Source organism: Protomyctophum parallelum (assembly GCF_964188405.1).
Source record: "Protomyctophum parallelum genome assembly, chromosome: 15".
Taxonomy (NCBI): Eukaryota; Metazoa; Chordata; class Actinopteri; order Myctophiformes; family Myctophidae; genus Protomyctophum; species Protomyctophum parallelum.
Window position 1 is genome coordinate 27,596,061 of NC_139710.1, and position 144,179 is coordinate 27,740,239.

General features: G+C 43.5%; 7 protein-coding genes and 1 pseudogene across 9 annotated transcripts in view; 7 read left to right on the forward strand and 1 right to left on the reverse strand.

Annotated features, from left to right (window-relative positions):
- Positions 1-829: 829 nt before the first annotated feature.
- On the forward strand, positions 830-2,176 carry LOC310871774 (metal cation symporter ZIP14-like; the record flags this gene model as incomplete). Its single annotated transcript, XM_083783411.1, has 1 exon — positions 830-2,176. One exon carries the CDS (start codon positions 830-832, stop codon positions 2,174-2,176), a length of 1,347 nt encoding a protein of 448 aa, XP_083639537.1.
- A 2,993-nt stretch (positions 2,177-5,169) lies between these two features.
- On the forward strand, positions 5,170-19,611 carry ptar1 (protein prenyltransferase alpha subunit repeat containing 1). Of its 2 annotated transcripts, XR_014570420.1 has the most exons (8): positions 5,170-5,266; positions 7,653-7,822; positions 8,718-8,784; positions 9,986-10,090; positions 11,118-11,376; positions 11,765-12,114; positions 15,158-18,966; positions 19,051-19,611. XR_014570420.1 is itself a non-coding variant. In XM_083784800.1 (7 exons), exons 1-7 carry the CDS (start codon positions 5,181-5,183, stop codon positions 15,621-15,623), a joined length of 1,503 nt encoding a protein of 500 aa, XP_083640926.1. In that variant the 5' UTR covers positions 5,170-5,180; the 3' UTR covers positions 15,624-19,611. The 2 variants fall into 2 exon arrangements, 1 of the variants encoding a protein (XP_083640926.1); XM_083784800.1 differs by having other exon boundaries at positions 15,158-19,611.
- A 1,247-nt stretch (positions 19,612-20,858) lies between these two features.
- apba1a (amyloid beta (A4) precursor protein-binding, family A, member 1a) lies at positions 20,859-70,041 on the forward strand (the record flags this gene model as incomplete). Its single annotated transcript, XM_083783413.1, has 18 exons — positions 20,859-20,954; positions 42,329-42,625; positions 43,891-44,165; positions 45,009-45,176; positions 45,263-45,986; positions 49,176-49,432; positions 50,160-50,285; positions 55,116-55,214; positions 55,450-55,489; positions 56,473-56,618; positions 57,067-57,099; positions 58,312-58,398; positions 58,841-59,026; positions 60,454-60,633; positions 61,343-61,555; positions 64,528-64,647; positions 67,924-68,064; positions 69,970-70,041. Exons 2-18 carry the CDS (start codon positions 42,442-42,444, stop codon positions 70,039-70,041), a joined length of 3,051 nt encoding a protein of 1,016 aa, XP_083639539.1. The 5' UTR covers positions 20,859-20,954; positions 42,329-42,441.
- A 7,553-nt stretch (positions 70,042-77,594) lies between these two features.
- Positions 77,595-77,810, forward strand: LOC310872486 (general transcription factor IIH subunit 5-like; the record flags this gene model as incomplete). The annotated part of the gene is made up of 1 exon (XM_083784385.1): positions 77,595-77,810. The coding sequence occupies one exon, from the start codon at positions 77,595-77,597 to the stop codon at positions 77,808-77,810; it is 216 nt and encodes a 71-aa protein (XP_083640511.1).
- A 1,250-nt stretch (positions 77,811-79,060) lies between these two features.
- On the forward strand, positions 79,061-79,635 carry LOC310871777 (GTP-binding protein 8-like; annotated as a pseudogene). The gene has a single exon. The product of its transcript is annotated as a GTP-binding protein 8-like (transcript).
- An 8,645-nt stretch (positions 79,636-88,280) lies between these two features.
- Positions 88,281-89,279, reverse strand: LOC310871778 (zinc finger C2HC domain-containing protein 1A-like; the record flags this gene model as incomplete). The annotated part of the gene is made up of 1 exon (XM_083783414.1): positions 88,281-89,279. One exon carries the CDS (start codon positions 89,277-89,279, stop codon positions 88,281-88,283), a length of 999 nt encoding a protein of 332 aa, XP_083639540.1.
- Positions 89,280-97,162: 7,883 nt separating this feature from the next.
- mamdc2a (MAM domain containing 2a) lies at positions 97,163-135,878 on the forward strand. The gene is made up of 15 exons (XM_083784140.1): positions 97,163-97,517; positions 103,192-103,329; positions 112,937-113,187; positions 115,624-115,708; positions 120,294-120,431; positions 121,716-121,869; positions 122,954-123,056; positions 126,724-126,817; positions 129,892-130,038; positions 130,717-130,982; positions 132,656-132,752; positions 132,878-133,033; positions 133,846-134,105; positions 134,693-134,777; positions 134,925-135,878. The coding sequence occupies exons 1-15, from the start codon at positions 97,466-97,468 to the stop codon at positions 134,984-134,986; spliced, it is 2,088 nt and encodes a 695-aa protein (XP_083640266.1). The 5' UTR covers positions 97,163-97,465; the 3' UTR covers positions 134,987-135,878.
- Positions 135,879-142,404: 6,526 nt separating this feature from the next.
- Positions 142,405-144,179, forward strand: part of fxn (frataxin) — a gene marked incomplete at its 5' end in the record, with an annotated part of 9,806 nt that continues 8,031 nt past the window's right edge. The window contains 2 exons of the mRNA XM_083783415.1: positions 142,405-142,419; positions 142,587-142,654. Coding sequence (XP_083639541.1) covers positions 142,405-142,419; positions 142,587-142,654 — 83 coding nt within the window. The remainder of the gene's footprint in view (positions 142,420-142,586; positions 142,655-144,179) is intronic.

The following is a 144,179-nucleotide window of genomic DNA, read 5'->3' on the forward strand; positions in this document are numbered from 1 at the left end:
CATCTTTTCTAATGGGGGTCCGCAGGATAATTAGTGTCAATTTGGGTGTCCTTGACGTGAAACAGTTTGAGAACCCCTGGTCTACAGTACTGGTTGCTGCTCAGCTCTGCTGTGCTGCTGCTGCCTTTCAGCTCAGTTCTGTGGTTTGTTAATCGTTGCACTCCCGCCACCACCCCACCAGCTTCCACCTGTATGGGCTCCGTTTTTAAAATGTGAGGCATAGAAAGTGAACTTTCCCCAACACTGCCAGCCAAGTTTATGGACTTTAATGTTTGTTTAAGGTAAATTATTATATATATTTATATAGACTCCTGCCAGCGGAGTCTATGGACTTCTTTCCCAAAGTTGGACCCACCGTGCGTCATAGACTGGACCTCCACGTTCTCCGACAACCGGCACTGACATCACAGCACTGACGTCACCGTGCATTCGGCATATACTCACTGAACGGATCGTGGGTTTGTCGAGAATAAGGTCCTGCGACGCTGAGTGCCACAGAAAGTATCACACAGTCTGACACAGAGTGCTCTGCAGGAACCCTGTGTCAGGGCTGATGTCACGCCTACCTAGTTGTGACGTCATCCCCTCCTTATATAAGGCATTTTGCCAGCACCGTCTCTGTCGCATTATCATTTTCTATCGTGTCTTTTTGAGAATCTAAAGTAAGCCTTTCAGTTTAAGTTTTATTAACTAGTCCGTAAAGGTAAAGATATAGCCAAGACCCAACTCCGGATTATACCAGCTGGTCAGCTCCTGTGACCAAGGACCTTCTCCACCCTTACACCCTGTCAGACGAAGGCCCTCTCCGAATAGCGGAGGAGCCATCACGATGAAGTATCGGTTCAGCCGTGGCCGCGTGGGCGCCACGACCACCGCCCCGGCGCTCGCCGTTCTCCTGCTGCTGCTATCCTTCGGCGGGACGGTGCAGGCCCACCGGGGGCCAGGGGTCCATCCCCCTCCCGCCCAGGAGGATGCGCTCCGGGGCCTGCTGGCCGCCTACGGAGACGACGGCCCCGTCCCAGTGGCCGAGCTGCGCTCGCTGCTGACCACTCTCAGCCGGAGTCCACCGGCCGTGCGGCCCGAGGCCGACGGCTCCGAGTGCCTGCCTGAGGGCGTGCTCGAGCAGCCGTGTCTGGACGCCAGGGCCTGCGAGAAGAAGAAGGAGGTGGCGGCGGCGGTGGAGGAGGAGGAACAGGAGCCCGGCGCTCCTAGACGTCGCAGGCCCTCGGACGCCGAGGTGTGGGGCTATGCGCTGGCGTGCGTGACGGTCATCTCGCTGAGCTCGCTGCTCGGCGCCGCCGTGGTGCCGTTCATGGGCAGGGCCTTCTACAAGCGCCTGCTGCTGTACTTCATCGCGCTGGCCATCGGCACGCTGTACTCCAACGCCCTGTTCCAGCTCATCCCCGAGGCCTTCGGCATGAGCCCCACCGTGGACTCGTACGCGCCCGTGTCTGTCGTGCTCTTCGGAGGATTCTACGTGTTCTTCTTCACCGAGAAGATCCTCAAGAGGCTGCTGGGACACAGAGGCAAAGGCCGCGACGGCGGCCACCGCGAGGAGCAGAGCGGCTCGGCCGCGGCTAACGTCGTCGACGTGGAGGAGGGCACGGCAGAGGGTTCGAGCCGAGCCGCCCCCGCCGCCTTCTCCTGGCTGAAGGGTCCTCCGCTGTCGTCCGTCGGCACGCTGGCCTGGATGATCACGCTGAGCGACGGCCTGCACAACTTCGTGGACGGCCTGACCATCGGTGCCTCCTTCTCCACCTCCATCTCGCTGGGCGTGGGCACCTCCGTGGCCGTCCTGTTCGAGGAGCTCCCACACGAGCTGGGCGACTTTGCGGTCCTGCTCAACTCCGGCATGAGCGTCTTCCAGGCGCTGTTCTTCAACTTCCTGTCGGCCTGCTGCTGCTACCTGGGCCTGGGTTTCGGCATCCTGGCGAGCAACAGCTTCTCGCCGGTGTGGATCTTCGGCCTGGCGGGCGGCATGTTCCTCTACATCGCGCTGGCCGGCATGTTCCCGGAGATGAACGCGGTCGCGCGCGAGGACGAGGAGGCGGGCGGCTGGCGCTTCCTGCTGACGTTCGCCATCCAGAATGCCGGCCTGCTGACGGGCTTCGCCATCATGCTCCTCCTGACCACCTACGCGGGGGAGTTGGAGAGTGCTCTGGTGCACACGCCCTAAACACTGGTTAACTCTGTTTTAACCATGTTGGAGAGTGTATGGGAAGCCGTTTAAGCCATAAATGCATAGTCAACTCGCACATACAACTTCTCTTGCACATACATATATATTGGTACTTCACTTGCACATACATGCATATCTCACATACACATACATGCATACTTCACTTGCACATACATACATTTAGTTAGGCTACTTCACTTGCACATACATACATAGCCTACTTCATTTGCACATACGTTACTCATTCTTGAGATGAGGGACAAAAGTATGTCCCACACATAAAAATAAATTAATTCATAAAAATAAAAGCACTTGCAAAGTTATGTAATACAGTTGTGTATTCTTATGACATTAATTTCATTATATATTTTTTCATATTCCATCTGAATTAGTTAAAAGCAGGCTCTGTACCCAAACATGCCTGTATTTAGCCTGTCCCCAGCAACTGGTCATAATTTCAAACAGCCAAAAACGTGTCTAATACTGTCACAATCCCATAAATATACATACTAAATGAAAGTAGATTGTCAACAACATAGCAAACAATATACACAGTTAAATTTAATTCATATTTTCCAATAAATATCTCATATCAAATGTGTGTCCCACGTCTCCGTCAACTCCGTCAGGTTTTCTAAAAGTCTTAAATTAATCCGAAAATATTGTCGACAGATTTAGCCTGAAGACTCCTTTTCCAAGTCCTGTTTATATTTGTTGCAACAGTGGAGCACCTGGTCTGACAAGCATTCAATTGTTTGATATTTTAAACAAACAATGTTGATATCAATGTGGTCACAGCTTTTACATGTCAACTCCGTCAGGACATTATTATGATCTTTGTTAAGAATTCCAAAATAATGTTTAGTATTTTAGTTTAGGGTTAGGTTTAGCTAACAACTGAAGAAAAAACGAAATGGCTACATTGTACTACAGAGGGTTAAGATGAAAAATAATGCCATTTTGTCAACTCCGTCAGACGTCAACTCCGTCAGGTTTTGTGTATGACGGAGTTGACATGTATCTGACGGAGTTGACAAAAGTGTTCCTAAAACAATAAGATTATAGCTTTTGAATAATGTGAAGTAATAATATATATATATCCACCCACTTTTTGAGTGGTGCAACCACTCCAAGGAACAGCTCGGTTCACACGGGTGTGGACCATCATGTCTTGCTAAATGTCCTCTCGAATACTGGTTTTCGCCATAATGTGCTAGGCTGGTTTAAAAGCTACTTATTTGGCCGCACACAGTGTGTTAAATTTGGTGACACACTGTCTGACTCTATCACCCTAGAGAAAGGAGTCCCTCAAGGTTCCATTCTAGGACCTTTGCTTTTTCTGCTGTATGTGAACCATATTTGTAGTCAATCCAAGCATAGTAGGTACCATATGTATGCAGATGACACAATTCTGTATTCCTGTGCCCCCTCACTTGATGTGGCAGTGTCAAACTTGGCCTCTGACTTTGTCTCCTTGCAGCATGAACTGCTAAACAGCAAATTGCTATTAAACGGCCACAAAACCAAGGCCATGCTATTTTCTCCAAATAGCCTAGTCAATGTCCCCTCAAATATCACCACTCTGGATGGAGTATCCATCGAATGGGTTGAGTTGTATAAATATCTTGGGATTTGGTTGGACAACAAGTTAAACTTCAACACCACATTGACACCTTGGCAAAAAAGCTTAAGTTCACACTGAGCTTCTTCTACAGAATGAAGTCCTGCTTTTCTAATGCTTCTCGCAAAAAGCTGGTTACAGGCCTTTTCATGTCGCAGCTTGATTATGGAGATACTGTCTACCGCTTTGCTAGTTCCTCAACTCTGAGCAAACTTGACCCCCTGTTTCATGCTGCATTGAGGTTTATAACCAATTCCCCCTATAGGACTCATCACTGTACTCTGTACGCCCTTGTGGGTTGGTATTCCTTAACGTCTCGCAGGTTGCTACATTGGTATACTCTCATTTATAAAGCCATTCTTGGTAACCTCCCACGTTACATTGGTTCTAAATTTGAACTTGTCCAAAACTCTCTCAACCTCAGATCAAATGGTTGGTTACGCTATGTCGTGCCCCCAACAAAATCTGAGGCTGGGAAAAAAAGCATTGCTTATTTCGGACCCTGGTCTTGGAATGACCTACAGTCCAGACTCAAACTGGCTGCTGTGATTCCCCTAGTGAGCTTTAAATGGATTGCCATGGGCACACTTCCCATACACTGCTCCTGCTTTGACGTATAGCAACTGTCAGCTTGCTTTTTTAGTCAACTAGCAATTCCCGTTGCTTAGATTTTTTAGTCCTTACTGGTCGCGTTCCTGTTCTCCCTTTTAGCTTCTTTGGTAGTGGGTACTGTATTAATGAGCATTGTATGTCTGTCCTGTTTTTTGTTGTTATTTTTTGTTACTGGCAGAGTTGTGTCACTTATTTTGCCTATTGTTCTGGCCAGTTCACACTTGTAAACGAGACTTCAGTCTCAATGTGGTTTTTACTGGTTAAATAAAGGTTAAATAAAATAATAAAAAAATACTTGTAAAACTGTGATGTGACAATAAAAGATGATTCTGATTTAAATTAATTATATTAATATAAATATTTGTCCTGTCCAAATATTTGAAAGCTTAATGTAGGCTACTACTGCTGTAGACCATAGAGCTGTAACCTGTAAACTGAGCAAAATAAGTTTATTTTCAACACAAACACACACACACACACACACACACACACACACATGCGCACTTGGAGGATGCACGCACGCACGCACAAACGCACACACACACACGCACACACACACACACACACACACACACACACACACACACACACACACACACACACACACACACACACACACACACACACACACGTACACACAGCACGGCACGGCACGCTCGACGTCACGTATCAACAACGACCCGGATGAACATAGTAGAGCATGATGATGACGCACGGGGTCGTGGTGACGTCATCCTCGGGATTACTATTATTTTATTTTTTTTAAAGATGGCGGAGTCCGAGGAGGAGGTCGATGTGTTGGTGCGGAGGGTGGTCAAAGACATCACCAACGCCTTCAAGAAGAACCCCAACATGCAAGTATTACACTGTATAGTTACTGGCATCAGTGCATGTAATGTCGCTGTCCGCCGGCCGACGACGAGTTGTTTTGTCGGGCTATAGGAGGTGTCGCTTTTGTCGGCGAACGACACCGTCGTACTGCAGCAGCGTTGTTGTGACTGAGCCACGGTAATGGAATGGAGAGCATCAGCAAGGCTAATAAACCATCACACACTCAAACAAACAAACAAACAGTGCTGGAAGAACAATTAAGTGCTCTCATTTTGTACTTTAAAGAAATAGCTCTCAAACTTCTACATTTCAAGGTCTCCCCTAAACTCTTGACAGTGTACACCATGCAACCAAATGCACCCATGGAAGTTATCTGGAACCCTTTGGGGTTTGTACACTGTCAAAGACAGTCAGTTACAGACCTGTAAGGGTGAATTCCCAGCAAGCCAAATGACATTATGATGACGTCCTCCGGTGACGTTCAGGACTAGGCCAGATCACAGCCCATATGGGGATGATCTTTACGTCATTTCCAGGACGTCTTCACAAATTAATATAGCTTATTCTGGGCCAGATCTGACTAGTTATGATATGACTTAAGTGGATTCTGGCCTCGATCGGACTCTCTCTGATTCATCCAACGATGTCCGTCTCAGTGGGCAGAATGTATGTTGGTTGAAATAAGGTGATGTTCTTGGCTAGCCGCAATTTGCAACTCTAGATTTTTTTATAATGGGATGAATCTAGAGTTGCAATACCCTCCATTGACTCTCCACTCATCCAATTTGGTTTGCGATCTGCTTGTCTTAAACTATGTTAAACTCACCAACATTGCAGCTGTAGTCCAAGCTTGAATTATCCTCTTTCAATCTGCCGGGCTTGTTTTTCATAAAAATCCACCGTAGACATGTTATGAGCTACTTTCTGTCAAGACATCCTCTGCAGGTTATTCTTTTTCTAAGTGTTGCAGTTTGGAAGCACTCATTTTTGTTAACGGGTCGCGCTGCTGCCTCCTGCATTATGTGCAAATTCGAAACGGGTGTTACGCAGGCTCGTTCAGTGACATACGACTAGTGCTTCCAAACTCCAGCACTTAGAAAAAGAATCACCTGCACAGAATTTGTGGCTGCCACATAAAAAGTCCATAGACTTGGCTGCCATGTGATGTCATTTCTGAAAGCCAGAAAAACAAAGTACCACTACCAGCATAGCGCACGAACATAATGTAGAAATATTAATACTGGGGAGCCCGCTGGCCTAGTGGTCCAGGTGCATGCCACATATAGGCTCTGGCCTGACAGTGCGTCGTGTGTTCGAGTCCTGTTCATGACGACCTTTGCTTCATGGCTCTCCCCTTCTCTCTCTCCCTCTTTCCTGTCCGTCTTCACTGTAACTATCAATAAAGGCACAAAAGCCAAAAACGAATCTTTAAAAAAATAAAAATGTAATACTAAATAGTAATAAACTGAATTATTGCTTGAGTAAAAGTGCAACAATATTGACATGATTGAATATAGCCTACAGTGCCAAAGTCAACCTGTTCAAATGTTTACAATTGTGTCAAACTTTGGCGAAATAATTTAGAAAATAGCTGATCCGCAAGCTGCAGACATGATGCCATTGTTGAATAAAATGGGGCTTGTTTAGCTGGTTAATGCATGTTGTAATAATATTAATGTAAATCTACAAAGTCACTTGTAACTGACAAATGACCAAAGGGTGGCCAAGTGGGCCAACGCCTTCTAGAAGAATCCCAACATGCAAGTGAATAAACTTAAAGTGTTGCATGTTGCACTGCATCGCTATCTGATGAGGAGTTGTTGTTGTCAGCTCCGGTTCGTTGATTGTTGTCGAGCAACACTGTCATACAGTACTGCTGGGAAAGTAATACAAATAAAATCATTATTACTGATGGAGGATCAAATGGGACGATCAAATGGGAAGACTTGAGACCTGAGGCCGATTTAAGATAAATAAGTCTTCTAAATCCTAACAGTATTCTGAAAAACGTTCTATAGTGGTGCTCAAACTTTTTCATGTCGAGGACCCCCAAAATCGTGTTGTACTATTTAGTTCCATGCAGGTTTTACTGTTTTTGTTTTGACTGAAATTAAGTGTAAAAATACTGTTACAAGTAAAAGTCATTGTTCAAAAGTATTGGCATCAAAAACAATATTGAAGCACAATTACTCAATATGAAGAATGCCCATTTAAGAATGAAATATTATCATAGTATTGGACTTGGACTACAATTATTGATCATCTACAAATGAATTAGCCAATCTTTACATTTATTTATATTTATAAATAAATAGACGGTGCTTTCCGTCTAAACAAAGCACTCTTGATATTTGTCTTTGCTTTAAGCCTCTGACCCTGTGTGTTTCTTTCCCCCTCCGTGGTGTGCAGCGATGAGATCGGTCTCATCCCGTGCGTGGAGGCACGCTACAACCGCAGCCCCATCGTGCTGGAGGAGAACAAGCTGGGCGTGGAGAGCTGGTGTGTGAAGTTCCTGCTCCCGTATGTCCACAACAAGCTGCTGCAGCACCGCCAGCGCAAGCACTGGCTGGACCCTGAAGGTATGCGGCTCCAAAACACACTGATTCTCAACGATACTGGAAAGCTCGCCTCAAAACAGTCACCACGGGGCGCACAACTGGCGGAACTAATCGTCCTGGTATTCCTAAACTAGTAAACTATGCTTAAAACGGTTAAACCTAAACTTATTCCTAACCTTACCCTCAGTAAAACGGTGCCTAAACCTAACCCTGTTCCTAAACGTAACCCCAGTGAAACTATGCCTAACCCTAAACTTATTTCTTATTCAGGAAAACAAATACAAGACGGCTATGAGGTCTCGAAAGCTTGCCAGCCTTAGCAACGGTTGCTAAACTATTTGGATTGGCATTGGACAATCAATTTGAGGTTGGGTTTAGCGAATGGCTAATTCCATGTTTTTGATGTGGTCCACCCATGTGACACTTACTGTAGGCCCCGTTTCTAGTAGTGAAAACGGCGAAATAAAATGTCAAGATGTGCCTTCCGTTTTGGACGGAGCCAGTGTTTTTGGGGGTTGAAAACGCAATGATGTGAAACCCCGTTCCAGAGTGGCAATCTTTGAAAACGCTCTGCCTCTCGTCTCCATGTAAATGGTCAAACACGACAAAACGTGTGACATCATGGCTCACGCCATAATGTGCGCTTTTACATAGATGTAGTAACTGTAACTGCAGAATAAAAAGTGAGAACACAGCGGCACTTTGTCGCTTTCTGTTCTGATCATTGCCGCGTAAACGTGGCCCAAGTGCCATTTGTAGCAATCTTGTGTGGGCGCCATCCCCGTTGTGCTGTGAGTGTCTCAGCTCCAAACCTGGATTTGACTGCTGTGTTTGTGTGTGTCTTCCACCAGAGCTGGGGGTATATCATTTGAAAATGTTGTGTGTGTTTGTGTGTGTCTTTTGTGTGTACACACAGCTCTGGTGGACATCACCTGCACACTACTGCTGCTCAACCCAGACTTCACCACCGCATGGAATGTCAGGTATGACGGTCTGACCCAGCCCCATGTCCCTGACCATAAGATACATAAAGTAAATGTCTGTTTTGCACAGTGCAAACATGACAGATGATAACGTATACATTATACGTTTACTAAGATTCCCAAATGTGAAGGCTTATCCTATTTGTATAAGAAGTTAAGAGAATCTACTTGCCCGCCAATGGGTGTCTCTATGGTCTTTGTAGAGAATCTGGAATGTCGACTTAAAGAATTGGCAGCAGCTGGTCAATTGGAAAAGAGTCTGGGAAAATATTCCCCTCTCATCACGAAATGATTAACCATCACATGTTGAATTTTAAATTCACTCATAGATTCTATTTGACTCCCAAGGAAACGTTCTCAACTCTGGCTCTGTACAACTGCATCAATTACAAATAGGGAACATATCCATATGATTTGGGAGTGCCCAGATGTTGATCATTTTTAGTTCAGAAGTATTATCCGAGGTATTGTTAACTCGTATTCCCCTCTTGCCTAATATTTTTATGTTGAATGACGATTCAGCGATCGGGTTGACAATGCCAAAAAGCCGACTTGTGCTCTTAGGGCTGACGGCTGCAAAGAAGGTCCTAAGATGAAAACCTCCCCAAAAACTTAAAGTCCTAATGGATCCACATGATCTCTTTGGAACTCTCTATAGCGTGAACCAATGGGGCAAAAGAAAATACGCTTGACATCATTAAACCATGCCAACATAACAATACATCCATTTATTGTCTTGATTATTGTTATTTCTTCTCTCCTTTACCTTTCTTTTTTCCAACGGTATTGTACCTATATTTGATTTAGTTCTTTGCTGTATTGTCATTTTGTATTTATTTGTATTTGCTTACTTATCTGTCCCGTCTATGCTGTTCAACCTGTGGGTTGGGGGGTAGGGGAAACCTTTATTAACAAAATAAATTACAATAAAAACTTGATCACAAAAAACAATGACTGTACCAATTATCAAAATAATCTGCTACTGCCAAACAGGACATACAATGTTTATTATACAATTATTTTATACCTTCAAAGATTAAAAACAATTACATACATCGTATCACTTTTGAAGTCATACCGTCTTGTTTTGCTTTCTGGTCAAATACTGACGACTAATAATGACCTTTCTCAGTTCTCCGTAGTCCTGGCCAAGACAGGCCAGTGCTGGGAACCCCTAAACCTTGAGGACATTGTGTTGCAGGAAGGAACTAGTGCAGTGCGGTACGCTGAACCCAGAGAAGGACCTCTACCTGGGGAAACTGGCCCTGACCAAGTTCCCCAAGAGCCCTGAGACATGGATCCACCGGTAGGTCTCTGAGAACATCGCATGTTGCCCGCTGCCCCTTTGCAAATGAACGTGAACATTGAAGCGCTTTTATAGCGCTGGATTTAGTGGATTAAGAGCGTCTGCTAAATGCCTAAATTGTAAATTGTATGGAAATGGGGGATATCATCACTAGTCCTAGTCCAAAAACGACTCTAAACGAGTCAGCTGTTCTGCATACTGCTGCGTTTTTATTGTGCAACTCTTGCAGGCACTAGTAGACACCCAGCAAGTATATGCAGAACAACTAGTTTTAGGACCTGAGGGAGCGATAGTGATACTCACTGGCTGTTCTACGAAACATACGGGAATGAGATCACTGGTGCTCATGAACACGGCAACATACACATTTGATCTTCCGCGTCACGCTGTCAAACTACGGAAGTGTAACTTCTTAATGTGTCCACCCGAGGCATAAAATGTTAACTTAAAAACAACCAAGTTAATTTGGGCAAATAAATCAAAATAAATAAACACTAGACAAGAGAAACCCAAATGAAGAAACAAATTAATTACAAATAATTATGACAGCCAAGTGGGTTTCTGTCCAAATTCCTTTTCCTTTCACTGCTGTCATTTTCTATTCTGTGTTCTATGCTATTGTCTTTGTGATATGAACCTCGATGGCCTGATATGAGATAAATATGATGATGATTCTTATTACTCCTTGCATACACTGGGTGCTGCAGCAGATAAGGAACTAAAGATTATTATTATTAACCCATTTTGGGGCGGGAACCCCTTTTGGTGTTAGCATTATATTATGCTTTAGCTATTGAAAAATAGCAGATCTACAAGCTCATAGCGCGCCACCGAGTGGCACGCTACGAGCTTGTAGTTCTGCTATTTTTGAAGAATCGTGAAAAGTGACATGAAAGTGTTTGAGAGCGACTGACATAGGAAAAAGCTGCTTTTTCAAGAAAACAGTCAGGATTTAGAAGACATTCGCAGAATCGTTCCCAGGTCAAAATGGTAACTTATTATTGATCATGCGTGCTCGCTTGCACAGACGCTGGGTGCTGCAGCAGGTGATGCGCGAGTGCTGCGTCCTCCAGGGCGGTCGGAGGAAGGAGCGAGGCGACGAGCCGTCGCGGTGTGACGCTGCGGCAGCTGCAGAGCGCGGCCAGCAGCTCGCCAAGCGGCTGGCCCGCACCATGCGGCAGGAGATGAGGGTGTGCGCCGACGCCGCCGACCGCTACCCCTCCAACTACAACGCCTGGTCCCACCGCACATGGGTGCTCCAGCACATGGCCAAGGACAACGTGAAGGTAGGAGGAGGAGGGGGGGGGGGGGGGGGGGGGGGGGGCGTGGAGAACGATAGTCCACTAAGGTGGTGGTGGTTTTCGTAAAAGAAGGAAAGGACGCCTGTACTAGGGCTGCGACGGCATGGATTTATTTTATTGCGGTAATACGTCCAGTGTTTACCGGCGGTATCGTGGTATTGGGCGAGACCAGTTTTGGATTTAATAAAACAAATGTATAATAATAATAATAATCGTTATAATGAAACACACTTCTGTTTCAGACTGAAACGTAAAAAGTTCAATTTCACTACGTCTCTAGCCAAAGGAAATCACTTTCCCTACCTTTTTTGTTGTTGTACGTTAAATAAATGTAAAGTAAATGTACTTTGTTGCCGTCCACCACTGACGCTAGGTTCTCCAGGAGGAGCTGTCCTCCATGCGCATGTGGGTGTCCATGCACGTGTCGGACCACAGCGGCTTCCACTACCGCCAGTTTCTGCTCAAGACCCTGGCGCGGCAGGCGGCCGCCACCATGGCGCTCCATGGTGGCGGCGGTCCGCAGCGCCAAGCTCCTCTCCAAGCCAACGGCGAGGCGTCGGACGTAGCAGAAGCCTTCAGTGAGGAGGAGGAGGAGGAGGAGGAGGAGGAGGAGGAGGAACAAGCAGGTCTAACCTCTGTCCATCAGCTGTTCCACCAGGAGCTGGAGCTGTGCACGGACCTGATCCAGTCTTACCCCGGTCACGAGACGCTCTGGTGTCACAGGTGATTCCTCTCAGGCTTGGCTTTAAGAGTACTGGCATTCAATGCCTGTAGATCGGCTATTTCCACAGCGTTTGCCTCTTTCTCTCAGTTAATATTCCATATTTTCATAGTGTTTGCCTCTTTCTCTCAGTTAATATACCATAGTTTGGCCAGTTTAAATACGTATGTTGGTTTTGTTTACTGTTGAGTTGATGTTTTTACCACCAGCTACGTGCTGGTCTAAACAGTTTGAGAACCACTGGACTACATAATGTTTTTACCACCAGCTATGTGCTGGTTCTAAACGCAGGTAGCGACGTGCTCTGCTAGCGCCAGACCACACCTCATTTAAGACCAAATATAATATGATCATTTGGTATTTTAAAACGGGTGCGCGTGGCGTAAACAACAGGACAAATGCATTGGTCGGTCGGAAGATTGCAAGAACATTAACCCATTCTGAACGGGCACCCATTTTGGTGTCAGCATCACGTTATGCTTTAGCTATTTAAAAATAGCAGATCTACAAGCTCATATCGCGCCACCGAGTGGCGCGATACGAGCTTGTAGGTCTGCTATTTTTGAAAAATCGAAGAGCGACTGACATTTTTTAAATCTGATCTCAGGTCAGAATGGGTTCATCAGACCAGTGTGTGTCCGGCGGAAACCTCGTATGAATCTGATCTCAGGTCAGAATGGGTTAAGCACTTGGCTGCATGCGCCCCGGTGCATACTGTAGTTTGGGGCTTAACAGTCTCGTACTGTTAACGCATAATAACCAACCAGGGCCCAGTATGCAAATATGAGGCAGAAGGAAATCTAATAAAGTGATATTGGCCCATTCAGGCCTGACGTGAAATTTAAAAAAAAAAGTTTTTTTTCTGAAAGATTTGAGGCACATTTTCAAAAATAGCAGACCTACAAGCTCGTAGCGCGCCACTCGGTGGCGCGCTATGAGCTTGTAGATCTGCTATTTTTCAATAGCTAAATTATAACGTAATGTTTAAAACACCAAAAGGGGTTCCCGCCCAAAATGGGTTAGTATCGCTACGTGAGGCTAATTATATTTAGAGTCCAATGGTCTTTTGTTCAAATTTAAGTGTAGCTGAAAGTTGCGCAAATAATCTCAGCTCTATCATAGGCATCTGTCAGTGATGATTGATTGATTGAAGTATTTATTAACAGTTTGCAGAATTACAGTACATTTCAAGCACAACTCAATACAAAAAACTGTTTTTTATTTTTATTGAGGGTCCACCTTGTTCAATTCATCATAACATTTAGAGACATACAAATATACACTTCTATATAGCCAAAAAACATGGCGATGGATTGCGCTTCACGCTGTGATGATGGGTTGTGACTTGTGCTCTGTTCGGTGTGTGACACTGGCCCACAACTGCAGTATGCATACCGGTAAATCGTAGATTGGCAACGTTGGGGCTTTTCTTCTTTTTGGAGGGTTCTGAGAATGTTATTTGAAAACCGAGCTGTATGTAGTGTCTGTGAAATTCATACATGGGACGGACAGCGCAGCACAGTACGCTTGCTTCTTGAAGTGCAAAAAGAGCCATATGATGATGCGAGTCGTGTATGACATCGGTACAGTGACGTCCGTATAAATGTCTGGCATCTACAGTATATATATATATATTTTTTTTTCTTTTTTTTCTTTTTTTTAATGTTTTTGTTTTGCGGCTTTTGCCTTTTATTTTATATTTTTTATAGAGGGACAGACAGTAGGCTGACAGGAAATGGGGGAGAGAGATGGCGGGTGACATCTTAGACTATATATTAATAGAGACGGCACCGGATTTCTCCTCCCATCCATTAAGTTGCTCAAAAGCGCATGAGCGCTGTTCCTACTCCTTCCGGGTAGGAACAGAGTGCATTCTGGGATGGATTGGGCCCAAACATACAACACGTATCATTGCACACGTTCACGTATGAAACGGCGTTCACGTGTCGTCATGAACGTGCGCAATGATAGTCAACGGACCAGCGTGTTCATGTGTTTGGTGCCAGACTGGATTACCAGCCAAGGTGTCTGGACCGCTGAGCCACGGCCCAGGCCTACAGTACATATTTTTTGTTACTTACCAAGCTGCCTCGCCCTTCATTCAAAAACGTAAATATTATACAGTATAAAATGAAGTGACCTTCAGTGGACCATTATGATCCACTGAAGGTCATGGGCAACTTTTACATAACTGTTTTACACCAAGGTTTCAGTGAATACCAAATTGAGTCGCCGATCTTCGGATTCACATTGGAATGTTGTGCCTCCAATGTGGATTTCAGACTTCATGTGATATATCTATGATGTATGACAATTTGGGCAAGGCTTCAGCCCGATTAGCCAGAACCATTAATTTCCACAGGAGGTATTAAACGTGAAAGAAAGTCCTAAAAGATAGATCCGGACACTGAGCGATATCTAGGGCTGAGCCATGCTGCAAAACGGACAGACAACAAGACGACAAAATGAATGATGATATTGTAGATTTTCATTTTCATTAAAGTTTCAGTTCTGATGTTGGTCACCAGAGGGTGCTGGAAATATGTCTTTGTCTTGTCACTTGGCATTGTGATTTGAACTTTATTTATTTATTGTTATTATTTACCCACTTCAGCTGTGTTTTGGCGCAGTGGTGGCCGTTCACTCCCCCCCGCCACCCCCTCCCCCCACTAGTCGTAGTGGGCATAAATATTCTGTGACTACTTAATGGTAAGAAAAAAAAGGAAATCACTGGCACTGTGTTAATGATTATTTAGTCTGGCATTGACTGAGTGAGTAATTATTTTCATTCGTTTAAAATCAACCGATAGACTTAACTACTTTCATCCTGATGTTCCTATTCTCGGCAGGCAATGGGCAAGTTATAGGTGAACTTTTTCTGCCAATTCTGTAGATCCGTAGAGTAGTGTTGGCTACTTTTCCTCGACACCATTATACGACCAATTATAAATAAAATGGTGCATTCATTTATGCAGAGAGAGAAAAAATATCTATGAATGAGTCTCTGCCCGACAGTGACGATAATGCTTCTCCGACTGATTCCAGGCGTTCCGTCTTCTACCTGTGGCACCACTGGAGGACGGGCCAGCAGCACCCCGGCACCGTGAACGGAGCACACTGCGCCCGCACAGGGTCCGGTGAGACCCCCTCCACCGCTCACACAGACCAGCTGGGTAAGAGCAGCAGCAGCAGCTTCAGCGCGGCAGGCGGAGGCGGCTGCGGGACAGTGGCGGCGGACACCACCACCACCAATAGACTGCCACAGGCTAGCGAAGCTATGGACGTGGATGCCAGGGGCCCCAGGGGGGCCAGCCTGCCGGACCCCCGCGACACCAAGCGACTAAAGAGAGGGCCCGCCGCCATGGCAGCGGCGGCAGCGCCCCCCGGCCCCCCCGTCCTGTCGTTTGAGCACAGCTTTGTACGCGGAATCCTGGACGGGTGCCACGGCCCGGACCAGAGACGCTTTGCTATCGCCTACAAGAAGTGGCTGGATGCGGTCATCGGCCAGTAGCCCCCCCCCCCCGCGCTCTCTATCTCACTCCGACCTCTGTGGAGTTCACAAACCTAGGATCAGCTTCTGCTTCCCTTAATGCTAACCTCTACCGATTTAGGATCTGGAATGAAGTGTTAAACTTAAGCATAATTTATGCTCTGGCGCACAACGCTGTGTCGCGCCCCAAAATATCCGTCCTACACGCTCCCAGTGTGGCGCATCCGTGCCGCTTCGTGAGCTTGTAGGTCGGCTATTTTTGTATGAATTTGGCTTTAAGCCTGATTTGAGCTGGACTCGCGCATGCACTTTAGCCGACGCGTCTGAAACGCAAGCCGATGCTTATGCATCGGATGTGTGTGGTTCGCTCTCCTTTAAGGGGCATTCCACTCATAGGTATATTAATGACATAGTAAAATGTTGAAAATGAGTGGAATGCCCCTTTTAATGTTGGAGTGTAGAATACTACTGGCGAAGTTGCTGACAATAGGGGTCAACGCACGGTGGGTCTGACTGTGCTATTGGTTGCTTTTCTCCCATGATACGAACGACGCGTCTGAAGCTCATGTGTGAGTCCCATTATGCTTGGTCGTGCAGCGGTGTCTTGCGCGCAGAAAATAGCCTACGAGCTAACAGCTCGCCTTGAATACGGCCTGTTTTCTGCACGCGACACCGGCATGCAACTAGACATGAATTAAGCATGAGAAAAAAGGTCTTTTGGGGGCGGGGCAACTTGGTTTCTTCTCTTTTCTCTACGGTGACTGAAAAAAGGATGGGGGGATTCTCACTTGATAGGTCAAGGCAGTTGTGGTGCCACACCCAGGTTTGTTCCTGGAAAAAAACATCTCACTTGTTAGGAGAGCGTGATCTGAGCCAATCAAAACCCCTTCAGAATGGAAAGCTGCATATATCTCTGTGGGACTGGTTAGTAGTAGATTCTGCCTTATTTCAGCTGTCACAATACCTCAGGTCGCATATGGGAAAGGATTACTGTCCACATATAGCAATTTAACAAATTATTTTGTGTCTCTGGCATTCAGCTTCACCTGCATTCACCCAACTCCATTCAGCAAGAAAGTTAGATGATCATTAACATGTCAAATGTTTATTTGAAATCATTGTTTATTTTTGTTAGTTTGTTACCTTTTTGTTCATCCTCACACAATTCTGTCATGTTTTACCTAAAACTAGACTTCTCAACGTTTGAGGATATTATTGCAAGTGGGGCCCCAAAATATCTGGCATAACAAATAACTTTAATACTAAAACATCATATCATTGCTGTTGGGAGGAAACCACCCAACTCCATTTTTCAGTCTTTAGATTATTTTGCATTCTTCATTTCCTGAAAAATGATTATTTTTCATTTCCTGAAAAATGAACATTTTGGAGCTTGGTGGTTTCTTCAGCAGACATATATATATAAAAAAAAATATATATATATATATATATATATTGTCTTTGAACACGTGAAAAATGAGCGTTCATTTTGATACAGATAAATAGGAACTTTAAAGTAGCCTACGTCGGTTACATTGATCCGAGCCGTAACACAGTCGATCGATTGATTGATCAATAATGTAAACGTGCTCTGAAAATGCACGCGGCCCCATGGGCCCACCCATCTGCTCAGCTAACAGATAGGTGGGCCCTGATCCATGATCCACAGAAGGTTGAGAACTGCCGGTCTAGGAGAAAAAGGTTCAACTTCATGCTATGCTGCCAGCTTTAGAACCAAAACGGCAACGTCTGTCAACTCTCACATTAATTTGGCATCAAATCAAGAGTGTTACAATTCACTTTCACCTGCACTTAGAATGGCGAATATTCAAGCACAATGTGGGTTCTGCTTTTCTTTGAGTTATTATTAATTTTTTGGAGGATTAGTTAGCATTTCCATTCTGAAGGGGGCCAGCACTTATTTATGTTTAAATTCTCTCTTACACATCTTTCCCATCTCTGATTTTCTAGCAATTAGGGGTTTGTTCTGTTGTCCGTTTCACTGTATTCTTAATTTTTTTGTTTAGTTTCACCTTTGGGTATAGTCCGTTAACATGTCATTCATTGTTGTACCTGACAAGTTAGTGTGTAGCAAAGACATTAAAGTATCAAAGCTAAAGTAACAAAAAAGCTTGCAAATGTCACAAGACAGCAGTGTTTCCCAAACAATGGGTCAGAATACATTTTTGGGGTGCGGACCCATTTTTTATGGGTCGTGGATATACTATTTCAATAGATTAAAAAATACTTTTCAGGAATATATTTCAGGAGTATCTTTTTAAAGGAATTTCTGAAAACGTCAAAATGGACCATAAATAATCATTTAAGAAAAAAGCTCAAGAAATGAAGTGTTTAATTCACAATGTATTTTTGTAAAGTTCCTGAAGAGATTTATCTTATCTTCAGCAGAAAGAAGTCTGGGAAACACTGTTAGACTGCTTGTGATCACTAACTGAAAGGTAAAAAAAAAAGCAAAACCCCTAACCACATGAACTGTCTTTTATCAACGTGTGCGGTACTTTAACTTATAATGCTTGAATGATGGAGCACTATGGAAATAAGTTCCTGCTACAACCATTGGTGCTACATGCTACTGCAAACACCAGACATGGTGTGCAGTTAGCAACAGGTCAAAAACAATAACCATATTATTATTTTTTGCGGGGGACTATTTTAGGATAATGGTCAAAGTTATTACTTTGGTTGTAGGTTGGTCAACCCTAATATTCCAACTATTGTCCTCTGTTATGTTCTTCTGTCACCGACATATAGCTGGCAACGACGACAGGCTGCCTTCTCTGTCAACATTGCTTTGTTTAAAAAAAGAATATAGACTTTTGCAATTAAAAACTACTCTTTGAGTGGATGTTTCTTCATTGTTCAGGAGGAGTAACTCTTCCTACTTTGGAACATGGGGACCTGTGGTCATTGGTCAGCGGCTGCACAGTTGATCCTGTACAAACACAATGAATGCTGTTTGCTTCCCACCACATTATACTCCGCTAGGGCTGCAACACTATCCAAATAATCAATTTAAGAAGAAAAACATTTGCGATACTCATTTATTTAACCCATTCTGGACGGGAAACCCCTTTGGTTTTTTAACCCTTCTGAACGGGACCCCCTTTTGGGATTACTGTACAGTATTCAAAAATTACAAATGTGACGCTATGTAAATATTTGAAGTTTTTCAGAAAACAAAAAGGGTTTCATTTAATAATCGGTCCCTGTTTTGGCCATTTCATTATTGGTGAAGGTTTTTTTCGTTCTACTGTCAGAAAATGTCAAATTGTGAAAATAGCAGATCTACAAGCTTATATGTGGATATTTTCACAATTTTTGCACAACACTGTTGAGCCACAAAGTATGCAATAATTCAGCTTAAAGTGGCTAATCGTTTCGTTAACGTACTAAAAAAAACAACCTGCTTCTTTATTGATCGAACAAGTTACTGATAGAATAATCACTGAGAAAAGAATGGTTGTTTGCAGCCCTATGTACTCTCAGCTCAACACACAAGCACCAAGAGAATGTCTTGCATTTTCAGTCACATTTTACTATAGGGCTGGGCAATATCCATATTATCAACATTGTGATATGAGACTAGAATATCATCTTGGATTGTCAATACCGTGATGTGGCATAAGTGTGGTGTTTGTCTGGTTTTAATCACCTTGTTTTATAAATTGTTTGTCTACAAGTGTTGCAACACGACACGTGAACGTGTAGAATCTACATGATCACATGTCGTGTTACACTGTAGATATACACTGTAGATTGTGTATTCACATGGTATTGGGGGGAAATACGATAATGGGTATTTGGTCAAAATGGTTGTGAATGATGTTTGATTTTGTCCACATGGCCCAGCCCTAAGTTTTACTTAACCTAGACATAACTAGTACATACTCACCCCCACCCCCACGTGTCACCTAATGTCTTTATGGTATTAAGGTAAAGGAATAGCAATAAAGCCCAAACCATTGTGGTTTATCTCTTTTTCACCTGAGCCTGACATTTATTTATTTATTTTAAATTAAAAACTGATGTTAATGGGAGTAACTGTATGTGACATGCGATTCCTTCGAGACCATAACCATCAGCCAGTGAACTGTGTGGACAGATCATGATGACATTAGTCGTTTCTGGTGTGTGTGCACCTGACAAGTGTATAATGTAATGAAAGGAAATCTCAGTGATTTTGTGAAACCAGCCCTAGCTCAACTCACTGCTGTGTGTATTTAAAAGCTTGTGCCCTGTGGGCAGCTCGAGTGCGATCACAACTTTTCAGAATAGTGTATAGTGTAGCTTTCAAGTCATTGTTTTTTGTAGCTGCATAACAGCTCAATACATGTTCAGTGGCACAAAACATTAAATGGCACAACAGATGATATGAGTTGAGTTTTTTAGTGCAGCACTAAAGCCAAGCACCCCAAACGGTATCTATGTAGCTTTTTACACACACTGCTTTTTCTTTTCTCACTGTGTGTGGACTGAGGAGAGGGGAGGCATGAGATGTCAATCTTTATACTTTTATTGTTTGGCATATTTCATTAGAGAGTCATGACTTCTGCATCATCACCTGAACAGTGACATCAATAAGCAGCTGCCTGAGTTTATTAACCTATTAAAGCCAGAAAAGCATCCGTGTCATTTTAGATGGTTTTTTTTTGCATTGGCTATTCAGCAGGAACACCCCAATTTCACGTAGGCCTACTTTTTCTTTCTCTCTTCACACCCTCACTATGCTATGAGACGAATCCCCTGGCCCAGTCAGGACCTATAGTAGTTCCACATGATCATCCACTCCTGCAAGTATAGGCCTATGGTGTTTTAGAAATGTTGATGGATTGCCCTTTTGGTGACATTTGTGCACCTGCCCCTGCATCCATGCAGTGCACCGCCCAGAATTCTGCCAGGGTTAAATTAACCCTGAATTTGCAGATTGGGGGGGGGGTCTGTGTCTTTGAAATTCAAAGGGTTGACAATCAATGTCTTAAATGAAATAATACATGAGGAGGTGTGGGGGGGAACAAATCTATCTCAATAGAAAAAGCAGTAGACAAAGCCCCCCCCCCCCCATCTCATTTTTGAGATGCGGAGTCGGACCACCCCACCCTCCCACCCGGTGTGTAAATGAGAGTTGCGTGTAAAAGGGGAGGGGCGCGGATTCATTGCGAGTCGCGCAGACGCGCACAGACCGACAGCTGCCGAGCTCAACCGGGCGGCTGAGAGAGAGAGATAGAGAGGCTGAGGCAGAAAGGGGGAGAGTGAGAGGGAAGATGGTGGATTTGCAGGGAGTGGTGGTGGAACGAATCGCAGGCTTGCAAAACATCACTAGAATAAAAGCAGGTGAGTCCACTTAATGTTGTTCTGGACTGGTGCACGGTGACGGAACCAACAATATACGCCTGTTGTTGGACATTATTGATGACACAACACGGGGCTTTTTTATTGACGGTGCAAAAGGGGGGTAAGATTGGGGTGTTTTTCTTTCTTTCATTCATTTTAACTGTTTGTGAATCGGGGCCGGTGAAGATGCTGATCGCTACCAAACCAAACCAAACCATTCGTCCAGGCTGAAACTGAACCAAATCCGTTCAGCTTTAATAATCGCGACCGCATACTTTGTTGACGTGAAGGGGGAAGTCAATGTTCAGAGTGATGTGAAATATAGATCCAGAATCCAGTCCATGGTCTAGGACTATAGGCTACGATGAAGATATTTAACACTCTGGCGTTTAGGCTACACTTGGTGACTTGCGTACACATCATGCTACCGGCAGCGTTGCATTCAAGTGATTTGTGATGGTTGATCACACATTAAAGGCCTCCAATATATTTAATCTACATTCAGACCGTGTTGTATAGATGGGCTACGATCTATTCTATTCTAGACAGCCTCACATTCCTTCAGGACGGATAGAATGCCCGAAATGAGTGCAGGGACACAATTCGTATTAGGCTGTGTGTGTAGTGTTTATTTATAACTGTTATTACGATTGTAATGACGTATTGTTATGCATTATATGATTATAGACATGGTCCGTACAGTAGCCTACGGTACAACTGTATGTGCATGGAACAAGTTCACCTTCATTTGGGATGGGGTGTCTTTTTTCCCTTGTTCTTTTTTTGAGAGAGAAATATCTCAATTGCCGGATAGCGTGTCAAAAGCTTGGAATGGAGCTTTTGTATAGGCCTATAGCTCGGCTCTGTCGTTGTCGGCGAGCGACAGACAGAGAAAACAGCGCACCCAGCTCCGATGGAATTGCGTCAATCATTGATTTTTTTTTAGGCGTGTGTGTGTGTGCAGTGCGTGCAGCGTGTGTCGTCTGGCTCGTCTCCTCCGCATCCGGTTGATTGAGGATGTGATCTACAGCAGTGATTGATTCTCATCTTCTCGACCTCTCCCATTTCAACGCACGGACCCCCCCCCCCCCCCCCCCCCCCCACACACACACACACACACACACACACACACACACACACACACACACACACACACACACACACACACACACATGTTATTTCTGTATTTAGCATGGGATGCTAAATCTGCATCCAGCAGCAGAACCTATATATTATTGGCCTACATCACTGGTCCTCAACATAGGGTCCGGTGTCCACTATAGGGGTCCAAATAGATCTTTAGGGGGCTATGTTAACTCTTGACAGTATGAACTCCTTTGAAACAGGTTGATGACTACAAGTATTTGGGTATTGGGGTTCATATATCTTCTTCCCAAAAGGACTTTTAGGGTATGGCCTGGTCAGCCTGCAATGACATGCGTGACATCTGGTCATCCCAACTTAGTAAGAGGTTCAAACTATTTAAAACCCATTTTGGTGCTGGAACCCCTTTTGGCGTTAGCATTATGTTATGCTTTAGCTATTAAAAAATAGCAGATCTACAAGCTCATAGCGAGCCACTGAGTGACGCGCTACGAGCTTGTAGATCTGCCATTTTTGAAAAATCGAACGACTGACATAGCTTTTTCAGAAAACTGTCAGGATTTAGAAGAAAGTTTTAGAATCTGATCTCATGTCAAAATGGGTTAAGACAACCGTTGAACCGATTATACATGGCTCCGAGACATGGACACTTTCAAAGAAACTAGTCCCGTCTGCATCCAGATCATGATGGTCATCACAGCGGCCAGGTGTGTCGTGGTCTGCCCCTCTTCCTTCTGCCTGTGGGTTCCAGAGTGAAGGGTGTGTGTGTCCCCTCCCTCCAATCCATGGCCATGCAGCAAGGATTTCGTCCTCTACAGGGTTTCGCCATAGACATAGAAAGGTAGACGCCTCCTTCGACTGTGGAGCGTGTGTATCTCGAGAGGAGGCAAGCTTCTGTGGAAGCACATAGCGGAATTGTGCCAAGCTTCTGTGACTGTGCGCGTCACGGAAGGGACGTTCGTGTTTGTTTTCTCATGCCAATAAAGCTCTCTTTGGATTGAATTCCCGGAAATGACGTGCTGTGATTGGCCAGTAGTCACTTGAGTGGCATGGCCTCCTGCACTTCCGCTTGACTTCCTCCTTACAATGGCAACACATGGCTCCAACGAACTGCAGGCATCTATATTTTATTCATTTCTTTGAGCCCAGCTTTGTGTGTTTGTGTGTACCCCATGGTGATGATTTGATTGACGGAATTGAGGATAAAAAGTGAGGACGCCTATTGTGATTGGCTGGAATGGGATGATGTATTTCTTTTTTTAATCCTTTATTTACCCAGGGTAGTAGCTGAGCACAAGTGCTCATTTTCAGCAACGCCCTGCACATAGAGACACACACATTAAAACCTGGGAGCTGACCAGTACAACCTCAGTCTCATACTGTTGGCCACTAAGCAGCTCCACTGGAGCAGTTGGGGGTTCAGTGCCTTGCTCAGGGGCACTTCAGCGCTGCCCCGGTGCTCTTATGATGATAAGAGCGCCTCCCATAAGTCCATAACTATGACAGTGTACAAATGGAACCAAATGGGTCCGTATGGACCAATCAGGTTTACTCATGTCGATTTTGTTCCATTTGTACACTGTCAGAGTTAAGGGAGGTCCTTCTTGTAATGGAAATGTTTGGTTTATGAAAGTGTGTGTGTAAAATGGGTGAATGACACAATCTATGTAAAGCACTATGGATAAAAAAAAGCTCTAAATGCACCATTTACCATTTAGGATGCGTAGGCAAGTGGTTCCCAAACTTTTTCATGTCAAGGACCCATAAATTGACACTAATTAGCCCGCGGACCCCCATTCGAAACGATATGCCAGGGAACCCCATGAAGAGAAGATTTTTACGGCTCTAGCAGAGATTTTCAAATTTCAAGGACCCCCAGTCTGTCCTGATGAAGGTCTAATCGACCCAAACGCTGACCTAATGAAGAGCAACATTTTTGTGTGACCGTGTGCGGGACCTTTTCTTGTTTTTTCAAAGATACCCAGTTTGACATGCAATAGTCTACGGACCCCCATTTAATGGCATTTCTATCTCTGCGACCCCCTATTTATATTGTAAAATCAATGTTAATTTAACTCTGAGAGTGTACAAATGGAACAAATGGAAATGTGTACACTCTCCGAGTTACAGTCCAATAAGGTCCCACATTTGGTTCCTATAACTATTATTTAGCTGGGGACCCCTGGAACTCCCCCAAGGACCCCTGGGGGTCCCGGGACCCCACTTTGGGAACCACTGGCGTAGGCTACATGCGTGCATGCTTGTGGAAGAGAGGAGGGAAATGTGCAGGGTTTGAAAAATTCTTAGTATTAAAAATGTTTGATATTTTTTGGTCATAAAATGAAACATTTATTGTTAAAAACCTAAAGCTTTATATTCTTATAGCAATCATTGCTATAGAGTGTTCAGAATATAGAGCTATTTAACACTCTAAATAGCTCTATATTTTTATACACAAAGAAATATCACTTACAGTACCTGGCGTCCCTATTTTGGGAATCCCATTACCAGTGGACATTTTCAAACATTTACAAAAGGTTTTCGAGCATATCACCGGTGGACATTTTCAAACATTTACAAAAGATTTTCGAGCATAGCAGATCTACAAAGTCATGGCGTGTGGGGAGTGAACAGACCCAGAGGTCCTGGAGTCGGGATCCAAGTTGGAAGGCTAAATATTTGATAGTTAAGAGCCAAATTAATGGCCCATAACTCTTGAGAGTTATGGGGGTCATGTTGTTCTGACTGTGGCCTAATGGCGCGTTCACACGGGCAGATGAGCCGATGCAAAAATGCGTTGTGAGTTGATTTGGAGCAGCTATACATGCATCGTTGCGTCTTTGCAACGTCATGTCGGCATGCGTGCCTGGTTAAGACTCACACGTGGCTCTGATTTGCGTGGTTAGGGTTAGGTTAGGGTTTGGGGTAGGACGTCCACATTGTCAGGGCACCATTAAGGAAAAAGAGCAAATAAGATACAGTTTGACATAATTGTCCCACACCAAGGTAGGTGGCTGTTTGTTTAGTAATATACTGCCCTTCGCTCTGTGGCTATACGAAGCCATTTTCCACTTTGCAGCATCCAGTGGTGTTAAGCAGGGGTCTTCAACGTTTTGCAGGCCAAAGAGGGCCCCTTAGCTGAGAGCTGAAGCAGGGACCCCCCCCCCCCACTATATGCATACTGTATACAATTGTGTTGCAGATAAAACCATAGACGGCGTCATGGACTTGTTTGACAGCACTACCATCAGTGTGGGGACTTCCCTGTGGACCGACCTCCCACACAGCTTTGGTGGACCCCTGTTAGTCAGTCTGAAGACCCATGGTGCAAAGTAACCAAGTACATTTACTCATGTGTTGCACCATAAGTACAGTTTCAAAGTACTTTTCTTGAGTATTTGCATTTCTTGTTACTACTATTCCACTGCATATATATTTGCCAGATTTAGTTACTAGTTACTTTTCAGATTTAGATTACTCAAAAAATAATAGAAATTATTTACATTTTATTTATTATAATTTCTTTTGCAGATCTTGGGTCGTAATTTTGTAGGCAGAAAAATGTTTCGACGATGAATTCGTGCAGAAGAACCGAAAGGATTTTGATCATTATTGTCTCTTGTCGGGTGGAAACCTCATATGTCCAAAACGGCAGAATTCAAAATCGAAACTAGCAAAAGTAGCAGACATACAAGCTCAAAACGCGTCGCTTCGTGCAGCATTTAACGCTTGTGGATTTGCTACTTTTTGATGCTTTTGTTTTGAGTGACACAGTAGTACGATTAAGTATGGCGTTAATGTACAAAAAACAACAAATACAGAAAAACTAAAATAATTGCACTGCGTAATGATCGCGACAGGCCCTGCAGTGCTCGGCCTGTCCACAATAACTATGTATGATCAACAATCATCACAACACCGTACAGAAATCAAGGACTGCGAACAAACACAACAGTGACATTGTGCACTGCTGTGGGCTGTGTACTCTAGTAATCGATGCATGGGAGGATGGAGGGGGGCTCTGTGTCTCGCCTGTTCGATGTGATGGATTAGCTGGTATCCATGGTAATGAGTGCCATCGGGTCACCCAGCAAAGTGACTGTACACAGTACACGCACATGCAGGGCTGCTGGAAGAAGTACTCACACTGTTTACTCAACGAAAACTGCGGATTCGGTGCACTTAAAGGTGCACTTCACCCATTTTCAACCATCACTGTGTTTGTTGTCATAGACTGCAATGGAAATAGGCCTTAGACAGGGCTTTATTGTGTTGTGTGTATTGTGTTGTGTGTGCGTTTGTGTGTGTGTGTGTGTGTGTGTGTGTGTGTGTGTGTGTGTGTGTGCGTGCGTGCGTGCGTGCGTGCGTGCGTGCGTGCGTGCGTGCGTGCGTGCGTGCGTGCGCGCGCGGTAGCAATACCACAATATAAAGGGAGACCAGCTCAGTAGTCTTGTGGTTAGTGTCATGGCGCCGTGTCATTGTTACGATGGCGCATTATTCCGACGGTGTGTTGGTCCGACTCACCGCATTACTAAGCCTGTCCCTAACCGCATGCGAAGCCACGATGTCGAAATTATGGGCTTTCCCCCATAGAGTTATATAGAATCTAGAGACCGGACAACCCCACCCCCAGCTATTCATTTAAATTGGCAGGTGTGGGGTTGCCATGGCAATCAACTGGCTGAGGCAGAGGCTGGAAATTGCACAGGTGAGGGGACTTAGGCTCATTAGGTCCACTGGCAGAGCCTGACCAGAGCCTTTTGTGGTGTTTCTGGACAACGGTGTATGCCACCGACTCAAGGCCGGGCACTGCACTCCCGGTGGGGCAAACGGTTATCGAGTTACATGCATTACAACCGTACACACACAGACAGAGACGTCGCAATTTTATAGTTAGACTAGACCTGTACGTGCCCGTTGGCCACCGGCCTACTTGGGAACAATGCACGATATCCGTTGTCATAGCACCTGTTTTAACTAAGAGCCTTTTGTGGTGGTTCTGGAGAACCGACTCGATACCGGGCACTGCACTCCCTGTGGGAGTGTGGACTGCGTGTGTCGAATGTGAAGTCGGTGGGTTTGTCGAGTTACGTGCATTACAACCGTACACACGCAGACACGCAGAGACGTGGTGCATTTATAGTAGGATGAGATTAATAAAGTCCCCACTACACACACACACACACACACACACACACACACACACACACAGTGACAGCGCTCCATGTTTACGCACAGACAGACAGATATCCGCCATATTATTGTTTGCTTCATTTCCTTCATTTGATGCCAATTGCATTCACACCTGCAGTGAATTGAAGTCAGGTGTGTTTGGAAGCGAAGCGAAAACCCCCGTTTTTGGCGAAGTAGAATGCGTTTGTTTGATGCGCACCAGAATTTGAATGAACCATAACCCTAGCCGGGTGAGATATAGAACACAGAGAACATAGAACATGGGTGACCCCCAAAAAACATCGCAAAAACATCCCTTTCTACCAAAACGAAGGGGGTGTTTTTTATGCAGGTTATCACCACCACACTACTGATAGGTAGAGGGAAATGATCGGTAAAAATTAATGCTGTCAAAGTTAACGCGTTATTAATGCATTAACGCAACACCTTATTAACGGCACTAATTTTTTTATCGCATTAACGCAACAAAAAAGATCACAGCGATTGGCAGGCGGGATGTTGAGGAATACTGGTTCCTGCAATGCACTCCCTTCCCAGAGCCCTTGTTAGGATGTTTTAAGTGGAGTAACAGCCTTCCATTTACATTTCACAAAGGTTTTGCTCGTGTTGTATGTTCCAGTCCAAAAAGAAACCTGTGCAATTCATCCATATAGAGTCCAAAAGCAAAACCCCCGCTGTTAATGTTGCATCGCATTGTAAACAGCTGTGCCTCGTTATAGACACACACGTTTCTAACTTGCGGTCACAGTCTCGATACTTTTCAGTTGTGTGGTACTTTTTTATGGTTTTAATTGTAACAGAAAGTTCTATTCCAGACTGTCCATAGTCCCATCTCCCAGTCACAGAGCTGGGACTGACAGTACACACAGAGAGACGAGTGGTCTTGCTACCACACCAGCTAGCTAGAAGCCAGCCCAGAGGTGTTGCCAGTATAACTCTATGGCAGAAACAAGCCACCTAGGTCTATACAAAATAAGACAAAAAGAAGCAACACACTGGTTGTTTCTGGCCAGTGTTGCCAAATAAGCGATTAGTAAGTAATTTATTTTAATTTATAAGCGTTTTTGGGATTATCTTTGTAGATTGAAAAAAATATTGGGGGTCCTTTGCTCTTGGCATGAAAATGTTTGAGAACCACTGCTCTAAAACAATATTAGACAAAGTTTGAGCCACAAACACATTGCTCTCTCTCTTCTCCTTTTGTATAAATTAAATAGGCCTATTCATGATTCTGCTTATAGAGAAGTAGCCTATGTTATGTTAAAATGGAAACAGTTGTTTGTGTTGAATGTGCTAATTGCACAGAATTATTCAAAAGAGAGAAAATGGGCAAGCCATAAAATAATGCACATTGGACTTGTCTTTTCATACGTGGAAAAAAGGTAAATAAAAAAAGTAACATTCAATGTTGTCAAACCTGATCGGAGCATCTCTACAATACAGCGTTTTCTTTCAGTTCATCATTGAATTTAGAGCAAAAAAGGTTTTGCGATTAATTGCGATTAATTGCGCGATTAACTACACAAATCATGCGATTAATCGCGATTAAAGATTTGAATCGCCTGACAGCACTAGTAAAAATGTTTTGCTTTGAAGTACAGTACTAAACTAGAAATGCACTCTGTCGAGGTGCCAACTTGTGCCTTGCACAGGCTACTTGTGCTCAAGCAGAGCGCGTAAGTACTGCTACTAACTAATGTCTATTAAAACTGCTGTTCTAAATCCTTTAGACCCGTTATTGACCCGCGTACCTTAGTTACGTCACCATCAACAGCCAATAAGGGACCACCATTCTGACTGACATACATACATACGTATACATACATACATACATACATACATACATACATACATATATACATACATACATACATGCATACGTACATACGTACATACTGTACGTACATACGTTACCTTTTACCCACCCAACATTGAAACATATCTTAACCGTCTTCCTGCCATTGCCGAAGCCCTTCGGCAATCAAAGCCTCAATTTGATAATACACCTTGCTGCCATTGCCGTAGCCCTTCGGCAATTATACTTTTATAGTGCATATGATCGATCACGCCATAATGCTACTCACGTTAGCCGGTTAGCTAGCAGTGTTGTTAGCACTGCACTGGAACGTTCAGATTAGATCGCGGTCGCCATAAGAATCCATTCTATCCGTTTCTTTCAATCGCCTGTATCTCCTATTCCTTGTCCCAGATGGCATTTTTGGTCAAAACAGCGTTTCTTTGACGGCACAGAGCCGACGTTGTGGAGTGCTATATGTACCGGCATTGATTCGATTATGTAAACAAAGGTTGTCTTGGCAACGTAAAGCTGGCAGGGATAAGCTCACTTCCGGTTGAGGCAAAATGTGGCTTTTCAAAATAAGAGCTCAAATTAAAAAAATGCTGGCATGAATTAGGTCCTAATTTCTCAATAAATGGCAGCAGTAAAAGGGTTAACTAGAAAATTCGCAATTTAAAAAAATTGCAGAGTGTGGTTGCCGCACTAATATTGCCAGCCAATTACAATTTCAAGTCACACCTTAGATCATGTGTAAGTAATTTGGAGGGGATTTAACCCCCAAAATTCATGTTTGGGATGGATTGGACATTCCGTTCGTGATTTATGGCATTTTTGGTGATATAGGCCCCTTCTACTAACTTCGGAAGACGATTACGGCCGAACGATACGCACTACCAAAATTCTGCAGTTGGTGTTTTAATCGGATAGGTCCAGAGATCATGTGTGCCGGAAAATCTATCATGACGCAAATGGGCGTACGACCTACGGTTCAAGAGTTATAAGCCAAAAGGTAAAGTGGGCTGTTATAGCGCCACCATGAGGCCGACCTATAAAATTATAATTTTAATTAATTTTAGTGATAATTATGAATTTATCCTCCAAGTTTTGTAACTATAGTCCTCACAGTCTCAGAGGAAAAAAATACTTTAGTGAATTTTTGCATTTTCCCATTCATGTCAATGGGAAATTTTAATTCACTAATAAATTCATATCAATTAAACTATACAACATTTCTCTTAACAAAATACAAGCACACGATTCCCGATTTTTATTTAAAGTTTTCTTTTTTAAGGTTTTTTTTATTTAAAAGTTAATTTTATTTTAATTTTAATTTTTAATTGTTTTTTTTTTTCATTTTTTTTAATTTTTTCATTTTTTTCAATTCTTTCATTTGTTTCATATTTTATTTATATTTTTTGAGATATTGAGGTACACCATGTGCGATTGTGGTGTTGGTACGATCGAAAATGTGGTTATAAGAGCGAGTTAAGAATTGTCATCACGATAATTTCCTCGTAAGAATTATACAATGGAGGTCAATGAGCAGCTTGACTGTATTTGTGTCACTTAAAAGGCCGTAGTTCACATTCTGTATGTCTCTGTGCTTTGGTGGTCACATTGTGTGAAAGAGAACATGTGTGGCTACAAAATGACCAAAGAACATGCGTGTAAAATGAATATTTTGGCCGGGACGACAATTTGTTTGGTAAATTTTCAAGGAAAGATTTTCACTTTCCACACTAGTCAAAGAAGCCCCGCACTCTAAGTTGGCACTAATTAGGCGAAACGGCCTGCGATTGAACTGCGATTTCGGAAAAAAAACGTTTAATGTATTCGAATACGGTTTGAACCACGAAAAGGTCCAGAGTCGTGTGAGCTTTCTAAAGTTTAAATCACGTTTCTACGACAAAGTATGCCAGAGTAATGAGGCTGCAAAAGTGAGGTTGATTTAGAGATAAATCCCATACATTGTCAATGGGAGGAAAAAACTATAAATAAAGTTAAATATTTTAAAAAGTATAAACTTTTTCAAAACAACTTTTTCACCAATTAAAGTTCAAAGATAGATGAACATTATAAAGTTTAAATTAAGTTTCAAAGTGAAAGTATGACGGAGTAATAAGAGCTCAAAAAAGTTAACTGTGAAAAATGGGACCTTTCTTCCATTGACTCTCACTATAAAGAATGTAAAAAAAAGTTAAAAAGTTAAAAAGTATAAAAAGTATAAAACTTTGTAAAAATAAAAATACAAGCACACATCATTGCAAAGAGCTCTGAAGTTTGAAGTTTGAACTACATTTCTAGCATAAAGTATGTGGTAGTAATTAGGTGCCAAAAAAAAGGGCGGAAATTGGAATAATAAATATAAACTGGCAGTAACAATTGTGTGCTCTCTGAGGCGAGCCCACAATAAAGTGTTACAATTACAAGAGTCTGGTTGCCCTTTCGGGCAACCACACTAATTACGTCACCAGCCAATTTGGGGTATACATTCCATACATACATACCACTTTTGGTCCAGCCGGCCACAATTCTTGCACGCTGTGCTTGCGCAAGTAATGATACGTAGCTTGCGGAGTTAGTTCAGTCAGATATATTCAAGGGGCTCATTCAGTATTATGCAAGACCCACATGTCATTCGCTGATGTGGCAATCAGCTGACCAATTTGGCGGGTATTTAAGCTAACATATAAGACTGGATTCTTCCTGCGTTCCTTCCTCTGCATATCAGGGCTCCAGGCTAAGGGGGTCCCTACGTCCCGGGGACTATAACATATCTATTTGGGACATAAATTTATCTCAGCCGGGACGTTTTTCGGGAATAGAGGGGTTTTTTGCACTAAAAATGTATATATCGTGCGCACCTACTAGCAGCACTGCATGAATGTTGCAGCGGCACCGGCAATACTTCAGCCACAAATTATTACTGCAAACTATTACTGCAGAGAGAAACCCGCAAAACAGGCACAGCAGTCTGTACCCTCATCTGCAGCACAAGGAAAAAGATGTACCCCTCCCTTTTCCACATAAAGAAATTAGACCCATCTGAAGTGAGTGGTACTGTACTGTACTGTACTGTACTGTACTGTACTGTACTGTACTGCACTGCACTGCACTGCACTGCACTGCACTGCACTGCACTGTACAAGCCCTCCCCCCTGGCCTGTGTGTGTCTGTGTGTTAGGCTGTGAAACAGTGACACTTGGTGGTGAACAAACGCTATTTTCGTGCTCGGACACAGGGACAGACCCAGCCACACACATAGCTGTCTATAGGAGTGGTTGCACCACTCAAAAACTTAATATATGTAAGGAAACTGTCGCAAATTAATACTGTACATGAAACAGTGGCTCTCAACAGCCTGTGGACGGTGGATGGAACAATGTGCTAGAATCCTGCTATTGGTAAGATAATTAAGATCCATAAAAATATATCACACACTTAATGGATGGATAAATTTATTTTTATTCAGATTTTCATTACTTTGCAGTTTGCACATATTCAGAAATGCAACTGGCAACCCCTCCAAAAATGTTGGTTACCCCTCTGGCGCTGATCTAAAGATTCTAAGAAGGCATTTACTTCAAGGATTATTATGATACCTTGATACCTATTATGATTCTTTGCCACTTTCAAAATCAATGCTGGAAGTCTTTAAATAACTGGTATATGTTCTGCCCTCACATTAGTGTGAATGGTTAGAATGACATCAACATTCAAAAATAAAAATAAATCGGGACTGTATACATTCACTTTGGGACGGTTCAAATTGTATTTTGGGATGGTTCCGGGACGTTGGTGAAAAACTTTAGTCTGGAGCCCTGCTGCATAAATACGTTCCTGGTGTTGTCTGTTTGCTCCCACCGCCACCCAGCACCACCGGTGAGCTCTGCTATTCCTGTTCCCCATGGGGGGGTTGTTATTGTATCTCTATCTCCCTGCTTTTAATGGTTAATGATGGTTGTATAATTGTGCCGAGCAGGGATAAAAATGTAGCATAGCCGAACGATAACGAAGATAACATTATGCACATTTGTATTCTCATTCTTTACTAAATATTTCTTCAATCTATTCGTGAGTTATCTGACTGAAATGTACTTTGTTACTCTCCACCATTGGACGCATGTTGTACTTACAATATTTATGGGCCTGTGCGGCTGTGCCTCTCTCTGGGGTTCTGCTGGGGGAACAAGGACATGCGGTGCAGGCTTGCAGTCACATGATTTGTCACCCACGTTCCACCGATGGAGACAGCGCCAGAGCACATAGGTCATGCTGGCTTGGTTACCATGGTAACAGGATGAAAGATTGTAACTGTGGACAGCAAGAAATGAGTGTCTGCTCTATATAACACTGGGTGTGGTGGAGCGTACCAGTGTTCAATGTAGGGTTCCGGGACCCCCAGGGGGTCCTTGAGGGTAGATATGTACCCATACCTTTGTTTCCTTCCTGATACGGATTCCGATAACTTTTTGGGCAATTTTGGACAAAAAAATCTAATCCTAAAATAATTCTGAAAATCCTATGTTTCAGTGGTCAGTGGTGCTGAAGTATCTCTATTGGGCCACGGACCCCCATCTCAAAATATGTAGTTCCAGGGACCACCCAGAAGCAAATATTTTAGTTAAAAATGTTCGCTCTGAAATATATATTCAAAGATTTGCGCCACATTTTAACAATTTTTCAAAAATAGCAGACCTACAAGCTCGTAGCGTGCACTTGTAGATCTGCTATTTTTCAATAGCTAAATTATAACATAATGTTTAAAACACCAAAAGAGGTTCCCACCCAAAATGGGTTAAAAACAAATCACACCCATGTGAAGTGAGGGGCGCTCTTATCATCATACATCTTCTCATTCCGGTCTTCCATTTTCTGCCCTCACTTTTTATCCTCAATATGTACTTTGCTCAGCCAATCAAATCATTGCTATGGGGTGATCAGCCAATCAAATAATCGCTAAAATTCACACAAACGCACAAAGCTGGGCATAGGAGGGCCAAATGGACCCTTAGAGGTCTGTAACTCAGATTTCTCCCTTTTTGAGACATTTAGAACGTGGCTAAATGTGTCTGGCTTTTATAAATATTGAACTGGAACACAGGTTAATGTTTTCAATTTCCTGAAAAAGTAACGGCTTTGGACGTACAAGGTTGAACTCGACACAGTGACAATATCCAAACTGAGCGTCCTTGAAATGAAAAAGGCTGAGAATGGAGGTGTTATGATATGGGGGTGGGGGGTCTCATGGAGGTCAGCTCTACACTGGACGGACAGCGTCTTCTTTCCCACCGCGGTGTGAGAGTCGTGGTGTTTGTAGTCATTTCGACAAGCCACCGACAAGTTGGAATATTTTCCTGACTGTCATGGATGGACCTTGATTGGACCTTGATGGTACTTTAATCCTGGTCTCTAAACTGCCTCCCCCTGGCCAGCCGGGGCACCTGATGGAGGGGAAAGGAACTGGTTGGAATAACGTGTTCCTTCCACACGCTACGTCCAACCAGGGAAACTCCCCCCGTCTGAGGGAAAGAAGCGTCTTGGACGCTCATGCATCGTAGGAAGCACGAGGTCAGTCCGCTGCCCTCCCCAGGTTGGCGGAGAGAGCGTAGAGCCCAGGATTACACATTAGATAATTGACACTGGGTGAAAAAATGTCTTACAAAATTGTGGGATACAAATAATATAAAATATAGGTGCTATATTAGTGATATCTCCTTATAATAATATAATAAGCTCTAAATTAATATCATAATCATTGCTATATGTTGTGTTTGAGGCATCTCCCTATCTCTCTAGCTTTTTAGTCACCGGTAAATGAATCTTTCAGGTCGGGACACGCAATTTCATCCAATCACGAGTGAAGTCATGCAGGATGAACACATTGGAAGTACTGTACTGTCGTATACCTGAACATGTATACAGTACTGTTGAGTTGTAAGATCTGGAGAGACACAGAGGCCTCTGTTACTGAATGTGCACATACTAATCTATAGCAATTATTTGAATATAGAGCTTTAATCTTTCAAATGTGTTTTGTTTTAAGTTTTAACCAAAGAACATCACTTACAGCACCTTTTTAACATAAATATATTCTAGCAATTTTAGAGCGCTTGCTGCAGGGATGACGTTTATGTAGGCCACCCGGGAGGTTACTCTTGTCATGGGTTTATTTGCCATGGCCTTACGGTGGAATGTCTGCACTGGGTTTTTAGATAAATCATGAAAACAAGCTGTGTTGCAAATAGAGCTTATTTAACACGTTTAATTTAGTTCAACAAGAGAGAGTGTTCACAAATCAACACACTTTTGTATGAGTTCTACCACATGTGTCTCTGTACGAGGCGAGCTGTCTAGACATGGTTCTGTCTCAGTGCTGGGAAAAGTGGTGCATTTCTTTTTTTTTTCTTCACTTAAGTAAAAGTATCAATACTGCAATGTAGAAATCAAAATGTACTTGAGTAAAAGTACAGACAATATTTGCATCGAATATACTAAGGCCTCACTCACACCTTTACAACAGAGTACAGACTGATGTATGCTTGTTGTATGAGATGTATAGCTGATGCAAGCTCGCAATGCATTTCCAATGGGAGTCACATGGTTTGACACAACATTTGTGTTGTGTGAGGGGGAGGGGGGCAGTCGAAACACAGCCGAAAGCCATACAACAGCTTGTAGTCCAAAATGTTGTATCAAATCATGTGACTTACATTGGAAATGCATTGGGGCGGCCATGACACTTACATCTTGCTTACATCTAGCATGCATCATGTTGTATGCTAGATCGAAAGGTGTGAGTGAGGCCTAAGGGTGCGTACACACCTTTCCAACAGATTCCATCCAGCGCTGTACAGCATCTGTAAGTGTCATGGCCGCCTTCAATGCATTCCTGATGGGAGTCACATGGTTTGACACAACATTGTGTTGTGTGCGGGGGAGGGGGGCAGTCGAAACACAGGAAAATGCCATACAGCTGCTTGTAGTCCAAAATGTGGACTACAAACCATATGACTTCCATTAGGATTGCATTGGGGCGGCCATGACACTTACAGATTCCATACAGCGCTGTACAGCATGTGCTGGAAAGGTGTGTAGGCACCCTTAAAGTGCAAACAGTAACCACTCATTATGCAGAATGTCCGGTTTCACAAGGTATCATTATGTATACAATCATTCAAATGTATTCAAGTCTTTTGTAAATAGATCTAATATAGCCTAAGTTTAAATAGGGCTGAAGTGGTAAATGTGTTTTCTGTTTTGTAATAATCATTCTACGAAGTGCTCTAAAATTCCTAGAAGTAACTAGTAACAGATGTGTAGTGGCGTAAAATTATAACATTTGCCTCTGAGTTGTAGTGGAGTAAGAAGTAAAAGTATTGAAAATTGAAAATACTTCAAAATTGGGTCAACCTCTGGCCACCCCATGGCAGCTGATCGCAGCTGATCTTTTTGTTATATTACCTCTAGTTACCCAGTGGAGGTTGTTGAGCATGAGTGCTCTTATTCAGCAACGCCCTGCCACACACACACACACACACACACACACACACACACACACACACACACACACACACACACACACACACACACACACACACACACACACACACACACACACACACACTGTCAGAACATACTGTATTATATAACTCACAGCGATGTCATTTCATAAACCTATCAACAGTATATATGGCAAGCTTGGTGGTGGAAAAAGTACTCAAATGGTTTACTTAAGTAAAAGTATCAATACTGCAATGTAGATGTACTCCGTTACAAGTAGAAGTACCGTATTCAAAAGTACAAAAGTATCGGCATCAAAATGTATACACTTAAAGTACTAAAAGTTCAATGCGTGTAAAAAATCTTTTGGAAAATAGCGGATCTACAAGCTCACAATGCGTCGCTGCATTGTGAGCTTGTAGATCGGCTATTTCCAAATGGCCGAAATGTATATAGCCTAGGGTTGAAGTGTTTTCTAATCAAAATGAAAATCTCCAAAGTAACTAACTCAAGTTTGCGAATAATTGTATTGGAGTAAAAGTACAAAAAAAATGGCTATGAGTTGTAGTGGAGTAGAATTAAAGTAATCAAAGTATTTGAAATTGGAAACACTCATAAAGTACAAATAACTCAAAATTTTACTTAAGTAGCACACACACACACACACACACACACACACACACACGCATGAACACATGCACACAAACACACACACACACACACACACACACACACACACACACACACACACACACACACACACACACACACACACACACACACACACACTCACACTAAAACCTTTGTAGCAGACCATAGTACAACCACAGTCTCATACTGTTGGCCACTGAGCAGCTCCACTGGAGCAGTTTGGGGGTTCATTGCCTTGCTCGAGGGCACTTCAGCAGTGTCAGGGGAGGGGTCAGTGTGGTTATTCACTTCCCCACCCTGATTTCTGGCACAAATGCACCCCTCTTAACATTTAGGCCACCGGTAAATGTAGGCCACAGCTAATCGCATCACAGCCACTCTATACCGGTAGCTCTCAAACTTGTTCATGTTTCAAGTGGCCGCGTGCCGTGTTTTGAGCTTGTTGATCTGCCATTTTTTGCTATTTTTGAATTTGAATTCTGAAAAGTTAGTTAGTTTGTCTTGGAGTTTGTTTCTACCCGAACAAAATCAATATCTAAGCTAAAACAACAACAAAGCACTCCAAAAGCATAAATTGCAAACTACTTTTTGTTTTCAATGTGCAGTGTATAGAATTTCCAACGAAATTACAAAACATTTCCGAATTTTCACTTTTTACATAAAAATTAAACAAAAAAATATTTCAATGTGGGGTCCTTGACATGACAATGTCTGAGAACCTCCAGACTAAACAGTCCTCCAGCCTCTGCAGGAGGGGATTTGTTGACGTCTGTGGTAGATAACACGGAGGACAGAAGGCCCATGTTCACAGGGGAGACAAAGACAGACAGACATACTGTAATTCATTCTATAGCATTATACTGTATTACACTTTGTGTCACATGGCAAAAAATAGCCCAAGTTGTCAAATGTAGTGTTTCAAGTTCAATGATCCTCATGAAATAATAATACAATGCTCGTTATAGAAGGCTGAGAGCCTCCACCCGAAGACCACATTTAAGGCCTAATATCTTCTGCCATCCAAGGCGGAATTCCCCTTTTAGGCTAGTGGGGTTTTGGTTTGATTTTTAAAGCGACCAATCCCTCGTGGGAGACCCGAGTTCTAATGGCTGGCAACTTGTAGACTATATTTAACTTATAGTCTATTTTCAGCAAATGTTCGCCTGTCTTTGTCGAATGACAGAATGTTCAAATTTTATTGATTTTTTTAACTGATGGACAGAATTAATCACTTTCTAAACCTTTCAAAAATAGCAGATCTGCAAGCTCGACGCATTGCAACGCGACGCGCTGTGAGCTTGTAGAGCATGATCTATTTTTGCTACCTTCGCCAAACACCGACTTTTCATATAGTATAGAAAGTATGAACTCCTTTGTTCAAATGTTTTTCTTTATTGAAGAATACCAGGTGGAAGTTGGCTTCTTTATTCCTATTATTATTATTATTATTATTGGGCGGCTGTGGCTCAGGAGGTAGAGCAGACCAATGAGTTGGTCGGTGTGAGCTCGCCACCATTGGTGTGTGAATGTGGGAAGTGAGGACGCTGGCGTCGACTGTTCGCTGCTTCACCTCCCATTATGTATGAATGAATGAACCATTGTAAAGCGCTTTGAGCACTTGGAAAAGAGCTATAAAAATGCAATTCATTATAATTCATTATATTATGTGGTCCGAGTGATGTTTTCATCTGCTGACACTGAATTAATGTTTGAAAGAAGTGTTTGTTTCTCTGTCCGCCTGCAAGCGACCAAGACTCAGGTGGAGTGTGAGGAGTATTAGGACTGAGCTGTTAATTCCCTCCAGAATATATACAATAAAAAATTAAGCCACTCTCTTTGAACAGATTGCCTCCACAGTGCAACTCAATCAATTTACATTGCTTGAGAGCATTTTCTCTTGACCTCAATGCAATCTCTCCTGAGAGCTGATAATGTTCTTTCCTTGAAGCTTTTGGGAAGCTGTTGAGGTACTGATTCACTAGACCAGAAAGATGAGGTGTGGTAGTGACTAGTCGTGGTAGTCGGTCCAGAGCTGCTTCATCTCTACCAACCAAGTCCAACCATCCCACCATGTCCCTTTAGCTTCTTGATTTCCTGCTCAAGGGCTTGATCTGTGAAGAGATGAGTGAACGGTATCTCTGACTTTGCCACCACAAATTTACCTGACTTCAGTGCGTTCCATGTTTCTGGGTCATCCTGTTCAAGAGCGTTCATTTGGGCAAGATAGACTGGCATCAGTCGAGCATATTTAAGGAGATCACGAGCAAAGAAATACTTGATGAGTTCCTCTAAGGATGACAAGTAGCCCTCCCAGTCACCTGACCGATGGTGACAACAGAAAGACAAAGAGAAAAGAGAAAGAAAGCAGCAGCCTGGCTGATCTTGGCTGATCTTTATTTAGCAGCAATATTTGCTACACTTGGGTCTGAGGCACCTTACTTTGAAAATAGCTGATCTACAAGCTCAAACTACAACCTTGTAGATCAGCTATTGTTGGCTAAAGTTCTCCTTGGAAAAGGGATGCTATGGTTCAAGTAGTTTAATGTAAAAAAAAATAAAAAAGTTCCTATCCCACAATGATTTGGTGGGCCCCTGTATAGTAACTCTGAGGACCCCCTAGGGGTCATGGGCCCCCTGTGGAAGACCCCTGGTATTGGCTAATACTATTTTCTTATATCAGAGCCCAGCTACAAATACTTTTATGCTTCATTCATGATCTAATTTGACAATATTCTGGAGCAGGAGCAGAGCAAGGAATGTAATGAGAATTGGGATAGGCCCAGGGGTCAGTCCGGGAGGTCCCAGGTGAGGAAACACCCCTACCAAAAGTCAAAAAAGATTCTTTTGACCACTTTAAAAGTTTAAGAAATCAACTCAGAATGTTTTAAAACATACTAAACAATTCTAATATTATGAAAATTGGACATTAACTGGCTGGCATACTGTTCTGGGAGGTCCCAAATAGATGACCCCCCCAGAAACGGGGTGGGGGCCGGGAAAATTTGAACCCCATCATTTTCTCATAGTTTGGACCCTATAGAACCAAGATCTGCAAAAAAATCAATTTTAGCACAAAAATCCTACGGGAGCTGTTTTTTGGACGCCTCGTACCACACTATAACAACTTGGAAGTACCTGACGAACACTTCAGTGAAAAGCGTTTAAATAAATCTCCACTCGCACGGTAAATCGTCGCTGTCTGGTGGAAACCTGTGTCCAAAAGTGTTACTTTTCAGAAAAGGAATTAATTCCCTGAAGAAGGCTTAACGGCCCGAAACGTTGGTTTCCCTGTACTCTGCGAGTATTGGCACTTTGGCTGTCAGTGTGTGCGGCCACTTTCTTGTTCTTGCAACATCCGATTCAGTTTGCTCTCCCGTGGACCGGCACCACTACAAGGGCTTTTGTGTGCGTAAGCATCCTCGTGCATGCTTTTCAGAAAAGGGAGTAGGGACACATTTATTGTTTAACCTATAGTGTTCCAATGGAAACATGTTTATTCGATGCAATTGTGAACAATAGCCAAGTAAGTCACTGCAGCTCAACAGTCAGTGTGAGGGGTGGTCAGGACGTGAACTCTGCGTTGAAAGGCTTGATAAACATTGTCTGTGATGGAGTCAACTTAACTACATGCTCTGGTAGGCTGTCCACACCTAGACAGCAGTGTGGAGAAAAGTTCTGTCCAATGTGCGTGTATTGGAGCCCATGGGGGGTCGAGAGACGAGAGCATGTACTCTACTGTGTGGCTGTGCATATAGGCAGGTGTTTCGGCGTCTGGTGTAAGTTATAGGGAGTAATAGGGAGGGAGCATAACCTGGAGGTACTGTATGAATGGAGGCTCTGGGTTCCCAGCAGACCGATAAAACCAGAAATGAATGTGCCACAATCTCTCTGCATTCCCAAATACAGTGAAACAGTGTGCCCTTTGACTGCTCACATTTTATGTGTCTGGAATATTTTCATTGAACTGATCCTGGTCCTTAACCTGAAACGGTTTGATCGCCACTGATATAGAAACTAGGATTTATAAGATATTAACTGGTCTCAGTCCTAAAGGGGGTAAGGAAAACATTTGAGCACTACTTCCATCACTACATAATAAGTGTACTTTGTCTCCGTCCAGCGCTGGTCATGAAGACTCATAGGGTGGTGGGTTGTGTGTGTGTGTGTGTGGGGGGGGAGGTATTGGGGTATTGGGGATGGGAGAGGTCGTCCATTTTGAGGTGTGGTGTGTGTGTGTGTAAGAACACTGATGCTCGTCCTCCCTGTTGGAAAAAGGTCAGGCCCGTCCTCACCTCCACTCCCGTGGGGAGTCCTTTACACTCGCCATCGCCATGACAACCCTGCAGCCTCCTGCCGCCTCCTGCCGGGGTGTGTGTGTGCGCGCGCGTGTGTGTGCATGTGCACGTGTGTGTGCGTGTGTGTGTGTGCATGTGCACGTGTGTGTGCGTGTGTGCATGCGTGCGTGTGTGCATGCGTGCGTGTGTGCGCAGGGGAGAGTAGAAAGCAGCGTCTAACTGTGTGGAGCTCAGTGGTTCTCAAAGACCCCCCAGTTTGATGCAATAAGGCCAGTGGTTTTGGCCGTGGAAACCCACCCACAACCCCTCTTAAGATGTTCTGTGTCAGGGAAGAGAAGATTCATGCTGGGGGGAGAGGGAAATCAAAATTATTCAATTTCTGATGTGATATAATAATATAGAAGTCATTGATTGCAGTCAACTGTCTTCCGTGTTTTGGTACAATGATGCGCGACGCAACATTCACCTGGACTGAGTAGGGGGATTATTATTTGCATTAGATTAGATTAGATTCAATTTATTGTCACTGCACATAGTATACAAATACTTTTACAATAACTGTTGTTAATAGGGATATCCCGATACACTTTTTTTGTTCCTGATGTGTCCACAATGTGTTAGCCGATAACGATACCGAATACCGAGAATGATATTTATAATAATAATTAAAAAAAAAGATGCTTCTGAAGTATTCTATTGCTGTATTTTGACCCATTCTCTCTCTGTACTAGACTATAGACTCTAATCTCTTAAAAGTGACTAAAATCAGTCACTGTGACTGACGACGTTAATCCATGTCCCCTTCCCACTTCCTGTTGTCTTTGTCTCAGCAGTCCTCGCCTTGAATTCGGAGTGTGTCAGGAGATCGTCGCCGATGCGTCCCTGAGCTCCTCCCACGTCACCGTCGGAACCAGTCTATGGTCAGAAGCAATCCCGGGCAGCCATGAACCCGCAGGAGGTGGAGCTCGGCCAGGAGATTGGCGAGGAGGGGGCCAACGCTTGCCACGACGGCCACGGCGAGCCGGCGCCTCACAACCACGGCGGCAAGGAGAAGAGCTACCACGCCCGGCAGCCGGGGGGCGCTGCAGCGCGCTACAGGCGTTGTGAGGCACCTGGCGGAGGAGGCGGTAAGCAATTATCTGAGCTAATCGCAGTTATTTTTGCATGAACGTCATCGCTGTATGAATTAATAATGAGTAAAGAATTGTTCCGGTGGCTGCATTATGCGTTCATAATCTTCAAAAAGATTAAAATATGGCGGAGATTCTTGGACAATATTTTTCTCATATTTCATGGTTCAACTGAGGAAATGATTGAGTTTCGGGTCTTCTTGAATGAAGCCAGTGATTTAAAATTCACCTTGAGTGTTGACAAAGTTGAATTTCTGGATATTACTGTCATAAAGGAAGGGAATTCACTTACGTACGACAGATCTATATCGAAAGCCGACGGATAGAAATACCTTACTATGACGAGACAGCTATCACAAGCTTACCTATTAGCCAATTCATGAAAGAATGTTTTCAAGTGAGGGGATATCCTGATAATTGGATTGATGAGGCATCAAAACGATTTGATAGTGTCTCCCAGGAGGAATGCTAAACCCAAAGCTAAACCAGTTCAGGAAAAAATACCCCAGTGTTTCATAACCTATTCCCATTTGGGTAATGATTTAAAAAAATATCATTAAAAAACACTGGCATATTGTGACAACGGATCCCCTGTTAAAATATACGTTTAAAGCCCCACCACAAGTTGTATTCAAACTAGCTCCAAATATTAGGTCTCTAGTGGTGAGATCGGATTTGGCGTCTACAAAACCCAGAACCTTCCTGGATGAAATCCCTAATGGGAATTATGAATGTGGTAGTTTTGTTTGCAATGCCTAAAAGACAAATAGCAATGCATTGTTTTAAATTTATGTTCCAATGTTCAATGCAAAAAAAAATATATATATATATATATCACTAACCAAATATCACTTATTTTTTCTTATTTTTTGGATAATCCTCCCTGCTATAAAGTGGGCTGACCATATAAGGAGTTCCTCCTTGTCCCCAGTGAGCCCCTGGGGTAAAAAAAACCCTAGTTTCGGTTTGGGCTTTGGGTGGCAAAGCCTTCATCCAATCAGGATGAGAGGGGCCTTCCTCCAATCATGATCGAGTGGGGCGGGCCTTGGTGCACGTGCTGTTGGTCTGTTGTACTTCCCCCACTGTAAAGTGTGTGCATGTGCACATCTGCTAAATGCCTAAATTGTAAATTGTAAATCTTGTTACCGGGGCGGACCGTATTTTTTTCTTCAAATCACCCAAATCACTGAATGCTCCTTTAAATCATTAATTTGTATGACAATTATCCTAAACTAAAATGTCGCGATCGTGACCAACCCTAGGAGGCGCCAGCGGGGCCAGAGGGGGCCCCCAGCAGCGGAGGTCAGCAGAGGGGTCCGACCCGGAGGGGCCACACGGGGCCCAGTCTCCTCCTCCCCCTCCTGCATCTCAGCAGCAGCAGCAGCAGCAGCCTATCCCCCGGCCTGCAGTGGCGCGGTACCGCCGCCAGGGGGACAGCGAGGCCCGGCTCAGGGCCCAGCAACAGAGACACAGACAGAGACAGCAGAGAGAGGCGGAGAGAGCGGCACAGCAGTTGCTGCTGCAGCAGGAGAGCAAGGTGCTTAATGTATACACTGAAGCAATACTGCAAAACTGTTTTGGTTAAAGGACAATTCCGGACCAACGGTTTTCTTACCTTCATTTATTTAGTTATTACATCCAAGAATGAGTGGTACAGGTGAAAAGAGCTCATAGCGTGGCACTGCCGCGCTACGAGCTTGTAGATCTGCTATTTTCTCCATTACTATCCACAGTGTGTTTACATCCCAGCCGTCTGCCGTAGTGGGCAGACGGTTAAATCCATTGCACACAGTCAGAGCTGCGGTGGGCTGGGGATGGAGTTAAGATGTAATTATGATATAATGGTATATTCACAACAATTCCACATACTTCTTTAAAGAATATTTTTATTTGTGTGCACCAGACATGTACCAGACATGTATTTTTTTGTGTAGTTTAGCATTAATAAATAGAGTTTCTGATAACTTCCAAAGTGACTAGAAGTAAAATTTGAACAAAATAACGAATTGGAGAAAAAAGAAAAAAGCTTACAGAAATAAAAATAGAAAATTAGGCTTTACATAAAAAATATATATATATATATCAAGGTTCAAGGTTCAAGTTTATTTAGTGTCCCCGAAGGGCAAATTGGGTTGCAGCATAGACACTACATTAAACAATGAATGAAACAGTACAGACAACAAACAGTTCACATAGCGGATACCAGAGTAAAACGTGCACACAACCATTAAAGTGCAGGCGTTTAAAGTAAATATAAAATATACAGTATATCAACTAACTAAACTGTATTCTGTATTGGCAAAACAAATACAATGAACTGAAATTTAAAACAAGTGTGTATATATATATACCGGTAATGACTAATGCATAATGCATGCAGGAGAGACAACAGCATGCTGAGCGAGAGGACGAGGATGCTCGGGAGCGCGACGACTCGGCGCTGGCGCGCTCCGCCAGCACGGAGAGCGGCTTCCACGCGCACAGCGACCGTGCTGAGGGCGACGACGGCCTGGCCATGACGTCACTGGAGCCCGAGGGCCAGCCTGAGGTAGAGAGCAGCGCTCCTCAACCTGTGGGTCGGGAACATCCGGGGTGGGCTAAATGCTATAAATTGTAAGTTGTAATTGTCCGTAGGTGGAGGACGAGGCGAGCAGCTACGGCGTCCAGCTGCGGCCGGAGGCGGAGGGATACACGGAGAGCGCCGAGGCCGAGCAGCAGTACGCGGCGCCGCACCCTGCCTGCCCCCCCGCGCGGCCCCCGCCGCTCCCGCGCGCCGGGGAACCCCCGGCGCCCGATGCCCGGTGCGCGGACAGCCGCGCCGAAACGGACGGAAGCCCGAATGCCGGCTTCTCCAACTACGTCTACGCCCAGCCCATCTGCCGCTCCCGAGGAGGAGGAGGGGCCAATGCCTCCCCCGACGGGCGGAGCTCGGAGAGCTCGGAGGTCAGGCCACCCGAGGAGGAGGCGTACTCGGAGCCGTACGGCGAGTACTCGCACTCGGAACACGTTTACGAGGAGATCGGCAATGCTGCGCCGATCCTGGCGCCCGACGCCGTGACACCGCCCGGCGCGCCCGCCCGTCCGGCCGAGGGGGGCTCGGCCGAGGAGGAGCCGCCGCCACCGGGAGAAAGTGCCCAGTCGCTGCGGGAGAAGAGGGCGGGGTTCCGTCTGGTGGAGCCGCGGTCTGCCGATGACGGCGTCTACCACCAGCAGGAGGCGGTAGGGTCGCGCCTGCACCACTACGACGAGCGCTCGGACGGCGAGTCGGACACGCCCGAGAAGGAGGCGGAGTTCGCCCCGTACCCGCACGGCGACGGCTGCGACCCGGACGAGGACGCCGCCGCCACAGAGGCTAAAGGTAGGGCAACAGCAGAGCCATCTAATAGAAGAGTTACGATATAGAGGGGGCAGAAACCGAGCGCTCGAGCGTTGTTCATGCAGCCTTAACTGAGCCAAGCTGGAATTGGAAATACATTGTTTTCAAAAAGGGTGGCGCAAACAAGAGCTATTTTATGCATGTGTGCAACATGACAACTGTTTTAAAGTATTGTACAGTAACAACTAAAGTCTCTTTAATGTTTATGTTGTACTATTACTACAAAACAATCTAAAATAAAGGGATTTAAGATAATTAAAGCTGGGCTGTTGCCTGAGTCCAAAGCATTTCTGCCTACTACCGGCCCAGGACTTGGCCCAGTTGGTTGTCCCCATGCTCAATGCGTAGTCTATATGTAGGAGACCCGCCATTGGACTGGCCCCATGAAGTGAACACAGTTTGCGTAACTCTGTCTATATCGCTAAGGCTCTGGGCAACAGATAAGAGACATTTTATACTAGTCCACTGGTGGACTACTACTAGTACAAACAGGGGTGTGCTGGAGGGTGGGCCTAGCGGTAGAGCGCTTGCACATCCATGGACGTGCACAAACCAGAAGGTTTGCCTCTGGTTCATTATCCTGAGCCGACCACTATCCTTCTACCCTAACTGAAAAGGGGGGGACCCGTTTACCTGTTTGACTTCTATTACCTAAACCAGGGGTTCTCAACCCGTGGGTCGCGACCCCTCTGGGTGTCGCCAAATTATTTTGGGGGGTCCCCAAATTATTTTCATTTTTTTTTTTTTGCAACTGAATGGCTGGAAAAGGGAAATGACGAGTTTACATATAGTCAGGGCTGCACATAAGTGGTGCGCCAGTGCGCATGCGTCGTCAAAATAAAAAATGCGCTGTCAATCAAGCGCCGGGAAGCGCTTCTGCGTACCAACAGCTGGGGCCGCCCAGAATGATTATTATGGCCAGAATACCCACTAAATTCTGTGGCGAGAGCATTTCCCACCGACTGCCACTCAAAGTGGCTACTGGCCAATCACAGCACGTCTTGCGAGAGTGCACTGGCCATTGTGGCCAATCACAGCGCGTCCTTACTCAAACGAGGGAGGATTCCAAATCCATGCATGCTGCTTCCTGCTTGCTACTGGGAGGAGGACACGAGTTTACTACGGACTCGGAGAAAAGGTTATCTGACACATTATTCTTACAGTATTACAGCCAAACTCTCGTCAAAATGTCCAAGAAGCAAGCGCCATTAAGTAACTATTTTGGTGTTCCAGCACCACCATCTCCAAAGAGACGCCGAACGGAACCACCTGAACCGCACAGAAAACGTGTGTTTGCGGAAAAGTGGTTGGATGATGTCGGCTGGCTCCAAACTAATGCTGAGCGCAGCGAGATGTGGTGCAAAATATGTCGTGAGCATCCCAATCTGGCCGATAAAAACTGCACCTTTTATACAGGGACAAAGAATTTCAGTCACCCAGCTTTTATTGTAAAGTCGGGTATTGTACATTATTTATTTTGCACCGAGGAGCCATGCGTGTCTGACTGTCTGACTGTGTTGACGGTGTCTCACCTAGGCTAAAGGGGAAGCCTGACGTATGCTTCGCCGTACGACGTGTCGTATGTTAAACAAATAGTTGATCAGCAAGCTCACAACATGTCGCCTCCGCAACACGTTGTGAGCTAGTAGATCGGCTATTTAAATATTTTTTTAAAAAAGTATCTAAATATTGCTTTGATGCTCATATTATCCTTAGGATAATATGAGTTTGTGCTTGAAATGTACTGTAATTCTGCAAACTGTTAATAAATATTTCAATCAATCAATCAATCAATCAATCAAAGGAAGTATTAAGAAGTTTGTTTTAGAATATGCATATATAGGGCTGGAATACACATGGACCTATAGCTGCAATTTGCAACTCTGGATTTTTTAAAATAATGGGATGAATCTAGAGTTGCAATACTCTCCATTGACTCGCCAGTCCCCACTTATCCAATAAATATCGTTTTGCTATAAGTTATTCATGCATCCCTCTTTTATCCATCCGGCGAGACGGGTCGCCACATTTTAGGAGCACCAAGTAACTCCTCCAGGTGCTCCTCTGAGTACTAGACCAAAAAAGTTGTGTGCAGCCCTGCATATAGTACACATATACACCTTCCCTAATGATTATCTGGTTTCAGTATTTATTTATGGTGTATTGTCTCTATTATTAAGGTTATTGTAGCAGTCAATTTATATTGGGGGTCGGGAGGGGGCGGGGCGGGGGTCCCGAGACACTGCCAAAGCATCTCCGGGGGTCCCCTGCCAAAAACGTTGAGAACCCCTGACCTAAACCACTCTTGTTTTCACAAATCTCTCCATGCAGAAATAACTTGCCATAGGAAATACAAAGCACTACAGTATATTGCATCCATGCAACTATTATGCAAAAACATTATTGCGCAATACCTACTGCCCTGCTTGCTGTGATGTCAAATGCGATGAGGACAATGCATTGCACTTACACACTGACTGCCAGAGTTAAGTACATCGTTTATAGCTGAATTAATTGAATGTAGCTTATCAGAAAACGTAAGGAAAAGTCTCGCTCGACTCAAGGACAGTGAGGGTTCAGGGGTTTGCTCGGTGCAGATTCAGAAAATACGTAGAAGGAGAATAAAATCTGCACTCTGTATAAAAAAATCACACCCGTGTGAACTGAGTGGTGCAATCCCCCCCCACCTCTCTCTCTATCTCCCTCTCATTAGCAGGCAGCAGGCACAGCACTAACCCTCTCTGTTTCTGGCGCCCCCTACTGGTACAGGTACTAATAAGTCATATACTCGTGCTCATGAACATGGATACATAGATACGCGGATACATAGATACGCACAGACATTGCTGGTTGTTTTTTGAGTGGTTGCACCACTCAAAAAAACGCCAGAAAGCAGAGAAAATAAATCATATTTTTATTGATCTTTCAGCAATATCCTAAACCGGCTGAAAAATGTTGTGATCACGTGATGTCTGTGTGTACACTTCTTCGTTGATCCTGGGATCATTCACAGGCTGTGTTAGAGCGCCCTCTATGGTAAACCACTGAAAACACGTGGATCTACGTCCATGGCAGTCGAGCGTTGGATTTGAGACAACGCAGACCCACGTCGTCGGCAGTCAATGTGTGAAACGACCAATTTAAAACGATCTGTTGCCGTTGCCTTTAAAGGAAACCTCCAGAACCACACGTCCGGCGCCGTCGACGAGGTCGGCGAGCGAGCCGCGGGGGACGGGAGACTGCGAGACGATCCGCGAGCGGACGACTCGCCGACTGCCGAGAAAACACTTGCGGCCGCCAGCCAAGGGGAGCCGTCAGAAGGCCCGCCCGGTGGCCAATCAGAGCAGCCCGTCGTGGTGAAGAACAATCAGCAGAAACGGGACGCCATCTCGCTGGCCATCAAGGACATCAAGGAGGCCATTGAGGAGGTGAGAATCACTGTGGTGGAAAAAGTACTCAAATGTTTTGCTTAAGAAAAAGTTCGGAATTAAAAATGTATTTGAGTGAAAGTACAAAAGGATTTGTATCAAAATGTACTTAAAGTACAGAAAGTAAAAGTACTCCTTGTGCAGAATGTCCCATTTCAAGTTTTCAACTGTATAATTAAAAATATAAAAGTCTTTTGAAAATGGCAGATCTACAAGCTCACAATGCGGCGCTACGCTATGCAATGGGGTCCGCAGATATCCATTGTTTTTGTAGTGATGACTATCGCAGTGTTTCGCACAACCTTTTCATGTCAAGGACCCCCATCTGAAAAGGTTTTGCCAGGGACCCCCACCCCCGCCGCGGCAGAGTGATTTATGTGAATAGATTATCAAAATTAGGATTTTTCAAAATGATTTGAACATTTCTAAAATAGCAGGTGTACAAGCTTTGAGAAATACTGCATTTTCCGATGAATCAAAACATTTTCAATAAAAAAAATGTGTATAACAGGATTAATTATCAATGAGTCAACACAAAAAAAAATATCACATAGATTTTTTAAATAATCGGCTAAATTGATTATTAATTAATTAATCACTTAAGCTCTGTTTAATCCTCGTACACAAAGAGTGAAAATAATGGATCGCAAAGTGTTATTATTTGCTATTAAAAAGAATGTTCAGCACTAAATTGATAGTTTGCAATGATAATAATCTTCACCGCCAGGTGAAAACCCGCACGGTGAGGTCGCCCTACACCCCCGACGAGCCCAAGGAACCTGTGTGGGTGATGAGGCAGGACCTGAGTCCCACCGCAGAATGCACTGACCTGCAGCCGTCACTAGGGGGCGAGGTGAGCACAACTAACGATGTGTCGAGAATGTTGTCAGTGGCATTGGGCTAAACGGTGTTGACATTGTGTCACATTGTCAGGCACGTTTACGTGTGTGTGTGTGTGTGTGTGTGTGTGTGTGTGTGTGTGTTAGCTCTAACACAGGTTAATGGCTCTGTGAGTCAACACAACACTGTGGGCGGGGCCTATTTCTCACAAACAAACGCCTTAAGTCATGAATTCAACATCCAATCATCGTCAAATTGGAGTCGCATGTTGAGTGGCCACCTCCAAAGCCACTTTCACTTCTGCCCATGGGGGGCACCACACACACACACACACACACACACACACACACACACACACATTCACACACACACACACACACACACACACACACACACACACACACACACACACACACACACACACACACACACACACACACACACACACACAGTCTGAGTACAAACTCTATTCCCCCTAACAGCTTCCTCTGTACACTCCACTGACACAACGCTGGGTAGGGAACACAGCCTGGTGGAGAGTGCACTTTTTTTGTTCTTAAGTTTTTCTATGTCACTCCCCGTCTCTCTCTCCTCGTTTCCTGTCTGTCTCAAGTCCAGACTTACTCTATCAATAAAATGCAAAAAGCCCCAAAAATATCTTAAAATAAAAGTTTGTGTGTGTGTGTGTGTGTGTGTGTGTGATGTGTGTGCAGCGTGCGTGCATATTTTTCACACTTCATGTAGGTAGTGTGTAACGACAAGACAGGAAACCAAGGGCAGAGCGAGGGGAGACAAAAGACGGGAGTCGGTTTCGAACGAGCGTCCTCGTGCCTCCAAGGCATATACACACGCCACACCCCCATGCTTTATTTATTCAGTGTGGGGGAGCGAGAACACCAGGAGTCTGTGAGAGGCGTCAATAATTTAGTGTTGAAGCTCAGATAACTGAGGCAGAGAAAGCTCCTTTTATTCTTCCATGGCTTACCTCTGTATGTATACAGGGGTAAGCCATGGAAGAATAGAAGAGCCATGGAAGAATATATATGTGTATATATGTTTCACAGTATACTGTGAAACATGGGGGTCCAGGACCCCTAGGCTACGGGGTCCTCAGAGTCACCCAGAGTTTGTGTAACGTAACATTAACTTCATTCAATTCACAGTCTTGACTTTTCACATCCCTCCAGTCTATGTTTACCTTTGCAAAAATGGAAAGAACAACCTCACACGCACGCACACACATATACACACAGGAATATGGTCCTTACAACGTCCATTTCTCATAATTCTACTATTCATTAAGGTCCACACGCACACCGACTCGTGATACACAGTGAATTCTGATACCTAGCTTGTGTCACCTGAGTAGCCCGCACGCAGCTAGAGACGTGCGCTGACATCACTTCTCGTCTGGTACACTAGCTGGCCAGTGGACATTTGTTTATCAAAACAAAACAAAAATTTGGGGGGGACGGAACCGTACGCAGGTTCTGTTTATAGTTCAGCTGCACTGTGTGAGAACATGGAGAACTATTGGATGTACCAAGTGGACCAGCATGAGAAAGAAGAGACCGCCACCAAACAGGCAGAGCCGGTGCCAGAACCACCGCACGGAGATGAGGTTTGACTCGCTCTGAAATGGTTCATCGTTTAATTTTTTTTTATATTCGGTGGTGGAAGAGAGGAGAGAGACTGAAAAATAAGAGGAGGGACAGGACAGCATTGTACTAGAAAATATAAAATAGCATAGGACTTAATGATGGTGTAAGCCTTACAAAAAACATATACCTTGCTTACGCAGTAAGGGATATGTTTTTGTAAAACTATAGCAGTGGTCTCTCCAGCTCTTTCGTGAACACAAAATACGTTTTCAGTTTGGGATACGATTTTATTTATTTTTTCCAATCAGAAAAGACAACCCCACAAATATAATGCATCAGTTAAAATGTTATCGTGCTCCATTTCCAATTGTATCATTGATCGTTTCGTCACTTCCAATTCCACTTGTTTATCCTGTGTGACATCTCCATTCTGATTGGACAAAATCGGTATCCCCAACCTACTACCGAACAAACACTTCATAGCAATGATTATGGAATATAGAGCAATTTAACACTCATTCTAATAGAAAAAGAAAGGACTTACAACCCCTTTAAGTGGTCAACATTTACCATCAAGTCATATATTATTACAGATAATGTTCCTTGATTAAAGATGCTTTTGTCTAACCTGGTAGCATATCATGTGACCTGTGTGGCTCAGAACCTCAGCCTAGAGACCAGTATCCAAATATATCCTCCTTTAAATCCCAAACAGCACCAATATAATTCGCCACGCAACTCTTTGCAACACGCAACTACTTGCAACCATTATCCCCAATGGCAGTTGCATTGGTGGAGTCTATGGTTGTAGGCCAGTCAATCTAAGGTTTGAACCAAAATGAATTGCAATTGTAATTGTTCAAGGTTTTTATGATCCTTAAAGGACAACTTTAGTTTTTTTTCAACCAAGGTTCATGTTTTAGGTTGTTATTAGAGAAACTAAAAGGTGAGAGTTAATTTTCTTTCATTTGCTGCTTTCTCTCGTTTTGGGAATTTTAGCAGTTTTTGACAGGGGGGCGGGGGCATTCGAGCATGGGGCTAAATATGTATTTTTTTACAAAATTTGATGGCGATTAATTTCTTTATGGTTTACTATAGTCCTAATAAACGCCAGGAAATTACATCTGGCAACAAAAGATCACAGGATCTACTGAATGTGTCAAACTGACATATTGAGCCTATACACACAGTATAAGCCTTCCCCCAGTAGGCTACCTTCACATTCAGTAGATCCTGTGATCTTCTGTGGCCAGATGTAATTGCCTGGCGTTTATTAGGACTATAGTAAACCATAAAAAAAGAAATCACCATAAAATTGTGTAAAAAAATACATATTTAGCCCCATGCTCGAATGCCCCCGCCCCCCCTGTCAAAAACTGCTAAAATCCCTAAAACGAAAGAAAGCAGCAAATGAAAAAAGATGAACACTCACCTTTTAGTTTCTCTAATAACAACCTAAAACATGAACCTTGGTTGAAAAAAACTAAAGTTGTCCTTTAAGCCCAATCCAACAAACAAAACGTTTTTTAAGGTAAACCACACCAATGCAACTCATTGAGTTGCAATGCATTGGTGTGGTCTACCTTAAAAACCATTTTGTCACAACCTGTCCCTTTGGTGTGGTTTGGGCTTTAGGGTCATCCAAATGACATATAAAAAAATGTGAATTAAGTAATTACTGGATCATGGTAAATCCAGGGGTTGAAAGTTGGGGTATCATTAACAACCTATAACTTACTGTAAGGCAAAGGGTTTTCATTATTCTGAACCCATTGCAAGCATTCGTTTTGCATGAAAAACACTCCTTGGGCTCAAAACAGCCATAGCCATCATCACTTGCCCAAATGTGAGCAAGAGGCTATGGCCGAATCTAGCCCAAGGGGTGTTTTTTTTGTCCAAAACTAATACTTGGAATGGGTTCAGTATCATGAAAACCCCCTAGTTTTTACACATCACATGCTATACTTAAAACATTCAACCCCTGAATTTACCACTAAATATGTCATTCCCAATTTCTATATTATTTAGATGACCCTAAGGATCATAACAAACCTTGAACGATTACTATTGCAATTCATTTTTGGTTACGCCCCTTTTTAGCTTAGATTGACTGGCCTATTGACCTTAAAACGGTTTTGTTGCCAAGGAGTTGCGACTAATTGCATTGGTGCGGTCTGGGCATTGAGGCTAGTGGTTTTGAGGCTATAGTGGTTAAAGAGATGTTTGGTTTTTTCGTGTCCCTTTTCCGTGCGGGAGGCCAGGGTTTGAAGTATTAGTTCGACATGTGGGAACCGCTCGAACATGCGCTGCTCCCGTGCTTATGGTTAAGTTAGGGCTTGAGGTTGAGGTTTGTCGGACCAATGACTAGTCTGAACTAAGTACTGCACCCGATCAAGTTTGCAGTGTGTGAGTCATTATTAATTCTGAAGTGTTTATTTTTTTCTATAACAGACAACAGATATTAACAACTAATGAGTTCATACTGTATTTATACATTATTTAGGCCTACAATTTAAAATTATAAAGTAAACACAATAGCCACATTATTAAACCATTGACACTTAATAGTGAGTGAATAAGAGTGAAGGTTTTCCGACAGACACACGCACGCACGCACACACACACACACACACACACACACACACACACACGCACACACGCACGCACACGCACACACCAAGCATCATGCAGCAAAGGTTATTGTGTTCGCTATCCCACCTCCTATTAATGTTTGGCTAATGATTGAATATATTATGTTTTGATTGAATACTTTATTAGTCAGAAATGTTTTCAGCACGTGGTACAGTAAGACATTCAAGCTAAAAGGATAACACATACTGTACACATACTCCTATGTATTCAATACCAATTAATACAAAAAAATCACACCCGTGTGAACTGAGTGGTGCAGCTCCCCACCTCTCTCTCTCTCTCTCTCTCTTCTCTCTCTCTCTCTCTCTCTCTCTCGCGCCCCCTACTGGTAACCTATAGTCATATACTGGTGCTCATGACCACATGGGTACATGACCACATACATACATACATAGGCGTACACGGACATTGCTGGTTGTAGGAGTGGTTGCACCCCTCAAAAATGTTTGACCTTGTAAAGCGACCGAGTACCAAGAAAAGTGCTATATAAATGGGGCAATTATTATTACATTCTGGTGTGCACACACGAAAAAAAAAAGTACAGTACTAAAGTAAAGATACTTAATGCCTCTCTGTGTGTGTTTGTCCAGTCCCCAGGTTCAGAGTCCTCGTTTCCACTGGGAGCAGAGTCTTCAAGCAGACACCTGCTTCAAGAGGACACTCTGGATTCACCACCTGCTAACAAAGAGGTGCTGGAAGAACTACTACATTTGTTATCCTAGTATTTATTTATTTTACTTGTGAAAAATAACAAAAATACTTTCCATAAAAATATCCAATACTTTGAATTAATTTATTCATTGGAAATTGGTATTCTATTCTATGTGAAATTCCTTTATTTTGTGAATACAGATAATTTGGTGAGGTTCTATTTGCATAAATGTACCATATTAATTATTTGTTCCATGTACTCTACTTCCATAGGCTAGAAGAAGTCTGGCATCCTTCCCTACCTATGTTGAAGGTGAGTGTCTCACTTCCATTCAACTGTCATTGCTGTCGGGCAGATCTTATCTCCATATTCTAAAAATATATATATGTTTTTTTGTAAATTAATACCCTACTCGATCATACTACGGCGTCACACAAAAGCATCCAAAGTAGCAGATCCACAAGCAGATATGCGTGGCGAGAACCACAGTGCTTTGAGCTTGTAGATCTGCTACTTTTGCTGCTTTTGAATTTGAATCCTGAAAAGTATAACCGTTTTGGTTTTTGGACATATCGAGGTTTCCACCCGACAGAGACGATATACACTCCAAGCTTATTGAAATACAGACTTTCCGTTCCTAGAAAGTCAGCATGCTGAAATGCTAACTCTGCCGATGATGTCACTGGTAGACAGGTTTCGGAACTGTCCCCAGCCCTCCCTCTGAGACACAGAGTGAGTAGACAGAAATGGTGCCATCTTATAATATAATGCAGTGATGACCAATTGCATCATCTCTGTCGGGTAGGAAAACTCTTACTGTTAAAATATCAAAACATATCACATCGTCGAGCTTGCAGATCAGCTGCTTTTGTGTGACGATGCTGTGGTATGATCAAATACACAGTAGGGCGTTAACTTGTGGGAAAAACGTGAAATGTTAAAATAATGGAGAAAAGAGGTTTCTGCCCGACGGCAACGATATCACGATAGGTGGAAAATGGGCGTTAACGTTCTAACTGCCTCCTCTCCTCTCCTCTCCTCTCCTCTCCTCTCCTCTCCTCTCCTCTCCTCTCCTCTCCTCTCCTCTCCTCTCCTCTCCTCTCCTCTCCTCTCCTCTCCTCTCCTCTCCTCTCCTCTCCTCTCCTCTCCTCTCCTCTCCTCTCCTCTCCTCTCCTCTCCTCTCCTCTCCTCTCCTCTCCTCTCCTCTCCTCTCCTCTCCTCTCCTCTCCTCTCCTCTCCTCTCCCCTGCCCTCCCCTCCCCTCCCCTCTCCTCTTCCTCTTCCTCTTCCTCTCAGTCCCAGGCCCATGTGACCCAGAGGACCTGATCGACGGCATCATCTTTGCCGCCAACTACCTAGGCTCCACCCAGCTGCTGTCGGACAAGACTCCCTCCAAGAATGTACGCATGATGCAGGCCCAGGAGGCCGTGAGCCGCATCAAGGTACGCACACACGCACGCACACACACACACTCCATGCAAGAAGTACATTAAACTTTCAGGGTGGTGGTACAGACAGTAGGGAGTAATATGGGTCATTATAATAATATCTTTATAAGAGGAATCATGAAATGTAACAGTTTCTGACCGAGGCTAAGTCCTTGAATATTTTTTCGACGTATTTCCAGAAGCACTTATATTTATCATTTTTCATTACATTTTTCCATTACATTTTTGTAAAACCCACCCACAAAATTTTTAAACATTTTTGTTGAGGTTTGAGTTGAGTTGAGGTGTCTGCACGATGTCGAGGATTAACAATATAAGGTGTTAATCGTACCATCATTCTTTCACAACGCACATGTTGAGCCAAAATGATCAGTCATGATTGTGCCTCTGCTGCCCTCTTAACTTATAATGTTTCTACTCTTTTCTCCTCCTCACCCTGCAGACGGCCCAGAAAGCAGCCCAGAACAGGAAGAAGGTGTGTGTGTGTGTGTGTGTGTGTGTGTGTGTGTGTGTGTGTGTGTGTGTGTGTGTGTGTGCGTGCATACGTGCGTGCGTGTGTAGGTCTACTCTAAGTTGTGTTCTTTCCCTCACTACTCCTCATCTCTCTGTCTATAGATCAGACAGATTTCATCGGATGTATTGATTGGTAGACAAGCACGTCACGGTAGATAGATACTCTAGTCTAGATAGATACCACAATCAATAAATATGATCTCTCTTCCATCGATAAATCCGATGGAAGAGCTATGTCAACAAGATGTGACAGTAATCTGACGTGATGTTAACAGCTACACTGTAGTTACACAAAGCTCTCCTCCTTAAAAAAATACTTACAGAAAAGGTATCAGCTTAGTATGGAATTGCTAAGAATATTGCCATTGTTTGGATAGTGTTGTCACGCCATATAGAGCGTCGCAGTCCCGCCCCCTTTCATGACGACCACAGGCCCAGGAAATAATTCCCCATAAATTTTCCCCATAGACATTTCAAAAAAGTATTTATTTAAAGATCTGTAGGCCTCGAACAAAGCCAACTCTGATCGTGACAAATCATGACATAGAATTTCCCCTCTGAAATGGACATGGTTTGACACATTGCTGGCCAGGTTCTGGAATAAAATCCCAATTACAATGGTGACGGTTCGCGGGCCGCAGTTCCATGAAAGCACCGCTGTTCCAAGAATCTAGAAGGGAACCTTTTCTTAGAACCAAGGTTATTTTGGTTGAAAGGGGGGCCTCTGTGGACTAGTGCTGTCAAAGGCCTGTTTGTTGACGTCTCGTCCAGATCACATGGACCACGGTGTAGTCCAGTCAGATTGGAGGCACGCCGACGTTACTTACCGCACACATTTCTCTCTGTTACGTACACAGTCACACCTTTAACTCTGAGCATTCAAATAACTATAACCAGACCCACTTTCAACCCGGTGGTCCTGTTTTGAGCATGTCAATATTATGAGATGAACATATTCAAAGCTATTACGATTTCAAAAAAGGTTCACCGGTTTAAAGTGTGTGTGTGTGTGTGTGTGTGTGTGTGTGTGTGTGTGTGTGTGTGTGTGTGTGTGTGTGTGTGTGTGTGTGTGTGTGTGTGTGTGTGTGTGTGTGTGTGTGTGTCACGTGTGTGTGTGTGTGTGTGTGTGTGTGTGTGTGTCACGTGTGTGTGTGTGCGTGTGCGTGTGCAACAGGCCCCTGATGGAGAGCCTCAGCCCATGACAGAGGTGGATCTGTTCATCTCAACAATGAGGATCAAAGTCCTCAACGCTGACTCTCAGGTATAATACCAACTAATGGAAGAACTATCACCCCCTCACGCCCCAAAACATCTAAATTGTGGGCTTGTAGATCAGCTGATCAGCAGTCAGTCATCAGTCCTTTGGGGGGGTGGCGTTCCAGGTGGTCCCCAGCTATATGGAGAGTTGGTAACCATACAGATCTTTAACTCTTGAGAGTAACATGACACCAAATGGTCCCGTAAGCGTCCATTTGGTTTAATTTTACGTTCTCTAGAGTTAAATGTTTATTTTTAATTTCTGCATCACGTCCGTGGCCCAAATGCCGAATAAATTATGGGCCTTGATATGAATAAAGTGGAAAATCACTGAGCTATAGCTATGCTATTGCTGAAAATATTTGAGTGCGTAAAAAAAAAAAAGGGGGTGTTGAAAATATATATTTTTACACAATTCTTCTCTCGTAACTCTCTGCCCGTTACAGGAGACCATGATGGACCACCCTCTGAGGACCATCTCCTACATCGCCGACATCGGCAACATCGTGGTGTTGATGGCGCGGCGCCGAATGCCGCGCTCCGACTCCCAGGAGAGCACCGAGGCGTCGGAGCCCGACCAGGACGACAAGCGGCAGTACAAGATGGTCTGCCACGTGTTCGAGTCCGAGGACGTGAGTGCATCCGTGTCACCATCCGTTAACTGTTTACATTTACTTGACCCATTCGGGACGGGAACCCCTTTTGGTGTTTTAAACACTGTTCTACAAATGTCTTCTAAATCCTGACAGTTTCCTGAAAAACCCCATGTTTCTATGTTGGTCGTTCTCAAACATTTGTATGTCCCCCCGAGAGGCAAAGATTTGAGTTAAATCATTCACTCTGAAAGAATATTCAAAGATTTGCACCACATTTTCACGATTTTTCAAAAATAGCAGACCTACAAGCTCGTACCGCGGCACTCTGTGCCGCGCTATGAGCTTGTAGATCTGCTATTTTTCAATAGCTAAATTATAACATAATGCTTAAAACACCTATCTACAAGCTTGTAGATCTGCCATTTTTGAAAAATTGTGAAAATGTGGCGAACGTTTTGAATCTTTGCTTCTGGGGGGAAGCAAAATATGAAATATGAAATAGAAAAATATGTAGTTCCAGGGAGCACTACATATTTACAGATGAGGGTCCGCGGCCAAATACAGATAATTCCGACAAACAGTTTTTACTTTTATGCCACTACAATTGTTTGAAACTAACTAACTAACTATAGTTACTTTGTAGATTTGTATTATTATTACAAAGTTTTTATATTGTATACATTTGAAAACTTGGGAAATGGGACATTCTGTTTTCAAATGCAGCCTTTCTGCATAATGAGTACTTTCTACTCTTGATACTTTAAGTACATTTTGACACGAATAGTATAATAGTATAATATCACTGAATAGTGTATGCAATTAATGCATTTTGCCATAACCATTTATTTTGCCATAAATCAGGTAGCTTTAAGGTACGGCCATGACAGCAATGGTAGGAAAAAAGATATATAATATTATCATCAATATTATCATCTTCGGTATTCGGTTTTCATCCAACTGTTTCCTATATTCGGTATTCGGTTTCGGCCAAGAATTTCCCTTTCGGTGCATCCCTAAAAAAATTTATGTAAAATGGACTCGTAACAGGGCTTTTCTACATTGCAGTATTGATACTTTTACCTATTACAGTAAATCATGTGAGTATAGTTTTAAGTTAAGTTAAGTTTTGCCATAACCATTTATTTTGCCATAAATCAGGTAGCTTTAAGGTATGGCCATGACAGCAATGGTAGGAAAAGAAATATATAATATTAATCATCTTCGGTATTCAGTATTCGTCCAACTGTTTCCTATATTCGGTATTCGGTTTTCGTCCAACTGTTTCCTATATTCGGTATTCGGTTTCGGCCAAGAATTTCCCTTTCGGTGCATCCCTAAAAAAAAAAATTCCGTACTCGTAACAGGGCTTTTCTACATTGCAGCATTGATACTTTTACCTATTACAGTAAATCATGTGAGTCTAGTTTTTCCACCACCACTGACCACCGGTCACCTCCTCACAGGCCCAGCTGATTGCCCAGTCCATCGGGCAGGCCTTCAGCGTGGCCTACCAGGAGTTCCTGAGAGCCAACGGCATCAACCCTGAGGACCTAAGCCAGAAGGAGTACAGCGACCTGCTCAACACCCAGGACATGTACAATGACGACCTCGTCCACTTCTCCAAGTCGGAGAACTGCAAAGATGTGAGTGACGCACGCACGCACACACGCACACACACACACACACACACACACACACACACACACACACACACACACACACACACACACACACACACACACACACACACACCCCTCACAAATGGTTGCTTCTGCCATTAGATGATGTTTTTCTTAAGCTCTCAAAGGAGCACGTTACAGACTTTCAACCTTATGGGTCATATCGTCGTTGTCAGGCAGAAACTTCTCATCTCCATATTTTTACTTTTTTACTGTGTTCTCTTACCCTCTTTTCCATACCGTAGCAAATTACTGAAAACTATATATTATTTTGTATTAATTCAAAGATCCTGTATTTTCTTCTTCTTTTGGGCTATTTTGTTATCGCAATATATGTCGTGTCCAGCTTGCAGATCGGCTATTTAAGATTTAAGAAGTGGGACATGCTGCATAAAGAATACTTTCTACTTTTGGTACTTTTAAGTATACTTTGATGACAATACTTTTGTACTTTTGAATTCCGGAATTAGTATTTCCATATTGCAGTGTTGACTAATGTAACGCCCGGGATTCGAACCTGGGCGTTACCGGGGGAACCGGGGGAGATATTAGACTTTTTGAGGCCATCAGGCTGAGGCTCTGAGCCACTCTGCTACACTGATACCAAAACATTTGATTATTTCTTTTTCCACCACTGATATTAAGCATGTTGTGTGACGTCGTCGTTGTCCAGGTGCACGTGGAGAAGGCCAAGGGAGAGATCCTGGGCCTGGTCGTCGTGGAGAGCGGCTGGGGCTCCATCCTGCCCACGGTCATCATCGCCAACATGATGCATTCTGGGCCGGCGGAGCGCTCCGGGAACCTGAACATCGGCGACCAGATCATGTCCATCAACGGCACCAGTCTGGTGGGACTGCCTCTGTCCACCTGCCAGAGCATCATTAAGGTGCCACACATTGTTATTGGCTTTAGCCATTGTTGAAGAAGCGTATATTTTATATATATATATAACACAACTGTGCTGTGCAAAAATTGTGAAAATACCAGGTCTACAAGCTCAAGAAGTTGTTAAACTACTATTTTCACTATTGTATTTTTGTATACCTAATTTTTTTTTAATAATGTTCTGAGATTAGGGTGAGATTTATAAAATGTTTTATCAAACAGGGATCGTGGTCTCTCTAGTCTGTCATGTCAAATTCCTTGAAATTACTAGGTTTTTAGACTCACTGCTCTGGTATATATTTTTAAAATTAATAAATATTCTGACAGTGAGAGAAGGGTAAGCACCGCCCCCTTGTGGGAGTGTTTGGTAGGTGCACCTCTTTCCCCTGATTTCAGAGTTACCATCTTTACCTGACTGGAACATTTTGCTCGTTGAACCGCTAGAGAAAACCATAGCTAGCATTATGATGCTATGAATGAATGATAGCCCACCTTGTTATGAACAAAATAACAAATGAAAATGGAGGATGGATTTATTTGAAACTATGGCCATAACATTTCAAGACGTTTCAATAATATTCATATGATGTGCAAATACGTTTTAGCTTTTTCTATTTCTTTTGATTTTACAGATCAACAGGCATGGTCGATGTTTTCTTACCGGTATTTTTTTTTTTTAGAACATACGTGTTTCTATTTTTCACTGTCCCTCACATATCCCATTTGCCATTTGATGTAAAGTACACAGGGTTATAGTCGCCATTTACGGTCCTTTTTTGTTTTCGATCATGAAAATAACTTCACTGCCGCAGTTTTGCACTAACCTTTGAAGATCGGTCGTAAAGGTACCTCCATTTCGCGATCGTCCCCCTTAAAATGACGTGGTCGCTTTTCCTAGTGTCGGGTAATATTCCACAAGTGCCGTCGATAACAACACAGAGAAACACAGCGACCGGTAGTGCGCCGCCATTGCCAAGAGGATTGCATTGAGACCCGATTACCCAGCAGCCCTGAGAATTGAGCGTCAGTCAGTGGTTTCGTTCCGGTCATGTGACGTATCCCAATGTGTCCGTGGAAAACCTTGTATGTCTTAAAAGTTATCAAAATTGGCAAATAGAACAAATAAAACAAAACTCAGGAAAGTCAGGTTCAGCAGTCAAACTTTGCCTCATTCATTATTAACTTTTATATAATCACCTCCTGCGTTATTGAACTCGTGCTCAGCTCAACCGCTCTCTGTCGCACAATCCAATACGATCTGTCCTACAGTATTCATTACTTATATTATTATATATTCACTAACTTATATTCTTATATTCATTAACAGCTTATAGATCTGCTTTTTAGATTCATCTTCACAGTATTAAACATTCGGGCCGGGGTCCTTGACATGAAAGTGTTAGGGTTCAGTGCACAAGATTTAACCCATTTTGGGCGGGAACCCCTTTTGGTGCTATTGAAAAATAGCAGATCTACAAGCTCATAGCTACGAGATTGTAGGTCTTCTATTTTTGAAAAATCAAATAACGACTGTCAGAAAACTGTCATTTTCAAACAGACATTTTTAGAATCTGTGTCCCAGGCCAGTGATTTCAACCACAAGTCGGCACAGTTGATATACAGTTATAGATGAAAATACAATTCATTTATTTTTTTGGTGGTTTTCGTTTTTAGCCACATTAACACAGTTGGAATGTTAAAGAATGTTTTTATTCCATCAGAAAGTCGTTTTAGTGTCATTAAGTCGTTGCAATTGCTTAAACAAGTCACTATGTCTAATGTTTTAACAATTGGGTTAAGCAATGCTAACCAATGCTAATCAGAAAATCTGTTTTCCTTTCAAAGTATGCAAATTCCGCTAAAATCCGCTTTTTTGTACACAATCGTTTTTGAAGATAATACTAGTCTTTTACTAACTGGCTAACAGAAATAGCAGAGAAAGAAGTATTAACCATCGTATTTTGTAAAAAGTGTGTTTATTTTCGGTCCGCCTAAAGCTAATGTTCCAGATGGGGGCACTGGTGAATCAGAACAATGGAACATGCTTCCTGTTTCCAATAGCAGAAGAAGAAGACAATGTAAACATTGTGTCACCATAACGTGGCTATTATTAGTTACTTTGGAATGTACCTGCCATGAAAATTAAGGTCATAATAACGCAGATCACATCGATATGTAATATAGCGCGATATGTACTTGTTCTAGCTACAGGATTGATATCAATATAATGCTAAACGTAGCTAAAAAGCTATCGCGGGGTTGCCAGGTTCTGAGCAACCCGGTATATGAAAACAAGCCCAAAATAAGCGAAAATAGCCGATCTACAACAATACAAATCTTGTCCCTAGACCCTGGCATACATTATTTTCTGCAGACAAATAATAATAACAGGCTAATATAGCTATTTTATTTGTAGGCTACTCATCTGGAACATTTACATAGGCCTGATCTAATAAGGGTCCACTTGGTTACCAACTCTCCATAATCAACTACACTTTAAAAACAAGCCCAAATAATCAACTAAACTTTATTTTTGTCAAATACATTTTTAGTAACAGGTTATAAATTATTATAAAATTGGTACAGTAGGCCTATGCATTATTTTTCTTTAGAAACAAGGCCAACTAATTATAATAAGCAGACATGGCAACACTGCTGGTTGAATAATGGAGGAATGAAGGGAAAACAGCGCCCCCTAAAGTCACAGATCACTGCTGAAATATTAGAAGGGCAAATTCTGTACTTTGGGGTTTCCAGTTCAACAAGTTTCAAATGGTCATATCTTCTTCATTTCCCCCCCAATTTCAATGAGCAATACATCATATGAAAGGTTACAGTGTGCATTTTCATAATAATGTATAAAGAACTGAAAAATGACCATGGCCCCCTTGTATATTAAACCTCTGGCACTGGTCACAGAATCTGATCTCAGGTCAAAATGCGTTAATACTCTAGTGTTTGTCCTGTATACAGGGTCTAAAGAGCCAGCCTCGTATCAAGCTGAACATCGTCAGATGTCCCCCAGTCACCACTGTGCTGATTCGACGGCCTGATCTGCGCTACCAACTGGGTTTCAGTGTCCAGAATGGCATTGTGGGTATAGTACCGTGGAACACACTCAAACATGAACATTTAACCACTTAAAGCTACACATACTTTTCATATCCTGACCTGGGTTCCTGTGAACCCAGGCTATTGACATTTTTCCCTGCCAAAGTACTGGGGCTCCTTGTGTGTGTGCTTTGCTTCCTTCAGGCCGTGTTGCCATGTCTGCTTATTATAAACAACCTTTGACTTGTTTTTCTGTAAAGTCACTTGCAAATTAGTTAGTTGATGTTTTTTTGGGCTTGATTCTAAAGTGTATAGTAGTTGCTTATTTGGGCTTGCTTCCACATTTCTTCACATCAAGGAACCCCAGATTAATAGCTATGTAATTGTCCACAGACATCCATCTGAACATATTTTGTGTTTTTGATTTATTATTTAAATAACGGATGTACAACCTCACAATGTGTCACTGTGAGCTTGTAGATCAGCTATTTTCATTTGTGCTTGTTTTCATAGACCATGGCCACTTCCACTGCAAGAGGAACTTATGCACACATGCACAAATGCAATGCACTATGGGCTGTAAGAAAAAGTTGAATATGTTTTACCACTGAGCCAATAGAACCTGCCTACTTGCTCAAAGGGTTGCATAATGCAGTATAGGGAGTCACGAATAAGGCATAAGGCAGTAATAATATAATATGACAATAGTGAGTCAATAAGGGAACTTAACACTTAGACTGCGGCCTGGTGGCCACAAGTGGTAAATAGCTTGTCGCGGGGCTGGGAGATTCCTACTCAAGTAAGTACTTCTGTTTTCCCCGCTCGGAGGAGGCTCGCAGACCTCCATTCAAATCAGATCCAAACCTCGGATGTCTGATCAGCACAACGGACAGCGACGAGGGCATGCAAGGCGTTGCCTAGCAACCGGGCTTGTATATTTGGGAGATGTGTTTGTTCATGTTTAACATATACTTTGTAAAACATTCCTAAAATATCTATAAATCCTTAGTACATGTTATTAAGTGCCCTATAGTAAAGTGACGACAGTTCATCATTTACAACTGTCTGTTAATGTTAAAGGGATTGTGACATTAAAAAAAAAGGTTTTGGAATTGTTCTTATTTTTTTTAGGTTTTCTAATCTCAATTGCACCCAAAAAACATGAACTTTTAACATTCAGTAGATTTTCTGTGATCTGGGGTTTTCTGGCTCAAACAGGTGCTCTGATTTGCCGGCAGTAAGTGACATCACTTTCTGCAAATCCCATATATGTCAATGGGATTTGCCAGCAGATGTCACTGTTTCACTGTGTTGCCTGTTTTCATTGTAGCTCAAAAGTAGCTCCAAACCCCAAAGAAAACTTCAGACCACAGAAAATCCACTGAATGTTCAAAGTTCAGGTTTTTTAGGTGTAATTGAGGTCATAAAACCTAAAAGAAAAAAGAAAAAGAAAAATAAATGAAAATGAATGTCATAAAACCTTTAATGTGTTTGTTCACGTTTAACATTTTAGGTTGAAGATGTTGTGTTGCATTGTGGGTAATCCTCAGTACAGAGGAACTCCATACTGAGGGTAAAGGCTCATACATAGTCTGGATTTACGGTGGTGGGGTGACCACTGAACTACAACATGACGTCACGAGCCGCGGTGAAGAGCAAACCACCGCCACCGCTCCAGCCCTTCTCTCTGTTTTTACTCACCACCGCTCAACGTTATTTCAGCTCCGGTGGTCAGCTCACCACCGGAGCAGTGGTCACCTTACAACCGAAAATCCAGACTATGAATAGGCCTTAAGATGGTCTCCTGTTTGCTCAGGTACAAACAAATTAATTACCAACATCTAAGCTTCATATAAGTGGCCAGATATGCACTCATGTTTACATAGTGTTATTCAGTAACATTCGTTTTTGTATGACATGGTATCATATGACATTGTTTATTTAATTGTTTGAAAAACGGTTAGCATGTTAGCTAGCTGTTAGCACAGCTGTTAGCTGTGCTGTGTAGCCTGTGTTACATGAGAATTCACTGACATGGAGTATGACACAACATACTCCATGTCAGTGAATTCTCAGCACAGCTTGTGTAGCCTGTGTTACATGAGAATTCACTGACATGGAGTATGACACAACCTGGGCTGTATTTTGCATGTCTTAAGTACCAGGTCTTATTCCCTAACTTGAGTAACTAAAGACCTAGAGGCGTGATCAATGCTCTTTGGCCACTCAGAATAGCCAAATGGCATTGATCACGCCTCCAGGTCTTTAGTTTACTCAAGTTATAGGGAATAAGACCTGGTACTTTAGACACGCAAAATACAGCCCTCCATGTCAGTGAATTATCATGTAACAGGCTACACAGCACAGCTAACAACTGTGCTAACAGCTAGCTAACATGCTAACCATTTTTCAAACAATTAAATAAACAATGTCATATGATACCATGTCATACAAAAACTAATGTTACTGAATAACACTATGTAAACATGAGTGCATATCTGGCCACTTATATGAAGCTTAGATGTTTGTAATTAATTTGTTCGTGCCTGAGCAAACAGGAGACCACCTTATCCTCAGTATGGAGTTCCTCTGTACTGAGGATTACCCACAATGCAACACACATCTTCAACCTAAAATGTTAAACGTGAACAAACACATTAACAGACAGTTGTAAATGATGAACTGTCATCACTTTACTATAGGGCACTTAATAACATGTACTAAGGATTTATAGATATTCTAGGAATGTTTTACAAAGCATATGTTAAACATGAACAAACACATTAACAGACAGTTGTAAATGATGAACTGTCGTCACTTTACTATAGGGCACTTAATAACATATACTAAGGATTTATAGATATTTTAGGAATGTTTTACAAAGTATATGTTAAACATGAACAAACACATTTCTCAAATATACAAATAGCTTGTATATATTATATAACATCAGTTACAAATGATTTAATAATAATTTACAGATGTAATATACATGGCTTATTAATGAATAGTTTACTACTTAATAATACCTTATAAATGATTTGTAACCATAGTTATAACGGTTTTAGTAATCATTTACGAATGTCAACAAACAGGTTGTTAATGATTTGTTAATAGTCTACAAACTGCTTATAAACGTTTATAAATGCTTTATAACGGGTCATTATTGTAAAGTGCTACCAAAAGGTGTTTTCTAGGCACAAGGCAGTACGGAGTCAGTAATGGTACCAAACTAATCAAAGGCACTTGATTAGGTAGCACTTGATCACACCCATTTCCATAACGTGCGAGGCATTGAAGTGTGGTCTCTCCTCACAGATCTGCAGCCTCATGCGCGGCGGCATCGCTGAGCGCGGCGGCGTGCGCGTGGGGCACAGGATCATCGAGATCAACAGCCAGAGTGTGGTAGCCACGCCCCACGAGAAGATCGTCCAGATCCTGTCCAACGCTGTGGGAGAGGTGAGGATGTTATCGGAAACACTCTTGTTTAGAACTCTTTATACCAGTCGTTCCAGTATGGAGTCCCGGAGTGGCCATTGAGGGAGATTGTTTTTTTTTTTAATGCTACCTTAGCGCTCGAGTTCGTAGGCCTACTGTAACTCGGCCTACTGTAGCTCAAGTTAGTAACTTGGATAACTTAGTAACTTAGTAACTAGTAACTCAAGTTAGCATTATTATGTTTTCGCTCTCAATGGCCACTCCGGGGCACCGTATTCCAGTGTTGATTTTGATTTTTGTTTTAGTCATAGTTTTTTTTAATCATATTTTAGTCATCTGATTTTGGCAGGCCTTGATGGCGTCGTAATACCTGATTTTACACTTGGTTGCATGCTGAAAATAGCCGATCTACAAGCTCACAACGTGTTTCAGCGCGACACATTGTGAGCTTATAGATCTGCTATTTTCAGACACACAACACCCAAACTCAAACATAAAATGACTTGTCTTTTAGTTCTACTGGATCTCTTCTCCACTAGTCCCTCCCTAACAGTTTAGTCTACTTTTTATCTGTTGACAAAATTGTCAATATATAAACTTTTACGTCATAGTTTGTGTCAAGTGGTTCTCAAAGGTTTTAGGCCCAGGGCACCCGTAAATAACTTTATCATCCACGGCACCCCTTAATGATATTGTTCATTTTTAGAACCTTACATTTAGGTCATATTAACAACGGGAGGTATTAGGCATGTAACGATATATCGTATATCGATATATATCGATATTAATCCCGGCGATATGAATGGATTCATTGAAATAAAGTGCTTTTGGAGAGCACTGTATTGGGGAGCTGTGTGTGTGTCTGTGACTGTGCCCAGGTGATGATGGTTGTTGATGCTCATCAAGGAAGGCAATTATGTTTCTGCACTGTCAAAAGTAATGCTACTTCTTTTGCAATGTAGTTAAATAAAAAATATCAGGGGGGAAGATAAATTATATAAAATGTAATTTAATTTAAAAAAATATATATTTTTTTAATATCGTGAAAAATTGTATCGTGAACCTCATATCTTGATACGAATCGTATCGTGAGTTGAGTGAATCGTTACATGCCCAGGAGGTATGATTAATTCTAACTCGACTAGCAACGGGACATAATCTTTGCTTAAAATTGGACGGAATGATTTAGAGTTATTAACGTTTTCAAGTTTTCGGTCTCGTCGGCTATTGGGGGGGAACATTTTCAATTACGTCCCATTCTTGCGCAAAATCGGATGTTGCACAACAGACGCTCCCAGCCTGTCGGGCGATGCGATCGGTTTTGATATCAATAATCTCTGTCCTTTTGATCAATCTTCGTCATGGGCGCTGGGCGGTACTAATTGAAAAGGCGGAGTACTTCGTCCTGTGCGCTCAGGGTGTTAACAGTTTAACTGCTTAGACCCTCTATACTGCAGACCCACCTGGGTTGCACTGAACTTGCGTGAGTTATTTTTCAGTTATTTTACAGTGCACCAAGTCTCTTCACCGAAAATGTCAGATCTACAAGATCACGGCTATTATTGGTGAATGTTCCCCCCGGAATAGGGATGCTGAGGCTCAACGTGGTTAAACGGCATATTATTTTCAATCTGCCATAATGGAAACTTTCTTCCTTGTGACGTACTGGATCTTAGGGGGGGAAGATTGACATATTTACATACCGTTAATGACCAATTCCAAATACTATGGAAGCACTGTGGCACCCCTGGATTCACGTCACGGCACTCACTTTGAGAAACTCTGCTTCATACAACAGGTCCATAGACTCCTTACACACTGGGGGGGGGGGGAGCACCAATTTGCACAAACATAACTCTCTCTCTCTCTCTCTCTCTCTCTCTCTCTCTCCCCCTCTCCCTCTCTCTCTCTCTCTCTCTCTCTCAGATCCACATGAAGACAATGCCTGCGGCCATGTACCGCCTGCTAACCGCCCAGGAGCAGCCTGTTTACATCTAAAACAAAAGCAAAACAAAATACCTGACCTCGCACATCTTACTCACCTCTCACACCACCTCCGACAACTCCCCTGATCTCCAAAGCTTCCCATCTGAAGGAAGCAGACCCCCCCCCCCCCCCCTTGCCACACCCTCCTCCGGGCTAGTGATTGTGGTAAATGTCCGAAATTCCATACTAACATACTATTTAGTTAGTATCTATCTTTTGTATATCCGAATGCTTAGTAGCCAGTACCTTAGTACGTGAAATGCATACTCAATTCGGGAAATATCGCGGCTGTGCGACAGTGCTGACACAATGCTGCTTTGAATGTCCAACAGATATACCCGACCAAACCTCTGTTGTAACGTCAATTCTGATATAAAGTATTAAGCCCATGCAGAGTGTAGTTATTATTAGTTGAATCCCATGACATGTCAAATGCAAAACATTTAACCGCTATCGTACACCGTGATGAAACGGAAACCCGTACGTGTGGTACCTCTGCTTTATCACAAGAAGGGGGGAATGTCCTAACATTCCGCGTCGTCTCACAAGTATGTCCGAGATGAAACGTACTGTTGCGTAACTATGTGTGCACTCAAAGGTACGTCGCGAAAATAGCATACTGAGTAGTATGTAGTCTGTGATTTTGGACGCGACCAAAGCTTCTAAATGCAGCCTTACGAAGGACATGACATTGTCATGTCCTCTTCCTGACCTGGCCAGTCTGCCTATAGCTGTGGTGTGACTGGCGTCAGTGTCTCTCTCCTATCCCCGATGTCCCTGCAAGATGTGTAGTTTCATAGTGCTCAGTCTTCCTCTACGTCTCCTCCAATCCATAGCCTGAACTCTATATTTCCATCCATCCATCTTCAACCGCTTATCCGGAGTCGGGTCGCAGGGGCAACAGCCCCAGCTGAGAGCTCCAGACTTCCCCTCTCCAAAGCAACATTAGTAACTTCATCCTGGGCGATCCCGACGCGTCCCAAGGCCAGCTTGGAGATATAATCCACCCATGTGATCCTTGGTCTTCCTGGGGGTCTCCTTCCAGTGGGACATAACGAGGACCTCCCTAGGGAGGCATCCTTACAAGATGCCCGAACCACCTAAGCTGGCTCCATTTCAAGAGAAGAAGCAAACTCTTATTTCATCATCATCTTAACCTTTATTTCAACTCGGAGTTGAGGGGCAGGCCATCATTTTCAATGTAGCCGAGATACAGAACACAAAATCAATAGGAATATATTTATATACAGCAATATTAAATATATGAATCGGAATACTCAAAAACTAAACTAACTAAAAAACACGATAGACCGAAAATGTATTAATACAGTTACAATCTTGAACCATTTCCCTGAATTGACCCAAGGAGGGCAGTGATCAGATTTTTAAGGACTCCTGGAGCTCATTCACATATGGAGCACAGACAGAGAATGCTGCCTTGCCTAGCTCTGCTGTGTGTGTGTGTGTGTGTGTGTGTGTGTGTGTGTGTGTGTGTGTGTGTGTGTGTGTGTGTGTGTGTGTGTGCGTGCGTGCGTGCGTGCGTGCGTGCGTGCGTGCGTGCGTGCGTGCGTGCGTGCGTGCGTCCAAATATAACTTTGAGGGTCAGGTAGTCACTGGAGCAGGTTTGATAGGGTTTTGGAATCTGATCCAACATAGAACAAATATAATAATGGGGGAGCATTCCTTTCGTTTCACTTCTTAGTTTTTGAATTCTGACAGTGCTGCTCCCATTGCAGCCGTGTTCCCAGATGAGCATCGCCGAAGAGCAGGTGGCGTCTTTGTCAAGCGCCATCTTGCTGCCGTAACGAACTAGCCCGCTAAGGTTATAAAGTATGTCGGGCCGATATAGCGATAACCTGCCGTTTGTGTAAAGAACATTTACAAATCTAGGGGCAATTAGTAGCCTATACACCATATGTTTGTCATTCCTGGGATTCTATCCACACCACACCTCGATAACGCCACCAACTATTGCTGTTTTGAAATGTCCGGCGCAGTTATATTACATCATCACTTTCAACCCGGTCCCGGTCGAGTTGCTGTGATCGGGATCGGTCACAGCACTTCATGAACGATAATCCCTTTACCTTTTTGTTCTCAGCCAGTCAGTCAGTCAGTCTCCCCTTCTCCTCCTTTGCCTACAGGCAGAGGATCACGTTGAGAACCACTGGCCTGGGCAAATAAACTATCCTATGCGAATAGCTGTGAAATACATGGCAGTGATTTTCGTATTGCTTATTTGTCATGCCCCCCCCGATCTGTAAAGTCCTTTAGCATTCCTTGCTTCAAGAATTCCAACAGATAAGCATTCCAATGTTTTAGTTCCGTGATTTCACTGCGCAGGTCTTAACATCATACTGTGATCCAGTGGTGGAACTAGTTGTCAGATTTTATTATTATTTTTAACTTGAGCAGTACCACAATGTCGAAAGTAAATGTCCTGTATTGAACATTTCACTTGAGTAAAAAGTGACATCAAAATGTACTTAAAATGTAAAAGTAGACTACTCATTATGCCGAATGCTGAAGCGTTATGAGAGATATATCATGGGGTAGTAGGGTACCCTGAATCTGAATTCATAAAAATCCCCCGAAAATTCAAGTTATTTTCAGAAACTGAACTGAATGAAAACAATTGTAATTGCCCAGCAATACTTAACAGTGAAACTAATATTAGGTACAATGGGATAAATGATGAAGAGGGCTGGATAAGATATCTAATCTAACCTCCCACAATTCTGTTATTGAGTTTCTTGAGCCGTGGCCTTTTTTCCCGTTTTTCTTTTGCGAGTCCTTCGGAACCGTGTTCAACTGACTACAGTATATTCACACTAGAGGGCAGCACAGGTCCATCCGGAACTGATCACCTGAGAGCCGAACCGAGAACCGAGCCGGTTCGGGCCCAAAATATTGACTTGTCCCTCGGGGACACTAATATTAGCCTATGCAAGTTTGCAACCCTCCGCTGCGCTGTCTCGAGAGGCTCATAGAGAGCAGTCTCATGTCATGTTGAAGCATATAATATTGCAGAGAACAAACTATGGATCCGGATCTATATCGGATCGGATCAGCGCCGTTTTGGTCGGACCGTTTCCAAACGGTCAAATCCTTCTCGGCTACGTTTCGGACCGGATCCAAAACTTTCGGGGGCCGGTTCCAGGCGTGTGCGGCCAATTAGAATGTTTCTCGGATCCGTAGTGGTTCGGTTCAGATATCACCGGTCCCGTTTCGGACCGGGTCCAATTTTATGGACCTGTGCTGCCATCTAATTCACACAGCAGGGGCCACAGAAAGGGGCCGTCGCCAGTTGTGTGTAATTGCGGGGAGGAAAAGCGCCTTTGCGTACATCTCACCCCCCTCAGGCTATAGAGGTACATCCCACCCCCAGGTTATATACACCCCACACCCACCCAGGCTATATCCATGTAGGTATAGCCTATATGTAGGTTAGTGCAACATTGTCACCCACGTCCTCCAATATACAATGTCACACAAATCATAGAGTCAAAGTCTGTTATTTTGTCACCTCTGAAGCTCATTCTGCCTTACTGTTACTGTACTTTATGATATGGAACTGACGTTACCGAAAGAACAGGCTTTTTCTCTGGAGTCGCCAGATTATGGATTATTGCTATACCAATTTTTTGTTGCTTCTACTAGTGTGTGTTGTGTGAAGATGAACCAATGTACTCCACATTCAAAGCTAAACCAACTACATTGAAACTATATACAATATTATCAGATTGACCACGTAGGCAAAGCTTCAGTGAATGAAAAGCAAAATGTGAGCAGTCCTGCAAGGTGGGTGGAATGTAAAAGAATTGTGTGTAAAATGACATTATGTGCACATTCACCTTTTAGCACAAGACTGCAAATGTAGCGATAATAGTGGCTTCCCTGAGGCACGGGGGACAGTAGGGTATTCCCACGTCGGTGTGGAGGTTGGCTAAAGGCTGACTTATACCTATAGTGGTGATAAACGGCTGATCCGCAGGCCCGCGGCGCATTGCAGTGCAACCCGCCGCAGAACTTGCGGATCAGCTGTGTTGATGCGTAACTATAAAGTATAAAGCAGGCTTAATGAGTTTCTCTTAAAAAGGACTCATTTTGAATGTAATGAAATCGTATACTGTTTATCAGCGTGTGTAAAGATGAAAAAAAATCATACAAGGAAAAAAAAAGTGTAAAGTAATTGCATTGTTAATTTATTTGCTAGCTTTTACTGTGATGTTATGGCTAGTTAAGCTACATTCCTGTACCAGAGCCAGAATGTTTCTAACAGTATTTACAACAATAAAGGAATTTCAGCAGGATAACAGTTTCAGTGTTATTTCTAAACAAGCACTATAATTCGGAAGGAAATCAAAAGAAAAAAGTATATATTTTTTTCTGCTTTCCATTTAGAAAAATCACACTCGTGTGAAGTGAGGGGCGCTCTTATTGTACATCATCATGATGTAACATGTCAATTTGCTTGTCCACATTATGGCGTAAATTCTCCATTCATTGTCAATGGGAATTGAATGTTTGTGTAGGACAGAAATAACCGATTTGCTCATCTGTGGTGTCATCCCAGACCCAGAGCTCACTATTGTATTCTATTGGTACCCGTCAGCTCCACTGATTGGTCGAGCTTATGTCACATTTGTGCCACTCGAATGCGAAGCGACACGTTTTGAGCTTGTTGATCTGCTACTTTTGATGCTTTTGGAATTTGAATCCTGAAAAGTACAAATTTTGGACATGAGGTTTCCACCCGGCAGAAGATATATTCCTGAGAGCGGGTGTACTGTACCCAGGTACAGTACAAGGAGTAAAATGAATATTGCATAAACGGGTGAGGGGTGCATTCCCAACTTCCAGATTTGCGTAGGCTGGTGTGCCGCAGTTACCAGTTAAAGGTATATTCAGTGATTTCACTTAATTCAAATATCACTTCTTTTTTTGTTTTGTTGTGATAATCATCCCTACCATAGAGTGTGCTGACCTTATAAAGAGTTCCTCCCTGTCCCCAGTTAACCCCTGGGGGTCAAAAAACCTTAGGTTTTTCGTTTGTTTTTGGCTAGGTGGCCCAGTCTTCATCCAATCAGGATAGAGAGGGGCCTTCCACCAATCATGATCGAGCGGGGGCGGGCCTTGGTGTGTGTGCTGTTGGCCTGTCGCATGACCCACTGTAGTGCACATCTTTTTACGGGGGGACCGGGGGGGGGGGGGTTTCCAAATCACCCAAATCACTGAATGCTCCTTTAAGTTGATAATTTGAATACCGGTAGAACACTTTATCAGGATATAAGGACTGTGTCTCTCCCTGGAGCATGACTGGATTGCTATTATATTATACCATATACTATCTAACTATTGATACTATATTATATTATGTATATTACATACAGTATATACATACTATACATTTTTACTGCTACTACTTGTATGCTTGTATCTCTCCTCTTTGCCTCTCCTTCTCTGTCTCTCACAATATAAAACGTAAATCCGTTGTAGTACACTCCACATGCTATCGTCCGTGGATAACGATGTCCACCAGAGAACACGTGACGAAGGTAAAATGATCCTCCGTGATTTAAAATGGAATAATATATATTTTTGCACATCATTTTACAGAATTACAAGCCTCTACAGCACTATTAGTGTTAATTTAACCACTTAAACCCTCAATACGTTGTAAACTTGACTTTTGACTCTGTACACTGAATGTTTCCCTCAGTATAGGGATGCTAGTGTCTGATGCTAGTGGTTAATGTAAAAAAAAACAAAAAAAACATTGAGTCACTGTAGTAACTCAGAGGACCCTCCCAGGGGGCCCTGAGTGTCGGCCACTTGGCAGCCTTTTCCGCAGCCAGGCCCACCAGGCCCAGCTAGCCCAGCCAGGCCCACCAGGTGCTATACGTTCTTCGGAATCCATACTTCTACATTTTCATCCACTACATTTGCACACCTCCCACAGCAGCCAAAGCAGCAACAGAAACAGCAGCAGCAGCAGCCGGTGAAAATTGTGCATAGAAAAACGAGCGCCTTGAACCAGCACTTGGACACGATGTCCACCATCCCGAATTGCTCCGCCACGTAGACGCCCATGGAACCGTGCTCGTCATAGACCCTCTGTTTGTTGTGATCGCTGAGGATGCTGTTGGCTTTGCTGATCTCCTTGAACCTATCGGCGGCCTCCGGATTGCCCGGGTTCTTATCGGGGTGATGCCTCAATGCCAGTTTCCTGTAGGCCCTCTTGACGTCTTCGGGAGACGCTCCCTTCTCCAGGTCCAAGATCTCGTATAGATTGTCGTCATTGTATGAACTGACGTCGTTTAATTTGATATTCATGCTGTAGCCTACACAGGTAGATGTCCAAAAAGGTTCATTACAAGACGACGACTCTTTTAAGCCGAGCTGCTTCAAATCTGATGTTGTGACGTCAGGCTTCCCTAACATGGGGCTTGTACTGAAGTACTGAGACAACAAAGGTCAGTGCTCCGAGATCCAAATAATTGTAATGAAGGTGTTCTTTGGTTTGGGTCCCAAAAGGTAAAACAAAGGTAAAACAATGGCACTCTTCTTGGGTAGTAAGAATTCAAAAGTATACATGCTTTAAAAAGAATATACTTAAAGGAACACTTTTCCAACCTTTTCTTCATACAGTATAATTGATCCTCACTAATTACTTGCGCAAGCAGAGCGAGCAAGTAATAGTTTCCGTCCAGGGCGATGTATTGATGCATATGCGCCGTGCCAGCGTATGACGTAATGACTACGTGTGCTTGATATGGCAGTGGTGTCAGATTACATACATGTATACATAGGGGCATTACCTACGTATAATCCTCCCGACACTAAAACATATCGTCATTACGTCACCATCGAAAACCAATTACACCATGGCATTGGGTCCTTTAATCCACATCTTTATTACGTCATCATTGAGAGCTAGTTGTACCAGTTATACCCTGACGTCATATGCTGCTATGATACATACGCAAAGTAAATACAGTATACCACTAATCAATTTACAAATTACATATACATAGAGGCATTTCCTTTAATCCACCCGACACTGATCGACATATACGTCACCATCGAAAGCCGTCACTCATCCGTATTAATTACAACATTACGTAATTGATTGTTGTTAATTACATAACGAAATAATGAATTTGAAATGCTTAAATAGAATTACCTTCATGTTCCTTCATGAAGGTAATTAATGTTCTTCTTTCACAGAGAAGCTGAGATTTGACAGTAGCGTTCGACAGTACTTGCGTGCTCTGCTTAAATGACCTACGGTACTAGTGCGCAACAAGCAAGTAGGCCCTCGACAGAGTGCAGTTCTAGTTATTATAGGGATGAGATCAGGAATCTCCATATATGGGCAGAAATTGACATGGACAGATACATATGGGTATAAATGGACACTGACAGATACATATGGGTATATAAGGACACTGACAGATACATACAGGTATTTGCGGATGTGTAGAGAGTGCTGGAATCCATCCCTCTGACTCCCGAATTCCCCCCTCAGATCCTCAGTGATTTGCATTCCGGGTCAACCAACAATGGTCACCGTACTCAAGGGTGTTCTCGTGGAGTGTGATCCCGCCGTCAAGCAGTTCCTCCTGCACCTGGACGAGAAGTGTGTCCTGGGGAAGAAGTTCATCATCCAGGACCTGGACGACACGCACGTCTTCATACTGGCAGAGGTGGTCCCGCTGCTGCAGGACAGAGTTGGACAATTAATGGATCAGAATTCATTCCCCATCACTCAGAAATAACAAGCATGACGTTCAACAGAAGAAATTAAAGTTTGAGGTCAGACATGCGTGAGGGCAGGCAGAAACGCACGCAGGCAAAGAGGTTTCGTTCCATTCATACCTCCATTATCTTTCCCTTTCACTCACATTTCTAGAAAGGGACACTTCCAAACTTAGAAAAATATATTGACCACTTAAGGCTTAAGAAGCACTACTTTAACTATGATATTGTGAGAGCTTGTAGACCAGCTATAGCCTATACACAGTTTTTACTTGAGTAAATACTTACCGCTGGGTACTGTGTTAAGGAGTACACATCTATTGTGGGGCACACCTAAGTTTTTCACAATGCATGTACATCTGTGTGACAATAACATCTTGAATCTCGAAAAACATGATCAGAGGCTACAGCAATCCTTCTCATTGTATTTTGTATTTTGTGTAGGCCTACAGGAAATATTGAACATGTTCCTGCTGTTCCTTATGCTCACCTGTATACTCTGTCTATACATCCAACATATAATCGAGGATCCCTAAAGAAGAAAAATGTCAAGCCCTTCTAAGATCGTGTCTACTCACTCCACATCACTTTGGCGGGCTATAGAGAGAAACCAGGATTAAAACAGTTTTCCATGCAGACGAGACTGTGATCAACATCCCCGACTGCCCAGTCCTGAAGAGGCCGCTTTTTCCGCTTCTGTGGTATTTTTAACTCAGTTATATCTATAGCCGAGCACGCATTGAAGCACACCTGCCTTTTTTCTTATCGAAAGTACATACCTTTTGAAAAGATTTGATATTGCATCATAGAAACTGAGCCAAGAATATGTGACTTCTGGTTGCACCGCTGCGCTATACACTATGGTGGATTTGGGAGGAGAAATGGACCGTCCCTCTCATCTAGAGTTAGGGCCGCTATTTAGCCCTCTACGTCTCACAGCAGATCCGACTCATATGCCCATATATGGAGATCTCTGTATATGTCAGTCCTTGTCCCTTGACCCCTGATGTCATCAGTATATGTCTATAAATTGAATGGAGCTGACTGATATGTTTGCACCTGATGCCATGACGACACATTGATGTTAGACGACACTCTCCGTATTTGGGCATAGCCACGTCCCGTCCTCCCTTAAACCAATTTTAATAGAAGATCCAGGACTGAGTGTGGAGAGTAGATGTTTTGTCGGGGTGGGTTCCTTGGGGCTCAGTTTAGTTCTGTGTCCCGACATGGTACCCATAAGCTGGCCTCGCTTCAAAGTGTCTCCCAGATGTCACAGACAAAACTCCAAGGCCTGCTCTATCCCATGGACCAGCTGGAGGCTTACCTGGACGGGTCTGTGGACAAGAGCCCGTCCCAACTGTTTCGTCCCAGTGTGGAGGACATGTTGGAAGCGGAGAAACTCTTCTGCTCGTCTTCCTCCCGTAAGATCCATTATCTTTCATCCGCTATGAGGATGGATCACGTCCCCAACCTGACGCAGCCAGAGGTGTGTTTTATCGGGAGAAGCAACGTGAGGAAATCTTCCCTCATCAAAGCTTTGTTCTCCTTGGCTCCCGAGGTGGAGGTTGGTCATACCAAGAAACTGAACTTCTTCAGGGTGGGGAAGGCGTTCACCGTCGTGGACATGCCGTGGTTACGGTGACTAAAACGGACAAGGTACCGTGAGGGGCTCTGCTCTCAAACCTGTTGAACCTTCAGGAGCTTTTGAAGACTCAAACGACAGGGTGTTTCCCGCAGCCCTTCCTGGTCAGCTCCCATAGCTTTTCAGGCATCCATCTCTTGAGGTGTTTCATCGCTCACGTAACGGCAAACCTAAAGCTTGCAGCAACCAGTACGAGCTGACCTGAGGACCTCCTGAGGACCATATTGTATAAAGGGAACAGAGTGGCATTCCGACTATGTGGCTTCCGTGTGCAGTTAGGGTTAGGGACAGGGTTATGTAACCATTGTATTGTATATTGAATACGCTATTAACCCATTAAAGGTATATTCAGTGATTTCACTTAATTCAAATATCACTTATTTTTTTGTTTTGTTGTGATAATCCTCCCTACTATAGAGTGTGCTGGCCATATAAGGAGTTCTTCCCTGTCCCCAGTTAACCCCTGGGGGTCAAAAAACCTTAGGTTTCGTTTTTGACTCTCTATCCTGATTGGACGAAAGGCTGGGTCCCAAAGCCAAAAACGAAACCTAAGGGTTTTTGAGTGAAATCACTGAATATACCTTTAAGACCTAGGGCTGATTCTAGTGAGATGACGTATAAATCAGTAGTTCTGGAGTCACACGTTCATGAACAAAACATTTAGCAGCATGGAGTGTTGGAGTTGGAAGCACTTGTTGGAAATGACTAAACAGTCCTGCATAATGCGTACCACACGTTTCTGAATACATAATGCAGGAGGCAGCAGGATGTTGCGTTATTCATAAGGAGCATTTCCTTAACACTCTGACAATCTTCTCTGACAGAATGTCTATGGTGGATTTTTATGAAACTTTAGGACTTTTAACCACATGAACCCTAGCATCCCTATTCTGGGCACTATCAGCAAACATAAGCTAACATTCATCAAAAATAGAAAGATGTTAACTAGGCTATTTGTCAACAACAATAAAACAAAAACAGCCACTGAGGAAGTAGCGAATCTTATGCAGGGATAAAATTGTCCAAGCAGTTCTTGCAAGTTGGTGGTATTTTCTTCAATTTATTTTACAGATAAAGATGGTAATATCTGCATCGCTTTGACCCTGTCACTCTGGTAAAAATGTGTGCACCGGCCCAGGCGGTGGCATAACCGTCTGGGCCGCGGGTTCGACTCCCGAGCCCGACACGGCCTTTACTGCATGTCTTCCCCCATCTTTCTTCCGTTTCCTGTCAGCCTACTGTCTGTCCCTTAAAAAAACCACTAAAAGGCATAAGCCGCAAAAAAATATCTTAAAAAAAAAAAAAGTGTGCACCTACACCAGGGGTGTCAAACTCATTTGGGGCAAGGGCCACATTGCGCGAAAGGTGCTTGATGAGGGCCATGGCAAGTTGCAGCTCATATGCGTTGACTTACACAGTTGTCACTTGGCTTTGTTTTCTAGACTGTTTATTGACATAAATTGACTTTATTTGTATTACAGTTGTAGTCCTACACAGTGCCAAATTGAATCAGAATTCTGTGCCTGTCTGATGACTTAAATAAATTCACCTGTGTACCCCAATTGCACAATGCCTTCAAAATAAAAGCAATTATATACAATAATTATGTTTTTAACTAAATATATGAAGTTCCAACTGTATTTATATCGGCCACATGACGTCTTGTGCTGTCCTTTACTGCCCTAAACAAACATTAAAGTACATAGACTTGGCTGGCAAACGATTCACGTCATAAGTGCTCTAAACAAACATTAGAAAGTCCATAGACTTGGCTGCCACATGATGTAATCTTCAAAAGCCATGTATTGGTTCCTAGGTTCTGACATAATGGAAAGGTGGTTTTTCAGCGCTTTGAGAAAGTAGGTCCTTCCGCAATTTTGGCACACAAGTACTTCATGAACGGGAAGAGCTTTTTTGCCATCTGGTCTGTGTCATTACAGTACATGTCAAGCACATTTCAAGCACAACTCAATACAAAAACTGTTAACTGTGAGTGAACGACACCATACAAGCATTACACTTGTTTACAATAGGGCCTACAATTTTCAATTCATCAAAACATTTAAAGACATACAAATATACACTTAAACAGGAAATCATATAGAGGCAAAAATCATAGGGTGGAGCGGTTTTGAAGGAGTCAAGGGATTTGTATGTTTTAATGATTGTTGGTAGGGCGTTCCACATTTTGGTGGCATAGGAGCGAAATTAATTTAGTCCCTTGTTATTGCTGAACCTGGATTGCACATGGTTTGTTGTGCTCCTTCTGGTGTTGTGGGTGTGGACTTCATTTACATTAAGGACGTATTTAGACAGGTACATGGTCGTCAACCCTAAGCCATTCCAGCCTGTCAAAGTGGGCAGGGGTGAGGTGGGTTCAGGGAGAGAGGCCAAGTAGTTTGACCAGTTTGTTTTGGGAAGTCTGGAGCCCTGTTTTAAGGGCCTTTGAGGTGCTGTGGTACCAAGAGGTGCATGCATAGTCGAAGAAACCTTGTACGAGGGCTCCTGTTAAGGGTCTTCAAGGTGTTCTTGTCGACCAGTGAGGAGATCCTGTATAGGAATCTTGTTCTTTGGTTGACTTTTTTGATTACGTTGGTGGCCATTTTATCACTGGAAAGATTTGCCTCCAGGATGGACCCTAGGTAGATAATTTCCTCTTTTCGTGTGATAATACTGTTACTGTACTCTAATCAAGAAGCCATCTGCCTTGCTGAGATTACTTCTTGATCCAAAAAGAATGGATTCAGTTTTACCCAGGTGTAAGGATAGTTTATTATCCATGAGCCAGATGCAGATTCTACTGAGTTCAGATCTGAGGGCCTTTTCAACCTGCAGTTTGTTCCTGTCCGAGAGTCATCTGTGAACAGGAACAAGTTGCAGTCACAAGCTGATGCAGTCATGTCGTTTAAATAAATTAGGGGGGAGAGAGAGAAAGAGAGAGAGAGAGAGCGAGAGCCAGCCAGCCATTGGTGCCGGCTGGTCTAGTATTTAAAGATGTAAGCTTTTGGAAGCAGTATAGGCCTGTGTGATGCCTTTAAGTTATTATTTTTTTTGTTGTTTGATTGTTTTTTTGTTTTTGTTTTTTTTTAAGATATTTTTTTGCGGCTTACGCCTTTTATTGATTTTTGAAGGGACAGACAGTAGGCTGACAGGAAACGGGAGAGAGATGGGGGGATGACATGCAGTAAGGGCCGTGTCGGGTCCGGGAGTCGAACCCGCGGCACACTGCGACTGGATTACCAGTCCGGTGCCCAGACCGTTACGCTACGGCCTGGGCCTGTTGTTTGATTGTTGATGGTCAATGCTGAAAAAGTATTTGGAACAGTACAACAGGATGGGGTTTAATTATACCTTTAGAGTATAATTAGAGTAGGCTCTACGCACACAAAATAAGTCTTCCTACTTCCGGGCCCCTTTCCCTGTTGGTGTTACCAATGATGACATCAGTCTGGCATCAAAGGTGAGACTACTGCGATCACTTGTCATGTCAATCCTTCTATATGCTTGTGAAACTTGGGCCCTTACAGCTGAACTCCAGAGGAGAATACAGAGCATGGAGATGAGATGCTACCGAAGACTCATGGGTATCTCCTACACCCAACACGTCACAAACGAGGAAGTATGGCAAAAGATCAGCCATGCCATTGGCCCACATGATGACCTTCTTACTACTGTCATGAAGCGTAAACTGAGGTGGTACGGACACATCACCAGATCCTCAGGCCTTGCAAAGACCATCCTGCAAGGCACCGTACGAGGTGGCAGGAGAAGAGGGAGACAAAAGAAAAGATGGGAAGATAACATCGGAGAATGGACACACTTGAAACTCAGCGAGGCAATGAGAGCTGCCGAGGACAGAGAGGGATGGAGAGAGCTGGTCAACAGATCGTCTGTGGTGCCCCAACGACCCTCCAGGGTTACGGGATAGGTGAAGGAAGGTGAGTTACCAATGATACTAATTAAGACTCCGTTCCATTTCACAGTGGTTCTCAAAGCTTTTTAATTCCAATGGCCCCCATAACTCTGAGAGTGTACAAATGGACCCGGGTTCTTTTGGTTCCATTTGTACATTCGGCACCCACTCAAGGACACGAGACCCACTGGTACATGCAGTTTCCAGGGAACTGAGCCTAAGCATCATCAGAAACACCTGAGAAGGAAGTAGGGGAGCGGCCCGGAAGTAGGAAGAGTTATTCTGTGTGCATAAAGCCTATATTGGAGGCGTGATGTGATATGATTTCTGAGGCCAGAGTAGAGGGAGTTACGATAAAGGCTTATAGCCTGGCCTAGCCAGCATGCTTTCTGGTCTAGAGGGGCGGGCGTGGAGAATATTGGTTCACCGATCCACCCACCCACCCCTTTTTCCCCTGTATTCCCCCCCCCCTCTATGATGACTGTTTTTGGCTATATAGAAGCATATATTATTTGTACGTCTCTAAATGTTATGATGAATTGAAAAAGGTGGACCCTCTTGTAAACAAGTGTAATGCTTTATTGGGTCGTCCACTCAGTTGACAGTTTTTGTATTGAGTTGTGCTTGAAATGTACTGTAATTCTGCAAACTGTTAATAAATACTTCAATCATTCAATCAAAAGATCTGAGCCCCCAGTCATTCATTCACTCCGTTTTGTTTTCTACCTCGACTGAATGTAGCGGGATTGACTACTGTTACTTGGTGGATGGAAACCACGTCCGGCATGGTATGTCCAAACCTGCTACTTTTCAGGAAATCGAAAAAAAGAAAACACTTTTCATCATTGGTTAAATATTCCCAAAGCACAGAGACACACTATGTGTGAGGGGTGCTAGCCCCGCCTATGCACAGCTTTGTGTGTTTGTGTCTCTCTCTGTCCGCATGAGCACGGAATGGCTGAGATCTGTCTGTATATGAGCACGGAATGCGCTCAGCTGTTTGGCTGAGATCTGTCTGTATATGAGCACGGAATGCGCTCAGCTGATTGGCTGAGATCTGTCTGTATATGAGCACGGAATGCGCTCAGCTGATTGGTTGAGATCTGTCTGTATGAGCACGGAATGCACTGAGCTGATTGGCTGAGCACGGAATGTGATGTATGATGATAAGAGCGCCGCTCACTTCACACAAGTGTGATTTTTTACATCTGCGATTTCCACAACTTGTGCGTGTAGACTATTGTGTACACGCACAAGTTGTGTATTAATTACCACAAAAAAAAACGAATCTGGGAACCCATCGGCAAAAGAAAAACAGCGCCTCTTTTCCTTTGAATTTGACTGGGCGGAACGTTGAATAGAACCACTGTTTTCATTCCCACTGTCAACAATACAGCGCAGAACATGTACACATTGGTGGATGTTACAGAGAGAAGCTTCTTGTTCCTACTATCAACACTTCTAGCACTGGACATGGAGGATTTCTTCTGAATTACATCATATTTTATATTCAATAAAACCGGTTCGGCACATTTGTTTGAAATATGTAATAGATCGGCCCTATATGGCGAGATTTGTGTGTATGTCTGTCTGTATGAGCACGGAATGCGCTCATCTGATTGGCTGAATGTGATGTATGATGAGATAAGAGCGCCGCCCACTTCACATGAGTGTGATTTTTAATTTGTAGAGGATGTTTACAACTTCTGCTATTTTGCGTGTATACTGTTGTGTACGGCATTCATTGGCACAAAAAAACTAACAAAAAACATAATAAGTTTAAATATGGAGATACAAGGTTTCTGCCGAAGTGAAGTTGTCAACCTGTGACCTGTTGTTCCATGCATGGATGGAGGAGTACAGTTCCCTGTGGGGTGTGACCAGTTCGTTGTTTGGCCCAGCAGATGTCACTATTACACCTTTTACAGGTCACAATACATTATAATGTCAATATGAGGTTTTGGGTTCATAAACACTTTTATGTGTTCAAACTCTAGTTTAAAGTCTTTTTTAAATCATCATGATGTGTTAAGTAGATTATGGTCCCATTAATTGAGCGTAGCAGTCCCGCCCCCTTTCAGAACAACGAGGGCACCTAATGAGAATTACCCATTAATTCTTCCCTAGACGTTTCAGAAAGTATTTATTTACAGACTTTTAAGCCTCAGACAAAGCCAACTCGGCTCCTGACAAATCATGAGAATAAACATTTTTTTTGGGCCGAACAAATAATTAGAATGAAGAAAAACTCTAAAAAAAAGTGTTGTACCCTGCCCTTTTCTTTCTTCTAATTATTTGTTCTGCCCAAAAGATTGTGTTCATTGTCATGAGCTGGGTTGGCTTTGTCCGAGGCTTAAAGGTCTTTAAATAAATACTTTCTGAAACGTCTATGGAACAATGAATGGGAAATTCACTTCCGGTGCCCTCGCAGGGGGCGGGACTGCAACACTCTGTTCTAAAATGAATGATAGCCTAAAGAAGGGTATATGCTTCTAAGGTTTCTACTGGTTCTACCGAGTGAAGACCCACCCTCGCTGCGGTTGCAGCCAATAACAGTCATTAACGGTAGCATTCCGGGACCGGAAGTTCAAAGATCTGAGATTTCAATTTGCGGAAAAGTTGGCTTCAAAAGGGTCTGTAGAAACCTTTGTCAATTGTTCTTACAGTCTATGAGTGGGACTTAGTGTTTTGATTAGCTGAGTTATGAGTTATTGTCATTGACATCGACTAGTTGAACAATTAAAGTGTCATCAGAGTGTTTGAAGTATGTTTGAGAAACTGCTCTACACAAATGACTGTGCCGGCACAGTCATTTGTGTAGAGCAGTTTCTCAAACATTTTTGGAGGCCACATTTCCAATATCCAGGTCCCTTCACCGTCCCTGACACCCAATTAGCATACTTTGCATAAATTGTATGTTTATTAGCAAACTTCATGTCACTTTTGTAGTTTAATTGTCAATGCCAAATCTATACAGCTGAACTGTTAGAATGTGCGTTTTAGTCTATTTCCCAGTAATCAAAAAAAGAAGAGGAAAAGCCTATTGATTATAACTAGAATTGTATATACTTTAAATAATATACATATTAGTAGTAGTACTATTATATAATAATAACAGCTACAATTCAAACACTACTTTGGTTTCCTTATTGATCACAACCAGCAAGCAAAAGGCAATCACTGGTGCAGGTACGGTACAGTACAGTACCTAACAAGAATTTTAACAAGTTATGTTATAGTGCAAAATAACATTATGGACTATGCTTAAGTGATCTGCGGTTCATGAATCCATGTCTACCCAGTCACAATTGATCCCTCTTCCTGTCTGTCTGTCTGTCTGTCTGTCTGCCTCTCTCTCACCTCACACAAGGTCAACGTGCAGTCACAGACGGCTACAGAAGATGTTGCCTATCATTGGTGGGAGGGTTGACGTAAAATAGCCTATACTGTACATCACAAAATGTACTGAAAGGCTGCTATGAGGATAGTAGATGTGACTTAATCCATGGTACACAATAAGCTATGCTGCCTCTCCCTCCCTGTTTGGCATATCCATGCATATCCTTATCTTTATGCAGTTTCAACTTCAACAAAAACATAAACCATAACATAATCCATAAGATTATTATGGTCATCTTGTATTGTACAGCAAACGAGGAGGAGCGAAACGCTGGACACTATCAGTAAACAACATGACTTGTCCACTTATGCTCCAAATGTCTAATACAACTAGTAGGTTGAGAGTAGCTTCTTGTCTGTATCAGGAGGGTTTAAAGGAAGAGACTGCACAACCCTGGGGGACTCACATGTTGATGACAATTACATGATGATGGTACTGTGCCTATTCTGGTGGTTCTCAAAGTGGGGTCCATGGACCCTCACGGTTCCTTGAGGGGGTTCCAAATGGATCCCTTACAAATAGACCCTTTCGGATCCATTGGGTCCCAGAGTGAGAATCATTAAACAATTTGAACTGGGATGTTGTGACTCTATTGGATGATGATTGGAGGGATGTCAAGGTGGTGGTGTCATTTATCATCTGGTGGCGCTAAATGGCGCTGAAGACGACAAGTTTGATTGAATGATGTCACCGTGGGCCAATCCTTGAAGGACTGCTCTAGAGGAAGGGTGGACAGAGGTAATACACGCACAAAAAATTATCAAATAACGTAGTTGTCATTTACAGGTTGAAACTATGTCTTCCCTTGGTCTACTGGCAGCAGACTAAATGTTTGGCGCTGACAGGTCCAGCGGTTTGCAGGATTAGCTCTGGACCCACATATACAGACTCACATACTGCACACGCACATGCAGCTTGCACACAAACGGGGGAGAAAATACTACTTCCACCACTAGAAATTAAGGTTAATAGCTGAGGGATGTCAGTTAATTCTGATGGCCAAGAGAATCTGTTCTATGCAGGACTGGAAGCTAAAGAGGTTGAAGGCACTTTGGGAAGCGGGCATCCTCCGTTTCATCTGACCTACAGCAGCGTAACCTCGTCAAATTCTTCTCAAGTGCCTCTCTCCAGAACTCAATGGTGCACACGGGCCTGGGCCAGGCGCTAGGCCTGCAGAGCCAGAGTGCGTTTCTGTGCCGTTTTGTTTGCGATAAGCAATTTCTGGTTCCCGCCACGCCAAGCATCTGAAGGATGGTCAAATCCGTGTCAACTGGCACCACAGTTGTGATAATGTCGCTGTCAAGGTACGTTTCTCAAGCCTCTCCTGCAGTGCTCTGATTAACGCCGAGTCAATATGAGTGATTATCTTTGATATTCCATGTCCTTGTTAGATTCGTCCAGACTGTGAGTCACACCTCCCCCTATATGTGAGCATTGACTGCTTATCACTCACAGGAAAATAGCAGGTAAAATAATCCGGTACTAGATGGTAACAAGTGTTCATCACGAGCTGTTTCATCCATTTATCACTTTCAATGTCTTCCTCCGCACATTCTCTTGGTCCCACAGTCGCCGCAGAACTTGGCAGACTCCTTAGGGTACTTATTCCCACACAAATAGCAGTACTTGTCTTTGCCTATAGTTCCACCATTGTCCACTTCACTCACGCTGTTGGCATCTTCCCTAGAGACATTGTAGTTGTCCATGTTGTACCTCTTCTTGGGTCCCAATGTAGGCGGAGTGCTCTTCACTGGGCCAAGGCCAGAACTCATTACCTGACGGAGGACTTTTGGGCTTGAGAAGGCAGGAGTCTTCTGAGGTAAACGAGAAGGGGGTGAGGGAGTAATGGATATGGTGGGCGACTTCTTTACTGGAGTAGGAAGCTTGAGTGCAGGTAGTTTATCCAGGCCTCCCAGCTTGCGAGGCTCCTTCTCCCCGCAGGACCTGATGTGATTGTTGGATGCAGATCTACTAGCAAACTTTCTCAATGGACAAGATGGACACTTCATATAATATGCATATTGAGGGGGAGGAGGCTCAGCTTGAGCCTGAATTGCCGTGATTCTCTGTTGACGGATGCTGGTGATGAACTCCTCATGTGTTTCTTTCCACTTGGACTGCTTCTTGAGAGGTTCCTCTGGCGGCTTTGATTTGCTGGCTTTGATGGCGGTGGGATCTGTGCCCTCAAGGGCTCTAAATTTACTGGTATCAAATACTTTCCTGGACTTCATGTTCTGACATATGCGAAGGTGGTTTTTCAGCACTTTGGGATAGAAGGTCCTTCCGCAATTTTGGCATGGAGATAGTTCATAGTCGGAAGAAGGAGCTTCTTCGCCGTCTGGTCTGTGTGTCTCATTAGCAGAGTCTTCATACTCGTCCTGTTCATCATGTTCGTCCTGAGGTGTTTTGTTCTGAAGTGTTTTGTCCTGCAGTCTTTCATCCTCCACATAGATGGACACTCGGACAGACTTTTCATCAGTTTTTATTTTCTTTGCTTCATCTGCCTTGGTCAACACTGATACTTCTTCCATCTTATACCTATCACAAATGGGAAAATGATCTGACATTGTGTCCAGCTGTCCTTTAAGCCTTGGTATCTTGCGCCATCAAATGGCGTCATCCTTGCCCATGGAGTTCCACACAGCTCCAGGCTGGCAGAAGTATCGGGTAACCAAGGCAACCTGACGTCAACAGACATATACGGCACATTGCCTAAAGGCCTATCACTTCTTATCATGGGAGTTGCCACGAATGCGAAAACGTTAACCATATCGTAGAAACTGTATTTCCCCTCCGCCACACTTGCTTACGTACTTACGCCCTGTAGCTTCCTCGGGTCCTGCTCCCCACAACTTACACAGCCCTGTGTAGGCCACGTGGCCTGGTGGAGATATGTGCTCTGTGGACAAAGTCTTCGTATAGTTTATGGCTCTGCACTACCACAACATTTGAAACACCAGCCCTCTGGGCCTCCAGCTCTATAGCTGCACCTGTTCTCTCCCGTTCGATACCCATCTCTGCTGCTCCAAGGTCATCACCTTCCTCTGATGTCTCTGATGGCTCAGCAGCTTTAACGACTGCTGTCTCCATTGACCGGTCCTGTCTCTGTAGCAACCTGACCTGCCACAGCCTTAAAGGAACGTTAACCTACCCGGTGTCGTCTTTGACTCGCGATGAGTCATAGACAACACCGGCTCATACACGAGCAAAGAACGCGTACAGTATATGGGCTTATTCACATGCACACGAACGCCCAGGCGAGTGTGTCTTTTGTGCATGAGCTCTGAGCGGGTTGCTTGTCTTTCGAGCAGGTTTAGCTTCCGGTATATTTTAAAGCTAATTTTCTTTGGTGATATTTCTGGAATGTTTCTCAGCACCCTTCAGTAGAACAGAATCTAATAACATATTTCTTTTTACTTGATGGACAGATTTAGTTTTGCTGTTGTTACGTGGAATATCGGATTAATTTCATTCAAGTTTTTGGTTTCTGGAATGTTTTACAAACTAAAATGCCGGGTAGGCAAATGATAGAAATAAAGTCATTTCTTGAGTCGACTACTCCTTTTAACTTCATTGGGGACCACTCGGCTGCTACAGCGCCATGCAGTCACAGCTGCCACCGGCACCACGCTAGCATTACCAAGCATTGAATGCAACATGATGCCAGACGCAGTGGTTCTCAAAGTGGGGTCCGGGGACCCCCAGGGGTTCTTGAGGGAGTTTCAGGGGGTCTCCAGCTTGATAGTAGTAAGCAAATGGACCCTTATGGGTCTGTAACTCTGAGTGACCCTAAAGGGTGATCCCTGGCCAAGTCTTACCAAACACTGTCAAAGGGACTCAATCTTTTCCTGCTTGGCACTCTGCATCAAGAGGGGGGGGGGGGGGGGGTTGGGGGTTAGATCAAGTACAAATGATTCTCAAGTGCGGCACGGCTGTGGCTCACGGCTCCAAGAGATGGTTCGCATACAGCAATGTGACAAACCGTAGCACTTTTATTACTCAAGTATAAATACCTCAAAATGGTACTGTAAATGTACTTTATTTATTGTATTTATTTTCCACCACTGCCATAGACAGCTTCATATTCCTCCATTAGTCACTAGGAGGTACCCTTCTACCACTGCAGTGCTCGGTATTTTATTATAAGACACTTTCTTGGGCAGCAGTCTTGGGCTGTAAATTGGTCACCGATGTATTATCAGGAAAATATTGTCTCACCTTGTAGATCTGCAAGCTACAATTAAAGCTTCCATAACTATGCTTGTAGCTTGTAGATCAGGTGATATAATACACTCCCATCAGTACAAGTTTAGAAGCTTGTTACACACACAAAAGCCTGTGTTGCACGCCTTTTACAGTGATTAACAACTGACCGCTGCAGTGTAAGCCTAGAAATGACGCCTAGCACGTGCCGTTCATCTTTATGCGATCTGTCTACACTATGACATCATCAATATGATTGACAACATCACCATGACTACAGAGATCCACATGGAAGCCACGCGGTTGCATCTCACTGAGCAATAGTCGTATTAGACGAGACGTCCATCTAAAAACTTTGATTAGCATAATAATAATATAATAATACTATCTATATAGACATCTATATATAATCTAAGCCTAGACAGCAAAAAAAAAACTTTTCATTTTTAGACCATTTTAACCCGTTTTAACCCGCTCTTATCATAACTCCTAACAAGTACCGTATGGTGTGTGTCTTTTTATCTCAGGTTTGAAAACATCCTGCTCTGACTTGGGACAGTGTGTTGAGGAGCAGTCAGAGAACCAGGCCCGGCCACAGACCTTGCTTAACCCCCCTGTAACCTATATAGCCTACACTGCCCTACAGTACAACATAACACACCGCGCCTCTGTTTGTCTCTCTCTGTGTGTGTGTCTCTCTATCTCTGTCTCTCTCTCTCACACACAAACACACACACGGTCTGTTTATGGGCTAAAGTGTTTCGGAGTGATCTCGGGCCTTCTGGTGTGTGTCTTTTTATCTCAGGTTTGAAAACATCCTGCTCTGACTTGGGACAGTGTGTTGAGGAGCTGTCAGCAGTGGCGGAAGGCTCCTATAACGGCAGTGGGTGCAGCCACGCATATTTGCGCTGCGGCTGGCTGCTATTAGCTCTTAAAAGAGCCGTTGTGTTGTGTTATTATTTTGCCAGTGGGTTCTTCTGCTCCTGTGCACCCCCGGAGTTGACGCCACTGGCTGTCAGAGAACCAGGCCCGGCCACAGACCTTGCTTAACCCCCCTGTGACCTATATAGCCTATACACTGCCCTACAGTACAACATAACACACCTCGCCTCTGTTTGTCTCTCTCTGTGTGTGTCTCTCTATCTCTGTCTCTCTCTCTCACACACAAACACACACGCACGCACCCATGCACAGAGCTACGGTCTGTTTATGGGCTAAAGTGTTTTGGAGTGATCTCGGGCCTTCTGCTACATTTCAAACTGACGCCTAACTTGCGGTGCATCGCACGGCGGTGCCACGTACGTGCCGAAAAACAGCAGATGTTCTTAAGGTCACACATCGGGCCTGTAGATTTTCTTGTTTTTTTTTTACACACCATAATGTCCTTATTTTGATCATAAGACCCAATTACTGAATGCCAAGCCGAGGCTTTGTTCGGAATATGTATGACACTGATTTACTACGACAGGTTTTGTTCGCAACATGTATGACACTGTTTTACTACGACACTATGGAATAGGAGTCCAACTAGTAGGCCTACTAGTGGTTCTCAAATGTTTTATTTGCAAGGACCCCTTTACTCTGGACACAAATGGAACCAAATAGACCTGTAACTCTCGCAGTTACAGACCTGTTATGGTCATTTAGGGCTAGCTCTCAATGCGTTTCTGGTAATACTTTATATGTCCGTGGCAAAATTTTTAATTTTAACAAAAATGTCCAACACAAGCCAGCATGGTGATGACCCCTGAGCATGTGGTTACGGACAGCTAAAACCAATCCCTCCCATTGATTCATTCATTCATTTATTGATTGATTGAATACTTTAACAGTTTGCAATTGCAAAGACAAGCACAGGAGTACACTTCGGGCCGGTTCTAGGCATAAGCGATATAAGCGGTCACAACCACTGAGGGGGCCACATCACAGGGAGAAGATTTTTTATTTTTTAAATGTATCCCCTATCCCATACATGGGCTACCTGCGGTACATGTGGCCCCCACCTTCACTTAATGCGACCCACAGGTTAATATCAACTGGTGGCCACATGTTGGACCCCACCTTCACTTAATGCGACCCACAGGTTAATATCAACTGGTGGCCACATGTGGCCCCCACCTTCACTTAATGCGACCCACAGGTTAATATCAACTGGTGGCCACAAGTGGACCCCACCTTCACTTAATGCAGCCAGCAGGTTAATATCAACTGGTGGCCACATGTGGCCCCCACCTTCACTTAATGCGACCCACAGGTTAATATCAACTGGTGGCCACATGTGGCCCCCACCCTTCACTTAATGCGGCCCACAGGTTAATATCAACTGGTGGCCACTAGGCATGTGGAAAATAATCGATACGTATCGATTCATCGATTATGACGTGCGCGATGCGAGTGAATCGGTCCATTCACTGTGTATCGGTAAAATTGACAGGTGAAATCTCGATGCATCGTTCGCGGAGTGCTTGCATCGGTAAAATCCGTGGTTGCACCGTTTTTTCATGGTAAATTTCACCCTATCCTGTGTTTCCGAGGCGCATTGAACGGATCAGAAAAGGAAGGAAGAAAAAAAAGGTCTCTCGCAGCCATAGCTCGCAGCGCACACACAGGGCACGTTCGGAAATAGCGCACTGAGCCCACTGTGCAATGCAAACTAATAGGAGAGAGTGCTCCGGTGTGGTATTTCCGAACGCGCCCGATCGGTGAACAGAAGCTACCGTACGACGGTGCAGAGTAGACACGTTGAGACAACAGACTCAGAGTCAGACTATAAAGAGCACCCGCGACTAACAGAAGTGAGCCCCACGCATTAAACAAGAAGCACCACCTTTACTCTTTAGCTTTATAAAATAGCTGTCCGAGTAGCTTTGTCCGTCGATCAGTTGACTTTTCACTGTAGCGCTGCGTGCTGGACTGCTCGTATCTGATCCACACTCCACAGCTGTGCTTGCTGATTATCCGACGCAAATCTGCGTCGCGATCCTCATCAATTTGTAATTAAAGAAAGCTTCTGCAGTCTGCACACACGTGTAAAACAACAACAACGCCACAGCAGGGTGTAGTAGTACTGCTTGTATTGCGTTTAAAGTCGTTTACAACTTTCCACTGTGCAGCTTTCCCCTGCTGTTCTCTGGGATAGAACTTAGAAGCCTTATTTATATTCTGCAGCAAGACGGTGTCGCACGCCTAAAATTGCAGATCCACAAGCTCACAGCGGGGCGTGGATGAGACGCGTTGTGAGCTTGTAGGCCTACATCTGCTATGTATTTATATAACGTTAATAATACATGCAGGCCAGGGTCTTCAATGTTTTTCAGGTCAAGCCAAGGACCACTTAGCTGATAGTGAGAGATCAAGTGGGGACCCCCACTATACATAGGCAATTATATTATAAAACTGTTGCAGATTAAACTAGACATAGACTTGTTTGACAGCACTATACAAGTGTGACCTGTAATTTTTGTTTTGTTTATTTGTTTCTTTTCTATTTATATGTTGGTAACATTAATTGATGAACGATAGGCTATTACATTTTAATCTCTTGAACCCTCTATACTCAAAACCTCAAATTGACCTTTGAGATATAATAATTATACTATAGCCTATGATTATTAGTAATCTAACAATTCCACAATAACCAGCAGAGAGCAGACCCTTTGTTTACTTACATAATTCTATAGCCTAAGTTGGGTTGTTTGAGATGCAGAGCTATAATACTAACCTACAGTAAAACAATAAATTCCTTTGAATTTAAATGTAATGCTTTTTTACATGTTTTGGGAGATTAATAGAGCTTTAATATAAATCCTTTCTATTGTGATGAATCGCCATCAAATCGCATCGTATCGGTCGAGGGGTGAATCGCATCGTATCGCATTGATTTGAACTAAATGGTTATCGCATCGCATCGCATCGGGAAGAGGGAGAATCGTATCGCATCGTATCGCCAGGGGATTCCATGTATCTCTAATGTATCGTATCGCTGGCAGTGCATCGAGATGCGTATCGAATCGTGAGATGAGACGAGATTCACATGCCTAGTGGCCACATGTGGCCCCCACCCTCACTTAATGCAACCAACCCACAGGTTAATATCAACCTGTGGGTAATCACAAAAATCACACCTGTGTGAAGTGAGGGGCACTCACTTCGCATTATCTAACGTTTGGATAGTTGGTGTCAAGGTGATGTATGATTGCTCAGTAGTTGCTGATCTCTGCTCAGGAGGTTGGAGTGTTTGCTCAGACCGAATTTATTTTAGAGGGAACATTGGGCCTGGGTACCACAAAATGAAAACAAAATAGCCCAATAGCTCGGTCGAGTCGCAAGACGTGCAGCCTGTTGAGGACTCTAGTTTTCACCGGCTGTTGGGTGCGGCTGCACTAAGAACTTTGGGGCAGGCCCGTCTAGAGTTTGAATGGAGAGGAACAGGTTCTGACATACATCCATATATGGAGATCTAAGGGTTTAACGTTGCTTGCTGGCCAATATTGATGAGATTAGGGATCTCCGTATATGGGCTTCACTGCGACAGCAGGTTGCATTTACTCGTAATGTACTGTCACGTGATGTCACGGTGACCTGGACATCATATATGGGGGCTGAGTGTCATGTGTCAAGTGTTCTTATATTAAACATTTTAATACAGTACTTTTAGGATACATATTTCTATGTTGCGACATTTCTAAGACTCTGAGGACTTTCTCCACCACAACAACTCTCCCATAATTAAAGTGGGGACTCTAACCACATGGAACCTAGCATCTCTATTCTGGTGGCGAAACACTTGGACAAAAACTGCCAATCTACAAGCTCACATTGCGACTCATTGTGAGCTTGGCTGTTTTGGGCAACATTATTTTATTTAGAGCAGAGATTCCCAACATGGGCCAGGGGCCTTGAGGATATTGCAAGTATAGGCAATAATTAATAATAGGTTTGTTTGTTTGTTTGTTTGTCATGTTTATTGGCAAAATAGTTTGGCAAACTAAGATTTCATGGTAATATAATATGAATATTTTAAAATAATAATAAAAATCACACTTGTGTGAATTGAGGGGGCCCTGGTAATGTTGAAATGAAGCATGATTTTGACTTCAGGAAGCCTGCACATAATGTGGCAGAGTCACGTTATGAGACATGAATGCAGTGTGTTATTGTATAAATTATAAATGGTGCATTTATATAGCTAGATGTGCATTACATTCACACATACACTCATACCGATGGCGGAGGAAACCATGCAAGGCAGAAGGCACAAACCTGCACATCGGGAGCAATTAGGGGTTCAGAGTCTTGCTCAAGGACTAAAAAAGTCCATAGACTTAGGTGCCATATTTGGGGGGGGGGTGTGTGGTTATGATTGATTGATTGATTAATGCATTCATTCCAAGAGGGTCATTTTGTCACCATGGCAGTTTTACAGCAGCAGTTATACAAAGATTACTAAGACAAATAACTAAGAACACACATTTTTTTGCGGTAACAAGAAGACCCGTTTCTGTTTTCCTCCCAGAAATTTCCCCAGTGAGGGGTGGGAGAGGCTGGACAGCAGACGGCCAATCTGAGAATCCCATCGTCAAATATTCGGGAAAACAGCGCCTCCCCTGTTGTTCCTCGAAATTTGACGCGAGGCAACAGTCTGTCTTGAGAGACTAGCGGACAGCTGGATTTTGAATTTCTCTAACTATAAACTTTCATGACAGCAGACAGCCTAAGTACAAATATAATTTATGAAAAGCTACTACAGTGAAGTCTGTTCACAGAAGTTGTTGTAGGATATGTGGGGATTATCTGACGAGGTACCATTTGAGGGGGCAAAACCTTACATATACTAAATAATACTAAATTGTTTATAGGGTCGATATAAGTAATATAATATAGACTTTCCACAGGAGTATCTTTTTATATTTTTCCAAAAAGAATACAAACAGCCAATAGCATATTACAAAGTTATCCCCCTCACTGGGGAAAACGGGCACTCACCGGGGTGAGTCGTCCAGTATTCGTTGTTGCCACTTTTATCTACAGCAAGTAAAAACAAAGAAAGACATTTTAGCAAAGCCCTACCCCACATTAGGAAGAAGAGGAGGAGGATCGGGTTAGTATAGTGTGCAGTGCTCAGATTTCATGTGGATGCTGTGAATGTGATCAGATTATAACGGTTCTAACGGATATAGAAGCTTCTGCCTGGACCGCCTCCTACACCAAAGCCATCTATCCATCCACTGCAGGCTACGGATTTTCCAACCGTTCCTGTCATGTGACAGGAACGTGTAACGCGAAGACAGCTGATATTTATGATAGTGATGACATTGATGACCCAAACCTGTCGCTGTTCGCTGTCTGTCTGTGTGTGCATGTGTGATGTGATGTGATGACGCGCGCGTTCTGGTGAAGAAAAGACAGACTTTTTGGACGCGCAACGCACGAGGACGCAGAAAGCAGACGCTCCGGCATTCGCGTCTCCACGCTGGAGGATTTGAAGAACAGAACAGCCAAGGAGGAATAGGCTATGTCTTTCTTTACCGTGGCTACAATGACCGGCGTTTGCCTTTCCTTACAGGGTAAATTGAAAGAGTTCCCCCCCCCCTTCTATGTAACCTACGTCGAGTTCTTTGTTTAGTAGGTCTACTAGTGTAGGCGCCTAGTCTGTCTGCAGTCTGCAGTTCAATCTTGCATGTTTGCAACTTTTAGAGCTGCTTTTATGGCACGACATGGACGATATGGACAAAATCAAACGTCAAAATATTGTTGTCCAATTAGGCTACGTCAATATCCACACCGTGATTAGTTGATATTAATTAGCCTACTTGATATTATTAATTAATTAATATTTATAAATCATAATTAATGTAAATCAATTAATATAGCAGATCTATACAGAAACATTGATAGTGGTAGGAAGTAGGCCTATATACAATGAGGCTTAAAGGGCCACTTTAAACCATATCTTCATATTTTGGTCCTCACTGTCATTATAATTTGGATGGAACAATGTATGTCTACACAGCTGCATCTTATCGGCGGAGTTCAGAAACCTGCTCATACCAATGAATGTAATGATGGAGATGCCAAGTTAATACAAACTTCAACCTTGCTCTCCCTGGTATGCTGAAATAGAAGCCATTGGTCTTATATCAACACACAAAAGTTTGAGGACCAATTATATGAAGACAAAGTTGAAAATGGGTTTACGGTCCCGTAAGTGATTAAAACGATATCAGTCTCATATCACATTATCTCATATCACATAGGATATACAATAAAAAAAAAAAAATATATATATATATATATATATATATATATATATACACATATCTCCCAGCGTTGTGTCATGGTTCTACTGCATGTCTTCTATAGGCCTATTCACAGTGGTTCCATTTGTTTAGCTCGAGACACAAAAGAAAAATTAGGGATGTTAAAATGTTGGAAACAAACATAAAGGGACCCATAAACGAGTGTGTTGACAGAGCTGCCATTGCAGCAGTAGGTAGATGCCTGGAGCTAGTCGGGCTAAACACTCATAATGGAGGAACGTAAATAAGTACTCAGGAGTCAGCAATACCTTCAGCTCGTAACCATCAGAACTGACGAGATGTGTTTATTTGACCAATATATACACATCTCTAATAGGCACTTCCTGTCAAGGATTTGTCACTTCAGAATAAGATAAGATAGTTATTTACAATATAGATCACATTCCAACACCCCCACTTGATCGCATATTGGTAAACAATAAAATACAATCCTAAACTTGCATATTAAACAGTGCATCTCATCAACATTTCACACAATGATCACTTTGTTCAAAACCAATAAAAATCCTTTTCAATACCAATAAAATGTTTCAATAAATATGTGCAAAATGTAAGCATCTCTTTTACATCTGTCATCACATCAAATTACTGGTTGCAATCATCAACTTCAAATACCCATGTCATTTCTCAAATACATGTTACTTTCAAATACTCATTAATAAATAGCAATACATAAATCACATAATCAGATAGCATATCACCCAAACACAAATGAACACTTATTTTTCCTTCTTTTCTTTTGTTTTACTGTGTTGTGACAATAATGCTTCATCACCCTGTTTTTGTTTTCACCCCCCACTGCATTCTTGCCCTCTGGCAATATAGTCAGGGTAAATTTTTCATTTTCTCTCATCACTCCATAACAATAATCAAAGGTTACATTTCCCTGGTAATCAGATTTAGCTTGACACTCGTAATCCTTTAACCCATTCTGACCGGGCACCCATTTTGGTGTCGGCATCATGTTATGCTTTAGCTATTGAAAAATAGCAGATCTACAAGCTCATATCGCGCCACCGAGTGGCGCGATACGAGCTTGTAGGTCTGCTATTTTTTGAAAAATCGAAGAACGACTGACATTTTTAGAATCTGATCTCAGGTCAGAATGGGTTAATCAGACCAGTGTGTGTCCAGTGGAAACCTCGTATTAATCTGATCTCAGGTCAGAATGGGTTAAATATTGAGGTGGTCTCCTCTCTCTTTTTGGATAAGTTGTACTCTGGCTACATTCACCTGCCTGAATGTCAACCAGATCACTCATCTCTGACTCTGCATCTTGTTTTTGTGTCTCTTTTGGGATTACACTAGTCTTCCCAACTTCAGGCAGATGGTTTACAACCCTTCTCATACTGCAATCATCATCCTCCTCCATTTCTTGCTCTGTTTGAGTCTGACTCGCAATGACACTCTTTTGAATGAATTTTACCAATCTGTGTTTAGCTACAAGTACTTTCCCTGTGTTAGGATAAAACACCAAATAAGCTGGGCTGTATTTGTCATAGCCTACAAAGATACCTTCTTCACATCGTGAATCCAACTTTTTCTTGTCTTGCTTGTATGCATAGCATGGTGACCCAAATGTTCTCATTCTCGAAAGGTTTGGCTTCTTTCCTGTCAACATATAATATGGGGTCTGTCCTACACGCTTGTTGAAACACCTGTTTCGAATAACAGCAGCAGTCATTACTGCATATGTCCACAATTCTTTTGGTAAACTGCTTTCAATCAGCATGCATTTGGCCATTTCAAACAGTGTTCTCCTATTTATTTCAGCTGTCCCATTCTGAGCTGAGATCTCATGTCTGATGGCATTTTTGCTTAGCAATGCTTGAAATAGACCAGAAGCATACACGGTACAATTATCTGATCGAATACACTTAATTTTCCCATAAGGTGAAACATCAGCAATGTATTTTTCTGTAGCTTTGACTGCGTCACTCTTAGATTTCAAGAAATAAACAAAAATTGCTCCTGAATAGTCATCAGTAAATGCTAGAGTATATTTGAATCCATCTTTAGCCGTTGGATCGATTGGTCCAAATAAATCAGTGTGTACAAGTTGTAGTGCAGCTTTAGCTATTTGGTCTGGCTCTCTGTTTCGGCTCTGAGCAAATTTACCTTTTGTGCACACTTCACATGACAATTTGGAAATATCAACCTTGCCTTTAATGTCCATACCCTCAGTTACATTCTGCAATTTCAACACATCTTCGTAGTTGCAATGTCCTAGAATTTCATGCCACGTTTTGATATCATAACACCCATGACATTCATCAACATTAGTAATCTTTTTTTTTTTTTTTTAAGATATTTTTTTTGCGGCTTACGCCTTTTATTGATTTTTTTAAGGGACAGATAGTAGGCTGACAGGAAACGGGAGAGAGATGGGGGGATGACATGCGGTAAAGGCCGTGTCGGGTTCGGGAGTCGAACCCGTGGCACACCGCGACTGGATCACCAGTCCGGTGCCCAGACCGTTACGCTACGGCCTGGGCCAACATTAGTAATCTTATCAACAGTGTTTAAGTAAAACATCCTGTCATGTACCTTAATGTCGAATGTAGTACCATCATTTTGGATGAGCTTGTTTTGTCTCTCTTTGAAGAAGACTGTGGCTCCGTTGGATATAGCTGCGTTGACTGAGAAAATGTCTTGGGGAAAGGATGGAACATACAGCGCCCCCTTCAGCATCGTTTCCACCTCTCGACCCTTGTCATCTCTCAGGTAAACTATTGCAGCACCTCTCTTCAGCGCTATGCCAGAGGCCCTCACTCCATCAGCCATCTCCAGAACATGCTTCCGTGGCTCGAAACTCTCGTCGAAGTTTCGGAACTTCTTCACGTCGGTCACAATGTGTGACGTAGCCCCGGTGTCGACCATCAGCCCGATGCTCAGAGCAATGCCCTGACATAGTCTCTGCTTCGGTCTCCCGGCGCTGTCCAAGTCGCAGTTCACCTGGCCCACCTTGAAGGTGAACGTGTTCGTCTCTTCATCCTGCGTCACGTTGACGTTGTCTCTCCGTCTTCTCCGCCTGCAGTTGGCATCGTTGTGCGTGGGACTTTTGCAAAGACTGCACCACTGTCTCTGTTCTCTCTGACCGGCAGCACCTTCACACTCGAAAGCTTTATGCCCCCTCTGGCCGCAGTTGTAACAGCACAGTCTCACGTCTTTGTACTTGCCTCTTATTATCATCACGCTGTCAGCCCCGGAATTGCTACTGAACTTTTCAGTGATCTCGTAACTCCTCAGTTTGGTTTTAAACTCGGCGAAGGTGATGTTGTCGTCACTTTGTACAATGTGGATGGAAAATGGCTTATATGATTCTGGGAGCCCCTTCAGAATCATAGCGGTCAGTAAGCCGTCACTCAAAGTCTCTTCCGCATTCCTCAGTGCCGTGATGGAAGCTTCAGCTCGAATAATATAGTCTGTAATTGACTAATCACTCTTGGTTTCCCATTGCCAGCATAGTGATCCTTCAGAATTTGTAACGCCTTCCTCCCATCGTCTGCTGCATCACGCATAATCAAAGACAAACTTGTATCATCTAGAACTTGAATTAGTTCGGCATATGCTTCCTCATTTTTCTCGGCGTCCTCAGCGGCTCTTGCCTCGGCTGCGGCTTCTTCCTCATCGAGCCCACCGTTGTCGATATCAGGCTCGTTCAATATAGTGTGTTTCAGCCCCCTCAGCCGAAGGTGCCCGAGAAACTTTACCAACCATAATTCAAAGTTCCGTTCATCTCCATCAAAACAAATCCGACTCCACCGGCTATCACCATCTCTCGTCCTGCTGGGCCCATAACCTGTTGACAGAGCTGCCATTGCAGCAGTAGGTAGATGCCTGGAGCTAGTCGGGCTAAACACTCATAATGGAGGAACGTAAATAAGTACTCAGGAGTCAGCAATACCTTCAGCTCGTAACCATCAGAACTGACGAGATGTGTTTATTTGACCAATATATACACATCTCTAATAGGCACTTCCTGTCAAGGATTTGTCACTTCAGAATAAGATAAGATAGTTATTTACAATATAGATCACATTCCAACAGAGTGTTCTATATATTATTACATTTGGGAGAATTCCACAGCCACATATTTGTGCCCATGGAGTGCACAGCTTTGTGCGCCAGTTCAGGTGCATAATAGCCAAGTCATGCACCGTGACGTATGTGGAGTATGCGGAAGTGCCGTGGTACGTCACTCTCTTGACCTCTGCGTCTTCAACCCAGCGTTGTGGGGTCTGCCCTTTTCTGTATCACATCGAACAAGGTAAAGGTACCCAGCAGCACGGACAAAAGAGTGGCCACCTCGGGGGCTTTAGAGAGGACACATGGACAGGTGGGTGCTGGGCTAAAGAGACTTCAGTAGATGGATGGACCCCGCACACCATATACCTACAAAAGACAATTTACAATTTAGGCATTTAGCAGACTCTCTTAATCCAGAGCGATTTACATTAAGCAAGAACAAAAAGCATGGCAATACATCACATACGCATAAGTTAAGAACGTAATCATGGAATATCTACATAATTAAACTATACATATAAACTATACATATTATACTAGACTTTATTTATTTGTCTGACAACATTTGGTTATAGGTGATCTTCAGCATATCATCGGTATATGGAGAAGGCTCTCGGGCACTTGGATTATCTCTCTCTCTCTCTCTCTCTCTTATTCACAGAGAAAAAAACCAACACGGTCAGTGGCCAAGCACACATTGCTGTCTGCCTTCGTCCAAAATGTACGGTTGTGTGTCTCAGTCGGACACACGATATTCACGGACAAACAACAACAACACAGACCGCGTGCAGGCGGTAGGCGTGATCGCGCCGCAGTTGCGCGAGATTCCATCTAGTATAATATAGCATCTCCCATTCTCCCTGTGTCATGGTTCCATGTCTCTCCTCTGCAGTGTTTTTGCTGAGCTGGTTGCTGGTCGAGGCTCAACAGCCTGCTGAGGCTCAACTGCCTGGCTCCTGTAACTTTGAGCAAGGCACCTGCGGCTACACATCGGACCCAACCTATGCCCGATGGACGATGAACGACGAAGGTAGGCTATAGTATAACCTACGACGCCTGCCTGTGATTTAAAACTGTGGTCTGTTCATGTCCTATACTGTACTATACTGTTCTATACTGCAGTGTTTCCCAACCTTTTTTGTCCCAGGGAACATTTCATAGCCTAAAAATCTCAGGGCACACCTAGATATACGGGGGGGGGGGGGGGGATGTATATGTATATATATATATACTGTATATATATTAAATATATATATATAATATATATGTATTACATAATTATATATATATTAAAAAAAAAAATATTAAATATATATATATTACATTTATAGTAAAACGTCTTTGATACCAAACACATTATACTTTTGACAGAGTAAAACTTCTTTGAACCCAATATACTTTTAAAAACACACATGACCGCACTCATCAAATAACTTTAAAGAGAAAGAAAAGGACAGAGACAGTGCCTCAGTTTCATCAATTTATTTTTGAAAACTCATTTACAAAATATAGCACACACATGTTCAATTTTTTCAAGTTTCCAGATGACCCCACACAATTCACGATTGTCTTTGTATCCAGCGTTGCTGCAAGGAAACATGTCTAGCTTTCCCTTGCCTGCCGCCAGATGGCGAGTTTCTCCCGAAATGTGTTCAGTTTTGCCGTGCTTGTAAGAATGTTCTCATTTCGCCCTTGCATTTTCCTGTTCAGTTCATTCAGATGGATAAAAATATCCGCCATGCATGCTAGTCTTGCACTTCAGTACTCATTTGCAAACAGTTCGGCATATTTGGATTTCTCAGCGGACAGAAAGCACTTGAATTCCTCCCTCAGTTCATATACACGCGACAAAACTTTTCCCCTTGAAAGCCATCGAACTTCGGTGTGAAACAGCAGAGTTTGATGTTCCGCTTCCATTTCCTCGCACAGTGTGGCGAACAGCCGGCTTTTCGGGTTCTGGTGGTGTCTTTCTGGAGGGAGCGAAATGTAGTGTCTTCTGGATGCATCTCTTTTTGGCTACTGGTCCCATCTTGTAGTAGCTGCTCAGTAGCTATTGCTTTCGGGGGAGGGATAGTGTTAATTTCGGTCAAATCAGGCGGCACACCTGGACACATCAAACGGCACACCAAAGCTCCGCGACACACAGGTTGGGAAACACTGCTATACTGTACCTACTGTACAGAGAGAGAGAGAGAGAGAGAGAGAGAGAGAGAGAGAGAGAGAGAGAGAGAGAGAGAGAGAGAGAGAGAGAGAGAGAGAGAGAGAGAGAGAGAGAGAGAGAGAGAGAGAGAGAGAGAGAGAGAGAGAGAGAGAGAGAGAGAGAGAGAGAGAGAGAGAGAGAGAGAGAGAGAGAGAGAGAGAGAGAGAGAGAGAGAGAGAGAGATATTCATAAAACGAAGAGAGACAGAGCGAGGGTGATCAGAGAAAGAGAGAGAGAGAGATATGTAGGGAGGGACAGAGCATGCGTACTCAAGCTGTGTAACGAGGCATCTCACATGGGGAAGCGGCCACTTGTCACAGAGAATTTGTGGTTTTAGCCAGGGCTGGGATGGTGTGTGTGTGTGTGTGTGTGTGTGTGTGTGTGTGTGTGTGTAAGTGTACATGCTGCAGCAGCTGGGAAGTCAGTTCTCATGTTATTTCTCAGAGGACTTGTTCCTCTGTTACTGTTACTGAAATCCAATATGTGTGACCAGTACAGTACAGTACAGTACAGTACAGTACAGTGGTTACATGCAACACTGTACACACAATACAAACATACTTAAATACAATGTTGAGCTACTTGGAATTTGTAATGTTATGTTCTTCAAAAGGTAAGGTTATCGTTGATCCATATAGCCTCATACAGTATGCTACCTATATGGTTTTTCAAAGCAACATGTTGAGCGGTTGCTTAAAGGGATTCAGAAATCAGGGAAAGTGGGAACTGAAGCCAAAAAAGATTGAGAATCACTGGACTAAACTGACTTGTGCATGCAAGGGGCCTCTCCACTGAGGTGCGTGCATGCGTGTGTGCGTGCGTGCGTGTGTGCGTGCGTGCGTGTGTGGATCGAGTCTCACACTAGACTCCACATGCCAAGCCGCACCATTCCCGTTCACTCCCCTCTGGCTTTATTTTCTTTCTTTTCCACCGTCTGCAAGGTCTAACATTAGCCTCTTCTCTGCACTCCATCGTGCGCTTCCACAAGCACCCCCTCCCCACACCCCCCGCTTTAGAATAATCTGTCCGTGGCTGCGTTTACGTTTGCTGCTGTAATGATAAGTGGTGGTGTCATCCTGGCCAGACGTTTGCAACTAACTGGAGCCAGATGACTTGATCTTATTTTTAGTTTTGTCTGAGGGGCACATTTCTGCCATGGTCTGAGCTCAGTTTCTCACCTCTTCAGGCTCCACCTCACCTCTCGGGAGAACAAAGGCGAGCGATCATGCATTTCATTGGCTATCGCCTAATCGCCCGCTATCGCCGTACGATGTCACCCGAAAAGAAGGAATATATTTCTTCTTTCCGGGCGACGTTCCTCCGCCTCTCGCCTGTTCGCCTGCTATATCACCAGTAGTCGCCGGGTCCCATAGACAAATAATGCACAACCGGAACGTTCGTCTGTCTGTCGCCTGCTGTTAAAACCCACTGTCACCCTCCTAGCTAGCACTCACCTCTTCAGACTCCATTCCACCTCACCCCAATCCTCTGTCCTTGTCTACATTCTTGTCACCTTTGTCCGATAGATAACTTACTATGCTTACTATTTTTCCTTGGCCACAAAAGTGTTATTTAGATAGCAGCATGTTGTTTAGACAGATGCTAGGTTCATTGTTTACCTGCTAAACTAGTTTCTTTGAGGCACACCATTGTTCACTCTGCACTCTACTTTATGTGACTGTTTTCTGACTACTTCTGATGTTGCACTTGTGTAAGTCACTTTGCATGAGAGCATAAATGCCTAAATTGAACATGGTAGAGGGGAGACCTATGAGACATGACATGGAGTTGGATTGGAACTCGGGACGTAGTAGTGATTAGCGACTCATATGAGGAGCATAATGGTCCGTGCTCTGTTGAGCCACCTAATCCATTCCATGATTGTGTCGCTTGCCAAACATAATCTTCCACGCCACTAGCTTGGAAGATCACAGTAAATAGCAGATCTACAAGCTCACAACGTGTCGCGAGCGAGCTTGCAGATCTGTCCGCGGTGTGTAACACTGGCGCGCAGCTAATATGCTTAAGAACTTGTGGGACGAGAGCAGCAGGAAACCAAAGTATACACTGTAGCAAAACGGCCCGACTGAAATGGAACATGGCTGACGGAGTGCAGCGGGTGGGTCGATAAAATGGGTCATAAAATAACTTAGGACGAGAGAGGCCACGCCACGCCGGTGGTGTTTGTGTTTGGTTGCTACGGCGATCTGGATTTACAGTGAAACAAAAAAACAAAAAACGACAGCATCCACGGCCGGCCTGTGGTTGAAAGTGAAACCACAATAGATGGATATGGTCATCGTAGGCGATGATTATGTTCACAAAGCAGAGACAAAGCGCTGGCTTGCACTGCGGCAGGATGGTAAACACTGAAGACAGGGATGGATTGAGAGAGTGTTCTCGCTTCAGAGAGAGAGAGAGAGAGAGAGAGAGAGAGAGAGAGAGAGAGAGACCACCATGTGACAGGCTGCAAAACATTCACTCTGGCCAAGTTATGTGTATACGAATTACAGTGACAATTTATTCTAAAACAATAGGAGCGCTCCAGCTATACTGTGTTTATCCCCATGATAAATCAATTCTCTTCTCTTCTCTTCTCTTCTCTTCTCTTCTCTTCTCTTCTCTTCTCTTCTCTTCTCTTCTCTTCTCTTCTCTGCTCTGCTCTTCTCTTCTTCTACCTCAGTAATATAGTGACATGTTTGGATGAGAGAAGTACGCTAATCTGGTGGGTTAAAGATAGAGTGCCACAATTTTTCCAGTTTTCCATGTGTCCATGAGGTGACAGTACTTCATTAGACACCCTGGAGTCGTTTTTATGTGCAATGGTGTATTAACTTTGTATTTAGGGTTTCTTCCTTGGTTGCTGAACCCTTGACAGTCAAACAGGCCAATGAAATAAACAGTAATATAGTGACAGTCACCACCCACCAGGCAAACCAGGCATACTTAATGAACTGGTGGGCGTGTCCACATAAAAACAACATTTTAACAAATACTGTACACGTTTTAGGGTTGTAAAAAATTGTGGCACTCCATCTTTAAAGCTTGATAAAACTGCACATATTAATATATTAAATAAAACTCTCATAGAAACCATTGCACGTCCGTCCCCATCCCCCATAAATTAATTACTGTAATTCACACTAATAGTTGTTGTGTTAAAAGTTAAAACTTGTATGTTTGCACCGAGTCAAATCCAGTTAAAATGTTCTCTGTAAGATCCATTTTTATCACACTCAAGATTTAAATTATCACTACATTTGACTGTGCATCTACCATATCACTAGCTTGCGGGGTCAAATGTGAAATTGTGAGCAAAGTGTAACCAGTCCATTTGGTTACACTCAATTATCACTGAGGATTTCGCTGTGTAGAGAGTAGGAAGTGGTTATGTAAGGACAAGGCTTATGTAACAAGTAGCTAGTCTGTCTCTGTCTTTATATGATTTTGCTTCCTGTTCCTTACATTATGTCACAGTTACTGACAGTAAAAAACACTTTACACATGTCTTTATTGGCTCCCGGTTTCTGCCCGGCACCCAGTAGGCCAGACGCATTCAGCTTGTTGGTATGGAGGTGCCATAACCAAAGGCATGGCACCTCCATACCTGGCTTCAAGACATGATCCACCGTAGTCTGAATGACACAACATTGGGTTTCTGCTGTTTGGGCACCTGCTAGGCTCTGGAGCCAGAATGTTAGCAATACATACTTTAAGTGTTTTCTGTTGACTTTTGCTGTGTTTTGTGTGTGCGTTCTGAACTTGTTCTGTGAAGCACTTTGTCATGTTGTTTTTTTTCGAAAGCGCGATATAGGCCTACAAATAAATAAATAGTATCCTTATCTTCAAACTCTACCTCACCCCCTAGCACTCAGTCTTCAGACTTGCCTCAGCCCCCAGCACTCACCTCTTCAAAGGGATGTGCTGTGGATTTTTGAGGGCCCTCCAAATCATGAAGTATATATGTATATGGCGTAAATCATTTGCCAGCCAAGTCTATGGACTTTAAGTTGTCATAGGGCACTAAATGTCAGTTAGTAAGACATCATGTGGTCGATATAAATACATCTTGAAACTAATTTTGTTTCATACAAGAAACAAGCCAGGATGCATTTGCAGCAAGAACATGAAGGGCCTGAGGTTACATCATGCCAGGTTGAAATGACACCGGAATTGATGACACAGCCCACAGAAGCAATTTCAGTGTTTTCATTGTGTCTTAACACAGTGCGTTTTAAACCCATTTTGGGCGGGAACCCCTTTTGGTGTTTTAAACATTATGTTTTAAAGGTATATTCAGTGATTTCACTCAAAAAACCGTAGGTTTCGTTTTTGGCTGTGGGACCCAGCCTTTCGTCCAATCAGGATAGAGAGTCAAAAACGAAACCTAAGGTTTTTTAACCCCCAGGGGTTAACTGGGGACAGGGAGGAACTCCTTATATGGCCAGCACACTCTATAGTAGGGAGGATTATCACAACAAAACAAAAAAATAAGTGATATTTGAATTAAGTGAAATCACTGAATATACCTTTTAGCTATTGAAAACTGGAGGATTTAGAATAATTATTTTAAATGTTGAGGTCAGGCCTAAATGGGTTAACAGCGGGAGAACAACAGCGAGTGACACATGAATTTCAATGGCTATCGCCCACTATCGCCGGACGATGTCGCCCAAAAGATAATTTATTTTCATATTTTCGGGCGACGTTCCTACGACCCACTTTTCGACTATCGCCTGTTCGCCTGCTATCACCGGTAGTCGCCGGGTCCCATAGACAAATAATGCACTTCCGGAAAACTCGTCTGGCCCGCTGTTAAAACGCATTGTTATTTGTGCCCCCCCTCCCCCTCCAAAAATCCAAGGCTGTATAATTGAGACCCGAAATCCAGATGACCATGGGATACATCACTGAGGATACGTCCCAGGTGCATCCATGCAATGTATTTTTGTTTTAGTTATTCTATTTATAGTGACTTAGGAATAGGAATAGACTATGTGACAACCAGGAATAGTCTGGTGGTGACCACCGGAGAGACGGGGGGCAGCCCGAATGTAGACGGCACCCGGGAGCAGTATGGGTTATTGGCGCCCCAGCCTGTGTCTTCCGTGAGGACGAAGCCCAACAAAAACCAACGTGAGGCCTTTCGGAGGACCATTCAAGCCGCAAGTGGAGCCTGCGGCACCAACATGGGCCATGTGGAGCCTGCGGAACCATTGCGGCTTGAGAATCCACCACTCCTGAATGAAACACCAAGAATGGTGCCCCCCACATCACGCCCGGGTGGGCCTGCTTTTAAAACAAACATTAAAAAGTCCATAATCTTGGCTGTCACCTCGTCATGTAGCAGCTTATAGTCTATAGACCCCGTGTGAAAAAAACCCATAATAGCACACCTCACTTCACATGAGTGTGATTTTTGAGGGGCGCTAGCCATTCTAACGTCATATTACGTCATATGGCAGCAAAGTCTATGGACTTTTAATGTTTGTTTAGGGCACTAAAAGTGATGCCATGTGGCAGCCTAGTCTATGGACTTTTAATGTTTGTTCACATCAGTTAAACAAACATTGACGACATGGGACATCATGTGGCAAATTGAAATGCATCTTGTGGCTTGTTTTGTTTATATAATAGTAAAACACTGCGTTCATGTCTAGTAATGTGGTGGCAACAAATCTGCACTGAATGAAAGTAACTGTCATTATGTGGAGTCTATGGACTTTTAATGTTTACTTTAAGCAGTGACATCATGTGGCATCCACAATGGGCACCCCTCACTTCACACTAGCGTATGGTTATTATTCTTTTTTTAAGCTATAGTGGGGCACTACGTTGCACATTATGTGCACGCACTCGCACGCTATATATCATAGTTTACTGTGCAGATATATGTTTGTTACTTGTCCTCATGTTTTGTTACTTATACTTGTCCTCATGTTTTATTTAGATAGCATTGTTTAGACAGATGCTATAGGTTCACTGTTTACCTGCATGGATCCTAGTGTTTTTGTTTAGTTCCTTTGGCGCACTACATTGTTCTCTCTGTTGCACTCTATAATAATACTAATAATAATAATAAAACCTCATTTGTAGAGCACCTTTCATGACATGAAATGCAGCTCAAAGTGCTTTACAAAGCAATGGAGAAAAAAAGTAAAAATAAAAGCAAGGCATAAACATTGAAAAACAAGAGCAGTAATGAATAACACGACATGAATAACAAAAAATTAAAAGATCAATTCAAAGCAAGGGTGTAGAAGTGGGTCTTGTGCAGTGTTGGAAAAAGTACTCTGCTTACTGACTGTTACTGTGCTGACTGTTTCGCCTGATGGCTACTTGTTGAGTAGAGTTGGTGTTTTTACTCTGCTGCTTATTCGGATCTCACACTTTGTAAATTGTAAAAAAGAAAACAGGAGGACGCTATTTGGGTTCTCGATCTTCCTCTTCTGCCGGCGTTGAGTCATCCTCTGTACAGCTGTGTGGAAGATATTATTCAGCCTGTGGTGGATGACAGTCAGCTAATATATCTGTAGATCCTCTGTTCTTTGTCAGACAACACACGCACACACACACGCGCGCGCGCGCGCACACACACGCGCGCACACGCACACACACACACACACACACACACACACACACACACACACACACACACACACACACACACACACACACACACACTTTAAGGTCAACTAACAGGCACAGATGCTGACACAGCATGTTTTAAAGGGGGGGGGGGGGGGGTTTGTAAGTCAAAGGTGATTTGTAGCCTTAGTTACAGCTTGTTTGGTCATCATTTTAGCTTTGTGCTGACCTTGCCGTTTTTAGAGCATAATAAGCAGGCCCAGATCAGAGGGATATACAGTATATACTATATTCCCTATAATGTCCGACTCATACAGAACATTCCCGTTTCCAACTTGTCACACCCCCGGTCCATCGGTTCCAAACGGAACCCGTCCCTGACGACTCCTCGTGCTTAACACTCCATATACCTCACTCGAGTCGAGGGTGCTCCACTTCCGACATCCACATAGTGGATATTCATGTGGATATTCATGTATTTTATTTATACATGTATTTGTATAATACATTGTGATATTTCCTTCGTCTTATGTCGCCCACCCCTAGCAGCTCTTTTCTCGTGCTGTAAGAAAGGTCCAGTTTAAGGGCCTCACACACTGTCTGCGAACGCCGCGCGTCTATCGGAGCGTCCGACGCGTCGGACGCTCCGATAGAAACCAGTTCTATTTTCCAGGCGTTGCCGCGCGGCAACGCGCTGTGCCGCGTCTAGTAGTAGTTTCAACAACTACTAGACAAGGTCTATTATAAAGAAGAACATGGGCACCATAAAAGGAACCTGTTTACAACTCTAAGAAGGCTAATGTGATGTATACTGTGACCTCTCCTCCTTTAAATATACACTGACTGTAATCCTTAGCTATACCAGTTGTCCTCATAACCCCGCCCCCAGTTCCATGTGGAACATCAAGTGAACCGAAACAAGTGCTCCTCAAAACAACTGCTCTGGGAATTTGCTGGCCTGCAAAATTGAGACTGTGTGCTGACATGCTGACATGCTTGCAGGCTGACATGCAGTACATATTTGTATACACATAATATTACACCAATAATGTACTGCAGGGGAGCCCTATAGGGGGCCCACAGAGTTACTATAGGCGGGCCGCCAAATCTTTGTGTGATAGGATATCTCTTCTTTTTGAGGGGCGCTAGCCCCTCCTATATACACAGCTTTTACCACAAAATGTACGCAACACAAATGCCATTGTGGCCAACAGGCATTTGGCCAGTATGCCGTAGGCCTTAACCAACATACAGTACTAGCATACAGTAGCCTACCTATATTCTGAGGACTTTAGCCAAAAATAGCAAATAACAACGCCTCGCACTCCGAGGCGTTGTGAACTTGTAGATTGGCTATTTTCGGCGAAGCGTTTTAGTGTGGGGTGCACATGCAGTTTACAGGTATGTACCGTAATTTCCGGACTATAAGCCGCACCTGAATATAAGCCGCACCAGCCAAATTTAGGGAAAATCCCATATACAAGCCGCACCGGACTATAAACCGCACCGGACTATAAGCCGCAGCTACGTTAGCTCAGAGCCTGAGATGGCTCTGCGTTTGCTGTAAAAATCCATAGATTAGCCGCACCGTTGTATAAGCCGCAGGGTTCAAATCATGGGTAAAAACCCGCGGCTTATAGTCCGGAAATTACGGTAGTTAAATGTCTGAAAATGCACAATAACGTGAATCCAACATACACTGACGAACGATAGTGCTGTCAAACAAGTCTATGAAGTTACTCTGCCGCAACACCATTTTATCCAGAATGTAGTGGGGGCCGTCAGCTAAGGGGGTTCCTTGGCCAGAAGAAACCCCTTCTGTACTGACGTACTGTTCTTTCCCCCGCAGGTCGTTTCATCACCACGGACTCCGGCTCCTTGCACGGCCAGGACCGGGCGGTCCTGGCCAGCCCCGCTCTGGAGCACACGGAGTGGAGCTGCCTGAGGCTGGTGTACCAGATCAGCGGCTCGGGCTCCATCCACGTCCACCTCAGGCCCCACGGAGACAACTTTGACCACAAGCTGTGGAGCGCCGACGGCTCCTCTGACAGCTGGCTGATCGCCAGTGTGGACCTGGCCAACACCACCCACCCCTACCAGGTGTGTGACCAACCAGTGGTGGTGGGGGGGGGGGGGGGGGGGGGGGGGGGGGAATACTTGTGTTTTACTTAAAGGAGCATTCAGTGATTTGGGTGATTTAGAAGAAAAAAAAACGGTCTGCCCTGGTAACTAGATGTGCACATGCTCGCACTACAGTGGGGGGGCCAACAGCACGCACACCAAGTCCCGCCCCCGCTCGATCATGATTGGTGGAAGGCCCCTCTATATCCTGATTGGATGAAGGCTGGGCCACCTAGCCAAAAACGAAACCTACGTTTTTTTTGACCCCAGGGGTTAACTGGGGACAGGGAGGAACTTTTTATATGGTCAGCACACTCTATAGTAGGGAGGATTATCACAACAAAACAATAGAAGAAGTGATATTGGAATTAAGTGAAATCACTGAATATACCTTTAAGTAAAAGTACTGCAATGTAGAACTATACTCTGTTACAAGTAACGGCGGGGCTCCACCACAAATTACAACCTTTAACCAGTGCTGGAAAGAAACAAAGTAATGTATGTTTTTGAGGTAGCTTTACTTTACTTGAGTATATTTCCATTTCCCACTACACTACACATCAGAGGCAATAAACATTGTACTTTTTACTCCAATACAATTATTGGAAAACGTGTGTTCGTTACTTACTGCAATAATGGACCCTTTCGGAAAATAAATCAACACTCACACTTTCCTGTTGCATTTAGACAGTTTTCTGAAAAACCTAGATGTTTCTATATCAGTGGCTCTCAAATAATGTAATGTGAAGGACCCCACAATTATTAGCAGATGTACAAGCTCACAAGAAGCTTGTAGATCTGCTATTTTCAAATGGCTGAGATGTGTAGACATCTACATATAGTAGTAGACATACTACTATAACAAGTAAGACGCGCAAACGCGGGAAGCGAACGCAGCTCGTGTGTGTGTGGTTGTGTGTGTGTGTGTGTGTGTGCTACAGCTGCGCCCTGTGTGTGTGTGTGTGTGTGTGCTACAGCTGCGCCCTCTGGTGGCGGGCGGGTGGTGTAACAGCGTGACACACACACACACACACACACAGACATTCAGCCCTTGCTGTCATAGTAAGTGGCTCACTGCGTTCGCAACTAAAGTAGATCTGAGAGATGTAGTGGAGTAGAAGTAACAGTATTAGAAATTGGAAATACCTCAAAATTGTACAGTACAGTACTTAAGTAAATATAATTACTAGTTACTTTCCACCACTGTGCTTAATGTAACGGTTTCTTCAGTTTAGCTGAATAGTGAATAGCCAGGTGTGCGTGAGGGAAATCGCAACTCAATTAAAATGGAGAACCCTTAGATTGATTGGAACAGCCTCTTTGCATTTGAACCAGAGTTAATTGGTTACAACAACATATTTACTTTCAATGAAAATAACAAAAATCATCAACCAACATGAACCGCATTCAGTATTCAGTTGAAATTCACTTTATAGAACCAATCGATAAAGAAACCCCCAAACAAAATATAGTCAATCAATGTGTCAACTCAAAGACCTGGTGGTACAAATGGGGTCAACCGTTTGAACATAAAGCTAAATTAGTCGACCACAGACGGTAGAACAACTTTCGGCCTATACTTATACTACGGCCTTTGTACTGGTGACCGTTGCTGTCGATCAGAAACCTCTTATCTCGGCCTGGGCCGTGGCTCAGCGGTCCAGGCACCTTGGCCGTGCAAAGTAACAGTTTTGGACGTATGAGGTTTCCACCCGACAGAGACGTATTTTTTTTTTTTTTTAAGATATTTTTTTGCGGCTTACGCCTTTATTGATTTTTTAAGGGATAGAAAGTAGGCTGACAGGAAACGGGAGAGAGATGGGGGGATGACATGCGGTAAAGGCCGTGTCGGGTCCGGGAGTCGAACCCGCGGCACACCGCGACTGGATCACCAGTCCGGTGCCCAGACCGTTACGCTACGGCCTGGGCCTGACAGAGACGTATTGTTACTTACTTTAACTTGAGTAAAACAGTCATTGTACTTAACTCATTTTGGGCGGGAACCCCTGTTGGTGTTTCAAGCATTATGTTATACTTTAGCTATTGAAAAATAGCAGATCTACAAGCTCATACGAGCTTGTAGGTCTGCTATTTTTGAAAAATCGTGAAAATGTGGTGCAAATCTTTGAATATATATTTCAGAGCGAACATTTTTAACTAAAATATTGGCTTCTGGGGGGTCCCTGGAACTACATATTTTGAGATGGGGGTCCGTGGCCCAATAGAGATAATTCTGGGGGTCCTTGACATGAGCACCACTGACATAGAAACATGGGGTTTTCAGATTTTCTTTTAGGATTTAGATTTATTTTTAATCGACCTCAGTCCAAAATGGGTTAATTCTTCCACCACTGGTTTTGATCTGATAGGAACATTTGAATAATCACATTTATTGGTATTTGTGCTGTGCTGTAGATTCTGTTGGAGGGCCGGCCTGAAGATGATCCAGAAAACAGCGTTGCCATCTTTGAAGTTCACATCGTCCCGGGCTACTGTATAGGTCAGTGTGTGGTCAGCCATTGTATTATGCTTTACCAATTAAGACCTGGAACGCATCTGTGTCACCTTTTAACCACTTTAACCATCATTTTAAACTTTAGCTGTTGAAAAATAGCAGATATACAAGCTCATAGTGCAGCACCACGTGCCCCACTACAAGCTTGTAGATATGCAATTGTGTTTAAATTGTGAAAACGTGTGCACATCTTTGAATATATATATATTCTTTCACAGCAAACATTTTTAACTCATATCTTTGCTTCTGGGGAAGGAGTCATATTTTCAGATGAGATGATAAATAATTGTGGGGTCCTTCACATTAAATTATTTGAGAGCCACTGATATAGAAACATCTAGGTTTTTCAGAAAACTGTCTAAATGCAACAGGAAAGTGTGAGTGTTGATTTATTTTCCGAAAGGGTCCATTATTGCAGTAAGTAACGAACAAACGTTTTCCAATAATTGTATTGGAGTAAAAAGTACAATGTTTATTGCCTCTGATGTGTAGTGTAGTGGGAAATGGAAATATACTCAAGTAAAGTAAAGCTACCTCAAAAACATACATTACTTTGTTTCTTTCCAGCACTGGTTAAAGGTTGTAATTTGTCAGTTCATGGAACTTTTATGTGACTGCATGAAAGGAAATATCTACCACACTGGTCCAATGCAGTATACAGTACGTGCACAAATAGTATAATGTGTTGGAAATGACATGCAAGTCAAGTAAAAGTACCTCAGGACTGTACTCAGTTACTCTCCCCGCTGGTCAGCACTGGGGCAGCTACAGTAGGGTGTGTGTCCGTGGTCTGGTGGTTTTCAACCAGACACAAGCGGACATGAACTCATCGCTGTGGGAAGGTACTGTTATGTGTTTCTGTAGCAACAAGAGAAAATCATTCTTAAATAGGTTGCGGTCGCAGTCCGGGAGCACTTTTAACCATGTGGCCAATGCGGAGTCATGATTCTGCCGGCTTTTTACCACATGGCCAATGAGCTCAAATCATTTCGTTTCCAGCTTGGAGATCTACTACTTATTATGCTTTTGTGTGATGACGTAGTATGTTTGAGTAGGGCGTTAATTTACAACAACAAAAAAAACAACAACTTAAACATAAATTATGGAGATAATAGGTATTTCACAGGTTCCAAAACATTCTCTGCTTGGGGTCCAACTCGTACAGGATACAAGAAAGTGCTGATGAAAACAAAATGCATCATGTTAATTGCACTAGTCCTGTCTGTCTCGCGAAGTGCCACGTTTTGAGCTTGTAGAACTGCTGCTTTTGTTGTTTTTATTTCTATCCTGAATATGAGGTTTCCACTCGATAGAGACGATAGAAGCACGTGAGCAAAGTGGAATGCGAAGCGAAACAGCTAAGGGGTTTAAGTGGTTAAAACAAAATAGTTACAAATTATCTGAACCTCTGGTGCGGCCTCTAAATAAGGTCTTTATTGCAAACAGAATAGATATTGTTCACTCAAGACCTTGTTTGTTCATGTTTTGGACGGTACTTCATTCTGACTCGAGTGTCATTCCATTGGTTTACTGCCGAAAATAAATATATTAGCCATTGTTGTAAATATAGCTTGAAATATCTGCACGACAGGGTCTCGCTGCACTCATACAATACAGTACAATTACCTACTAGACTTTTACTTGAGTATGTTTTTTGGCCGATTTAACTAAGTACATGTACTCAAGTAGGCCTACTGTACTAAAGTACAAGTTTGAGGTATCTTTTTACTTTAGTGGAGTATTTCCAATTTTCTGTATACTTTTACTTCTAGTCTACTACTGTACATCTGAGGAAAATATTGTACTTTAGCCCCACTGCAATTATTTGAAAACTAGTAACTTTTTTCTTACTAAACATATTTATATTTTGGCTATTTGAAAGTAGCCAATCTACAAGCTTGTAGATTGGCTACTTTCAAAAGATTTGTATACTTTTTGAAAACTTGAAATGGGTCATACGTTTGGCTTTTGGTACTTTCAGTAAATTTTGCTGCCAATATTTTGTACTTTTACTAAAGTAAATTCTGAATAACATACTTAGAACATGTATTTCTACAGTACATTGGGGTATTGATACTTTTACTGCAAGTAAAAGTGTTCGAGTACTTCCTCCACCACTGTTTTTTGGCTACTCTACCCATCCACCTCTGAGATGCTTTGTAATGCCTCGTTGCTCTCAGCTGTTGAAGGGAAGTGTTTTTTTATTTCCTTCCATTGATATGGAACAAAGGAGATCACACAGCTGTCGGGCTGTGCTGCTCCGTGTGTTTTCAATTTAAGCGACATCTTTATTACAGTTTTCCAGATAAAGAACATTCCTGAGGCCAGAGAGAGAGAGAGAGAGAGAGAGAGAGAGCGAGAGAGAGAGAGAGAGAGAGAGAGAGAGAGAGAGAGAGAGAGAGAGAGAGAGAGAGAGAGAGAGAGAGAGAGAGAGAGAGAGAGAGAGAGAGAGAGAGAGAGAGAGAGAGAGAGAGAGAGAGAGAGAGAGAGAGAGAGAGAGAGAGAGAGAGAGAGAGAGAGAGAGAGAGAGAGTGTGTGTGTGTGTGGTTTCTGTGTTTGTTCAAGTGGTTCTGTCTCTCTCAGGGTGTCAACAATCCTCTGGCCCTCCAGAGGTGGTTGCTTGGCGTCCAGCCGAAGCCATGGGGGCAGGGGTGTATTTACATCACATCAGTGGTGGACGGAGTACTTATCCCAGCATTAACCCATTAAGACCCGAGGCAGATTCTATACAAATGCCTTCTAAATGTTTGTTTGTTTGTAAATGTCAGTGGTGCTCAAACCTTATCATGTCAAGGACCAGTGGAATTGCTTAAAGGTACTCCTTGCTCCTAGCAATGCATCACTGTATCGAGATGTAGAACTTCACACCCCCGGAAATGAGCTTGTAGCTGAGCTATTTTCACTATTTTGGAAATGGCTCTAAAGTGGTTTATTCATTATGTATTGTTGCGAGTTGGGGTCCCTGGGTGGGCTCCCTTCCCAGAGGGACCATGTGGTCAGACTCAGAGACACATGGTCTAAACTTGGATGGTTAGTTGATAGTTGGTAGGGAGGAGTCCCTCCTCTCAGGCAGGTTGTGGGCGGCCTGCAACACTCCCCACTCCCAGAGTCCCCACGCAAATTCAGGGGTTCCCAAATTGCAGCCTGACGGCCACTCTACCCCTGAGTCACTGCTGCCCACAGTATCAGCATCATGGTTGTGGTCATGGTCAGTAGACAGTATCATGTCGGTATCATGGCCAGTATCAGGTCAGTATCATGGCCAGTATCAGGTCAGTATCATGGCCAGTATCAGGTCAGTATCATGGCCAGTATCAGGTCAGTATCATGATTCATGGCCAGTATCAGTTCAGTATCATGTCAGTAGCATGGCCAGTATCAGGTCAGTATCATGGTCAGTATCATGTCAGTAGCATGGTCAGTATCAGGTCAGTATCAGGTCAGTATCATGGTCAGTATCATGTCAGTAGCATGGTCAGTATCAGGTCAGTATCATGGCCAGTATCAGGTCAGTATCATGGCCAGTATCAGGTCAGTATCATGGCCAGTATCATGGTCAGTATCAGGTCAGTATCATGGTCAGTATCATGTCAGTAGCATGGTCAGTATCAGGTCAGTATCATGGCCAGTATCAGGTCAGTATCATGGCCAGTATCATGGCCAGTATCATGGTCAGTATCAGGTCAGTATCATGGTCAGTATCATGGTCAGTATCAGGTCAGTATCATGGTCAGTATCATGTCAGTAGCATGGCCAGTATCAGGTCAGTATCATGGCCAGTATCATGGCCAGTATCATGGCCAGTATCATGGTCAGTATCAGGTCAGTATCATGGTCAGTATCATGTCAGTAGCATGGTCAGTATCAGGTCAGTATCAGGTCAGTATCATGGCCAGTATCAGGTCAGTATCATGGCCAGTATCAGGTCAGTATCATGGCCAGTATCAGGTCAGTATCATGGCCAGTATCAGGTCAGTATCATGGCCAGTATCAGGTCAGTATCATGGCCAGTATCAGGTCAGTATCAGGTCAGTATCAGGTCAGTATCATGGCCAGTATCAGGTCAGTATCATGGCCAGTATCAGGTCAGTATCATGGCCAGTATCAGGTCAGTATCATGGCCAGTATCAGGTCAGTATCATGGCCAGTATCAGGTCAGTATCATGGCCAGTATCAGGTCAGTATCATGGCCAGTATCAGGTCAGTATCATGGCCAGTATCAGGTCAGTATCATGGCCAGTATCAGGTCAGTATCATGGCCAGTATCAGGTCAGTATCATGGTCAGTATCAGGTCAGTATCATGGCCAGTATCAGGTCACTATCATGGCCAGTATCATGGCCAGTATCAGGTCAGTATCATGGTCAGTATCAGGTCAGTATCAGGTCAGTATCATGGTCAGTATCAGGTCAGTATCATGGTCAGTATCAGGTCAGTATCATGGCCAGTATCAGGTCAGTAACATGGCCAGATCTCCACACGTATAGTGGCTCTGGATGAGATTGTCAGCTAACTACCCAACACTTAAGCTTCCAGGTGAATGTTGCGTGTGTGTGCGTTGTGTGTTTTAGAGTGTAACTTCGAGGAGCACCACCTGTGTGGCTACAGCAACGACTGGAACCCTAATGTCAACTGGTACGTTGGTGGCAGTCTGGCACGGGACCCCCAGTCCAGTCTGCCCGACGACCACACCATGAGCAATATGAGAGGTACACACGCACCTCGAACGCACGCACACACGCACTCACGCACACACACAGTATTTTGTTTTATGATTTGTTTATGTCCACACAAATTTACACTGTGCTGTAAAAAGTAATGTCAGGAAATCCCGGACAAATACACAAACACCTGTGTTTGCCATATTTGGTTACCAATAATAGAAGAGAGCACAGAAATGTACAAATGTTTAGGGAGTGCACACACACACACACACACACACACACACGCGCGCGCACGCATGCAGCACGCACGCAGCCACACACTCACATGCGCAGTAATTATAGTAACTCAAGCTTTCCCATAATTGTAGTGTTAAAGAGTGCAATATTTGCCTCTGAGATGTAGTGGAGTATACGTATCTAAAAATGGAAACACTGAAAACAGCATATATGTAGTTTTTAGGGTATCAGTGGCCATTTGGGGCACAAATAACATGGCGGCTATAAAGTCTTTGACTTCATTACCCAAGAGTCTCTGCAAGCATATCCGGCGATGGGGGCGCAGTGATTGGCCACGCTGTAAAATGCACTTAATTCACCCCCCACCCTCCCGCGACATTCCAATTCCAGGTTGTGCTTATAACCACGCCCCCGGGCAGGCATAGTTTTAATGAGGTTAGCGTTAAGGTTAGGTTAGGTTTAAGTATAGTTTTGCTGAGCTTAATTTAGAGTTAGGGTTAGGTTTAAGTATAGTTTTACTGAGCTTAGTTTAGAGTTAGGGTTAGGTTTAAGTATAGTTTTACTGAGCTTAGTTTAGAGTTAGGGTTAGGTTTAGGCATAGTTTTACTGAGGTTCGGGGTAGGTTCAGGCTGTCAATCACAGCGATTGGCCAATCACAGTGCGTCCTTGCACAACTCGTGTAGGTTTTGGAATGATGCCTTTTCAGCACTTTTACTACCTCAGAGGCAAATACTGTACTTTTACTCCACTACAAGTATTTGAAAACTTTAGTTACTGGTTACTTTGTAGATTTGGATTATTATTATAAACAAAACATACATTAACCACTTCAGACCACATTTCGGCCATTTGAAAATAGCCGATCTACAAGCTTGTAGATCTGCCAGGACACAGTACTTTTACTTTTGCACATTAAGCACATTTTCATACCAATACTGTTGTACTTTTATTCGAGTAAATATTGAATTCCTGACTTTCACTTGTAACGTATATATGTCTACATTGCGGCATTGATACTTTTACTTATACCGGTAAGCAAAAACATGTGAGAACGTTTCCTTTTTTTCTCCCACCACTGGGCGTGCGCGTCAGGTCACTACATGTACGTGGACTCGGTGTACGCCAAGCGCTTCCAGGAGGTGGCCAAGCTGACCAGCCCCATGACCACGGTGCCCATGGCGGGCTGTCTGTCCTTCTACTACCAGCGGGACCAGGAGCGCGGCAACCTGTTCTCCTTGTTCACCAGGCACGTGCACACACATAGACATCAACCTCTTCTCCCTGTTCACCATGCAGGCACGTGCACACACACATAGACATCAACCTCTTCTCCCTGTTCACCATGCAGGCACGTGCACACACACACATAGACATCAACCTCTTATCCCTGTTCACCATGCAGGCACATGCACACTGCACACACACACATAGACATCAACCTCTTCTCCCTGTTCACCATGCAGGCACGTGCACACACACACATAGACATCAACCTCTTATCCCTGTTCACCATGCAGGCACGTGCACACTGCACACACACACATAGACATCAACCTCTTCTTCCTGTTCACCATGCAGGCACGTGCACACACACACACATAGACATCAACCTCTTCTCCCTGTTCACCATGCAGGCACGTGCACACACACATAGACATCAACCTCTTATCCCTGTTCACCATGCAGGCACGTGCACACTGCACACACACACATAGACATCAACCTCTTCTTCCTGTTCACCATGCAGGCACGTGCACACACACACACATAGACATCAACCTCTTCTCCCTGTTCACCATGCAGGCACGTGCACACACACATAGACATCAACCTCTTCTCCCTGTTCACCATGCAGGCACGTGCACACACATAGACATCAACATATTTTGTCCTCTGCATAGCTAAAGAGCTGTTTTACAATCTCTCAATGCGACACTATCAATCCGCTATTTTTTGCTATTTAGTTTTTTTGCCAAAAGTGCCCCTTTAGGGTATTCCAGAGCCATAGAGTATAGATAGAGTTACGCAAACTCCGTTCACTTCATGGGGCCAGTCCAATGGCGGCTCTTCTACATAGACTTCTATTGGTTTGTCCCTATTTGAAGGCTTCAATTAGGGACACCGGAGGTTTACGGAATGCATTGGAGTCTATGCGGGCTCGTGCGAGTACATGAACCACGTGACCGGGCTGTTTTCTGCCCCCTCAATATCGCAACTCTTCTATTAGATGGCTCTGGGGTATCCCATCCCTTGCGTCTCTAACGCTGTCTGCTCGTTGTTCCCCAGGGACCAGCTGGGTCTAACGCTCTGTGCTCGTTGTTCCCATGCAGGGACCAGCTGGGACACTACGAGGAGGTCTGGAGGCCAGACGTCTACACCACGTCCAACTGGATGCCGGTGGCCGTGGACATCAAGGCCCCGCACCCCCTGGAGGTCAGAGCCCGCCGTCGCAGTCGGTGCGTGTTCTTCTGTGAATGTTCTGGATTGCAGTGCGGTTGTCAAAGGTCTCTTGAGAGTTTGGCTCCATCTGTAGCCTTATACACTCTCAGACCTACATGTATAAGGGTTTATTTGGAACCCCCTCAAGGGATTCAGAGTGTCCCTATAGATCCCACTGGCAAATAACTGTTCAGCTCGAGACCCAAAGAAGAAATGTGGTGTGTGTCCCGGGACCCAAACTTACAAAAAGTTGTACACTCCAAGGGGCCATTTGGAAGCCCACTTTGAGATCCAGAGTGTTTCCAGTGAGCCAACATGCACAAAGGCAGCACCCTGACACTGTTTGACCAGAATGGAACAGAGGCATTAGCATTGGTAAAAACCTGTGAAGGAAGTATGGAGGTAATTTCTTTCCAATGTGACCGCTGTGCATAGAGCCAATAATATAATACTGTGGGTGACCTCATTAATGAACCACTTAAGCTCCATCTACAAGATGTAATCCAAACGAGTGCTGAGCGTGACGTGACTTGACTTCCAGCGCCATGATTGGCTTTGTCTTGTAAATGTCCATTAGATGTGTTTACAGCACGGCTCTAAATGAAACGGGTTACGTCATGGTTACACTTTGACTTGCTACATTATGTACACTCTCTGAGTTACAAATGGATAAACGACCACTGAAGATTAGACCGAGCAACTGAGCTGAGAGTGAGGCCTCATATACACACATATCAAACGCACATGCTGTGTTCCGTCTGTGTTTGATGGCCGCCTCAATGCCAATGGAAGTCACATGGTTTGACCAAACATTTGTGTTTGATGGCTATGTTCTGCCCATCAAACACAAATAAGGCACATGAGAGACGTGTCCACGTGGGCGTGTCAGTTAGTGTGCATCAGTCGCACGGCAGACATTCAGAGAACGTTGTGTGCCCAATATATAAATAATAAATACATCTCGTGACTGATTTCCCTTTCATACAATAAAACACTGCATGTCTCAGTGGAGGACAATGAGATGAGGTTGATGACAGTGTCAGACTGTTAGCCACACCACTAAAGCACGAGAAGTCGTGTGGCGCCCCTCACTTCACATAATCCTTCAACAGGTTTTAAAGTTGTCGGCGAGTCATCAGACCGTTATGTATTTCACACTACAGGGGTCTTTTTTTAAATTATCTTTGTGGCTTTCCCACTAAACGATTGGTCGCCGACTATAGGCATCACACACTGCAAGAGTTCACCAAGATGCGATCCAGATTCCAGACCCGATACATCATTTGTTTTTTATTCCAATTAATTTTGACATCGCACGACGCACGTACGTCAGGATCCCGTGATACAAGTGCGAGACCAGTTCATACTGTATGATGTCAAATATCAATCTTTTATCGGCGCTGGATCTTCTCGCAGGTCCTTTCACACACAGCGAGCAAAACCTCAGCGATCAAAGCCCGATCTTGCGCCAGATCGGGAGTTTTGTCGGCGAGCGCCAAAAATGCTCCCAGTCAGCATGATCGGAGCAAATATCGTGCAGTGTGTACGAGCCATAAGTGTGATATTTTAATTGAATGCAGTAACACGAAGGCCTGCAGGAGCCTAAATGCATCTGTTCAGGACTAGACTGCTGCTAAATTAAACGGGTCAAAAAACCTCTTCAGTGAGTGTGCATTGTTTGAAACATTCAGAGAAGGGCAGACAGGTCAGGCCTTTACAATGTGGAATTATTCCAATTATTTTGTTTATTATTTTTGTAAGTTTGAGTCCCATGGGATGGCGGCGAAACACATTATTTGGGTGTCAAGCTGAAAAAGAAAATAACCCTTATAAGTGGAATACAATTCACTGCTGTCGGGCAGAATCCTCTCATCTTACATTCTAAACTTTTGTGGATCACACGAAAGCATCAGAAGTTGCAGATCCACAATATTGAAGCGCAGCTCGGCGTGTTTTGAGCTTGTTGATCTGCTACTTTTGATGCTTTAAAAAAAAGAAATGTTCCCTGACAAATTCACAGCTTTGGACATATGAGGTTTCCACCCGACAGAGACACTATGAACAAGTGCATGAGAGTGAAACACTAGTGTTTGGGAAGTGCTGCAACATGCTATGAGCTTGCAGATCTGCTATGTTTGGCGCAGGACACCGGCCCGTAGCCTATAGTATAGTGTTTGGCTGTAAAACCTGAGTTTTCTTTTTTAAATCCTGCGCACACCTGCGTGCGTGCGTGCGTGCGTGCGTGCGTGCGTGCGTGTGTGTGTGCGTGTGTGTGTGTGTGTGTGTGTGTGTGTGTGTGTGTGTGTGTGTGTGTGTGTGTGTGTGTGTGTGTGTGTGTGTGTGTGCGCACGCACTCTGCTGTCTTGGAGGATCTCCAGCTGTGGCACACACACATTCCTGCAGCTTTATTTATGTTGGTGACACACACACACACACACACACACACACACACACACACACACACACACACACACACAACATTTTCCATGCGTTTCCATTGGGCTCTCACATGAATATGGTTTCTTGAGACTCGACTCTCAGTACCATTTCCTTTACAGTCTCCTCGCCTGCCAAAACACTCTCCCAGCAACCCCCCATCTCCCCTCTCCCCCCATCTCCCCTCTCCCTCCCGTCTGTCTGTCTGTCTGTCTGTCTGTCTGTCTGTCTGTCTGTCTGTCTGTCTGTCTGTCTGTCTGTCTGTCTGTCTGTCTGTCTGTCTGTCTGTCTGTCTGTCTGTCTGTCTGTCTGTCTGTCTGTCTGTCTGTCTGTCTGTCTGTCTGTCTGTCTGTCTGTCTGTCTGTCTGTCTGTCTGTCCGTCCGTCCGTCCGTCCGTCCGTCCGTCCGTCCGTCCGTCCGTCCGTCCGTCCGTCCGTCCGTCCGTCCGTCCGTCCGTCCGCCCGCCCGCCCGCCCGCAGTGGAACTAGCTGTTATCCCATTTTGGGCGGGAACCCATTTTGGTGTTAGCATCATGTCGTGCTTTAGCTATTGAAAAATAGCAGACCTACAAGCTCATATAGCGCGCCGCCGAGTGGCGCGCTACAAGCTCGTAGGTCTGCTATTTTTTGAAAAATCGAAGAGCGACTGACATAGAAGACATTTTTTTAATCTGATCTCAGGTCAGAATGAAAACTGCCAGGATGTAGAAGACATTTTTTAGAATCTGATCTCAGGTCAGAATGGGTTATATAACCCGCCCACCTACCGGCCTCAATGAAGTCACCTCGGCACCGCTCTGGAAAAGTCAGCTTAACTGACTCCGATTCAAAGTTTACCTTGAACTTTGTGTGCGTGTGTTTGCGTTGGTTTTGCGTGTGTGTCTGTGTGCGCGGGTGCGTGCGTGTGTGCACATGTATCGGTGTGTGTGTGTGTGTGTGTGTGTGTGAGTCGGTGTGTGTGTCTGTGTTTTCATTAATGTTTTCAATTCATTTATTTATTAACAGTGAAGCATAAATACTTAAAGGGCCTCTCTCTCTCTCTCTCTCTCTCTCTCTGTGTGTGTGTGTGTGTGTGTGTGTGTGTGTGTGTGTGTGTGTGTGTGTGTGTGTGTGTGTGTGTGTGTGTGTGTGTGTGTGTGTGTGTGTGTGTGTGTGTGTGTGTGTGCGTGCGTGCGTGCGTGCGCGCGTGCGTGCGTGCGTGCGTGCGCGCGTGCACGTCTTCACAGGTTGTGTATGAGGTAGCGTTCAACAGCGCCAGAGGAGGATATGTAGCAGTGGATGACATCTCCTTCTCTCCAGAGTTCTGTCACTCGGAGACAGGTGAGTGTCTCACATGTATTGTACCTCTGGTTACATCGGTTACATGGTCACATGGCAATTGGTCCGACAGGAACCGACACCCTAACCAAATCAAACTTTAAAATCCATCGAATACTAACCTCCAAATTGCAGGCGGGGGGTGCCTCTGATTTGCAACGATGTATCATTGCTGTTGGGCAGAAACCTCGTATCTCCATATATGATTTGGGGGTCCTGGCAAAGTTTGGGAATGAATGAATATACGGTTGTGTGGTGTGTGTGTGTTGCAGGCCGGCCCAACAGCCTGCCTGAGTGGAGGGACTCACTCCTCCCTATACCAACTATCAACTCTGTATAGAGTTGTGACCATGGCTCTGACCACATGGTCTACCCCGCCCATACAGTGGTGGACAGTATGCTACTTTAGATGCTTTTCGTGTTTCTGCCCGACAACAACGACATGGCTTTTGATTGATTGATTGATTGATTGAAGTATATTTATTAACAATTTGCATAATTTCAGTACATTTCAAGCACAACTCAATACAAAAAAGTGGCAAGTAGAAAGATGAAAAGTTTATCCTGTGGAATAGGCAGGGGTTTGTAATTGTCCCAATCAGAGGAGAGAGAAAAAGGACCTGGGTAGAATAGTCTAGAATATTTTGTTTGTCTATCGGCAACCACACTAATTAACAAGCGAGTGGTGGCCCAGCAGCGCGAGCTGACTGAGCTCCAAATTACTCAAAGCAGCATCCAGTGGCTGCATGGGCGGCAGAGTGGACATAGACCTTGGTGTTCGTCTATGGTTTAAATATGCCATACAGTTGCTCAACCTTGATTCATTTCACATCTACGCCTACTAGTTTTATTTTTTTTAAAGAACATACAGTACCGGTATTCGGCAAGTTCCAGTTCTACTGAAGTCTGTTCCATTCAATCGTGCGATAGCCTCCGCTCCACCAACCTCTTATTTATTTCATGTCCAGCTGAAGAAGTGCCCTAGGCAGTGCTTTCTTCCTCATAAAAGCTGCCTGTGTGAATAAGCCCCATGTGGCCTGGCTGGTACACTGTACGTCGGGCTCTATACTTGCATGAGAGCAGGACTGATTTGTTCCTGACCTGTTGTTTTGCCAGGTAACATTCCAGGGAGAAACTCTGTGAACTCGGCATGTGTTCTGTCAGCGTACAGCAGGTGTTACTGTGGTAGAGCCTGGATCAGTGGTTCCCAAACCAACCTTTTCTTTCTGGGTCAGCGCATAGTGCCCCTGCACGTGAGAATCTCAAAAGCGTTTGCGGCCCTGCCCCCTCATCTGAGCGCTTTAATTAAGGCTCATTCATAGTCTGGATTTTCGGTGGTGAGGTGACCACCGCTCCGGTGGTGAGGTGACCACCGGAGCTGAAATAACGTTGAGCGGTGGTGAGTACAAACAGAGAGAAGGGCTGGGGCGGTGGCGGTGGTTTGCTCTTCACCGCGGCTTTTGACGTCATGTTGTAGTTCGGTGGTCACCTCAGCACCGAAAATCCAGACTATGAATGAGCCTTAAGAACACGGCAGCCAAGCATGTTTACTGTTACAATTGTTTTTAAAGACAGTGACAAGCAGCGAAGGTATAGTCAAGGCTCGGGAATCAAAGCCACGACTCATTGTCAGGATATGATATGATATGATATGATATGATATGATATGATATGATATGATATGATATGATATGATATGATATGATATGATATGATATGAACTTTATTTGTATAGTGCTTTCAAAACATAGTTCCAATGGAAAGGATGCATTAGAGCCTATAAGTGATACGTGTGGCCTGGTGGTTACTGTGGTTAAGCACGCACGCACGCATGCACACACGCACGCATGCACGCACACACCCACGCACGCACACACGCACGCACGAACGCACGCACGCACGCACGCGCACACACACACACACACACACACACACACACACACACACACACACACACACACACACACACAGCCCATGCAGAGTTGTGTTTAGTAGCTCATTAACCCATTGAGTTTATCCACCGTGACATGAGATGTGTGTTCATCTGATGGCACTAATTGAACGCTGCTCGCTCCCTGAGTCGGCCACTTAACCCCCCCCCCCCCCCCCCTCAATCAAATAATATAGCTTCCCTGTGAAGCCTTGATTACATGGAGATCTTTTGTTTTTGTAGCATTCATTTAATAACATGAAGAAAGAACTAGATGAACTGAAGTGGTCATGTGATGGTCAGTATCACGGTCAGTATCATGACAGTATCATGATACTATCCTGATGTCAGTATCATGTCAGTATCATGACAGTATCATGACAGTATCATGTCAGTATCATGACAGTATCATGTCAGTATCATGACAGTATCATGACAGTATCATGACAACTGTATCATGACAGTATCATGACAGTATCATGTCAGTATCATGACAGTATCATGTCAGTATCATGACAGTATCATGACAGTATCATGACAACTGTATCATGTCAGTATCATGACAGTATCATGACAGTATCATGACAGTATCATGACAGTATCATGTCAGTATCATGACAGTATCATGACAGTATCATGACAACTGTATCATGACAGTATCATGACAGTATCATGGTCAGTATCATGATACTATCCTGATGTCAGTATCATGTCAGTATCATGACAGTATCATGACAGTATCATGACAGTATCATGACAGTATCATGTCAGTATCATGACAGTATCATGTCAGTATCATGACAGTATCATGGTCACTATCATGCCTTTTTTTGTAACCAGCGTGCTCTGACTTATCTGGTATCCTCTTATCAATATCATCCATAAAGGTACTGGGTCGCACACAGTGGCAAGAGTGAGCTTTTTCCCTTTTATTTCATCTTCACATCATGTCACAAAAGAGACAAACGTATCTCTATCATGTCAGTATCGTGGTCACTATCATAGTATAATTTTTACAGATTGTTTGCCGCTCCCATACCCCCCCCCCCCCCCCCCCCCAGCCCCGCTCTCCCCACTTATTATGACTAGCGTTCACGTGGCTAAAATATAGATCATTGTATTTTCAGTGTTGTGTTCTCTGTTCCAGAGCCTACAGTGGACCCGTCAATAGCAAACTGTGACTTTGAGGACGGCTTGTGTCTCTACTACCAGGAGCGAGTGGAGAGCAAGGTGTGGAACAGGGTTTCGGTGAAACCCAACGTCTACCGGATAGGAGACCATTCCACGGGGACAGGTGACCTTTCACCTTTCATGTACACTCATGTACAGTTATTCTTAACCTTTTGTTTTTTCTTACCCCCCCCCCCCCATTTCATATGTGTTAGGCCAGTGGTTCTCAACGAGTGGTCCGGCGACCACCCGTGGTCCTTGAGGGGGGTTCCAGGTGGTCCCCAGCTAAATGATGGAGAGTTGGTAACCAAATGGACCCTGATAATTATTTAGAGTAAGATCAAACCAAAAGAAATGTGTACTCAGTGTTTGGGAACCAGTGGTATACACTGTTCTTTTTGGGTCATGGGTTAAAATAGTTTGGGAACATTTTCAAATGGGCAGAGCATAGTCGACGTTGGTCCCTCAGGTCCGCAACGGTTCTCTCCTCCTCCCCCTGACCCCATGCAGGCTCTTTAACCCATTCTGACCTGAGATCAGATTCATACGAGGTTTCCACTGGACACACACTGGTCTGATTAACCCATTCTGACCTGAGATCAGATTCTAAAAATCGTTCTTTGATTTAAAAAAAAATAGCAGACCTACAAGCTCGTAGCGCGCCACTCGGTGGCGCGCTATGAGCTTGTAGATCTGCTATTTTTCAATAGCTAAAGCATAACATGATGCTAACACCAAAAGGGGTTCCCGTTCAGAAATGGGTTAATGCTTCTCTCCTCCTCTCCCCCTGACCCCAATGCAGGCTCTTTCCTGCTGGCGAACACCCGCTTTGCGTCCAGACCGGGCTACGTGGGCCGGCTCCACGGGCCCTTCCTGCCGGGGAACCACTGGTACTGCCTGAGGTTCTACTACCTGCTGCACGGCTTCAGGAAGGTGGACAACGCCCTGGTCCTGTACATCTACGACGAGAACAACGTGGCCCAGGAGAAGGTGTGGAGTCTGGCCGACAGCACCAGAGACGTGTGGACCGAGGTGGACGTCACCTACACCAAGCCCATGCCCACCAAGGTACTGTGGGGGGGTGGGGCGATTCCTTTCATTATTTTTCTTTCTTTATTTTTTATCCCACGATTTTTGCAACCCATTTTTTTTCACCCATAGTTTCAATTATCTAATGTACATACTCCTGGGCGCTACACTCCCTCTGCCAACCTGGGGAGAGCAACGGACTGACCTCATGCTTCCTTCTATATGCATGAGGAGTCCAGTTTCACCTGACAGGATCAGGGAGTTTCCCCGGTTGGACGTAGCGCGTGGAAGGAACACTTTATTCCAAGCATTTCCTTTCCCCTCAATCAGGCAGCCCGGCTGACCAGGGGGAGGCAGTATAGAGACCTGCAGGATTACCGCATGTTTTTTTGTGGGACACGGAGAACATGTAAACTCCACACCAATTGGAATAGGCCTTTTCGGCCTATTCCAATTGGAATGGAATATGACCCAAAACAATTGAATGATATCGACTGATATCGAATGATTTCACACCAGCTCAGTGGCCTTGTGGTTAGAGTGTCCGCCCTGAAACTGGGAGGTCGGGGTTCGATCCCAAAGACTGTAAAAATGGGACCCAATGCCTCAATGCTTGGCACTCAGCATCGAAGGGTTGGATTGGGGAGTCAAATCTACTAATCGAATGATTCCCGAGCGCGGCACGGCTGCAGCTCACCGCTCCTTGGCTGCGGCTCACCGCTCCTTGGCTGCGGCTCACCGCTCCAAGAGATGGGTCAAATGCGGAGAACAAATTTCACTGCGGTAACATGTGTGACAAATCGTACGACTTTGACTTTGATGTTGATCACATGACAATGGAGACAATGATGTGTAGTCTACTGACATTTAGACAGCACTTGTCTGTATGTTATTTAGACAGATGCCAGGTGGCATCCTATAGTTTTTATAGTTTCAATGTACACCAAAAGATGCCCATGTATGGTGCCGAAATTGCCGCTGTGATTGACTGCTGTGATTGGCTGTAAGGTGTGACATTCTGCACTGTGATTGGCTGAGCATCACATAACGGCAGGGACGTGCAGAGAGTGTTAGAGGGGCAGGGGCTGAAATCCTGTAAGAGGGCACTTTTGGACAAAAGTAGCGAAAATAGAAGATCTACAAGCTCACAACGCGTCGAGAGCTTGTAGATCAGCTATTTTCGGGGAGCAACCCAGAACTCTTTAGCTGGTGGAGATGCGGTGTACGACATGGATTTCGAAACAAATTTGTTCCAACGCAAAATACTGTGTTCAAGTTCAGGAGACTTCGGGGGGAAAAAAGCAATTCTCCTGAATGCTGCCTTCCGGTATGGCATGGAAAGGGGAGGAAGGCATTTGCATTTCTTTCACCATAGTAAATGCTGCATTTGTGGTCTGGAGAGGGCAGTTGTTTTACAGACGGGTAAAAGTGTAAAAGTGTCTATGTGTGCACGCCCCTGCATAACGGGTGTTCCACAGGGGAAACCTGTTATATATAAGTGGCAGATAAAGGGGAGGAGAGAGACAGAACGGTCATATCCCCGAACGGATAGATTATTATTATAATGTTTAATAGGTTCTTTGTGTGTGTGTGTGTGTGTGTGTGTGTGTGTGTGTGTGTGTGTGTGTGTGTGTGTGTGTGTGTGTGTGTGTGTGTGTGTGTGTGTGTGTGTGTGTGTGTGTGTGTGTGTGTGTGTGTGTCTTGACTTGCAGGTGGTGTTTGTCAGTATATGCAAGAACTTCTGGGACTGTGGCCTCGTAGCCATCGATGACATCACCGTCACCTTGGGAGACTGCCAGCTTACTGCGAGTAAGATGTTGTTGAATGCTCGCCTATTTTGTGCCCAAGTGTTTCACCAGCTGTCTGTCTATTTGCAGTGCACCCACAACGGGGACATGTATACAGGGTTGATATGGTTGCGTGTTTGATTGCAGCATCTCGAGCCTCCCTGCAAGGCCAGTGTACCTTTGAGCAAGGCATGTGTGGCTTCGTTCAGGAGAAGGAGCGGGATGACGCAGACTGGCTGCGGGTTCGAGGACAGACGCCCACCTCCTACACTGGCCCCAGAGGGGACCACACCACTGGGGTGGGTGAGTCAAACATTCATTGCTTCCCTTGGATCGACGTATATCGTCACTGTTGTCCGGCAGAAACCTGTGTGCCAAAGTGGCCATTGAGAGAGAAAATATATCCCATTTAGGCCTGAGGCCGATTCTAAAAAAGGACTTCTGAAGCCTGACCTAAGTTTTCTGAAAAACTTCAAATAGCAGCACAAAGTTTATATTTTTTTGAATACTGTACTTACTGTACAGAACCCCAAAATGGGTTCCCGGGCCTCAGGGGGTAAAACACCAAAAGGGGTTCCCGCCCAGAAAGTTACTACCTTGAACGCTCAAGTTAATAATTCAATTTTAATTCAAGTTTGGTTTTTCATATTACTTGAGATCTACAAGCTCACAACGGGTCGCATTTGTGAGCTTGTAGTTTTGAAAAAGGTTCACCTGTATGACATCCAAAATAGGGACGCCATGTTGTGGTTGTCTGTGGATTTTATGAATGAAAAGTATTTAATTAGTATTAACAAGAGCTTGGATTCATTGGAACACAGGTTATTTTTTCTATATGCCGAAAAAGTAGGCTAACAATGTTTGACATTTGATACTGTAGTGAAAGTCTCTCTGTAGTGAAAGTGTATTTTTGTTTAAATGTGTGAGAGTTGTGTGAGACATTATATAGAGGATATGCGCATCATATCACCGTACCCAGATGTTATGTGGGAACATTACTGAGTACTGCAAAATTACAAGCCGTTCCCTCCCTTAGTGGAGTTAGACCCTTGAACCAGAATGGCCCCATCATCAGAGTCTGTGTCTCACACGTGTACCCGTGCTCCCTGCTGCAGGTCACTTCCTGTACATCGAAGCGTCTTTAATGCGTCCGGGTCAGAAGGCGCGGCTCCTGTCGTCGGACCTGCGGGGGTCCCGGGACCCCCAGTGTCTGGCCTTCCACTACCAGATGTACGGCTCCGGCTCCGGCATCCTGAGCGTGCTCCTGCGCCAGCCCCACCAGGAGAAGGACACGTTGCTGTGGAGGCGTCGGGGGGAGCAGGCCGTGGGCTGGCTGCGCGCCACCGCGGATTACACGTGTACCGCCAGGCATCAGGTACCGCCCCGTCCGCCGCAGTGCTTCTCAAACGTTTGCAGGGAAAGCCCCAAACAGACTCTAGGGAAGGGTATTCTTTCCAAAATGGCGTACGCCAATCGGAACACACCACATCTTATCTTTTTTTCGAAACCGGATCACACAGATCCGTTTTGGAATGTCTGTGGTGGAGGAAAATGATTGAAAATAGCAGATCTGCTGTTTTTGCCAACATATAAATGGATAAAGTGTTTAAAATTATGCTTTATCTGGGGACCCCCTGGGGGTCTCCGGGCCCAATGCATCAGACAACAAACACCCATTTGATTTATCATTTGATTATATTGTTAATCTCTGGGACCCGATTTACAATGTAAAATCCTCACGTGTTTAACTCTGAGAGTGTACAAATGCAACCAAATAGACCCGTATGAGTCCATTTGGTTCCATTTCTACACTCTCATAGAGTTACTAGTCACTTTTCAGATTAAGATAATTAAAAGAAAACATACCATAAGAAAAAAATGCTTGTTTATGCTTACTATCTGAAATGATATTGATAGATATCAAATGTACTCAGTTTCATATGGACATTTTGTGTTTTTCAGATTATAATTGAAGCGATTCGAGGCCCAACGTTAAGAAGTGATATCGCTATCGACGATATTTCGCTGAAAAGAGGGCCGTGTAAAGGTGAATACTTTACATCTGTAGCCTACAAGCCACGTAAAAAAACAACACTTTGATATTGTTTACATAGTACAGATGCTTGTAGCCCCGATGCAGTACTTTGCAGAAAAGAAAGAAAGAAAATAAATGTATTTCTCTCTCTCTCCTCAGACCCCGGTGATGTTATTCCATACTCTGGCTTCTCAGAAAACTTCAACGAGATTGAATACTGAGACCGTGCAGAATGTAGTTTTATTTGTGTGTGTGTGAGTGCAGCTGTGTGGGTACAACGTAAACCAAGTATGTGTGTTAGAAGCCTACTGCGACAACTTACTGAGCGATGCTTCTGTTTCGTCCAGGACTTTTCACAACACGCCGCCATTCTTATTTTGCCTTTCTGTTGTGTCGGAACTTGTGTAAGAAACATGCCAAGAATGCAATATGTTCTGTTTTTATACGTGCAGCTTTTCCGATTACATTACGAGGTTAATGCAATTGCATTGGATGACGGTGCACATCAAGGATTAATGTTTCTCGCCGCCTGTTTTCAAAGCAATTCACTTCCCTTTGAAGATATTAAGGGCTTTTGATACACTTTGTTGCGCGCAGTGACGCGCACCAAAAATAGCTGATCTACTCTGCAGTGTTTTGGTTCTAGAGTTAAAGATCTCTTTTGGCACAGTCCAAGTCACAAACTGTGGCAAGCAGGGAGGTTCAACGCAGAAGATTTTAGCGAAACTTGTGAAGCTACTGACCCAAGTTTGCGAGGTTGGGTGTCGGTTTGTTTCACAATTCAGTAAAAACAGATTTTTAACTTTGACAACGGATTTCGGTCCAGCTTTATCATCGTGTCAGAGTGATGCCATGTGCAAGGGTGTCCACAAAGTCCGTAGTCATCACAGGGACCCTTGTTTTTGAGCAGTGCTAACTGCTAACCTCTCCAATGTGTAGCTTTGTGTGCATGTCTACCCCCTCCCCCCCGCTAACTTCACACAAGTGTGATTTGTTATTATTCTTCCCAGACCTGAGGCAAATGCCTTCTAAATCTGTGGTTCTCAAACGTTTTCGTGCCAAAGACCCTCCAAAATTATGTGTATTTTGCCACGTACAGAAGATTAACCTGACTCCGCCTGATGGGGCAGTAGAGAGTACACAGGTTCCTAGGGGGGAACCTGTGTACTCTCTACTGCCCCTCTCTAGATGGCTTCCCATCTGAAAAGGTATTGTACCAGGGTGGAGAGGAAGAAAATCACACTTGTGTGAAGTGAGGGGCACCCACTGTATATTTATATCGGTTTGTTTAGTGCCCTAAAAAAAACGTCCATATAGACTTGGCGAGCAAACGGTTTTACATCATGTACTCTAAAGTGCTCTAAACAAACGTTAAACATTCCATAGACATGTGACGTAATCTTCAAAAGCCATGCATTGGAGGGGCTAGCACCCCTCAAAAATAGCACACCCCAATGTGACGTGAGCAGTGACTTTGAGGTAACTGGGACTTCAGTACTGCTGCACCCACTATTAAGTATTTGATGATGATGTTTGCTTAAAGCAAACATAAAAAGTCCATAGACTTGGCTGCCACATGACGTCATGTCTGAAAGCCAGACGTTAACTCGGAGGGGCTCAATGATGTGTGATGATGATGTATAGATCCCCATGATCTCACATGACATCATTGGGGGTGGAACTCATAATAATTATATTGACACCCAGACACACACGATGTTGGAGCGGTTAGCACAACTCAAGAGGCCAACTACAGACCTCTGAGGGACTCCGGTCAACAATGTACATAGGGTTTTAAGTTTAATGGAGATGGCACTCGTGACAGAGTACAATGCTAAATGTTTCCATCCAGGTGACCTTTTTATGAGGAAAGCATGGCAAACTTGACACAGATTTGTGTTACTGTCTGTAATTCTTTTCCAATAAAGTAAAAGGGAATTACATTTGAAAATGGTTTGTGGTTTGTATCTTAACATACGAGACTAGGTGCCCGACATTTGGCGTGCTCCGAATAGTGGGGGGTGAAGGATAAAATTAATAAACAAAAATGATGAAAATCATGCTTTTCGACTGTACGAAAAAAAGAAAAAAAAAACTATGACAATTATGCTTTTGGACGGCATGAGTCGTTTTTCATGGTTTTCGATGATAATCAAAAATGTCCCTTCGAGACTAGGGCCATTTAATTTTGGCCGGGGGTGGTCTCTCTGTGATGTCATTTTTCATGTTATATATATAACCAACCTATAGAGCCCCATTGTGAACCCGGACATGTTGAGTACACCAAGGTTTTATGTTAGAAATGTTTAGTATGGGTCCCCAGCATGTAGAAACTGCCCGGATGCTAACTTGCATGTTGAGCAATTTTCATAATTGGCATGATATGTGACCATACCATTAACAACCTATAGAAGGCAAAATATTCAAAATTTCATCATGCTTTATGTAGCATGTGATGTGTCAAACTAGGGGGTTTTCATGATCCATTTCCCCCGGGACCATGGACTATAGCCCATGGTTTTTCATCATTTTTGATGATGGTCTCGGACGGCATACACTATGGTGTCGCATGCCGTTTTTCATCATTTTGGAGAATTACAAAAAATAATAATAATAATAATATGGTTTCTCCTCTGTATTATCTGATTATGATCATGATAACACTTAAAAGCACTAAAGACACCTTTGTTGCACATCAAACACCATTAGAATGTAGCCAGTGACCTAACTCGCCAAACTACTTTGCCTTGAGAACATTGATACAAAAAAATACAAAAGAAAACAGATTTGTCTATCGTTTGTCGTGCTGTTGTTTATCTAGATGTTTGAATGTTCATGAACCACAACACAGACTCATACAAGAATAAATATATCAAGTGCAAGACAATACTCTGAATATAAATAAGTAATAAAGTAATAAAAACTAAAGGGAATCCATAAAAAAGCATATGTTATGGGTCAACATTAGTTTAAGTTGTAGGTCACGGTCATTCCAAGTGGTTGGGGCATTAAAACAAAAGGCTGTTTTCCCTATAGGTAACTTCTCGGTATCGGGTGGTTCTCCTCAGTTTGGTGTTTACTTTGGGGACCTTAGTGTGAGCCAGTCACTGGAGTCCTAAATATGTAGAGTATATGTTACCGGATTCCAATCCAGCACAGCTTTAATAATACTGACCTTGATACTGACAATATAATAATTAGGGCTGGAGTGCAAAGGCTCTTCACCTTGATACTGACAATATAATAATTAGGGCTGGAGCGCAAAGGCTCTTCACCTTGATACTGACAATATAATAATTAGGGCTGGAGTGCAAAGGCTCTTCACCTTGATACTGACAATATAACAATTAGGGCTGGAGTGCAAAGGCTCTTCACCTTGATACTGACAATATAATAATTAGGGCTGGAGTGCAAAGTCTCTTCACCTTGATACTGACAATATAATAATTAGGGCTGGAGTGCAAAGGCTCTTCACCTTGATACTGACAATATAATAATTAGGGCTGGAGTGCAAAGTCTCTATAAGTGACATTTTAACAATCTTAGCCTACAGGAGAGCAAAAAATGAATTTTCATTGATTGTAACATATTTAAGTAATAGATAATACTTTTATACAGATGTGGACAAGTGGTTGTATTGACACACGATAGGCTACTGACCATGACACTGACCTTGATACTGATGTGATATTATCATGTCAGTATCATGATGATACTGGCATGATACTGACCATGTTATACTGGCCATGATATTGACATACAGTAATACTGACCATGATACTGAGATGACACTGACCATGATGACATGAAACTGACCATGATACTGGAAATACTGACATGATACAGACCATGATACTGACATGATATTAAATTATAAATAATATTTTACCTTCTGACCTTTATATAAAAGTCAGTTTCTCAACAAATGTCACATACACCCTTTATGTGGGCCCACGGCATGGTAACTGATAGGGAAATTAGGCTGTCAAGGCCAAACAAATGAAGAAGTGAAAATGTTTCAGGCACTAGTAGTGTTGTTTAGGCTAAAGGGGTGTTTCACTTTGAATAGCCTACTTCTGAGGTTACCATAAGCCTACATACTCTGGCTTGTGCACCCCAGCAATTTTTAAGTTAGGCCTACTTGATTCAATATTTAGTATTTTATAAAAAAAAGTACACACTAAACCCAAGCGTTTAGGTTATAAACAGTTTTAAACACATATTTGTAACACTTTTTAAACGTGTCACAGTGTTTAGATTATAAACAGAACAACATGTTTAATCCCTGTAACACTTTTTAAACACATAAACGTGTTTAGTTTTTACAATCAAAGTCAGTCATATAGGTGTTTAGAATTCGAACACTAGGTGTTCTCGTGAGGTGTTTGAGTGAACTCGTGTTCTACTGTATTTTATGACCATTAATAAACACTTGGCATTTTATTATTACACACATGGTGTTTAGGTTTAAACGCGTCACATGTTCCAGGGATTTACAGTAAATAAAATGTTTGGTTTTAACCAAAAAAAACATCACTTATAAGTGATGTTTTTTTTGGTTAAAACCAAACATTTTATTTCTTTTTGTATTTTTTAAGGTTAAACACTATACGATATACTATAGTAATCATGCCATAGTGTGTTGAGTGTGTGTTTGTTCAGTAACGGAATTCGTTCCCTGTCACTCTTTAAAGAAACTAGCCTACATTTTCAGGTGGGTTGCAACATTCCAGCCACTCAGGAGAGAGTCACCCATTAATCAGCTTAATTTCATATAGCGGCTGTCGACTATAGTTACAGTTCCAATTTTGTCGTCATCACTTCCAATTTCACTTGCATCTGTATCCTGTTCACTATCCTGATTGGATCCAATTGGTATAACCAAATGCAGTTTCTGTTTAATAATAATAATAATCCATCCATACATCAGTTTAAGTGAGTTCAGTTTAAGCAGAGCGTGCATTTCCATTTTCCAGGTCACATGAATTTATTTATTTATTATAAATAGCAACATAAATAAAATAAAAATGTGCCCAAAATGTGAAAGAGTACCTACAGTTGAGTAGGGCCTACACATATTCTGGAGGTAATTCAACTTTTTTGGGAGGAGGTGAAGGAAGAAGTCTGTAAAAGTAGGCTATTGGTTATATCATAGAGCTTTGATCACTACAATGTATGGCTGCTGATGGGAAATTATTAAACAAATGCAATGTTAAGTTGATTAGAATACTCCTGCATATTGCGAGAAATAGCATTTTTAGGTATGGATTGCTAAGGATCCACCGTCATTAGCAGACTGGTATGAAACCGTGTTAAGGATACTGCAGCCTTTAATGGAAACTTACAGGTACGTCATATACAGTATGACTGTGACAATGCAAGGCTTTGTAAAGGTGTGGCAACCTGCATGCCTGTGTGAAAAGTGGGAGCGATTGGTGCAGGCGGTGAGGAGATACGGCTGTGTTTCTGACAGACAGACAAACATTCAGACATTGACGGAATTATAGTATTATTATATTATATATTATATTATAGTATTATTATGATATAGTATATCTATTATAGTATATAGTATTGACTGATGACTGATTGACTGATGACTGATGACTATAGTATGAGGATGATGATTGTAGATGTTTGTTAAATGTAACAAAAATTGATATGAAATTGTTTGTGAACCACTGAAATTGCTAGTGATAACACAAACACAGATGCTGTGGGAAAACTATGAAGATATAAAATATGTACTAAACAATATTGTCAATATTTTCCGAAAAGCTGTATTTATTCCAAGAGATCCTTCATTTTCCATAACACATTAGTTTGAAGTGAACTGCCCAAACTTTGTTCTCCTCTCTTGGGTGCACTGCACTTGGGTGCACTGCGCCCCCTGCTGACTGTTTAGACCAATCACTTGCATGACATGCTGAAATTATTCTAAATACAAGGACAAACACTGACTTGCAATGCATTTTATAATGGCAAATAACAATGTGGCGCGATGTGACATATATTTGATACCAATATTTGTGTACTTTTACTCGTAATTCCACACTTTTACTTATTTCGACATTGCAGTATTGATAGAGATTGTATAGGCGCACACATATTCTGGTACAGTAGGTGGGGGTATACACCAAAAAGAGTTGGCAACCCGCCGGGAAGCTGAAAGAAGAAGAGGAAGTAGGATGTAGATTCGGAGAAGGACCACTCTATGAGAAGGACCTGTTTCATAAATAAACACAACAGAGAGCAGCAACATGCTGAGACTCTTCAGGAAAGCACATTCCATTTCAATGTGTTATAATTCATCATCATCATCATGCGTTCACAGACAAACACATCACTACAGCACTGTGACTGCGCCATGTGTGTCTGCACTGCAGGTAAACAACAAAGCTTTACTTAATTGTTACACTTGTGTAACAATTAAGTTACACAAGTGTCATATTGTGATGTAAACACGAGTTTATACATTAGCTAGCAGCTTAGCTAACAGACAACATTATTGATTGATTCACCGAAGTTATTGTTGACAAAACGCCAGTGGTTGAACAGTACAGGCATATTTATATATTTGATTTAATGTACTGTAAAAATAACGCTATAAAAAACATACTTAATTGTTACAGGTAAAAATCTAGCTGTGGTCCATAGCCTAAAGGACTTCTCCTTAAGGCTATTATGGACTCCAGGTTTTGTATACAAATGCAAATGTGCTTAGTTACTTTCCACCACTACTACATTTGGTTAACATTAATTCACTGTTTCTCAACATGAGGCCCGGGGACCTCACCACCAGGGGTCCAAATAGACCCCTACGGGTCCATTTGGTTCCACTTTGTAGACCTGAGGCTGATTCTACAAACCACCATCAAAATGACAACATCCTAACCTAAGTTTAGAGAGAGAGAGAGAGAGATTGTATCAAATCAAACCGGGCATCCTTGAAATGAATCAGGTTGAGGATGACTATTAATCTAAACTCCTCTTTCATGACAGCGGCACGTGTGCTTCTCACGTGTCAGAGTTCGTCGTTGGACGTCCTGGAGCTCTGCAGTGAGTCTTAATCTGTCTGGACCTCTTATGGAACGGAAACAGAATCCATGAGCAGAATCGGAATTGATTAAATCATATGACAATGGAATGAATGAAAGATTTTTCTTTTTAGAAAGATTAGGTATGGATTGTGTGCACAATCTGCACATTAGGTGCTGGTTGTCAAGGCATCAAGGCACGCATTTTTGCCATTAATAAAATAAGTCTCTTTCGAGCTCTAGAAACTACTGTGCGGATGCTTTTTCCTCTTCTTTGATGCCACCATTTTGGCCCATCCCATATGAGATTTCATTATATGACACATTACGCACAAAGAAAACAACTGATATTGAACTGATATATTAACACTTGCTTTTTGAATGGGCAAAACAAAATGCCAGCCCTGATTTGAGAACATAAGGATTGTTATACAGTAAATAATTTTCTGGACCATAGACATGCTTTATCTCACAATACGTTTTGGTTGACACCATATATCCAGTGCCCATCTGTCATTTACTTAACGCATATTAATTTCATTACCATACTCTCTACTTTTTCTTTATTATAATAATTATTTTCATAACCAGCTCTCAAAAGAATGTCATACATGTCTGTAACCCATGCACCCTTGATCAAGATGTCCCACTCAAGGACATTTCTTACAATTCTGGAATTCACCCCTAGTCTTCTTTTCCACAAACATACCATGTGCACACTCCACCAGCCAGGGTTGGCTAGTATGAATAAGGCATAACAGTGTGTTGTGTATGTGATTGGCAGGGGTGTGAGAGCAGATTTGGAGATTTACAGAGGAACCACATTCACCTCACATCACCATCGTTGAAAAGGTATCAATATATTCATTGATTTAACCACATGAACCATTTAAACCAGTGTTGATTTCCTCGACTAATAGTAAGACTACAGTTTAACGAACCAACGTTCGTCAACTATATTCTTTGATTGATTGATTGATTGAAATATTTATTAACAGTTTGTAGAATTTACAGTACATTTTAAGCACAAACTCAATACAAAGACTGTTAACTGTGAGTGGACGACCCAATTAAGCATTACACTTGTTTACAACAGGGTCCACATTGTTCAATTCATCAAAACATTTAGAGACATACAAATAGACACTTCTATGTAGCTAAAGAACAGAACAGGAATTCATCATATAGGAAGCAAAAAGGGAAAAGATACATAATATGTATCTTTTCCCTTTTTGCTTCCTATATGATGTTTAGTTTTTGTCACCCCATTTCCCCTCACTGTATATTATACAGTGAGGGGAAATGGGGTGACAAAAACTAAACAAAGCTTTGATGACTTAAAACTAAGACTGTAAATATATATTATATATATATACCGGTATATAAATATTCCGACAATTTCGCCAAAAAGTAAATAACAGACTAAAATGTTAGGCAGCCAGGGACTAGTGGAGAAGAGATCCAGTAGAACTGAAAGACAAGTAATTTCATGTTTTGGGCTTTGGGCGACACATTGTGAGCTTGTAGATTGGCTATTTTCAGCATGCAACCAATTGTAAAATCAGCCAGTCCGACGCCATCAGGCACGCCAAAAATACTTTTGAGTCAAAAATAGACTAAAACTAAAACATTTCAGATGACTACTTAGTTGACTGAAGTCCCCCCAGGGTCCTGTCTGTAATTGTTTTGGCGTGCTTCTTTTTCCCTTCTACATCAAATATCTTCTGTGAAAGAAGCAGAAATATAAAAAATCTGATCACATGCTATGCAAAGTGTGGTGAGCTTGTATCTCTCATACTAATTGCTGTGTGTTCGCCCCCGTGAAGAGGGATACTAGTGTTCAAGGGGCTCCCCTAAAGTGACGCTCACACCGAAAAAAAATATTCCGCTGTATGTCGCCATGTCGCCAAATCCTAAAAAGTTCTCACAAAAGAGCAACGTTTTCACTTGAAGCCCGCCGATAATCCTTTGCATAAACATGGAGAAATCAATCTTCTGTTTGTTGCCCGTGGTTACAAAATGTCGATGAGCCAGTGCCCATTGGAAATTAATGGCTAGAAGGTCCTGGGTTCGATGCCCACTGGGGGATGCTGTAGGCGCTGGGGGCGTGTTCTCTCCTCCATGTCATCAGTGCCCATACCCGAGGCGGGGTTGGCGAAAGGGCCTTTCTATGTGGAGATTGCATGTTCCCCCCCGTGTCCCCTAGGGTAGGTACCCTCACAAAAAACATGCAGTAATCCTGGTCTCTAAACAGCCTCCCCCTGGCCAGCCGGGGCGCCTGATGGAGGGGAAAGGAACTGGTCGGAATAACATGTTCCTTCCACACGCCAGGGAAACTCCCCCCGAATTCTGGTGCAGATCAAACAAACACATTTTA

Excerpts from the sequence above, each read along its gene's own strand:
- ptar1 (XM_083784800.1), top strand. The coding sequence starts at position 5,181 with ATGGCGGAGTCCGAGGAGGAGGTCGATGTGTTGGTGCGGAGGGTGGTC. Across the intron at positions 5,267-7,652 it reads TTCAAGAAGAACCCCAACAT|CGATGAGATCGGTCTCATCC; the intron begins GCAAGTATTACA and ends CGTGGTGTGCAG. Across the intron at positions 10,091-11,117 it reads CCTGAGACATGGATCCACCG|ACGCTGGGTGCTGCAGCAGG; the intron begins GTAGGTCTCTGA and ends TCGCTTGCACAG.
- mamdc2a (XM_083784140.1), top strand. The coding sequence starts at position 97,466 with ATGTCTTTCTTTACCGTGGCTACAATGACCGGCGTTTGCCTTTCCTTA. Across the intron at positions 97,518-103,191 it reads CGTTTGCCTTTCCTTACAGG|TGTTTTTGCTGAGCTGGTTG; the intron begins GTAAATTGAAAG and ends TCTCCTCTGCAG. Across the intron at positions 133,034-133,845 it reads GGACCACACCACTGGGGTGG|GTCACTTCCTGTACATCGAA; the intron begins GTGAGTCAAACA and ends TCCCTGCTGCAG.